This window comes from Haliaeetus leucocephalus, unplaced genomic scaffold (genome assembly GCF_000737465.1).
Source record: "Haliaeetus leucocephalus isolate CR32 unplaced genomic scaffold, Haliaeetus_leucocephalus-4.0 Scaffold840, whole genome shotgun sequence".
NCBI classification, from domain to species: Eukaryota; Metazoa; Chordata; class Aves; order Accipitriformes; family Accipitridae; genus Haliaeetus; species Haliaeetus leucocephalus.
In genome coordinates this window covers 2,850,174-2,968,062 of record NW_010973276.1, presented here as the reverse complement: position 1 = coordinate 2,968,062, position 117,889 = coordinate 2,850,174, and the positions used below count along the sequence as shown (strand labels likewise).

General features: G+C 37.2%; 6 protein-coding genes across 10 annotated transcripts; 2 read left to right on the top strand and 4 right to left on the bottom strand.

Annotated features, from left to right (window-relative positions):
- Positions 1-6,969: 6,969 nt before the first annotated feature.
- ZCCHC8 (zinc finger, CCHC domain containing 8) lies at positions 6,970-21,709 on the bottom strand. 2 transcript variants are annotated; one of them, XM_010582161.1, is made up of 14 exons: positions 21,434-21,709; positions 20,305-20,347; positions 19,605-19,679; positions 18,986-19,091; positions 18,160-18,237; positions 17,739-17,842; positions 15,898-15,963; positions 13,853-13,916; positions 13,246-13,388; positions 12,323-12,465; positions 11,423-11,538; positions 10,210-10,293; positions 9,245-9,359; positions 6,970-8,484 (listed from the first exon to the last, which is right to left on the bottom strand). In XM_010582161.1, the coding sequence occupies exons 1-14, from the start codon at positions 21,618-21,620 to the stop codon at positions 7,676-7,678; spliced, it is 2,133 nt and encodes a 710-aa protein (XP_010580463.1). In that variant the 5' UTR covers positions 21,621-21,709; the 3' UTR covers positions 6,970-7,675. The 2 variants fall into 2 exon arrangements, with proteins under 2 accessions (XP_010580463.1, XP_010580464.1); XM_010582162.1 differs by having other exon boundaries at positions 13,853-13,913.
- An 853-nt stretch (positions 21,710-22,562) lies between these two features.
- RSRC2 (arginine/serine-rich coiled-coil 2) lies at positions 22,563-34,851 on the bottom strand. The gene is given in 9 exon segments (XM_010582154.1): positions 22,563-23,210; positions 23,743-23,832; positions 25,056-25,288; positions 25,916-25,995; positions 26,096-26,218; positions 29,941-30,084; positions 31,209-31,399; positions 34,037-34,080; positions 34,689-34,851. Coding segments are annotated over 9 exon segments (1,248 nt in total). The 3' UTR covers positions 22,563-23,030.
- Positions 34,852-37,901: 3,050 nt separating this feature from the next.
- Positions 37,902-79,656, top strand: KNTC1 (kinetochore associated 1). Its single transcript, XM_010582155.1, has 65 exons — positions 37,902-38,268; positions 38,617-38,754; positions 38,864-38,984; positions 39,397-39,512; positions 39,849-39,921; positions 40,549-40,626; positions 41,156-41,190; positions 41,426-41,536; positions 42,439-42,532; positions 42,887-42,939; positions 43,219-43,331; positions 44,046-44,100; positions 44,735-44,833; positions 45,912-45,955; positions 46,069-46,134; positions 46,234-46,309; positions 46,978-47,103; positions 47,197-47,286; positions 47,839-47,904; positions 48,395-48,456; positions 48,899-49,010; positions 50,339-50,482; positions 50,692-50,748; positions 50,831-50,932; positions 52,069-52,185; positions 52,681-52,824; positions 53,122-53,220; positions 53,673-53,776; positions 53,934-54,039; positions 54,346-54,480; positions 55,584-55,703; positions 56,504-56,573; positions 56,649-56,716; positions 57,311-57,603; positions 58,283-58,455; positions 58,649-58,746; positions 59,681-59,822; positions 60,766-60,822; positions 61,325-61,488; positions 62,037-62,141; positions 63,020-63,148; positions 63,877-63,993; positions 64,404-64,513; positions 64,749-64,959; positions 65,637-65,726; positions 66,087-66,258; positions 66,686-66,744; positions 66,874-67,090; positions 67,611-67,684; positions 68,627-68,837; positions 68,945-69,054; positions 69,723-69,772; positions 70,155-70,233; positions 70,926-71,044; positions 71,895-72,030; positions 73,015-73,110; positions 73,997-74,053; positions 74,529-74,583; positions 74,663-74,726; positions 75,765-75,894; positions 76,913-77,002; positions 77,550-77,695; positions 78,530-78,620; positions 78,894-78,946; positions 79,567-79,656. Exons 1-65 carry the CDS (start codon positions 38,053-38,055, stop codon positions 79,580-79,582), a joined length of 6,924 nt encoding a protein of 2,307 aa, XP_010580457.1. The 5' UTR covers positions 37,902-38,052; the 3' UTR covers positions 79,583-79,656.
- An 859-nt stretch (positions 79,657-80,515) lies between these two features.
- VPS29 (vacuolar protein sorting 29 homolog (S. cerevisiae)) lies at positions 80,516-84,780 on the bottom strand. Of its 4 annotated transcripts, XM_010582156.1 has the most exons (6): positions 84,657-84,780; positions 84,102-84,113; positions 82,507-82,581; positions 81,889-82,080; positions 81,186-81,421; positions 80,516-80,881 (listed from the first exon to the last, which is right to left on the bottom strand). In XM_010582156.1, the coding sequence occupies exons 3-6, from the start codon at positions 82,543-82,545 to the stop codon at positions 80,764-80,766; spliced, it is 585 nt and encodes a 194-aa protein (XP_010580458.1). In that variant the 5' UTR covers positions 82,546-82,581; positions 84,102-84,113; positions 84,657-84,780; the 3' UTR covers positions 80,516-80,763. The 4 variants fall into 4 exon arrangements, with proteins under 4 accessions (XP_010580458.1, XP_010580460.1, XP_010580459.1 ...); XM_010582158.1 differs by lacking the exon at positions 82,507-82,581; XM_010582157.1 differs by lacking the exon at positions 84,102-84,113.
- Positions 84,781-84,930: 150 nt separating this feature from the next.
- Positions 84,931-94,298, top strand: RAD9B (RAD9 homolog B (S. pombe)). Its single transcript, XM_010582160.1, has 11 exons — positions 84,931-84,964; positions 85,880-85,950; positions 86,883-87,032; positions 87,555-87,669; positions 88,666-88,765; positions 89,701-89,807; positions 91,768-91,874; positions 92,346-92,410; positions 92,990-93,112; positions 93,544-93,811; positions 94,134-94,298. The coding sequence occupies exons 1-11, from the start codon at positions 84,931-84,933 to the stop codon at positions 94,260-94,262; spliced, it is 1,269 nt and encodes a 422-aa protein (XP_010580462.1). The 3' UTR covers positions 94,263-94,298.
- Positions 94,299-95,142: 844 nt separating this feature from the next.
- Positions 95,143-117,864, bottom strand: PPTC7 (PTC7 protein phosphatase homolog (S. cerevisiae)). The gene is made up of 6 exons (XM_010582152.1): positions 117,544-117,864; positions 107,648-107,827; positions 104,661-104,859; positions 102,318-102,441; positions 100,179-100,308; positions 95,143-98,778 (listed from the first exon to the last, which is right to left on the bottom strand). The coding sequence occupies exons 1-6, from the start codon at positions 117,743-117,745 to the stop codon at positions 98,720-98,722; spliced, it is 894 nt and encodes a 297-aa protein (XP_010580454.1). The 5' UTR covers positions 117,746-117,864; the 3' UTR covers positions 95,143-98,719.
- Positions 117,865-117,889: the final 25 nt, after the last annotated feature.

Genomic DNA, 117,889 nt, shown 5'->3' with positions numbered 1-117,889 from the left:
GGGGGGAGCCGGTGGAGCGCGGACTTGGCTGGGTGCGGAGGGTCGTCGTCCGCCTCCCCGCAGCGGGGAGGGGGCCCGAGCACCGGTAGCGCTGACCCCTCGGGGAATGCGCTGCGGCAGCCGGCGGGTGTGAATGGGGAGGGAGGAGAGAAGAGACAGGGAGGGGAGAAGAGACAGGGAGGGGTGAAGCACATCGCTGTTAATGGATGAATAACTTTACTGTCTGCTGCTTTTCTGCATTTTCCTTTTGTCCTGATGGCCAGAAATTTATCGTTCCTTCTCTTTCTCTAAAGTACCGAGCATTTTAATTTGCATTGCGTTTGTGAAGCAACACATTGGAACCTGGCGTTATCCCATTGCTAAAGTTTAAACAGCTGTAGCAGTAGCTCTAACACTCTCATCAACCAAGGCTGAATCGAACAGCTCTGCTTCGCTTCTTTACCTCTTGCAAATAAGCAACAGAGCCCAGCCAGAGCTGGCCCATAACTGCTGAATTCATCACAAAGCAAACCTCAGTTTGCAGCCTCATAGATCATTTAGTTTCTGCATGATGCCATTCAAACAAAAGGGTGATGAGAAAGCAGTTCATTGCTGGAGACGGATTGCAATTTGTGTTTCATTTTGGCTTCATTCTTTGGCATTAATCCAGCATGGTAAAGCACAAAATGCTGTGACGCTGTCCCCCAAATAATAGGGTTCAACTAGATCAGCATTCAGCAATGTTTGTTAGAATTTCACTTCTTAAATGTTAAATAGAATCTCTTACCATGGCCATTAGATGTTGAAACAGATACTCGAATCCATGTATAGCCACCCTTCTTTCTCCCTGCAAAATATGATAAAAGTTTCGCTGAATAAGGACTTCAGGATTTAAATATTAGATTGTATTTAAGTGCAGAGCCAGCAAATGATTGCTTAAAACAAAAAATTGACCCTGCAGCCTCTAGCTATGGAAATAATCCCTAACACAAAAATAGCAGTTAGGGTTAAAACTAGAAAGTCAGACTAACTTTACAGAACGCTTGCCCAAAATACCTGCTAGCTTGAGAGCTACAGCTGTGAACCTTTGTGTTGTTTCTGGTATCATAGATTTGAGCTTTCTGAATTGATCTGATGCTAATATAGAATTTGGTTTTGTTTTGTTTTGATAAGTGTATAATTTTGCATCATTTTGCATCATTAATTTGATTTTTTGTCTTACAGTTAATTTGTTACCATGTAGGTAGATTTCAAGAGTATGCAGTTCAGTGCACAACATTAAGTTTTCATAAGCAATATTAGACTAATGTATCTATTACAGAGCACAGCAACTTGAAGACAGAAACGAAGAGTCGCAGCTTTGTGCTGTTCTTGTATAACTTGTAATGAAGTGCTAGCAGTAAATAACAGTGGTGAAATAATAGACGAAAATACGGTTCAAATGTGTAAGTAGCTTGCTTTACTCTCTTGCAAGGCTAAATCTAAAAGTGTCTTGTTACTAAGCAAGACTTGAGAATGATATCGCGTAGATCAAAAGCTTCTACCTATAAAGTGAATGTGCCATTGATTTTTCTTGTAATTTCCTAGTGAACAGAATCATAGCTTCAAGATCAAAGTAATCTTATAGGAAACAGGGGAGTTAGTTACCCATCATTAACCAGTATCAACCTTCACACCATGAAAAAGTAGCTTTAGAGCAACTGTAACTTAAGTTCATCCCAATTAGAAATGATTGACTTAGCTTCTGTGTACCAGTCTACACTTAGATGGATATATGCTGACTGTGATAACAGTAACATCTAGTCTGTTCACAACCAATTTGTAGCAATCATTATAAAAAAAGATGCTGGTACTATAAATCACAGTACTATAAAGGACTAAATATGACTGTGAGCCAGAATATCTTTGATTCCAGTCCTAATGGCTCTCTTTTCTGAACTGCATGACCATAATATACAGACGTTTTCATAACTCCATGAAAACAGGAACTGCTGGATGCTCCAGGGAAATTCAGGATGCTGACATAACTACTGGCATCCTGGCCACAAGTATAAGGCCTACTTTAGAATTAAAATTGTTCTCTTCAATAATGTGGGAACACCAGTTGAAATTGTTTCTGCCCTTTTTCAGATGTGAAGGGTCCAAAATTATTGAAGCTTTCAGAATAGCTAAAACATTGTTCTTTACGAACTGCATTTAAGGATACTCTGACTGAAGAGATCCATTTTTTTATTCCATGGGACATATCCACACAAGTATGAAGATTTTGAGTACAGCATTTTTTTTTTCCCCTGAATGATCTCTTCAATGTGTACATTTGGCAGTTCCTATACAGAACTGACGGTCACACCTGCTTCAGAAAAAGCAACTAATTGTTTTGGGTTTGTTTTTTTTTTTTAATCATGGAAGTGCTGCTTCAAAAAATCCCCACACAGAAACTTGCACTATTATTTTCTGTAGTTTTTTGTGGTTTTGCAAGAACACAACAGGATTCTCCCCATCTCTTTTAACCCAAGTGGTACGTTTTGCTCATCTATTTACAGCTATATTGATCCTAAAGAGATTTAGTGTCCTGAAGCCTCAAGCTTACCCTAATTATTTCTGGCTTTAAATTTATGTCTCTAAAACTGGCAGTCTTTGACTGATAGATTAACGCTATTAATTGTCATGTATGCAACAGTTCCAGAAAAATAGTGGAGGCACGGCAGTTACTTTCACAGTTTAGTGGATTGAAAGGCTGCAAGAAGTCTTTCCATTCTTAATGTACTTACTGTTTTCCTTCCCTAGGGTCAGCTGTACTACCCAGCAGCAGTACAAAAAAGCTCTGCAAGTCCATGTTTGTTGGTGTGCTACACAAGACAAACTTTCATCCAATTTTACATTATTTATTCTACCCAACATGGGTTAAACAACAGAAAACGGTATTTAAACAGACAGTATTTAAAGAATCCTTTCCGCATGCCTGTTTAAACAAGGTGCTTAATTTAACAATAATGTTCATCTTGATTAAGAATGTTTCATTTCACAGAATACTGAGAAACCATAGTCTATTAAAAAAGATGGACTATGCAAATCATTCTACCACTTATGTAAATACCACCAAAAGCTGAATTCTCACCTACAGAGAAGCAAAGCAGGTCTTCTGTTCCTATTGAGAGCGCTGCCTTCTAAAGAAAGGGTAAATAAATTTTTATTCAGTTATTGGATGATAGCTAAATATACATTGTAAAAAATCTTACATCAAATCTTTGTTGGTTGTAGTTAACTAAAGTTTAGGAAGTGTCAAACTGTCACACATTAATTACCATGTTATTAAATCCATCCTGTTTGTAAGCTTCTCCAAGGATCAAGACCAATTCTGACCTCTGACTCACCCCCTGCTACCCCCCAAAATGTAAGTATGACTCTACAATGTATTCTTAGGAACAGCATCAATCTTCAATGGCATTTACTTACCAGAGGCAATACAGCCATGTTACAAAATGAAGGTACTAGAGAGTTCCATGGAAACTACCAATGCATTTGAAATGCTTTAATTATATTTGAGCTTTTTCCTCCTTTTCATTTTTCTTTTTTTTTTTTCCCCAGCTATCCTGCCTTACAGAGTTTGCAGTAAAAATAGTAACTCTTAGCAGCTAACATGTCTTTCAGATATCTTCTAGAATCTCAGCTATTTCTCTTTCCGTGACATTTTTAGCACTGTGAATTAGATTATAAAAATGTAAGTTAGAAATTCAAATCTTTTTAAGAGACAACTAGCCACCTGACCAATAACCTGAATATTTTGCACAGATTAGATATTTTTAGATGTGCATAAGCATTTTAAAATACTTTTGCTGTTCCAAATGCTGTAAACAAACATGAGTACTATGCCAACAGGAATCTGTGGGAAAATTTGAGTGATGCCTGCTCACACTGTACCCACCTCATTACAAATTTTATTACTCATTCATTTTAGTAAACTCTAATCTAGGTTATTATGCCACACCCATCACCATGGGAATGTGACTTAAAAGTACCAGCAATACTTTGCTGTTCAGCTTTTTCTCAGACCTTGTAGTGTGATCTGATTGCAGTTTCAATATACAAAAACTATTTGAGTAGTTACACCTGACAGATTAAAAAAATTCAGTAATTACAAGCATCTTCAGCACAGCAACAATATATAGCACTTGATAGGAACAGTGAAGTATAGATAAATAGCTAAGAGATCGAGATTAATTCATTCTTAACCATGAGAGAAACAGCAGGGGTAACTCCCCATCCCTAATTAACTGTCTTACAGCAGGGGTAAATACAGTAGGAGTTTTACTTACTGCTTCTGCTCAATCTTCTCGGCGCATTATCCATACTGACCGCCACCTCCATAGAAAGAACAATTTAAAAGACAAGATTTAAAAGAACAATTTAAAAGACAAGATTTAAAAGAACAATTTGGATTGGTTTGGGTTTTGGCAGCCTCAGACTTTAAACATCTACAGATGATTAAGATGGATAGAATAAGAAAAAAAGGAAGAAGAGTTTTCAATATATGGTATAGGTGGTCTAAGTCTAACAGTTCACACTCTAATTCGTAACAGGATTCAGGGATAGCCTCTAAATACCATATCCAGACAGCCCAAATGCCAGGCAAGGCCTAGTAACCCAACGCTTTCCAGTGACTAGCTCCAATCAGCTCCTGGCTCAGCAGTTTCCTAGTCCCCTGCTAGCAGTCTACGGAAGTGCCTACTTTTGCCTATCAATAACCAACTCATCATACAGATTTTGACTATATAAGAAAATATTTGTGCCACCTATTTATTAATTATATTGATAGCATCAGAAGAGAATAGCAGTGGTATCAAATGACAATTGATTTATGCCCCAAAACATATTCAAGACAGATGGAGATAATACCAAGACTAAAAGGAGCAAGTCTAAACATCTGCTAACAGTTTTGCAAAAGAAGCACAAAAGCAATATAAAAAAAATTAATTCTGAGCATGCAGACACCTCAGTATTTACAAAAGTCTAGAGCCTTTCATTACGTTAAAAAACCAAGATTGTTAAATGGAAACAATCCCATTTGTGGGAATTTTAATTCAAGCATGTATGCAAGTGTAACAGCATGGGACATGTGCTTCCAATTGTAGTAGACTACAGGTGAAGGACAAAAACATTTCCTGGCTTGAACAACTAGTCAGTCCAGTCACTTTGGACAAAAATTCCAGTGGATATAAAGTGTGGGCCCAAACATAGTCCATTCCTGCCCCAAGCCCCCCCAAATAATATTTGCTTTAGATACCAGAAGACATCATCTTCCAAATATGAAAAAGATCCGTATCTCCAAGTAGTTTGTGTGCAGCAAATACAAGAATGACCAAAGTGATAAAAAATGCTGAACAATTTAAAATTCAAAGCCTTATGAAAATTAAAGATTTAACATATTTAAACTAGAATTTACCATTACATTAAAAGCCGTGTTGCTGAAATGACTTCACTTTACCCTTACTCTAATACCTTCAAAATAAATCTTGGAAACAATAAAGTTAAAAGCTACTTTAATGAGAAGTCTGAGAATTTGTACAAATGATAAAGACTTATCTATTCTGACCAATTAGGTGGAAGGGTGATTTATTATGAACTTATTGTCAACACACAGAGCACTGTATGGGTACTGAGCATATGAAGATGATTTTCATCTTGCGGTTTCTGTAAGCAAGGCAGAACTACACAAGTGCTCCTGTAAAGTTTAGGCTGCATGTCCTACTAAAGCAGCAGCATTTCATAAGAGCTATTAAAAAAAGATCTTCCAAGGTGTGGAGAGAGAACTGCATGTTTAAAATATGAGCACCTCAACACACCCAAGAGGTGTGTACACTTGAAATCATTACCTCATGCCCTGCATCACATTATCATCCACATGTGAATGATGCAGCACACAGCACATAATGGCTTGTGTAAACTGTCATTACTAGCTTTTAACGCCATCGCAGGAGATGGCATGGAGGAAGTACAAGATCTCTATATGCTTCCCAACAGAGATTTCTTTCTAAAGTGTGTGGAAGCTGGAAGCAACGTACAATTTCATTATCCATTCCTCTTACAGAAAGTAATACTATTTCTCCTATAAAACATGGGGTGGGGGGGAAAGCCTTTTATTTTAGCACATACAATGAACATTTACCTTGACCACTGCTTTCCAAATGCAACCAGCTAAGCTGAACTGGCATATGCTGCAAGAAGTTTTTTTAGCCTCTCAGAAGACAAGCAGTTCATATGTAAGACACTTTGATTTTCACTTCCTGTAAAGTTTAGAGGAAAAAAAGGAAATAAATATAAAAGCTTTAACTACAAAAAGCCTGGGGTCCTCTTAAGCATTCAAATGCAGAATGTACTAATATATGGATCTTTGGGAAATACGTACTATCTGTAAAGCCAAGAATTTTAAAAAGTAAGTTCAGTCTCTGAAGTTACCTTATCAAAAACACCTTTGAACATCTCCCCTTCACAAGTCTTTTCTTAGATACTTGAAAATACTTTGTTTTACTATGCAACTCACTTGGCTAGGATGACTTTTTTCCTGCATTTATATAAGGACAAACAAATGCTTTACCAGCTCCAGAGAATACTGTTACGTCAATCTAGTACTCCCTCTGCTGGCAATGCAAATTATGTACAGTCATTTCACCTACAGGTGCCCCTGAAGACAATTTTAACAGAAGGGAAGTGTTAGAACAATTAATCAGCAGAATTATAACACTTTTAAGCTTTCAGAAGTGGTCAATTCTTCAGATTATGAAAAATGAATGATATGGCAAGGTTCTATTTAAGTAGCTAAAATAATTTTAACAGTTTCTTGATTATGAAAACCTGAACCCAACAGTTGTGCCCCTTCCTAAAATATTTAACTTTATTCACCCTCTTTTTAAACAGCTTGTTTTTCTAATTATCTTCAGCAGCTAATTTTCAAAAATCAGCAGTTCGAGTGTTTAGGACTCGAAAAAAAAATCTTTATATAAAAGCTCATTTATTAAACATCTGTACACAACAATGAACATGTATGTACAGCAAGTTTACATGAAGGATGATGTTACAAAAGATACAGTGGTAATTAAAACTGGCCCACATAAATAATTTATAAAAATATTTGAAATGGTGAAGATAATGCTGGTAATCCCTGATTATTTTCATCCAATTGTCAGGATTTTGATGATGTGGGAAATCTTTATGTTAGACCTTTTTAAAAACATTCTGAATATATTAAACTTATCTACAGGATAATTAGCAAAATGTATAAAGTATAGATTATTGTACAAAGGACAGATATTAAAAAAATCACCAATCCACCTGAAACTCAAGGACAATATAAATCTTAGCCAAAGTAATGAACAGCAAAACACAAACTCCTCTTTTTATTGTTTCATGTATTGGCAAGTAAATTGCTCTTAACGAATCAACAGTCCTATTATTCCTCAGTGGAAGGATGCAATCTCGGAAAATTCTGTATTTTCTGGCTGCATTGGTGGTCCTGGTCGATACGGAAGCCCTGCACTGACTTCAGTTCCAAAGAAAAACAGGGCAGAGCTGTTATTTGTCAGGATTTTCTCCTTCCCACAAAAGGATAAAAGAAGGTTATCTGAGTTTGTAAAATTGGAGGAGGAAAGAGAAGGAAGCAGGGATTTGGACATAAGAAACAAAGGAAGACTAGTTAAGACTAAGTCTTTTTCTTTTGCTGGTTTCTTGGGGAATTTTTTAACACGCTTCTTATTCGTAGATAAACACCTGTTGATTCTGCCATATTTTCAAATTCAAATGGTGTTATGCCTGCAGCAAACTTGCTCATATCAGGAACAAGACTGGAGTTTTTTGCAGATGATTCAGTGCTTGTTACCACTTTACTACCGCCTGTATTTTCTCCATCATTAACCTCGCGGTTGGGAGCAGGCATGGTGTTATCCAGCAAGCCTTCAGAATCTGTATTATCAGGATTTTCCTTGAAATTAAGTAAACTGTCTCCTGGATTAGGACTAGTTATAGAACGTTCATTTTCTGTTATCTGTTCACTGATGTCGGAAAACCTAGTTTCCACTGTAATCACCTTATCTGATGATCTTACTTCTGCAACAAGATCTACTTCATTCCTAGATGGTGATGATGTAACAGAATTTCCAGTTAAAGGTGTATCAACAGGAATCTCAGAGTCACTGTTTGTGCTTTCTGCCTGCTCTAATGCTGCCCAGATTAATCGCTGCTGTTCCTCTAGCTCTTCCAAGGTCAGAGTATCCTCATCCATTATCGAGTCCACTATTTTTGGCTGAGGAATATCACTGGAAGGATTCAATGGTGGAGTAGTCCTAGGAAGAGGAGGGCGTGTGGGTGTTGAAGGTTGAGGTGGTGTAAGATTTAGTGGAGGTGTTCCTCGTGGTAAAGGAGGAGGAGTTGACATCGATGGATGTCCAGGTGGCAGTGGAGGTTGGAACTGAAAACTGTTGTGAGTTTGAGATCTTTGTGACACTTCCAGGTCTAGAAACAGATTAAAAGACATCTATTAGAATCTGAAATCTGATGAGGACAAGATTCAAAGTGCCAATGTTCTGATTAACTAGCAGACTTATGTCTTTTCATCCTTGGTTTTCAGCTGAGAGAACAAACTTTTTGAAGGTTTTAATATCCACTGAAACTATGTTTTTGGGGATTTTAACTCTGCTAGCCATTCAAGGAAAAAAAAAAAAGATAAAATACTCTTGAGGGTATTGAGAACAAACTTATTCCACACCAAGACACACTGAAGGATTCCCTCATAGGAAATCCAAAAGGAAAGCCAGAGGTTTCTCTAGCTATTCTAACATTTAAACACCACTGTAAGTCCTCCTGTAAGTTTGACTCATTTTTAAGACGTTGTCAGCTTGTAACTTCCTACATTACTTCATCCAAATATTTAAGGATTTGGAGGTCTTCATAACAGATGTTTCTTTAGGATACACTTGAAGTAAAGAGATCGGAATTTGTAACTTAACATTCCAATTGCTCTGAGCACATTTGAAACCTCCTACTTGGTACTGGAAGATATGACAAGCACAGCAACAGAGAATGCTTATTATAGAGGCCCAAATGAAACTACAGTAGGACACTGCTAGCGTATGTTAGCATTTACATTAATTACCACCATAACGAATATTAACACACTGGTTTCTCTTCAGGAACACTGACATTTCAATTCAGAGCAAGTTATTGTGAAAATAAAAACTGAAATTAGAAAAAAATAATTGCAGAATAACTATACCAGAATCTAGGTCCATGTCAGCTGCTGGTACCTCCAAATTGTCGTCTTTTGGTCGTTTAGAATGATGAGACCTTGACTGAGATGCAGCCCTTTTATTGCTAGATTTTGGACTTGGCTGAAAAGAAATTATCCAGGAAAACAAAAGAAATCAGTATTAAATTCTACAAGGTAACATTTCCAGCTATAAGAATATACTTAAAGCAATTTCTAACTATACAATCATTTGGCAACCCAGTGTGTAAACTAGACACTGAAGTTTGAGAGACTTAATGCAACTGAATAGAACTGTAATCTTGTTCAGGTTTAAGTGGCAAAAGAAAAGACTGTCTGCATTCCAAACACAGGATTATGACCAAGTCCCCACCTGGACAGCTAGATCTTATGAGACCATCACAAGTCAAGTATTGCACATCCCTTTCTGGCAGGCTTAGAATTTATTTTTTTAATTCCATATAGCATTACACTTTGGGACTGAGAGCATAGCATGCATCTTCACCCTTAACTGGAAGTATTCTACAGTAGATAACACTAGGCTAGAGTCACATTAGCGAAGACCTGAGAATGATACAGGACAGGACTACCATATGTTTTCTCAAGTCACTGTAATAAGGTTACTGTAAATCACGACTACACAAGTAAGCTTTTCACTTATTAGGGAAGTCTGGAACTAAGACTGGTTTTAGGCTGTAAAAGTTTACAGCAACCTTTTTTCACAACTGTTTATAAAATATTGCACACTTGGGATCTGCTTATATTAATTGAAATAATGGAATTTGTTCTAAACATGAAGCTCCTTTTTGTTAGAACAGGTAAACCAAGCATCAGCATTTCATGCCTGGTAGTGTCAGTAAGAAAGTCTATCCCCTTGTGCAAAAAAGAAGATATAAACAAGAGGTCATCACTGGCTATGCTAACTACAAGACAACTTTTTTTTTCCCCCCCAAATAACAATGAGATATATTCACCGCATGAAAATTTGAAAGGTAGTTAGCAAAAACATCCTTCTGTTGAGATGGCTGCATGGGGATGGAACCAAATATCTGCCATTCCTACAGAAAAAAAAAAAAAGGAAATAATGTTGCATATGGTTGGCTAGTAACACAACAGTAAAACTTAAGAGAAACACTTGAGAGATTAACAAGCCAAGATGAATTCCAGTTCTCATCAAAAGCCTCATTTATTAGAGTAAATAGATCTTTAGTTGAAACTTCTGGCAAACCAAAGTACTCTCACCTGTGAACACAAACAGCTGATGCAATGCACTATGACTGGGTAGTAGGAATAGTAATTTAAAAAAAAAATCACCTTTACAAAATGTCGTTAACTATTTCATAGCCACTACTCTTCAACATTTGCAACACAACCACAAACTTCCCCTCGAAATAACTGTTCAGACAAAAAAGGCTTACTTTGAAAACTGTTAATTTTCAGTCAAAACTAAAAAAAAACCAAGGACCGAACTTTGGTTAAGAATACTGAATGAAAAAACACATTTGGAAGCCACTAAATGGGCAAACGTAAAGCTGTAAAAGAAAATGTACAAGTGCTTCTTTTCAATGCACAGGCATTAACATCAGTGATGGAGTTCACTACTAACAGCAGGTTAAAATGCTTTTGAAGATAAAAAGTTCAGCAGCAGCTGCCACAGGAGATTCCTTGTGTGCTCTGTGCTTAAGAGGGCACCCACTATGTGGGTCTTCTGATATGACTCGTTTTGTTCTAGCTGTTACAAAGCTTCCCAGAGCTTGTCCACTGGTCTGATGTAGTTTTCTATGGTTGAAATTATCTTTATGATAACACCCACAGTAATTTTCACATTCCAAGAACATTCAGAAAATTTAGATGTATGGAAGGAACAGGCATTCATGTGTGAAGTTTTCTGTTTAAAAAAAAACCAAAACAAAAAACCCCTATCCTTCTAGGCTCCTGTTGGTCTCATAATGGAAATAATCACCACAGAAGCACTGTCAGACCCTACCCACAAGAGTTGTGACAGATATCAGATAGATGGGTGTCATGTCAATTACCTCAATGGCCCCTAGTCCCAAAGCAGGTGCTTAAAAATAAGAGCCTGTTGAAAGAAAACTGTCATATGCAGAATATAAAATGTTAAAACTTGGCCAAAAGTAATTAATGTTACTCAGCATGTTGTTTAGAAGGCAGAGGACAGCCACTTACATCTGGGATCCCACTTGGAGTAGATATATTAAAGCCTGGATAGTTTATCAACTTAGAGACATCGTAAGTGGTGCGTTTTGTTTGGTGAGATCCTTCATCTTCCATTCCACCATCACCTATAATGAAATATAATTATTATTGATGCTAATTAAGAATGTTACTGAAAAAATCCACAGGATTTAAGAACAGGGTTTTGGGGTTTGGAATGTAAGTATTGATAGAAGGCTTTGTAATCCACAAAGGCAATAACAATGACCAAATCTATCAAATACATGCGTGAAGCTTCCCCAGAAACTTAACTGGGTATTCATAATAATACTACTCTTCATGAACCATTACTAGCCTCAGAATTTGGCATCAGGACTGTTCTCCGAGATGCAGCATAAATGCTGGTCTTAGTAAAAAGCTGGTAAATTACTTGGTAAGTTGGGTTTCAAAAAATGTATTCTTTACTTGTTGGTGATCTTACTCTTATTATATATAGAGTAAGTTACTGAACTTTAGAAAGTACTATGCTTCCTTTCATAAAACATAAGAAAAGAGAAGCTTATTAAAAAAAAAAGGAAGAGGAAATCTGACAACAGGCTATTTGCAAGTCTTGCACAGTTTCACAGGAACTCTGTTCTAATAGCAAGGGTTGATGAGAGTGAAATCACACTGACAAAGAGTCATCATCTATGCAATCCAATCATTATAGAAGTTGTTTCACTGTCACATCATAGCTAGATGAAAGGGGAGTATTTTTACATTACTTTAGAAAAGAAAACTTCATTTACAACTTCCTCTCTCTCCCATGAGGAAGATGAAGGTTTACAAACTAGGTACTTTGTCTCCTGAATAGGGTGCAGCCAGTAAATAGCCTGCATTCTGAAAACTGCATTCCTGCAGCACATTCCTTACCTTTTCCATCGTAAAGTGCAAGTCCCGAGTACTCCATTTCAGCCTCCTTGAGCCAGCCTGGAGGATAACCCAGCTGACGCATGCGATATATAAATGGAGGAAGACTTTTATCTGTGACACCAAGTGCATCTTGAAGTTCCCCACTAAGTTAAGGAAACAAACAAAACAAAATGTTCTCCACTAAAATCCATGATTGATTTCTGACAAAAGGAAGTTATGAATATTTTGTTGAATTTTAAACTGTCAAGTTAAAATAACTTAGTGTTAGCTCAAACTATGTTGCCTGTCAATCCCAAATATAACAATTTTAGGTCAAAACCAGCTCTGCTGTTAAAGGTAACTTTTAACACTTTCATTTCTTGTATGCTTAAACATTTTGTGAGAATTAATTTTATGCTGAGAACAACTTACTTGACTTGTTACTTCTGATTCATGGCCTTAACTGTAACTATATTGTCAGGAAGGGTGGAACTTAACACAACACTAAATTTACTGGTGATTTCTTTGGAGACTGCTACAGTCATATTATGATTTTTTAAAACATTTTGAATAGAGAGAAAAAGAGAGGAAGGGATACTCAAAGCTCAAAATTTTCAGAATTTTGCATGCATTTTTAGTTTATTAGGAACCTAATATATTTGCAATTTGAGTAGCCAAAGAGTAACATTTATCTCCCTACATTAGGGAAAATGCCATGGGAAAGAGTAGGACTATTAAACTACCAATGAGTTTTCATTTGAAAACTACCTGTGCAATTTATTAAACAAAATTTTATTTAGCAAACAAATTTGAATATAATACACCCATAGCTAAGAGTAGCAGATGGACTTAATAGAACTCTGGAAAGTAACATCTGGCACTCCGAAGGCAGAAAAGGTATTCCAGAAAAGCAGTGCAACAGCTAATGGAAGGAAAAGAGATACCTAATTACTCCTGGTTTAAATTTTCCAAACCTCTCTTCTACTTCTTCTGCATGATAACGCTGCTGAAAATTCTGATTGCTCGCTTCACCACAAGCTTCCATAAACTCCTTTCTCTTCTCACTTATACGAGCTGCATTTCGTGGCTTAAAGATAACACAATTGGGAAGTTTAGATTTGGACAATTTAAAGTTTATGCACTCGTTCACCCAACATAAAACTGATACTCCTTGCCCTCAGCATGCTTAATCATTTATCGCATGGCCATGGGATAGAACTACAGCTGTAATGAAAACTACATAGCAAAAAAATAAGAGTATTTGCATTGGATCTAGCAGAGCTCTGAAACAGGAAGAAAGACTGTTCAAACTGAAAAATGTCCCTCCATAAATTAGAGGAGACATTGAAACCATTACACTTCAAAATTAATTTATGTTGATTTAATATGTTAGAATTTATAAGTATGAACAGTATAATCTAATCAACAGAGATGAATAACCATTTGTACATCCTGTCCCCAATGCATCTAATTATTTTTTTTAAATGGTGCAGTTACACTGAAACATTTCTTCGAGAGCAGCGGTCTTTTGAATACTTATGTAGACTTTACCTTTGGGCAATCTTTCATTTGATGGTCTTCAGAACCACAATTGAAACAATGCGGTTTTGGCCTGCTTAAAAAATGCACAAGAAGTTAAGCCTGAAAATCATTTTGCAATGTTGAATGCACTTAATTATTTTAAATCTTGTTAGATTTTTAGACTTGGAAAGAAAAAAAGTAAGCATTGCTTGCTGACTTCATATGCTGTCTTCTGCTTCTCTTAAATTGACTGCGTAATGTTAATCTTCAAAAGAGACTAACAGAATATTGTTTATTTCACAGTCCTAAGGGGAACACAAGAAATGAGAAAAACACAGGCACAGCATTTGGTGGTGGTGGGGAAGAATACATGACAGCATGTGGAAAGGAGGGCAGGAGAGAAAGAGAGAGAGAGAGAAAGCGAGAAAGAGAGAAAGAGAGCGAGAGGGCAAGCGAGGAGAACTAAAATTACAGTGGAAAAGTAGTACTTCCAGGCAGAAATGGAGCTTTTCTATCCCATATAATAGAGATCTATTCCTTTAAGAGGGAATAGAATAGTCATACAATAATTCAGGCTGGATCTCAGGAGATCTCTAATCCAGTCCCTTAATCAAAGCTGGGTCAGCTATGAGATCAGACCAGGTTGCTCAGGGCTTTATCCAGTTGGGTCTTGAACATCTCTCAGGATGGAGACTGCATAACCTCTTTGGGCAACCTGATCCAATAGTTTACTGTCCTAAAGGTGGAAAAGCTTTTCCTTATATCATGCTGCAGATAGAAGAGTATTCACTGAAGGATTTCTGCTTCTGATTAAATATGTAAACATTTGCATAGATAGTGTCAATAAATGAAAACAAAACCTACATACTAAAGCTTACGCTATGTCCAGAGGAAGGAAAGTGAAGATGTTAAAACAATACCTTTAACTCTAGAGCACAGATAAGGAACCCCTCAATTTAATATGCCTGTAGTACATTAATACCTCTATTTCTCTTTTTATGCTTGTATCATCAGAGGTCTGATCCTTTTTACAATACTAAGAATCAGTTACCAGTAGAAACAAGTAGGAGAGCATGGCTACTTCTTTGGAAAGTCCTGGTCCACAGTTTGAACAAGTTATTGCATATTGTGAAATTGTGCACTGAAAACCTGGAATAGAACTGCAGCTGGCTTCAAGCTTATTTTTCCTTGTAAATTCATACCATGGCAGCAAACATTTTCAACATTATAGGGAGGGAAAATCCCAATCTCTTACCAGATTTTAGAGAAAGATTTCTTTTCTGAACGTTGTTTTTTTACCGAATTAGGATGGGAACCAGAAGTGGAGGCAAAAGGATGACACAAAAATGAGTGTCCAGGGTAACCCCCGCCACACACACACTCCAACCACTTGAAGCCTCTAGTAAGCTAAAGTGAAGCACATCTTCTGCTTCATCTTTACATAGTATTCAAACAGAAATGTGTGGTGATCCAAGTTTTATCATCACCCCTTTTCACGAGCACAACCCTTCAATCTGCTTTCCATTCAGATGGTAGTATTTCTAATCAACCCGGGGTTTAACTCAGCATGCCCCTTTATCTTTGAAATTCCCGCTAAAAGCTTGCCTAGTCTTCATTGCATCTGAAATCAGCGACTTTAGATGCTACGAAGACCACACAAGCTGTCAGTTGGATACTTGATTTGCTTTACTTCTTACCTCCCATAAAAGCTATACAATCAACTCTAAGATCAGTCTGTCTTAAAAGTCTATAAAATAAGTCAGACAGGAGTTGTTCTACAAAACAGGAAGAATGATGGCAGTACACCAGTGCAAGGATGACAAAGCAATCACTAAAAAGGCAAGCAACAGAAGAACTGAACATAAACTTCAGAAAGTTTTTACACATTGATTTTAGGCCCTTCCTAAAGAAAGTCAATAAACAAGAGAGACCCATTGACTGCAAAGCTCAGCACTGGTTTACTTAATTTAAACTCATTGCTCAAGTATGTTCAAGGGTTTAGTATACTAGGGAATAATCACAGTGTACATCTGAACTTTTCAGCTCAAAACTTTATATTTAAGAATAATACAAACCTTTTTGGTTTTACTTGTATTTCTTGTCCATCTAGGGAGAGAATCTGGCTGAAAACTTGCTGATATCTTTAGATTTCAATAAGGAACTGCTACTGGATGAAGCAAAATTTCAATCTTGTTTAAAATATCAGTGAAAACCTAATAGTGCTTTGAATAGAATACTGACTCTTCTGGATTAAGTTACAGATGGGTCCTTGACATGAAGTCCATAGTATAAACTACAGAACTGTATCTACAATAAACTATTTTCTAAGATGGGCTTGCGTTGTTTCCTCCTACCCAATTTCTATCCAATAACCAATTTTGTTCTTTATCAGCACTTGCTAAAACTACAACACTCTTGTTTATAGGCAGAAGTTTCAAGCTAATAATTCTGATATGCTTCACAGCAGTCTTATTAATAACACATTTTGGTACAGCTTCAAAAATATAACTTGCTTCTCAAGTATGTGGAGACAGGTTGTATCATACTACTTGTGTTTGCTTTTGGACTGCAATGTGTCAGCTGCTCTGCCCATTTGTCTAAAAACGTATGAGAAGACAATAGAGCTGCAAGCAAACCTGCATGGTAAAGACTTAACAAGATTCAGTAGAGTTCAGAAGCACAGCAGTTTCCAGAATCTAACAGTTGCTTTTAAAAAGAAGAGCAGATGCCAGATACTAGTCAAACTGACGTGTTAATTGAGTGCAGTACTTCAGTCATTCAGAAGCACGGTACCTGATATACCACTTCACTCAGAAGTAAGTGCTATTTTAGGCTTAATGTCATCTATGGGAGCTCTAAAGAAAGATGCGGTATGTACATTTAAAGAACAGTATCAAAGCTAAGCTGGCAGACATGAAACTTTAGCCACACTTAACTTGGCATTTTAGGAGAAATTCCCCTGTTAGGCATCTACTTCCTTCATCTAGAGGTTGGGAGACAGTACAAATATCATTCGGAGAAAAAGATTGACTTAATGAACTATAACAGAGACAGCTTTCCAAAGGTAAAAATTACAGCACAGTGCATACACAGTCAAAGGCAGGCACAAGAAAACCCAAGCTAGCCAGCTTATAAATTGGCAATTTTTGTTAAGATAGAAGTAATTTTTTTAACACTAGGAAGTGACCTTTACTACAAGCCTGATAACTAGATATTGCAGAAATGAACTGTGAAACTGGTTCTTGTCCTGACTCTTTCTGGGGCAGAGAAGCAATACTGGAAAACCTGGGAGATGAGATTACTTGTGAAACTTCTTGTCCAATTTCTTTCTGTCATTGAGGACTAAAATATTAAAAAACACTTTTTCCAACATTTCCCTCAATCCCACCTTTCAAATACTGGCTTTAATAAACAGTAAAGAACCAACTTTAAAATGGATGCAAGTTAAAGAGCATTCCATAGTTAAATTTTATTACAAGACTTTCCCTCTGGCTCCCACATTTGGAAAAAAACCCACCTTACAGCATATTTGAGTTTGCTAAGCCCTTTTCTTCTCCCAAAAAGCAGGTTTTACAGTGGGAGAATGCTTATTCGTTATCTGGAATGAGCTGTCATTCCAAACCTGATTACAAACTGGCCCAGGAAATTCCTAAAGTCACAAGATGTATTTATAAGGATAAGGCATTCACTCTTCCCAAGCATAAGCCTTCTAAAAATCAGCAAGCCAATCATATCAAAATACTTACAAGTTTTGAGTAAAAAAGCCATTAATGACTCATTAAAACTTTTCATCTATAACAACTGATAATGGTTTAGATATTACAATCTACTGAACAGAATCTGAGTTCAATTTACCCACTGGCATTCTTTGGATTTGACAAACGGAAAAAAACCCTTGTTTTAGTAAACAGGATACTTAGGTATTTCCCATCCTTCTGTCAGCTGTGGATTCTCATTTAATATAGGCTGTCCCAGTTTATCGAGACAAAAATTGGTAAAATACAGAACACTTCCTACAACCTGTAGAAAAAAAGTCAGAAAATTGTCAGAAATGTGTCAGCATTTAGGTCAGATTGGTAGCATTTCTATAAATTTACACTGCTTGAAATACTTCCAGGTTTTTTTTCCCCCGCTCTGTAAGAATTTACAAATAATACATGCCCACACCTGTACAAATAAGTATTTTTTCCAGTGATGTAGCCAAAACATGCTGAACTTAACTGCTATTACACTGATAAATGAAATTTAACAAGACCTTATTTTAATGGCAGTGTATACTGAATATGTAAAATGAAGAGTCAGACCTACCATTGAAGAGTACATAGTCAAGAACTTACACTAAAAGCTTCTTTAGTTTTTTTAACAGAATTCGAGCTTGCTGTTTTACAGTCCTCTTCCAAAAGAACACTGGAGGGCTGACATGAAAAGTAAAAATGCAATTAATTTAAAATAACAGGAAATAGAAGAGCTCCTAAATTACTGAAGTATGTAAAAGGCACAGAACATGGAATACAGCTGCTACTCTTTCATACAACATTAGTTAAACAGTAGGATGGAAATGTCTACATCAGTCGTGATGCCTTCCACAGTCCAAAGACACAGCCCGTTTTTAATGTTTTCTTTGATAAGCAATATGCTGCATAAGAACATCTTTATTCTTACCTCAAAAGCTAAGAGAAAGATGGGGAGAAATGTGCCATTTCACCCTTTTATTGAAAGGGGATTCTAAAAAGTGAATGTTAAGTAAAACTCAGAATTCTAAACTAAGAGAAGAAAGTAGAAATTTCCAGATTCTGTTGTTCATCTACACTCTTATATATACTCAAAGTTGGGCCAAATACTGTCAGAACAGGGTATGTTAAGTTTGTACCTTATGGTCTTTTCTTGATTATTTAAACCAACTTATTGCTTTGCTTTTACACAAATTTCACTAGGAACAGTTTTAAAGAAGCATTTTCATAGGCAGAAAGGCTATTTTCTTTGTCCTGGTCCTCTATTTTTGGAACAAATAGTTATACAACATTTGTTTGAAAGTTACTTGATTTGGAATTAAACAGGAAAAAATATCTAGAATTCAGCTATTTAGCAGTATTTAGTATTTCAATATTCCCGCTATAAAGATGCGAAAGAAGGAGCACCTACTAACAATGAGTTTTAAAGTACCTGTGGCTTAACATTGAAGTGCGTTTTTTCTTGTTCACCCTTCTTCTGCTCTTCGTATTTCTGAACTAAATTAAAAACAAAATCTTCAATTTCTTGACGATACTGCCTGTAACAGAGTGAAGAAGTATACAGAGATGAAGACTTGAGGAAGACTGAAACATATGCCAGTTGTCTTTTTTTTTTAAGCATTTACTGTTTAGTAAAGAACTCAGAAAAGGGGCAGTTAACTTCTTTCCTGTCCTCCTCCCTCCCAGCCCCCACCAACATGAATGCAATCCATTATTAGAGAGCACCCTTACATTAGGATGGCAAAAAATCAACTCAGAGGCAGGGAAAATTTAATTTACTATATTTACCCACAACGCTCATGAAACTCAAACTGCTGTTCAGACTCACTCCAAGTTCCTGGAAGTCACACTTCATTTCATAATAAAAACAGATATAAAAGCAACAGGCCTGCTGTCATATTGCTCATTATCCCTTCTCCCCTTCAAGCTTAACAAGTTTATGTTATTGAATGAAACATATATCCATCCTTTGGCAAAACACTAACATAGCCAAACAACAAACAAGAACTCCCATTTCCTGTCAGGATTGCTTTTTCTTGGAGAGTACTTACTTAGAAATTACATTGTTCATAAATAAAATCTGTAACAGAGGTCCATCAAGTTTGGAGTTGTCCACTGAAATTCCACTAGAAGAACAGAACAGAGACACAGACAATGGTTGCTGTACTAGCTTTACTGTAAATATTCCCTATCCATTTTATCACAGCAAAGAGTCTGTAGTCCACAGAGAGAGGGAGGTTTGGCTATACAAGTTCTGTCCTTTTAAGAAGTTCCAATTCACTTAAAACAGAAATCATCCTCTTTCAAGCAAAGCAGGTTGCCTGGTGTGAGGTGGAAAGAAAACAAAGCAGAACACCACACTACAGAAATTTTCTTCTAATTGCAGTAAACTGTTATAAAATAAGATCTCTTATTTATTCAACCATTTTAATTTACTTGTTCTCATTGCTGAACTTTACAAAAACCTGTTTTCCTAAAGGTCATGTAAGTTTCATAAACAGATAGATACACACAAATAAATAAAGTTACAGCAGTACAAACTAAGTTCTTGATACTGAAGTCTAAAAGACTTCAAGAATGGCAATGGCATTTTAGAAACCCAATATCTGAGCAGGGACAGGGACATAGAAACAAGGTTTCTAAAATATGTTTCTAAAAGACATTGTTACCTCAGGCAGCTATTATCTCAGACAAACTCTATTTCAAACACATATAGGTCATAAAAAGCATTTTACGTCAACATTAACATACCTAGGACGAGTCAGAATATTCAGCTTCCTTTTAAGTTCTTGATGTTAGTTTATTGTTAAGGAACATTACTTTCTTCAGAAGACACAGACCCACATCTTAATTAAAGGATCAAAACAAACAAGAAAACATCTAACAAGAATTCCACACAATAACTGATGGGGGTTCCTTTTCACTGCACAGAGGATTATTTAGAAATCCACCTGCCGCTGAAGAAACACAATAAAATGAAAAAAAAAAACTCAAACAAAAAAAAACAAAAAACAAACCACAAAACCCCTGAAAAAACCCTAAACAGGTGGAAAAGAGGACTAGCTGTGACAATCCAAATAGTATAATTTATTACATGTACTATGGTTGAATTGTCAGATTTATAGTATTTACTTTAAAAAATGCCTACAATCGTCTCGAAAAAAGTCAACAGTAAGACACACATACTTGTAAATAGAAAACAAACTGTAAAAAACATTTCAGATTCCACTCTGCTGCAGTATCGAACCCAAAAACCGTTCAGGGTACCAGTCACAATTTAACAGTTTAAAATTATTTTTAGCTATGTTAAAGATGGATTTTCAAAGCGAACATACAGCTGTTCCTCTTCTCTAGAAAGACAGAAAGAAGGAATCCAGGGTCAAGTGTTTTAACAGCCATCCCAGCACCAAGAACTCCGCTATCTCCTGGGCCAACTTAAGTGCAGCTGCCACGGACCTGGACGTTCTGAGAATCAAAGTTTTCAGAGAAAACTTCCTCTTAAGTGACGGAAGCAGAAGCCAAGAAAAACCAGCCACCGCACCGAGACGCGGGCTCGCAGCGGCCCAAGGCGGGAGCCGCCGGGGGAGGGGGGAGGCTGCCCCCCTCCCCGCCAAGCTCAACAATCATCGTCCTCAGCACGCGCCAGGGCTCCGGCTGCCAGGCAGAGACCGACAGGGCCCTTCCCCACAGAGGCACAAGGCCCGGCCTCACGGAGGGAGGCGGGAAAAGCCGGAGTCCCTCACGCCGGAGGCGGCCGCCAGCCCCCGGAGGGCAGGCGCCAAGGCTGGCCCGGAAGGGAACGGGCGGCAGGAGCGGCGCCCGCCTCTCCCCGCCCCGCTGCGCCCTCCCCGGAGCAGGCCCTGCCTCTCCGTCAGGATATTCTCCGCCCGGAGCCGCCGCACCGTCTCCTCGCGGTCCCGCAGCCGGGCGTACAACTCCTCCAGGGCTTTCTCGGGTCCCTCCTCCTCCTCCTCCTCGAAGCTGAGGCGAGGCGGTGGCGGCGGCCCGTCCTTTTCCTCGAGCTGCTCGAAGAGCTCGCGGTCCCCGAAATCCACCTCAGCCGCCATCTTAAGCTGCAGCAGGAAGGGAGGGGCTTGGGGGGAGGGAGGGGGGAGCTGCCGAGGCGGGGGCAAAGGGCAGAAGGAGCCGCCGCTCGCAGCGGGAGGCGCCGGGCGGGCGGGCCCTTGCCCCGTTGCGGAGCCGGGGGACCACAACTCCCAGCATGCAATGGCGGCAGCCCGCCATGGCGGCGCCCGGCCTGCGGCACTGGGAGATGTAGTCTGCGCCCTGCGGGCGGGCGCGGTGCGTGCTGGGCTGTCCGCGGCGCACGGCGCGCCGGGAGCTGTAGTTCTGCGGAGGAGAAGCCTCCCCAAAATGGGGGGAGGCCAGCAGCTTTCTCGACAGAGACTCTCTTGTCTCCAGGAACCATCTGCCCCACTGCTCCTTTTTTGTTGTTGTTATTTTTTTTCTTCCTCGGGGTGAGGGATGGAGAAAAAGAGGGCAGCAAGCAGGGCGCAGGACAAGAGTATTTTTAAGTAGGCTGTCTGCAGCAAGGCCCCATCCAAACTGCATCCTGCCATGGAACTCCAGGAGTCACACTCCTGGTAAGGCTCTGCCTCCTGCATTTAACGTGCCCAGATACAGCTGTTCTGACAAGACAAGCTTATATATATCTACTACAAAAATCTGAACACACTTTGAAGTATTGAAGTATTAACAAGAGGCTCCAACATTCCACCTTGCTCACCAAGGGTTTGGTTATCCCTCTCTCTTTCCTAAAATTTGCTAGTATCAAATTGAAAAAAACCCAACAAACACAAAACAAGTTCAGCATTCATCACCATGCATTGTGCTCCATACTGCAAACCTCCTTATTTTAGGAAAAACTTACTTCAAAATAAGCAAAGCAAAACAAACACTCTATTTCTGACTTCTCAAGTTTTCTTGACATACCTTAATTAGCTCCCTTAGAGTTTGGCCCAAAAGACAACTTAATGTAAAATAAGACCTTAGAGAAAAAATGTCTTTATTATTAACCAGATTTTTTTGCACTGGATTATGTGCCTATTGGCCCAGACCGCTAAATAACATCTACACAATGTTTCTTTCATGTTTCAAGAATTGCAAATAACTGTACAAGGTTAAAGTACAAAAGTACACAAGACAGTGGACACGAAATATCCATGTATGAGTTTATCCCATCTGCTGCTTGGTTTGAAAAGTAGAACTTTAACTAAAAAATACTGTCCTCCTATAGTTCTGTCAAGTTTAATGGAAGTGGGTATAACCTGATTACAACACTAACACCAGTATCACTGATCTGATATTTACAAAAAAAATTGTATTTTTCAATAAATTAAAGTCAATGCAACACCCATGCAAGCTAGAATGCTAGCTTTTTGGTGAACAAGGACCCAACATTTGAACAAGAACCTTCCATAGTCCCAAACTTTAAAACTGCCTTTTTTTTTTTTTTTTCAAACTGCATCCATTCCTCGCATTGAAGACGTAAACCCCAATCCCATTCCTCTTTGCGTATGAGTCTGTGATCTTGCCATTTCATACTGTGCATCTAGATTTCTGAAAACCTCTTCCTGTTGTTTCAGCGTTTTATAACTCTCTTCATCAACGGAACTACAGCCAGCTTCATCCTCACTCTAGAAACCAGACAGAGGAAAACAAACATTAGGTGTGTAGGAAGTGGTGTTTTCATATACTACAGGTGTCCTAAATGTAAGAATTTTGCTTTGTAGTTTTCAAAAGCTAGTAAGAATTCAAGCATTTGGTTTTACTGCTGGAACATTCCAGCATAGCTTCCCTCTCACTGTCAAGAAACATGTAGAGACCTTCAACCAGTTCCTTGTTCTAACTCATTCCAATAAATGTCTCCAACTATCTATACAAAGCAATACTGTTTTATAACATTATGAATATTGGTTAGTTACCACTGTTGTTATGGATCATAACAGTTGCCTTGTTAGCCAGAAACATAATGGAATTCTGGAATTTGATTTGAATTCAAATTTAGATGCTGCTTGTGACTTTAATGAGAAATACTTAAAGTTCTTAATTACATCAGGTAGTATCAGGTTCACTAACATCTTTACTGGTTAAGGTACACTTTAAAATAAAAAAAGAAATCACTATCCTACAATTAATAAACTTAATTACACATTCAGAACTCTTTACCTTAATGCCCATGAGTTTTCTGAATTTGACGTTTTGGTCCTTGTTTCCAAAATTTAATTTTTCCCATATTTCTGCAGACTGTGATTTATCCTGTGCAAGTTAAAAAAGATATATCAACTTTTAACGTAAGTTTCCATTAATATCACAATACAGTAGCAAGCAAAAAAGCAGTATTAAGAATAAGCCCATTGTGCAGTGCTAGCACAGCTGGAAGGAAAAGGTTTCCAAGTCACATTTGACATTCCTGCAGCATCCTCACAGAAACTCTTTGCAAGGGACATCTGCTTAACCATAGGTTTCAAAATGGAGGCATATTCTTTACTTGGGTAGATTGCACTCACTTCCATAAAGTTTGGAAACCTTGTCAGAATGCATTGCTTCAAGTGAATTATAGAAAAAACGAATTTGCTTATTCCAATTAATCAATATAAAGCACAATTCAGGAAGAACTGCCTAGCATCCAGGTTTCTTCTTCCCTCCCTTTCATCTCCCATCAATGCCACATGAACCAGTTTCAGTTTTTCACATCTTACGAAATGGTCTGTGAAAACCTAAGTAAGCTTGTTACATAACAGACACATGGTGATAATTAATGTAACAAACACACTTCTATACTAGCATATCGAAAGACAAAAATACAAATATTAGAGCACCATTTTTTCCATAGTATCACCAGTTAAAACCTGTACTCAAAACCAGCAACTTTCTGAAAAAGCAACTGCCACAGGAGCCTTTTTCATTTGGAGGCCTATACTTGACTAACTAACTGCAAGAGCATTTATTTGACACAAAAAGCCTGAAGGCTTTTTGCAACTTTTGTTAGTGTTAGTAATGCATTATCCTACTCCTGAGAAGTTCCTAGCAAGGTTAGCAGACTTGTTTTTGAAGCCTGGAATTGGACACGATACAACCAGCAAAGGAAAAAATCTCTACAGTCACAGAAAGGAGTAGCCAATTACAGCTCTATACCTTAGCCATCACTTTTCAGTAAAAATAGACCACCCGTATCTGATATTTAGTTGTAAGTTGTAGGTAAACTGACAGAAGTAACATTAAGATCTAATTATACCTCGTAAGTTTTATGACATTAGGGGTTTTCCTAAGGCTTGTGTCACAACCATTTGCCACTGAAGGTCTAGTTATCTTAGTCCTTTCACTCCTGAAGTTTTACCTTGGGCTGCTATTAATAGGGAAACTGCCGAACAGGCATGACAGTAATTTTGCTGGAAATAACATTAATAAGGATCCTTAAACTGTGTGAGTACAAAATGTTTCCAAACAAGTTTTATGAAAGTAAGAAAAGACAACATTACCCCTTCCTTTTTGCCTTGCCAAAGCATCTTCCGCTTTTTCTCTTGCTCAGCGAATTTCATTGGATTCACTGCCGCTGGGTTATAATAGCTAGGAACAGCTATTCCAGTCTCTGCTAGTGCTTTTGCTTGCAGTGCTGCCATTTGAGCTGCCATGGCTATTTGAGGAGTCACTTGTGTTCCCGATGCCAGAAGGGCAGCAACATTAATAACGGAACCTCCAGTGGCTGCAGCCGCTGAAGAAGAAAGGTAACTTGCTATAAGACTGTAAGTTCTGACTTCTTTTGAAAAAGAAAACAAACAACATCCCGCCCCCCAAATCAACAAATAAAACTCCCAAACACTCCCTTTTTATCAGAAATAAGTTGAAAATGTCTGAATAACAAATGCATGATAAAAATACAGGATATTTGTAATTAAGAAACAAGTCTCCAAGGGTTTTAATAAACCAGAACTAAAAGTGAAACTAATGTACCTCATGCTTCTAAATAACCCTGAGCTGGCAATAGCTTTCAAGCTCTTGCTTAATGATGCATAAAAGAAGGGTCCAATGACCATCATGAAATCATTTACCAGCCTAACATACAACATTTCTGTTGCATACTCAATAAGTGGCAAGAAATCCTGATCGTTTTTGTTGGGGTTTTATGTGGTTTTTTTGTTTTGTTTGTTTGGTTTGGGTTTTTTTTTCCAAATGCTTCCTAGTTCTAGTTGTGGTTCTTATATACGGACCAAGTTAACAATTATACAAAGAAAGACAACCTGCACATTTGTTCAACAGGACTGTAATACTCAGCACATAAGCCTACAATATCTTCCACTCACACTATTGTTTGGGAATTAATATAATATACATGGACTACCTGCAGCCATTTCCTGTTGCTTCTGTTTTTCAACCATTTCTTTCTCTCTCTGTTCTTGCAGCTTCTTTGCTCTTTCCAGTCTAGAAGTAAGTACATGAGAATAAAAATATTTAGACAAGCAAAGTCAACAGCAGCAGCTTATTTACATCACATATCATCAAAATCATAACAACTTCTGACCTTCTGGCTAATGCTTCCTGTGCATCCATAGCTGTATTTCGTCCCCGAAAAGGTGGTGGACTCGGACTCCGGCTGTGACTCCTGCTGAACCTTCGGGGCTTTTCAATTCTTTTCTTTCGCTCTCTGTAACCAAATTTAACAGAATTGCTAAAACAATGAAAGTACATATATACCTTAACATTTCTTAATGTGTTTGATCACAACTCTGAAAAATTGCCTGATGATTAATTTGGACAGCTCTGAGATTATACTGTAACAGTGTAACAGTCACACTTGCCTTGTAGCAAGACAGAGCTAAAACCCAAGACTTCCAACTGCAAGATGTAACGGCATGTGTAATTCTGGGTATTCATTTACCCTCTTATACTTAGTGTTTAGAACAAATAGATCTGCTCTAGAGATTTTAATTCTAAAACCTGGCAAGAAAAAAACATCGTGTAACTTTCAGTAAAGTCAATTGCAAGAAAACTGTAAAATGGATCAAGTTGCAAGAATGCTTTAAAACCATAAAAGACCTCACAGCACTATAATATTAAAAATGAGCATTTTGAAGAGGCCTGATTTAAGAACTGGAATAGCACTTAGGGAAATTAGTATTTCTCTCCCTTCTGTATACTCTTCCCTAAATGTGCTTTGGACAACTGTTTGAGGGAGGCTATCAAGCTAAATGGGAGAGCTGGTTTAAACACATGTGATTTGTCTCATTTGCTCTTGAGAAGGATGGTACTGTGCAGACAACTATGAAGCATGCATTATCTGGAGCCTGACAATCTGAAAAGAATCCAGTAATATGTATTTTTAAGCAAAATATTAAAATATTCAGTTAATTTCTCCTTTAGTAACCTTCTCCCCACATCCTCACTAGTAGAACTTGTTCTTCTGACATATACATCTAGTCCCATCTAAGCAACAGCTGCGCAAAATACACATGTAAAGTACTATTAGCAGTGTTTCTCTTTGCCAGGACCATTAATATCTACATTACAAGAGATACGCTTTATCCCTGTTTAAGCCTGTGACACTGATGTTTTAAACAAGGAAGTCACAGATACTGGAAGTGTCCAATAAAGCTTAAATTACAGGAGATATCACTCACATTTTTCCCAGATTTGCCATAAACAGTAAGTTGAGATGCACAAAGATGTTTCTGCAATTTTATACTTAAATGTTATTATCAACCTTTTGAGATAATAGTTAACTTGACAACAGCCACTTTAAATGGCATTCAGATATTCTGTTTCTTCTGCTTGCAACTTGGGCAGCATCTACAAACATCATGAAACGTAGATTGAAGTTACAAAAAGTGATCCTTGTTTACATGACAAATCTGGTAGAATACAAAGGAGGCAAAACTTATCTTTTCATAGAAGATGACAAGATGCAGATTCAGGCACTGGGAAGTGACAGATCTGCATTCCTGAGATAAGATGTAATGCATGTTTCAAAGATACCTTCATTTTTCCCGTGCTGACTATTGTAGTTTGGTCTTGTCTTTGGTCTGATGCTTTATTGCACTGGTAAACATCAAGGAAATAAATATTTGAGCTTTTGTATTTAAGTATTTCCATTTGAAACAAGCAGATGGTGTCATGTTTTCCACCTAGCATTTAATCAGAGCCATGCTAAAAAAGAACTGCCAGGAGGGTCTACACGCTCACAGAACAAAAAGATTATAGTTTAAATGCTAGTGAGGACAGATCACTTGAAAACATGAGCTTGAGATTATGCAAAGAACCATCAAGAGAAGCTCAAGCTCTACTATTTACAAATGCTTCTGTCATAGCCTGTTAACTGTAACACAACAAATATTGTATTTCATGAATGAGGGAATTCATTTCACAGTTGAGTTTTAACAGGGTAGGTTTCCACATCATGTTTATCTGGTTTGTGAAGAGTTTTCATTGAGGCTTGCCCCACAATTCTCTTCCCAAAGGCTTCACCTAAGCCCACAACTGGATGAAGTGTTCTAGCTACTGTTAAAAAAGACTTATGCCTCACTTATTTTCCTTCTCTAGGATTTGCGAGGCAAAAACAGTACCAAAAAGAAATTGATTCTTGCAGTATGTCCATCACTATCCAACAAGGCATGTTTCCAGCTGAAGAAATTCCTAAGCTCCCTTACTTTTTCTTCCCACATTTGCTGTTCTGTTTTAGGTAATGTGAATTACACTGCAGAAGCAGAAAACTATTCTGGGATGTGAAGTTTTCATGGAGCCATTAAACGCAGAACGTTCAAAGTGACTTTTAGAAACAGTAAATGCACATCATCTGTAATAACTGAAAATAATGGGGAACCGAAGCCTTACACATCATGCTAAAGGTGGCTTAAATACCATTAAATGCAAGTAAAGTGTATACCCAACTGGAGACCCAGCTCTACTCACCCCAGCTGAAAGTTTGGTATAAAGTGCACACCAAAATAAAATATGACACAAACCATGTAATTCAACTAGTTCTTCAGAAAGAAGTCTTCTTAACAGTTTCACAAGTGATGTTGTAGCATTACATGAGTGTGCTATATTCTAAAGTCTCCAATGATCCACTGTAATGTTGAGTAGTCATAACCAACTTCTACATCCTTTAAATATGCAATTTAAAATACTCTAGTGAAAATACTACTAAATGAACTGGAACACTGGCAACACTTTCTTGGGAGCTCTGAAGGGACACCAATTTGCATTCAAAGTACATGTTTTACTTTAAACAAGTAGGAGGGGAAAAACACAACTGTAGTAGTCATTAAGTCATATTTCAGCTTACTCATTCAGAAAATCCTACAGGGCATTAAGAATGCAAAGCTAACACATACAAATAGACTCAGAACTCTACACCAAAATACTGAATGATTCATCAGTATTGGAAAACATCAACTTCTATACAGTGATGAAAACCTCAACTCTAGCATACTCCAGGTGAAGCATGGATCTCAACTCTGTCAAACAGACCCAGAATAAGCCAGTATCTATCTAGCTAGAGTGTTTCAATCTGTGCTTCTAGAATTTAAGTTTAAGGAAGAAATGGAGACACCCAAGATAGGGAGGAAAAATTAACATGATAAATATTCTCCTGTTGAACTTGACAAAAAGGAGTTAGTAATCACTAACACAGAATAGTACATTCAGATCAGAAAGTCCATCTGACTCAAAATTCACCTTAACACTACACTAACCATGCTAGTTAACAGACAAGACAAATTTTTAAATGAACTTTGTGGAGCTGATCAGGATTAGCTTCTGATCAGTGTATCTGCTATGGCAGCCAGTGACTCCCAGTTAAACTTCCTTTTTATGATATATACACAGAGATAAATACTATAGTATTTTTAAAGTAGTGATTTGCCAACCACACTACTCTCGTATCAAACACATGAAAGGGTTAGTTGTATGTTATTCTTCAGTTTTTCCCACTTAAGTATCATTTAAATATCCTATTTAAAATAGTAAATTTAGTTGTGGTCTAAGAAGCCAAAAAGAGCTTGAACTGTGGTAATCATTCCTAGGCAAAATATTATTTACTTTCCTTCTATTTTATCAGTCAGAAGTTCTAAAATGGTGGTTTTATAAGATACCCACAAAATAACTAGTAAAGCATTTCTAATTACTAGCAAGAATCATGCTATGAAAAGCCAAGAATCTGAGACATTTAAGCTGCCTAGGAGAAATGTTTCTGTAAATGTATGCATAGTCATCCTTAACCCACTATATCAAAACAGCTGAGAAAAAGCCAAACACATTTAGTTACACTGAATAAACATTAACTGGCAAACCCATTATTTTTCTATACATCAGCCTGTCACAGAACATTCAACCAAACACCACTAAGCGTATATGGAAGGTAACACTCACCTGCTTCTACTCCTAGTTCTGCTTTTACTTCTGCTTCTATGTCTGTGTCTAGATCTTGATCTAGAACGAGATCTTATACGTCGTTTTCTCTCTCTGCTGCGAGATCGGGATTTTTTCCTATCACGACTTCTACTACGATGACGTCTGAAACACATGTCCAAAATTCTTACATATATTCTCATGTTTAAATTCAGCTTCTACTTAAGGACTTACATACAGGTTCATCACCACAGGGCAAAATGCATCAGGCAGGGTGGGGAGACTGCAAACTACACACGGAAGAGTTCATGCCTGGAACAGTTTAAGTTGTAAGACCAGGAGATGAAATGGTAAAGGAACCAAACACTACCACCAGCCACAACAGACAAGTGAGTTACACAGAGTTTATGTAAACAGTCATACTCATCAATATAGCTATTTTTAGTTGCTCATAAAAGTGTACATCTCAAAACAAATACATGGCCAAACTAATCTGATGCATGAGTCTTGAATTCAAGGCAACAATACTCTCCTCCTCCCCATGATATTCAGAGAATCACAGAATGGTTTGGGTTAGAAGAGACCTTAAAGACCATCTAGTTCCAACCCCCCTGCCATGGGCAGGGACACCTTCTACTAGACCAGGTTGCTCAAAGCCCCATCCAGCCTGGCCTTGAGTACTCCCATACCTTAGGGAAGAGATGCCCACATTTCAGCTTGTGAGTCACACATGCTCCCTCATTAGCTGAAGCTTGTTCCTTGCTATCATGTTTGCTACAGATCCCTCAGCTATGAGCCGAACTTGCTGAAAAGTTCTGCTGGCAGCAACCTCTTTTGTCCCAAGCAATTCTCCTACCACAAGTGTGCTAGGTGGCCTACTGTGCAAGGCAGCTTAGACAGCATTGTCCCTGGATAAACTCTTGATTTAGGAGGTAAAAAGCCATGACATTGCTAAGGTGTATTTTCTTTACCGTCACTGAAAACAGGGAACATTTAATACACTCTGTTTATAAATTTTCTATACTCTGTAAGCTAACTATAAACATGAGACAGATCACCTATATAAAGCCTTAGAGATATTTTGTACTTTTACTCAGAACCAATCTGAAAAAAAAAAAGTAGCGTCAAATGCGCTACCCAACGAAAACTGAAACGTGCAATATAAACTGATGCTTTAGAGTTAAATTAGATCAGTAATATAATCGAGCTGTACTTCAGAAGTCTACACAAATTCCAAACATTGCTTTTGCAAATGCACTTAAAGAGAATAATCATGTAAAACAACTTACCTTTCACGAGACCTGGATCTTGAATGACTCCTCCCTCTTGATGATTTTCTCTCTTTGCGTTTATGTCTATCCTCACCATTTTCAGATGAATTTAGGCTATCTCTTCCCTTGTCAGAAGAATGTTCTTTGTCATTGTGGTCTTCAGATTTGTGCTTCTTGGAGGACTTCTCTTTGGATTCATGTCTTCTTGCCTGTTTTAAGAAGAAGTTGGTTCTTTCAGGAAAATAGTGCAACAAAGAGAGTTAGTATGGGTATCAGAAGACAAAAAATGATAAGTTGTGATGCAACATTAGTAACCTTAGGAGCGTGACTCAATCATGAGTGATGGCTATTTTACCTAATGTCACCAACTATCCAAAGTTGCAAATGCACACTATCATTTTTCCCCCTTTTCCCTCCTCCCCACTTTCTAAAGGATTTCTAAAGCACCCATCAAGGTATCTTTACAGTGTTTCCACATAAGAGTTCACAGCATTGTAACAAAAACAACTGTCATTCTCAGTTACTGTCTCCATTCCAAACACACAAGAAGTATCTATCTTGAAGTACCTGACAATTTATTAACATGCATATATATACACACACTCAATTTGGAGTGAATATTTAGTATTTGCCTAAGCCTACCAGGTAGAAAGTTACTAAAATCCAAACATAGTTGCAGACATGTACTATCTTGCTTTTAGCACTAAAACTATTTTCTATCCATTATTAGGTAACTAATTTTTAGAGCAAAACTCTCCTCAGTCAGTAACTTCCGACAGTTTTTAAAAAGCAGTAAGTTACATGGTTGTCATCCCATTTTTAGTATTTAAAACTAACATGCATCACTCTGAGACCTCCCACAATAGTTTTAAATTAAAGAAATGCTGCTCCACTATACTGCAATTTCTTCCTGCAGTGCCTCTTAAAAAAAGATTCCTTTTTATAGCCGCAATGCCAAAAATACTTAGCAAGGTCAGGCCTGATTTTTGCCAGTGTTTTCCTTAGAGACTAAGTCATGACATCAACACCTTTTCTTAATATATCCAGTTTATTTTGAAAACTTTCTAGCACAAAAGCATAGCACACTTAAGTCTTAAGGTTAAATAATGTTTTGTTTCAAGTCACCATTTAAGCATGATACATTCATTTTAGACCAAAACCCAATTCTTCAGTGCGTTTTTTTGCTTATCTAAATCTGTTAACTACTCGTAAGACCTTTCCTATAATCATAACTCTCTCTCTCAAAAGAAACAAGTCTGAAGAAGATGCTATAATTAGCTTATACCCATTTACCCAAGCCTTTCTAACTGCTTATTAATATATATGTTTCTAAATATATTTGATTATAGTTCTTCAAGTATACAATAATGCTATATATTTTTGCTCTTACAGTATTTTATTCTTAACTCCTTGAATAATCAGTTGTTACATAAAAAACACATCTGAAGTTTGAGATGTTAACCTGTACATTAATTTTGTTTTTACGTAAGTCGCTGTTCCAATATACATATTAAAAATAATTACTGATATTCAGTATTTAGTCTACAAAGAGCTTAATCTTGCAAATGAATGAACACAGTAAATCTACTGTGGGACATTGTTCCTTATCTGTTCACTCTGTGAAACTTAGAAATTGCTAAATAAATTGTGTAAGATTAGATCCAACAGCATGGCAAAACACTGGACATAATTTTAAGCGAGGACTTTTTTTTTTTTTTTAAACATTAAAAAGAGATTTTTTTTTTTTTTTTTTAAATCACGTCTTCCAGGCACACACTTAGTAATAAACCACCATTATATCCCATAACGGATTTAAGATATTTTTAAGGGAAATATGAGTTTGAATGACTAATAGTTACCTTATCATGAAGTAGGCTTATAATTTTGCTATCTGAGTCTGCAGCGTCTTCAGTTCAGTCTCTTCGCGCATTAGCACGCTGAGTATGATTTATTATAGAAATGTTATCATGTGAGCTAAACAATATATTCAATTTCACAAAAACTCTCCTAGATTATTTTTCTTTTCCTTTTTTTTTTTTTCCTCCTTTTTTAAACAGAGCTTCCATTGGAAAGGGGGAAGGAGAAGTTACTGACCCGGGTTAAAAGTTGAAAAGTCCCTCATCTGACCCAGCCTGCTATTGCCCCACACAGCTTAAACTTCTTTGTGACTATTTCAATGCTCCTGGTTTGCTCATTTCATCTCCTCTCTGGTGTGTAAGCCAGTTATTTTCAAGGTATTACTGATGCTGTCTCTTCTCACTCCCCTATATATACACACAGGTATTTATTTATTTTTTAAAAGAGACAGCCCTCTGGAATTTTTGCTCCTACTGTCATGTTTCCAGCTGACTCAGCTTGTCAAGCTATGACAGTCTTTACAATTAAAGGATGCAATAAACAGAGCTTGGTCAGGTGGGGAATTATTTTTAATATACTTAAGTAGGTGGGCATGTATCACAGAGTCCTGAACATTGGCCAGGAATAAAGCCACCCAAGGCTTTTGGTTAATGGAAGCTCTGTGAAAGTCATCAAGAACACCATTCTACTTCTCCACATGAATTCTTTCTTTTGGCTGTTTCCAAAAAAAAAGAAAAAAAAAAAAAGACAAACATTAAGTTACTAGTTTCTGAAAGCATTTTTCTATAAAACTATTACCTTGTCAACATGATGGCTGCAATCATGCTTCACTATGAAAGGATCTCCATATCCATTTTTAAGCTTAAAGTTTCCAATTTCTTGTACTTACCATAAAGTCATTTATATACGTTTACACATATGTGCATTACTACAAGATACTTTTAAAGATGTACTGTACAATTACCTAAACGCTACAAAGTGTTAATTACCTCTTTGCTTCTGCTCCGGCTTCTGTGTTTTCTTCCTTCAGTATCTGGAGGAGAAAGCATTATTGTTATTTACCAACTTAAAGAGGAGACCAGCTGGCTATAATCTTTCTTGTTCCTTTCAGTTATTCCACCCCCAAAAGTCAAGAACAGATTTAGAAAACAAACAGCACTATTTGAATATCTACTGCAGAAAGCAAACTCTAGCTGTTACTCCCAGTTCTTTGCTTTTATTTATGCTCTGACAACGAAAAACCAGCCCATGTCTTACTCCAGTCACATTCTTCAGCCAGGTAACTTTGTTTTTGTTACAACCATGAAAAAGTATCCCAGCCTAAGCATATGTAATTAAAACGAAGACAAAGTAGTATGGTTTTCTGTTTGGTGTTGTCCCCTGTCCACTCCCATCCATCATCTTGTGAACGAACATTCACAAGACCTTTTTCCTTAGCACTTCTACCATTAAAATGGAAAAGTTTCAATAGAACACACTTAAGATACAAAATCAAAATTAGTAGCTTCATTTTTTCCCAATTCTAACAAGTTACTAGAGTTAAGTCTGTTCATTTTTTCCAAAACGGCTTTAAAGAGATTTCAGTTCTACAAGCACAGATCAGAACATTACTAAGCAACTTTGCTTTTATGAAGACCATACCTGACTTCCGTCTTCTTTCCCTTGACCGTGAGCGTGATCTTGAATAATGATGCTTTGATGTTCTGGGAGAACTAGAGGCATCTGATTGTTCCTTTTTCTTTTCTCTTTCTGGAGAGGACTTTTCTGGGGCTACTCCATCTCGTTCTGTATCACTACCCTACATGTGAGGACAGAAAGTTTAAAACCCAAAAACTTAGGACTGAAAAACAAGATAAACTATTTACTTAGTTCTTCCTCTGAAGACACACTTAGAACTATTTTCTGTAAAGACAATCTCTTGAGTAGCCACCCCATTATTAGTTAAGCAATAGCTTGATAGACTTGCAGTGAACTGTGTAACTGCATACAGATTGATTTTTTCAAGACTTTATTAAAAGACAACTAATACATAGTAACATTTTGCTCTCCCACTACATTAGACCGCACTTTACTTTTTCCACGCGCTTTTGAGAATATCAGTAAGCCTAAACTCTGATCCACAGTTTTCGCTAAATGGTGCTGTTTGTAGGTCAATTACCTTTTAACATTTACATGACTAAGGTTACTTAAGGTCAATGTTGTCCCAACAGATCTAAGTCACCTCACAAGTTAGGACATTACTGAGGCACAGCACAAACCCCCCACAGTATTCTGAAGTACAGAATGAACTTTGAAGAGAAATGAAATGAGGTATATTGTACTAGTGTTAGACAGCTAACTTTGGAATAAGAAAAACTTCAAACAGTATCTCTATGCAAAAATGTGTATTTGCATGAGAGTACATATAGGTCACATTCACCTGTCCCAGCAATTTCTGTATCACATTTTTCTTAGATGACAAAAGCCAAGATGTTCCCTCCATTCCTTTTAAACCTTGATCTAGGAGGACTAAACCCAGAAACTTACCATGTGTAGAGCAGTCAAGACTGCTTTGTGATTCAAAGCTGGGAGAAGTAAATGTGTACAACCAGCATACAATGCAATGAAAGGAACAGAACGGAAAAAGTACACACTGAGAAGGTGAATGTGCTTTCATTAGTGCCTTTATAGATTCATTGGTGTCTCTTGTTCTGATCATATAAATGGCAGTTATAATCAAACCTTCTGACCATTGTGTGGCTGCAGAAGATTTCACTAAGGAGATAATTTGGCCCAGAAAAGCTGTTCATGAAGATATTTTAGTGTAGCAGATGACTAACTTGCATGGTTTTCTACCAGCTGCAGTTTTATTTCCAAACTGAACAAGAAATGTGAAAAGCTCTCAAATGCTGATTTACATTCATTACTTTGAAAACAAAGCTGCTAGTTTTTCTTAAACCACAACAGATATTACAGATTGTCACTAATATATTGTGTATTAATGGTAGACTTTCTTCATAACATGCTACAGGTAAATCTTTGGATTTCTATTTCAGCTACTAGCGTTTAGTCTGCACAATTCTTTATTAATTTGCATCTGTACAAAGATATATCTACAGTAAAATCCCTTTAAGAGAGATAAAGCAGCTGTTCACTTCTCCATTCACATGGTATACCGATATCTAGTTCAAAACACACCGGCATATGGACAACAGCACTGACCGCTTAAGAGCCCATCTGCAGCGTAGCTTTAACTATCGTCTCAGTGACACTGAATACTATTGATACACCACCCACCACCCTGAAAACTTCAGAACATTAGATAAAGAGTAGGAACTGACTCCCCTACTTGTGATCTTCACCACCACAATCCTTAGCATTCCACATCTACCCATCATCTGCTTATCTACACTCCCCCCCCCCTTCTACTCAGTCCCTCACTTCTCCATCTAAGGTTTCCAAAAGACTCAGCTAGCAGAAGTTTCAAAAGAACTTTGAGACTTCTATAAATTTACATTTCCAAGGAACTTGTGAAAGATAAGGAGAACACCAGCTAACAATCTAAGTTAACTGGGTTTTTAAACATAGAACCCAATTGAAATTGAGCCCACTGCCACATTTTCCAAGGCTACCAGCCTCATTATTTATACACAAGGCTGTTCATCAATGCCTTTGTGCACTGCACCTTAGAGAAATCTCTCAGCTCTACAAAAACTACGGCAAAAAAAGGCTAACAGACTCCAATGAGACTGTTCTCAGTTCTTAAAGTACATGTGGGATTGGCCACAGGCTGTTTCATTGAACAAGCCCCTCACCTACTGCTTCAGAGGAACCTCAAAAAGAGTGCCTATAATCTAGGTGCAAAACTACAAGTCCATAAGTCTTTAAGTCCTCTTACAGAAAAAAATACCCTATTCTTAACAAGTTAAATTAGATAAACCGAAAATACATCATTAAAATAAAAAAAAAAAGATTCATTTGCTCCGGAAGTTTACAGCCCTTTTGTTCTGTTTCACCACTGGTCAAACTTTCAAGACAAGAACTTAAAATACTAGATTAAACACCACAAAGTACTTAAGTCAACTTTGAAAAGTTTTATCGCTTTAGAGTCTGGTTCGTTTGGGTTTGTTTTTTTTTTCACTCGAGACTTTAATAACTTTTGAAAAAAAATTAACCGCATTGGGTTTGATAACTACTCTTATTGGTTCTTCAACTCAATTACGGAACAAACACCTTTATATATTACCAAGCCACACAAATTCTAACAAAAAATAAAGCTACACTCTTGGAACATAAAGGACAGTGATAACTACAGCACAGGCGTTTCCTATCCATAGTAACCATAAAAAAAGGAGGATGAGGGCAAATAATTAATCACTGAGTGCAATAAGATGCTGAAAATAGCAGGCCTGTGATCAAACACAAAGAAAAATAATAGGATAGGGAAAGCTACATGAACGAAAACTGAGCATGGCCCAACCGCCAAATCGATCCCCTCTTCTCCCGTCCCAGGGAACCTGCACCCCAGTCCCTCTGAGAAACGCCTGTTCCTGTAACCACAACACTTCTCTCCCCGGCCAGGAAATGATAAGGCCTCGGTCACAAGGCCTCATCGCTCCTCTCCAAGCCCAGAGAAATGAAACAGAAACTTCTGGAAACAGGGAGAGAAGTAATGGGTGAAAAGCGGCCACCCCCTGCCCGAGGCCCATCATGGCGCCGGCAAGCGAAGGAGCGGCGGGCGCCATTTTGTCTCTCCGCGCACACGGCTTCCCGACCCAGCCCTCCCCATCTCACACGCTCTTCCCTCCCGCCCCGCGGCAGCCCCCTTCCCAATTCGGCTCCCTCCAAATATCCCAGCAGCGAACACCGCTTACCGCCATGACCGAACGTCCGGGACGCCGCTCCCCTTCAACGACTCCTCACAAGGAGCTCAACCTCCCTCAGCAGCCGCGGCCGTAGCGCTCGCGAACCGAGGCGAGGCGACACGCCCCGCCCTCCCTCTCCCTTCAGGCGCCCGGATGTAACCATGGGGCGGGGGAAGGCGACAGGGAGCCAGGGAGCCGCGGTGCATCCTGGGGGCGGAGAAGGATTAGGGGGTGTCTTAGCAACGGTGCGGTTCGCGTTCGGAGGAAGTTTGGCCTACGCTGCGACCCGTAGCGTTAGCCAGGGTTCCCGCCAATTTGAAAGCCTGAAGCGGCTGACGAAATGCGGTAATGGTTTGTCACAGGCCCGCGGGGCTGCGGTGAGGAGATGGGAGGACGGCTCGCGGTCCTTGTGGGCAGCGGTGTCCGCTGCGTGGCGGGGAGGGCTCTGTGGCACTGCGTTTCCTTCAGTCTGGGGAGCGAAACCTGTCCTCGCCCAGCTGCGTTCGGTCAGGCCCGCTGGGGACATCAGCTGGAAGGCTCGTTGCTCCTGCGACTTAACTTTGTCTTTCCTAAACACGCGATTTGCCTTCGGAAGGCTTACTGTACTACCCTTCCTCCTAGACGCAGAATCATGATAGAATAATAAAATCAGTAATTTGTGTGTGGTCATGTAACATTTTTAAAGCTCTCTGCCTTACAGCATGTTCCTTAAATGTTTATCATAGGTAAACATGTGGAATGATATTGAACTTCTTGCGAATGATGACACGGGGAGTGAGCAGCTCCCTGTAGGTTTAGGACATGAATGTGGAACTGCATTGTACCAAGTGGATACGTTACTTCAAATCACATCTTCAGAAAAGGTAGAATTCATCAAAGCTGTTGTTCTTTTTCTTAATAATTACCAGAGCTTCTTTATCATATGTTCTAAAGTGTCTCAGTTATTATATATAACAACCTTTTTCTTCCTAGGTCTCCGTTAATCCGCAGTTGTATGCATGCAACTCGAGGGATGGCAGTATTATTGTTGTTGACAGATCGGTGGCACTACTTGACAGTACTGGGCAGTCTCTTCAGATGCACATTCAGTTTGGTAAGTTCGTTCCTTTGGAATCCCACTGGAAGTTAAAACTGACTCTTAAAATATATATGTTAGGTTTGCATAGGAAAATAATAGCAAGTATCTTGCATATCTAACTAGCCTATAAAAGGAAGTATTATAATAAATACCTAAGTAATAAAAAGTAATTGCTGATTCTTTATGCAATTAACTAAGTATTTCTGTACAGTTTAATTAGAATGCTCGCTAACTTTTCACTGGAATGGGAATAATGGATACCAAAATCGCTCCCTGTATGCCCTTTCCTCTACTTTTGAATAATCAAAAGAAATAATTTTGAAGAAATCTGGGACACTGTATTGTCCAATTCCTGTGTTTCAAATATGAATGCCTAGTAATAAAAAGCAAGTCTTAATATTTGACATTTTGCCTTGGAACTTTTCAGATACTAATGTGGATGTAGTTGGTATGTGTCAAGAAAAACAATTTCTTGTGGTCGGTGAGAGAAGTGGCAATTTCCATCTTATTCACATACCAACAAAACAAACCTTGCTAACCAAGGTACAGTAAATTTTCTATTCTAATTTTGCTGAAAACCTTTTGCTCTCAGAATTTCTTGAGTTGTTTTCTTTCTTTCAAACATCAAAGTAGAAACATTCTTGTGTTTTGAACACATCTTCTAGTTTGAACACACAAACAGATTAAAGGGACACTTTTGTTCCCATATGTAACGAAGAAGCAAAATATATTTAGGAATGGCATGTATACACAAGAACTAGCTCTTCATGAAAGAAAAAAGTTTAAAGTTTGAATTGATGATCAGTATTTCTTTTTTTTTTTTTCCCAAATAAAATACAAAATAATAGTCTAATAGTCTTTATGTTGATTCTGTTTTAGATTTTGTTTGAAAAATCTTCAAGTGAAAAGACTTACTTAAATCTCTTTATTGAAAAAGATAATGCAGATGCAGGTAAGAACTTGATGTTATTTTTTCTTCCTTGTCTCAATTTTTGTGATTTTGTTCCCCTTTACTGTCACTCAGGGAAAGAGACTACAAAATAAATAATCAGATACAGCTTTACTTTGCATTGTACACATTAAATGCACTTTTCTTAATGCTTTCCTGTGAAGATATTTAGCTCATTAATTACTTTTACAAATGTCATAGAAAACAACAAACATTCAGAACTCAATACCTCTTTCTTTTGAGACTGTGCTAAACATATGAAAATGCTCAAAAAGGAAGGATTCCTTCTCCTTCTTCTATCAGACTTCAGTTTTTAGTAGTTCTTGTTCTTCCATAAGCTCCCAGTCTTGTTCTGTCACAATGTATTTAAATGCAGTTTTGCCATGAAAACAGAATTTGCAGTCTGATGGATGCATATAAAAATCATAATTTCAAACAAAACTCTAAGATGTACAAACTTATTCTACTCTTTGTTGAAGGTGACAAATTTTAGTTTAAAAATAGTCTAATATATTGGTCAGATTTTTTTTTTTTGTCCGTTATTTCACTGTCCTGTTCATAAGCAAGTAGTCTTTTGATGATTATTGAATACTTAAGTTTTAAATATTTGTATTGGATTTTTTTTTTTAGGTGTTTATCATATGTTCATTCTCACAAGCAATGGATTCTTCTGCATTATGTGTCTCCCACTTGCTAAAACACAGGAAGGTAGGATGATCTACAAACCACTGGGGATTTCCATTTGAACAGGAAAAGCTGTATTAAAAAAGTTTTTCCTTGCATCTTACTAATGGGAATAAGATATTGAGTTGGGATTTTCTGTATAATCTTAGTTTGTTTTTCAAGGGAAACTGATATATAACTAGTTCCGTAATAAAATTATTTTTTATTCTTCCAATAATTCCTCTATCTTATGTTTCTCTGAGTCACTGCTTTAGAGAGAGTACTGAATACTATGGAAGCAGGATTTTAAGCTATAATCAGTCTTAACTGTACTGAAGAATATTGGGAATAATTTAAATTTTTAATGCTGTATAAGTATAGTTATTAGTTTTCTGTAACTGAATACTGTGATCAATAGAAATAGACCCTGTTAAAGATCCTGACTAAAGTGTTTTTTGGCATAGTCACGTTAGGATTAAACTATCCTATATGATGTTTAGTGACTTTTTTCAATTTTGAAAAAGTTTATTTAACACTGATTTTATTTATTTATTTATTTATTTTTTTAATCTAGCAATTGACAAGATGGATATGATTACGGCAAAGAAAGTAAGAAATACCTGCTAACTTGTAACATATGTGTTAAGTGCAAACCTTGTAACAAAACTTTGCTCTGTACATTTCATTGACTACTTACCAGGTTATTATTACAACTCATAATTGTGATTTATTACTTTTTCTGTACATGGAGAAGTGAGCAGTTCAAGGTTTTATCCACTGATTGTATAAACAACTTTTTTTCTTCCCCTTTTGTTTGCTTTCCCTTCATCTTCCACACCACAAGTTACAAGGACAGATAAAGACAGCTTTCATTTCCACAGAAGAGTATCACAGCCTCGGCTGTCAGAATTTTGTGATAAGTAATTCAGTGAACAAAATCCATTTGATAATTGGGGTAAGTACTAGGAATGTGTTCATAACAATTATTATGTGATCAGAGATGGTGTTTTTTGATCTGCAACAAAATTTATCTCTAGCTGGTTAAAAAGGAGGTAATAAACTTTTTGCACTAAGACTTTTTGTCTTTCATTTCCTTCACTGTAAATTTAAAGGTTATCAGTTGTGCAGTCTGTCCATAGCTTTTGTTGTAAGGAAATAACTGTTGTGATTTCAGAACTTGCTCTGTTATGATGCATGGGGGAAAAATATTTTCACCCTGGTTGCATGACCTTAGTAAATCCACTGTGGTTCCTAGCCTGTACAGGCTAGTCTATCAATAGTCCTATCCTTGAGCTCAGAGACAAAGCCGAAGTTGGCAAGAGTCTTCTAATCAGGTTCACATTCAGCAGAAGCTTGCCAAAGTAACAATTAAGGTCCCAATTCAACAAAGCATGAATTAAGTACAGGAACTAATAAAAAAATAAAAATATAGACATATTTTGAAATGTTATTTTGGACTAGAAACAAGTTTTCTGAGTTCATTGACTGAAGCCTGTTGAATGCAATGCAATTTTTCTCAGTAGGTTCAGTGTATGTTTCATTCAGGTTTTATGTTCTATGAGAATGGAAAGTGGATGTTTTGCAATATGGCATGTTTTTAGAAAAGCCAAAAATGTTTAGGGAAGGTGACTGTAACAGTTACTGTAGTAAAGGCCAGTCTTGAAATGAGAAAGAAAAAAGGCTAAATTAAAAAAAAAAAAAAAAGGTCTTTTTCTGAATATCAACATTCACTGGGAATAAAGTTTGTTTTGCAGCTTTGCAAGTGTGTTTATAAGTTAAAGATCAGCTGAAGAAGCACATCTGTCAATGGCCAGATTTCTAATGTATAACCCTATTTTACTTTGCCTTTACTAATAGGGTAAAGGCGATTATGTACTCTCCAAATGGGAGGTAGACACTACCAATAACCTGGTGTCTGTTCGAAGTTTTGCTGATTCAAGTCTTATCAAAGGTAAAGAAGAGGGGTTTTTTTCTTTTTATAGACAAGTGTAGAATTCATATTTAATTGCAGAAAATACTAAGACATTTTCAGTTATTTCATTGTTTTTGGTAAATACACATATACCAAATGGAACACTTCTTGTAAAGGTAAAGCCAAAATGTATGCTTCAAAGTTGTTGAGTTTAACTTAGATACGCAAATCACAATTCTGTTTAAGCTGAACTTTTCACAGTCCTAGGAAGTTCCATGATTTTAAACACCTGTAGGTTTCCAATGCTTGGTTGCACATTTTAATAAGTTTTTGCTTCAAATAAATTTCTGAAGAAAAATAATAGATTATATGTGACTATGGATATTTTTTTAGATGCAGTGAAACTTCAAGTTCTTGACAATCTGCTGTTTGTTTTAGATACAGAGGTATGTGTAATGATTTGGTTTAGTCTTCATTTTACAATGCTCTTGAACCAGCTTATAAAAATATTTTTTACAGCAATAGCTTTAAAAAATGTTTCTGTAAAATAAATATGGTTATATTTACAGAGGATCTTGATCTTGCTGTGGATTTTTTGTTCTACTCCTAGTCATTATTTAGGCTATGGAATGTGTTAAAATTCTGCTCAAAAAAAAAGACAAAAAATGTCTTCTACGAAGACAATATGAAATCCAGATCTGATTTTTTTTTTTTTTTTAATCTAGAATGTTTTAAGCATGTGGGATGTTTATTCTCTTACTCTAATTTGGGATTGGCCTTTAATACATATTGAAGAATTTCTTCTAAGTACAGAGTCAGATTCTTCTCCAGTCATATGGTAAGTAAAGAGTTATAGCACCAATTCTGAAAAGTGAAATGTTCTCTATCATTACAAGAAATATGCTACAAACATTTGATTTTCTGTGGTAGTGAATTTTAGAACCTTTGTTGAAATCTTTCTAGTCAGTAGGACAAAATAATTGGACTGTAGGTATCCTTATCTCTGTATTGTAGAAAAGAAAATCTTGGTGCTTTCTGCTTTCTCTTGGTTTATCTGTTGTTACTGCTAAGGAATCTTGCATGTAACCTGTATCATTTAGGAAATGCTGGTCTAAAATAAGGTGTATAGTATGGCTTACAAGTCTGATGTTATAAAAGATCTAGTCTGGCTTTCGGATAGGTAAATAGTAAGATCTTCATTCTGCAGATGGAGAAGCCAAAATCTGGAGATGCATGTATTGGTTAAAATGCAAAAGAATTAATGGCAATTAAGATTAGAAGGCAAGACTCTTGGCTCTTTCCATTGCTCTGTGCCAGTTTAAAAAAAATAATAATCAGATCCATTTGAAAAGCTTAAAAACATCAGAAGTTAAATGTATGTCCTCTACATGCTAAAACACTTGTTATTTTTGGGTGCACTGTAGGGTTTTAAAATGTACCAGTTTCCATGGAAAACCAGTGTTCTGAAACTCAGAAGCAAGAATATTTTACAGTTCTAACATAGAATTTATACAGTATATTTGCTTTCTTGTTTCTCTTTCTTGTTCTGTAGGCAAGGACTTGCCAATGTTAAACTGATAGTCATGACAATACCAGATAACAAAGAGGTATAATCATTTTATCTGTGTTCTGTTCTTCAATTGTTATGTAGTCACTCACAGAAAAAGGGGGGAAAAAAAGAAAAGAAAAGAGATGGCTAAATTTTTGGAGCAGACAGAATTCTCAGGAGTTCAAAGCCAAAACTAAAATGTGACCATCTATATATTAGAATATAGCGAGTGGGGGACTACTGCAATGTCTTACGGTGGTGACCAGGGCAAGCTGCCCTGCCGTTTGGGTTTTTTATGGATTGTTTGGGGTTTGTTTGTTTGCTTTTTTTTTAATGATTGGCAGATAGTGGAGAGCAGCAAAATTTACGAATGTCTTACATACCTTCACAGATTTCTTTAGACCAGTATCTGCTCCATGTACAGTCAGTGGAGTTAACTGAAATGGAATGCCAGGATGAACATTATACAATTTTTTTAAATGAAACCTGTCTACATATAGAGGCAACATCTAAAGCTTCATTAAACTTTCTCAAATTGTAGAGATCTGCTTTTACATAAAAACTTATGAAAATAGTGTCTTTCATCTAACTCCATAAGAATCCAGAAATGATTCTGCAAACATCATTCTATCACCAGTGTATGAAGCAAAAAAAATTCTGACTTGTTTGTTTGTTTTCCCCTTTTTTTATAGATGAGAAGTCTAATGGTTTTTGCATTGCCCACTATGCAACCGCTCTATTCTTTGGAAGTATCTATTGTTTCTTCACTTGTTCAAAGTGGTATTGGCACAGTATGTTTAGATTTTTGTTGTTGTTGTTTGAAGAAATACAGTTGTCTTAATGGGTATAATTATTAAAGAGGGTACTGTGTTATTCTTGTTAGATTAGAAGTGATTTGTGCTAGAAACTGTGCAGGAACTGTACGAAGAAAGATTAAATTATGTTCCCAAAGGAGGGAGAAAAAGATACGATATATAGCAGACTGAACAGTTTAATTCCAGGCCCAGGTCTATTGCAGTGTTTTATACTACTGCCAGTTGGTTTTGCTGCTGTTACAGCTAAAAGCTGTATGAATTTTTAAGTTCTCTTAGCACAGAAAAAGGCTCTGGATTTATTTGGGATTTATTTAAGTTTAGATGAGAGAATTACTTCTACTGTTTAAACTGCTTCCTTATAAAGACTTTAATAAAAGGTCAAAAAGAGAGTGAGAACTTTATGAATTAGGAGTGTTGTAAAGACTGGTGAAGTGGAGTGTGTGTGTGAGAGGATACCAAGTCAGAAGTCTAAGCGGTAGCTCTTCATTGGAATTGTGAAAGTGAATGTAGTAAGCTCTGGATCTGATATGCAATAAAATGCAAAGCTGATGAAATTGCTTGCCTTGTATGAAGCACTTGGCAGAAAAGATCATATATGCAGCTACACAGTGGAGAAAATGATGGCTAATATATCCCTTTGTCATCTGAGATGATAAAGTCAAGGTGGGAAATGCCAAGGCATATATTGCCTGTGTGGAATGTAGCACAGAGATCAGATTCTAAAAGATGTGAAGATGTGAAGCAGTATGACCTGCTTATGACAAAATGAGAGTGTAGTTTTGAGAAGATGATTCACTCATATGGAGGGTGTACTGATGGTAATTCAACTGGGGTAGCAGAGTGGTTTCAGTCTGTTCAGTTAAGGCTCTCAGAAATTTTAGGCTGTGGAAACTATCCAGGAAATAACATGGTAAGCATTTAAAAAACCCAAACTTATCTGAGAGAAAAGCAGTCGTTTGTTTCTAGATGAAGAAACACTTAATGCATTACTGTTGTCTTTTCTTATGACTGATTTCCCTTACGACCTAATGATTTTTGTTATTGCATGCTACAGGATACAATATACTTCTTGGAAGGAATTCATGAAAAACATCAGATGTAAGATAACATTTTGTTTCTTACTAGATCATTATTATATAAAAATGGCAGATTACTTTTACATATAGTTGCTTCATAGTTGATAAACTCACATAGTTCCCTCTCAACCTCAGACCCTCTGAAGGCCCAGTTTCTATTGTTGTGATGAGAAGTTTAACCGAAGCCTTGCCGGAAAATAGGTACTAGTTTCCATTAAACACTATTTCTTTTTTTTTTTTTTTTATCTGTGGTTTGGCACTTCTATTGAAGTAGTATACTTTACTTTATTTCACCCCTAGACTAAGTCGCTTACTTCACAAACACAAATTCACCGAAGCAGAGAATTTTGCTATTCAGTTTGGACTAGATGTTGAGGTAAGTTGTCCATTCTGGATAAATACATTTGGAGATTAATTAGTATAACTGATCTTACTCATAAGGTTCTTGGCCTATAGTCCAACAGAAAGTATTAAAAATATTACAAATATAGTAGAAAGTTACCTTACAAAGCAACTCGCTATACTTGAAAGCTGATTCAAAATTAGACTACTACATGGTGAGCTATGTTTTTATTTACAATAACTAACAAGCCTTGCAATGAGAAGTGGTGCAGAAGTACAACTTCTGATCAAAATAAGCGCTGCTGGATCAGGAGAAGGCATCTTTGTCCCTTTAATTAGCAGGAAACAGTGCTGCTAAAAAAAAAAAAAGAGAATTCACTTGCATTTATTAACACGTAGTCTGTCTTCATTAACTGATTTATTCAAGTAATGCAATTTGAATATTCCCTCTGCTTTTTTTTTTGTTTTGTTGGGGTTTTTTTTGTAAATAAAAAAAACAGGCTTAGCTGGTGAGATAAAATGATACCACAATTGTTAGGGGCTAATTGGTAATCCATTTCTGTATTTAAATCATTCAGTGTACATGGACACACTTTATCTCAAAAACATTGTGAACAAAAGTGTAGAGTCGTCAGTTCAAGACTGTCTACTTAAAACTTAATTGCATCAAACTGAAAACTGTGTTTGGTTTTTTTTAAATAGCTTGTATACAAAGTGAAAGCAAACACTATTTTAGAGAAGCTAGCTTCAGCTTCTGTTGGGAGTTATGGTCACGAAGTCTGGTTGGATCTTGTGAATGAAGCCAAAGAAAATTTGCAAAAAATTCAGGTAAGTTTTTATTTCTACTCTCTTTCTCTAATAAAGTAATTCAAATTATAAAGGACCTTGGAATTCATTTCAGTTGTTTCCTTATGCAAACAGGATAGCCAATTTGTTGTGGATTACTGCATAAATGCTCCATGGCCACTGTATGAAACCACTCAAGAAATGTTGAACCACGCTAAAGTCAGAGTAAGGTGTTTTATTTGTTTAAATTGCTTATACTCATCCATTCCTATTACATGGTTCTGTACAACTTGAGAGGGGGGATATCTTCAAATGAGTTACAGTCATTCAAAAAGTAAATGCATTATAAATTGTATGTTACCAAACATGAAGAAGAAGCAAGGCTTGTTCCAACCTCGTTCTGTCTATTGCTTAAGGACAAAAAAAGGCTTACAGTTTTATTTTCACACTAGAAATCAGGCTTTAGTTTTGAGTAGTAGTCTTTTTAAGTACCTTTTAAATATCAATTTTTAGAACTAAAAGCTCAAAATGTTGCCTTTTTTTTTCTTAATTATTTTAGTCTTTCCTGCCTTATCAAACAGAATCAGAGATACACATATTATCAATCTGATCCTGCATGCATATAGAAATCCAATCAGAGTCTAACATTTAAAATAAAGACTCTAGTTTATAGACATACTAAGTTTTTGCTCATGTCTTTATTAAATTCATAGTACTGCCTGGCATGTTCTGCATGTACTGAGTTGTCAGCCAAACCATTTCATGCATTTGTTTCAGATCTTGAAGAAAGATGATAGAACCATTGCTCCACCATCTGATGGGGCTCCGGTATCCATAACCGAGGTGAGGACAAACTTCTTGGCCCTGTAGTATCATATGATAAACAATTATGATTTAGAGTTTTAAAAACTGTACTACTGTTGAACTTTTTAAACAAGATTATATTTTATAGTATGAAAGAGGACCACAGTAATGACACGTTTCAGAAATAAGTGATTCCTTCAGTCATAGAAAGATTCATTTTCAGATGCTCCAGAAATTGAAGGAAGAAGCTTTCTTAAGTGCTTTTAAGTATTTAATTTTGTTTCTTATTTAGTCCTGTTGTATACTGGACAGGCCTCATCTGCCTTCAAGGAGACTCAGTGTAAAGTGCTTACACAATTGAAATTTTTCATTAATGCTTTATTAAACAAACTTACACATGTAATTAGCTGAAATTTTTGAAAGGTCTTTGTTTTCCTCCATTCTTCCTCTTTGTGGTGGTTATTCTGACCATGTAATATCACTGTTTGTTAAGCCAGATATTGACCTTAAATTTCTTGTCTGCATTTAGGTATTGAGAGCTCAGGCAAGGCTTACAACTTTTTATGGAGCTTTTGGACTAGAGAAATTCAGGTTTGTTTCTGTTTGTTCATTAAGATTTAAAGTAAATTTAATTGTAATGGTTAAGGATGTGCCATTGAAATTAAGATTTTTTTGTTTGGTTGGTTGGTTGGTTTTTTTTGTTAAATTTGAGTTCATTAAACTTTGAACCCTTCCTTCTCTTCCTGAAGTTTCCCATACTCTACTGTGGAGAAGGGAGAATGCAAAGAGGCTGAGTCATCCTTTATGTTGAAAACATATGTTATCTGTTGCACATGCGCTACTTTGTATAGATTTTTTGTTTGTTTAATGTCTATAGAAGGGGGGTGTGATTTTATGCACACACAATCTACCACTACTGTTGTCTCTTACACCATATAGTACTAGCCATAAAAGATTTCAGGTTCTCCTCCCCAACTTCTTTAATATTGACATATAACAATAATGGAATTTCTTTTCCTCCTCTCACTTCTAGTGGTATTGCTTGGACAGAATTCTTGAATAATGAAGACATTTTCAAGAATATCCTTTTTCAGCTAGAAGAAGGAAATTTATCTTGTGCACAGTACCTCTGGCTTAGGCACCAGGTGAGATGGCATAGACATCTCTTTGGTATTTGTGGAGGATGTTAAGTCTCTTAAATTTTCCAGCCTTATTGAACAGAATTAGACCAATATGGTTACGAAACAGCTTGTCATGGTTTAACCCCAGCCAGCAACTAAGCACCACGCAGCCGCTCGCTCACTTCCCCCCACCCAGTGGGATGGGGGAGAGAATCGGGGAAAAAAAACCCAAAACCTCATGGTTTGAGATAAGAACAGTTTAATAGGACAGAAAGGAAGAAAATAATTAATGATAATAATAACAATAATAAAAATAAAATAAAAGAATTGGAATATACAAAACAAGTGATGCATTTTGCTCACCGCTTGCTGACCAATGCCCAGTTAGTTCTTGAACAGCGATCCACTCCCCCCCAGCCAACTCCCCCCAGTTTATATACTGGGCATGACATCATATGGTATGGAACACCGCTTTGGCCAGCTGTCCTGGCTGTGTCACCTCCCAACTTCTTGTGCCCCTCCAGTCTTCTTGCTGGCTGGGCATGAGAAGCTGAAAAATCCTTGACTTAGTATAAACACTGCTTAGCAACAACTCAAGACATCAGTCTGTTATCAATGTTATTCTCATACTAAATCCAAAACATAATGCTATACCAGCTAACAGAAAGAAAATTAACTCAATCCCAGCCAAAAGCTCCTCAAAGAAGCAAAGGTCTATGCCAGAATCTCATCTATTATCACAATGATTACCTCTTCACCTAGCTCCTTAGGAGGCTGAACTTTTGATTTAGGAATAAACCGGTATTTCTGATGTCAGAATGCATATTTCTAGGTCTGAAGGATGACAATTCTTTGATTTATTCTGTGGTGGTTATCATATTCCATTCACTTTCTTGCAAGCACAGCTCTCAGAATTTTTAATTGGACATTTGCTGGCTAGCTTAAAATCCTTTAAAAATGATCATATAGACTCCTTACTCCGAATGACACATTCATAGTAATGGCTATGGGCTATTATATTCATTAGTGCAGGAATTTCAGGTCCATGTCTGTTGTTTTCTTTCTTAATAAGACAGAACTACAGAGCAAGTCCTAAAGTAATAGGACATGATCCTGCCACCGTAATTTGCAAAGAAATTGCTTCAGTTAGGTCTTGTTTAAGAAGACCAACCTCTGTTTTTTCTGAACAGGGCTATATATTTTTTTTTTTTAAATTCCTGTCCATGATTACTGAGATTTTCTCTTTGTATTTGTGAGATCTGTTGCTTCTTCCTATTAGTGAAACAGCTTTACAAAGTATCAGATAAACATATACTCCATATATCTGTAATTGTTCTGTTTTAATATTTTAGCCAGATTTTGAAAGCAGCTTTGATGAGAAAATGCTGGAGAACTTGCTTAATGCCATCCATTTTGCTGTTCCTTTGAAGGAACTATGTTTGTGGCTTAGAAATGTTGTGATCCCTTTCATAAGAAGAGTTGTGCCAAAGGGACAGGTAAGACTAATGTTCTCAGGTTAAAATAATTTTATAGTCAGACCTACAGGCTTTTATTTTTTAATGTCAGAACCTTGTTCCTCTGTCTTTTAAAGCAGCTCCTTTCCCTGCAGTTTATATTTTAAATAATTTCTTATAAAACAAATTTCTAATGGCAAATTTTGCTTTGATAGATATCATAACTCTACTTATAACTGTATTTTTTTCAGAAAATATTAGCAAAATGGCTGGAACAATGTTCTCGAAACCTTGAATTAACTGATAAGGTAAGTCACACTGCAGAAACGCTGCATGTCTTGTATTTCTATATGTATAATACAGTTTGTTAATATCAATTGTTTTGGACAGGCAAATTGGCCAGAAAATGGACTCCAAATGGCAGAGATTTTTTTTACAAGTAAAAATCAAGGTGAAATGGGACTGACAACTTTTGGCCAGTGGACTCCTTTGGTAAGAAATGTAGCAAATATAAGGATTTGCTACTAAGAGACTTCAGAATATATGCTCTGTGCTAGACTTGGAATGGATAATAACTAGGTCACTTTTGGTTTTGGTGAAGATTGACTTAATTCCATGAAAGGAAGGAACTGAATTCCAATCTTGTGTTTAAAGAGTTAAAAAAAAAAAAAAAAGTCAGTGAAATATTAATAGCCTTTAACAGATGTATTAATAGTCTAAATATGAATAATATTCTTGAATATTCTGTAGTACACAAATCAACCTGAGCACTACAAAACACTTAAATTTCAGTAAAGATACTCCTTATGAACTTAAATTAGAAACATGTCTCATCTCTGTCAAAATTTTTGGAAATTAATTGCAATTTACCATGTGTTAAGGCCTGGAGAAAAGAGGTATTAAAAATCAGCTAGCTGTAAGGTTATGAATACTGGATTTGTGCGAACACAAATAAATTATGTATGTTATATATCCTAGCTATACTGGCATCTATAAAAGTGGTGGTAGTATGAAAGTGGAGAAAGATAAAGCTCAAAGCTAACCAGCTGTGCATTTAAAAAATTGGAAACATTGACATTTTGTGTTAGATCTGCTGTCTTAAACTTCTGAATCCCACATTCAAAGTGCATAATGGAAAGAAGAGAAATTTACTCTGTTAAGTCCCACTTTCAACATGTACTTGATTTTCTTTGTTGTATACCATATAAAGGTAACAGTTCAGCATATATATATTTATAAAAACTTCAAGTTGCAAGGCATCAAAAATTGTTTGTGAAGTTTCTTGGAAAATCACATGAAAAATAGGGTTCTGACTTCAAATAACATGTTGGCTGTAGGTACCTTGTTCCTAGCTGTTTGTCTTACCTGTCCTTAAGACTTTTGGTGAATGAAATGCTCACCCCTCTTCCCTGTGCAGGCTCTACTAGTGCATCGCTGTCTTAATATTTAGAAAGAATCTTTTCCTAATATCTTACCAGAATCTTCTTTGCTGCATTATAAGTCAACTACTCTTGTTTTATACCAGAGGTGTGGAGAATGATTTGTTTTCTTCCTGTTTATGATGGCACTTAATGGTGTTGAAGATTATAGCAAGTCTTCTAATGTTTCACTTCTAAACACTGTTTCAGAGATGTGATGACTGTGAAGAGGTACATAGGTTAAAGAAGCTGGTAAATGATTTACAAGAACTGATAACGCTGTACAGAAAATACAGCTGCAGGCTGGCACTCTGTGATTTTGAAAAGGTAATTCTGCAGACACTTCAAAAAGTGCTTTTGAGTAGTAAATTCTTCTGAGAAGGAGAAAGATCTCGTAGCATGCAATTTAAAGTCAGACAATAGAGGAATCCTGATGGATTGGTTGGTTGAACTTGTGTTCATAAGCTGCTAAGACTATTTGATATGTTGTGTTTGTTATAAATTTTGTTTGAACCGTGGGTATAAATATATAATGTGACAAGAAACTATGAGAAGGTATGGCTTAAACTCCATGATTTCCCATTCATTATAGATCGTATATTGTGGAGCAACCATTAGCAACAGAAAAATTAGAAGTACAACTGAACAATAAGGGGCTTTGTAAAAGAAAGCTTTTATTTGAGCTAAAAAAGGATGCTAGTTCTTGAAATCATTCAATTGATTTCAATGGACACTGGACGTTGAATTATGTATTAGAGACGTAAAGGTTCGGTACTAACATGTGTGATGTTCTAACATGGCATTGTTCTACTTGCTGCCCAGGAAAATGCAACTACTATTGTGTTTCGCATGTTTGATAAAATTTTGGCACCAGAGCTTGTCCCGTCCATTTTGGAGAAGTTTATAAAACCCTACCTGTGTGAACATAATCTACAAAAGGATGAACTTCTTCTACAGTATATAAAGGTATTCATATTTTCTTTCTTTTGAAGAAAGCTATTTAAACATGAGTAAGCAGAATACAAATCTGATGACCATTTTTATTTACACTTGAATTTTAGGACAGGCTTTCAGATTAGCTTACTCCTGTCAATGAACTTATTGATAGGTACTATTTCAGTAATAAGGCATTAACAGATACAAGGGAAGATAGCTAAATCTGTGCCTTAATGTCCAAAAAACTTCTAATTTTTGTTTATATTGTAAAATATTCCTATCTTTTCTGAATTCAAATATCCTTATAATCTTTACCAAAATATACAGGATTTGCTAGAACGTTGTCGTACGCGGCCAGCTTCAGTATTTGAAACTGCATGGGAGGCAAAGGCAATAGCTGTCATTGGCTGTATCTCTGATACAGATGTAAGTATATTTTCTGAAATAGGCATCAAGTGGCTCTAACACATCAGTTCAGAATGAAACACATAAATTTTACATAAGCGTATGAATACATTTTTACAAGTGGTATGAGGAGGAACAAATCGTATGCTGTCCTTTTATTCTGTCTTAGTAATCTTCTCCCGTGTGATGTTCTTTGCTTGAGAATTTAATTGTAGTTTTGATGTTATCACGTGAAAAACTCACCAACTTTAATATGTATGAAACTCAAGCTCTACAGTGTCGTAAATTACTATAAGCATTTTCTAATCTAACATGACACGTTGTATAATGACAATGGATGCCCTTTATGCAAGTGGAGATTGGGCCAGGAAATAAAATGCTTGCCTAAATGAATCAATCACATGTGAACAATACTTCAAGAGATTACCTTGTAACTTATTTTGACACGTAAGCTCTTTATGTTCTTTTTATAGCTGAAATTTGATGCAGTTCTACAGATAATGCATGGTGCTATGGTACCATGGAGTGCAGCAGTGGAGCAGCTGGTAAAACAGCATTTGGAAATGAATCATGTCAAGTAAGGCAAAATCCACAGTCCACCTCAGTTTTGTGTGTACTTTAAATTAGAATTCTGCTTTGGGGGGGAGAAATACTGTGTATCTGATGTAGTATAATGATTAAATCGCATACCTATGGGTAGCAAATAAATTAATAATAGTCTAATTTGTCCATAGAGTAAAGTTACTGCAGGAAAGTTATAGACTGATGGAGATGAAGAAGCTTTTGCGAGCCTATGGGATAAGAGATACTAATCTTTTAAAGGACAAGCAGATGATAATGGTAAGTGATCAACATTACTCTTACTTCTATTAAACAAAAGTCCCTACGCTACCTGCATGTATTTTCATGGGGTATAAGAAGCCAGACTTTTCAAAAAATCCTAGCAACTGGTAGTTCTCACTTGTTATCAATATCTGTTTTTCTTGTCCTGTTGGGACATGTTTTTTGCCTGAAAGCCCACAGCTTCTAGGTAACTTGCTTGGTACAAGCTGTACAATTACAATGAAGAAGTAGCATGTATAAATTACTTGTTTTGTTATCCTATACATCAACAAACTAAAGTCCATATCTGTTTTCTTCTTACAGAGGCTAGTGAAATACATTCTTAAACAAGATACCCCTACTTCTTTGGAGGATGCTTTGAAAATTGTAGCAGCATATATGCTGCCCCCTGTGGAAGTCTACATTCTGAAGATGATAGACCTGATTGACAAAGAAAGGGTACTAAAATACTTCATGTCAGTTGATCTCAGAATTTAAAGACGCTGAGGCTTATTTTCAAAACGGGCAAGTTGTACTACTTGCTGAAATCTTATACATGGTTTACATATAACTTTTTTTTTTAATTATGGTTCTATTAATTGTACACATAACTGCCTATACTTAACATTGAAAATGAGACCCTTGTCAGAGTTTTAAACATCATTTGTGGCAAAAAAGGATGAAATTTATGACCCACAATATACAAGACAAGTTTGGAATTGAAGTCTTCACATATTTTCACATACTGTTTTTGCTAGAGTTGTTTTTGGGCAAGTTGCTTTCTTGCCAATAAAAAAAAAAAAAAGACTCTTTCTTCGGAGAAATGCTTTCTTCTAATGCAATGATATTCCACATGAGTACAGACCTGCCCCTTTAGTATTGAGAGCACCTGAATGTTTGTCTTGCGATACAGGGTGTTGAATGTTTATCTATTAGTATGAATTTTTCTTCCAAGTTAACTTCAAGTCTCAGTTTAGCAAAAAAACCCTGAAGTTATCTTTAAATTACATTGATATCCTAACTAGAAATATTTAACTTTGCTTGCTACATTATAGTTGGTGTGATTACCTTTATACCCTGTGGTTGTCCCCAGTTATGTTATTGGGATCTCTTTGACCTGAAGACAGGGAGGCATTTTGATTAAAGGAATCAAATTAACTCCCCTGCAAGATAGTGTTTCTCATGTTAACATTTGTTCTGCCTTATTAGCACATGGTATTCTTGATAATCATACTCTTATAAAACATTGCATAATTGCCAATGAACAAAACTGCATTTTAATTTGCCTATTAACCCGTAGTGAGTAAGCACATAGATTTTACTGAAAGCCTCATAGATTTAGTGAAAACTATTCAGGGAGTTTAAGGAAGTCATGTCATAATAAATATATTTTATAAAGAGACTTGAAATTCATCAGCAGAAGATTAATCTTACCCAATTGGCCATCATGCAACCATTGTATCAAAGCAAGGACATACACATAACTTAGCTTTTCCAAAAGCAAATGCCCCTTCCTTTTGATTATTTCTGGTTTGCTTTTTATTCATTTTTTTTCTCTCCAGGGAGAGGAATCTCTGACTTTGTTAAAATCTCTGACTCTTGCTGAAGCTGAGAAAGTTGCAGAGAGATTGACTGTGTGGGGAACACTGGTATTACAGAATAAAGCAGATAATTCTGAAGAGGTATCGAGTCATTTCACATCATAAAGTGTGTGCACAAATTATTCTAAATACTATTCTTACCCAGATGCTTAAAAAAATGTAGGGGATGCAAATGTAAAAACTGTGCCTTCCAGCAAAAATGGATGATGAACTGGTCCTGCTTAGAGCAAGAGGTTGGACTAAGTAACCTCTTGAATCCTCTTCCAACTTGAGTTTATTCTGATTCTGTATACCATACAATTACTTTGTGTAATTTAAAGGCATGTCCACACAGTGGCATGGCTATCTGAATTCAATTAATAATTTATAAATCCTACTGCATTATTGTACCTCTACTATTATGTATTTTCCAGTTCTTTCTTTAGTTGCTTGGAAAACATCTATTTAAAAACTGGAGGTGTGGCTTTGCTATGCACCACAGTGGGTTGAAGCTTCACAGTTGACAGTACACATTACTGTCTTGCAACCACAGAAGAGAATTTTTGTTAACGGTTGTTTTAGGGAGTTATTCTGGGCAATGGAAGGAAGAACAAAGGCAGAAGGTTGGGTATTTTCAAAACTTCTGTGAGAGCTAACAGGCCGTATGGAGTACATACATATTACAGCTATAAAATATTTACTATTTCTAGAAGGGATGCATGTTTACAATACCTTTCTGTTCCCTTGCTTTTCTACTGGTTGTATCTTAGACTTGATAACTGTTGCTTAAGAAGTTTGTAGAGCATTGCATAGTATTTTAATGGAGTGGAAGGCTGAGTGTCACTGTTTGTTACTGGCAATATTTTGACCAAACAAAACATTAATCTCTTCCTTTCCTGCAGCAAAAAACACAAATGTTTATGACTAAGACGCTTGTGGAAATCCTTAAATTCCTGTTCAGCTTTCAAAAAGGTAAGCTACAACTTAAAAATCTTAAATTTTGTCTGTAAATGGAGTCAGGAAGTAATTGTTTTTTTCCTCCAACAGACAATCCTCTGAAGAAAGATGAATGTGAAGCAAACCTAAAGATGTTTGAAACACTGGCTACCCTGCAGGTAGGTGTATTTATAGTTTCAAACCGCTTTTGATTTATTGTAGTTATTCCAGTTGTTCTTATAACATGGATGATGTTAAAAATTAATTGTATTTACAACTTATGTGCAAAGGTTGTTTTTATTATTGACTTCAAAGAGATTCTAAGGCTAATCTAGCAATTTAAATAGTGCCTGGGAAAGTTCCCAATTACTAGAACTCAGTTGTCCATTTAAACCAAAAAATTAGATGCTCTCCCAAAAGTCTTAAGTGCTAACACTTCAAAGATTTCATGATAGAGTACTGTAATATTTTATTAAGATCTTATTATGGTTTGTAAACTTAAATTATTTAATACAGCATTTGAGCATGCAGTATCCTTCAGGTTTTTTTATTTTGCTTACCTACTGCCTAGCAAAATTCTCTAATTTATTATGTAAATCAGTAATTGGTAGAAACTAGTAAAGTCAACTTCATACTCAAAGTATTCCTCTAAGAATGAGATAGGAAATAAAAACATTTTAACAACAAAAAAAAAAAAAAAACAAAAACCAACCACAACATTTTTAAAGGAAGTTACATGAATACAAATATATAATCTTCTTTTTTTGTTGCAGGAAGATTTTGATATCTTTCTTTCAGTCGAAGAATTTAGGAATCCTTCACTGATGTCTAGGCTTCTTGAGAATCACATAAAAGCTTATGAAACTGTCAGATCTTTGTCAAAGTCTGGAAAAGTGCAAACAATGAAGTGTAATTCAGAAGATGGTAAAACCAAGAACCATTCTACTGAATCAAGGTTGTATAGACTGGCTTTGCTCCTGCAAAGGTCAGAGCAAGAACTGGGAGAAAAACTGGCCTTGAGAGCACTAGATGCTGGAAAAGTTGAAGATGCTGTAAAAATATGCAGGTAAAACTGCAGAGGTTTTTAAGATTATAATTTTTAAGGGGCTTTTCTGTACTATTTTTGATACTTTGCAGAAGGAAGTAGATGTAGAGCAAAGGAAAGGGGTTTTTTGTTTTGTTTTAGTGTTTTTTTTCTAAAAATGAGTGTTAAGCAATGTACTTATATTGCTTGTATGCAATATTGAGTTGAGAATTAAGTTGTAGTCTCTGAAAATTGCCATTGTTTTTTGCCACAACATGATGACTAAGTAAAAAGACTCCCTACAGTTTTATAGTGAGAGATAGGTAAGGCACAATATTAAATAACCATTATGAGAGCTTTTCAGCTTACACAGGTAGAAGAAAACTATTGTATGCTGACTGTACATACCATGTCAAGGTTTCTAGCTGGTCTCTGCCTCATGCTTAGGTTGTCAGATAATTCAAACTTACTACCACCTCTTGCCAAAAGAGATGAGATGAAAATGTTAAATATATTTCTTACTATTAACGTGTTCTGTGTGCTTCAGTATATATCTCTAAGGTAAGCTCCATTGTATTTTTTCACTTTAGTCACTTCAGTTTTAGTTGCAGTGAGTCATATAGGTGAAATAAGTAAGAGAATTAAATAATTAGAACAGAATATGGCCTTAAGTAAAAGCCCTAAGGACTATTTTTTTTAACATCCTTTTTTTTTTTAATAGGGAGTTCTATGAAAATCACTGTAATGAAGAAACAGGGAAGCTGCTGTTTTCAGCATGTCAGAGGCTTTGTCATATGTTGGGAGCTGATGTTCCAATGATCACTCCTAATAATATGAATCTTCCAGCAGTGATCTATGAAATGGCTTGCCAAGCAGCTACAGTATGTAGTCCAGGTAATTGCTATTATCATGTATTTGTGTTCATGTTGGGAATCCAACTTTCCAGACAATATTTAATGAACATGAAAACAAAGTGAATTTCTATATATGCCTCTGTAAAAATAGGTGCTGTAAAAAGTTGTTTCCTTTTAATAGGACATATGAACCTTCCATTCATAGTATGCTAATGATCTTACTATTTTTACAGATTTACTGTTAGATTCTGTGGAACTATGTAAATATACTTTGGCTGCCAAGGAAATTTACAGACAGTGCCAAATAGAAAACTATGGATTTCCAATAAAGGTATTTTCTGCTAACTTAAATATATTTTTTTAACATATTTAATGTCTTGATTGACTGAATAGTGTTCACTGTACATACTTTTTTCCTCCCATTTCTCCAGCAATATTTAATCAGCTTGTTTAAAAAGCAAACAACCCCCCCAGCTCTACAAATAAAAATTTTCCTGAATATGTGTGTACTTCAGCATCAAGAGTAATGTGATTTGAGTACTAAAAGCAGTGCAGCTGTGGCACAAACACAAGTGGCATTCTCCACTTATGTTTCACTATAATAAATCCTGCTAATGTGACTGAAAATATTAGTGATTTTGTTGAATAGCTGCTAGCAGGACTGCTAGAGAGCTGACTTCAAAAAAGTTAGTTTTGTTTTTTTTTTTAAATAGGTAAAATATGGCAGGGAGGCTTTGATTTTTAAATGCATGTATTATGTGAAGGCATTTCCAACAGTTTTGTAAAACTTTTAAGATGGATCAAGTTCTTGAATAGTGTCTTTGTTTTTTGTTCAGGTCAAGCAGTGCTTTAGGCTACTTGAAATGAATGGGCTCTTACAGTTTGAGTGGAATAGATCAAAGTGGCTAGGCAAGCATATTTATGCACTGAATGTTATTTTTCTAAAAAAATACCTATTTGAAAAATGTTTGCTTATAATATTTGGCTAAGAACGTTTATGAAAGCCTCCATTAAATTAATTAAGAATGCATTTTGGCTGTACAACTAAGTAACTGCAACATTAAAGAGAAATGTGGCCACTCTAGGAAATGTGTTTAATGCTACTGGCATTTAATAAAAATAGTATAGTAGAATCCATTTTCAAATAGAAGATCCCGTTCTATTCCTGTATTTGAAAACTGGAATCTCTTGCAACACTTAGTTTGTTAGTAGACTTGTTAGCTGTTCTTTTTATTGTGTGTACTTTTGACAATGTTCTTATTTAGACAACATCTTTTGGAGGAGATAAAGATCCTTATGAAGAGTGGACTTATGATGACTTCTTTAATGAAGATGGGATAGTTCTTGATCCACAGATAGCTCTTCCAGTTGCATATGAAACTATTTCTTCTCTCCTGCCTGTTTGTGGTAAACTTGCTTTCCTGAACATTGAGTCAATATAAAATCTGTATTTCGTATTAATTTTTGTCTAGGAATATAAATAATTCAGTATGTGTATGGAAATTATTGCCTCAGAAATCTCAATTAGACAAACTCATGGAAGAAATATCCATTGGTGGGGGAGTATAGAATGTAAAGATGACTTTGTTTTTTGTTCTGGTTCAGGAAGAATCTGAATGACAAATACCTGAAAACATGGAGAATGCTCTGGAGAAGTGTTACTATAAACTTGCCCTGTTCTTATGATCTTCTCTAGACATCTTCTGGTAGTCACTAATGGAGACTGGATTTTATCAAGATGAATTTCAGTTTATTCTAAAAATATTGTCCTTGTATTATATACCATTGTAGATACACACAACTTTTTGAAAACTTCAAGTATTATAAACAGAACCTTACAATGTTGTAGGTGCTGAAAAAAGACACTTCCAGCTCTCTAAAAGAAGCACTGAATATTTTAGAATTATTTATTTTTAATACTTCTTGATGTAAATGCTTTCTTTCATAATGTGTCTTTGGTGTATTAAAAAGCATGTAATTGCAAATACTGTTGCACACTGCTAAATCTACCTATAAAGGATATGCTTATTTGATTGATTTGAATATTTATTACAGTCGCAGCTAAAGTGTTTATGCTGACTGTCTTATCAAGACAAAGGGATTTACACACAAAGTAGTTACTGAAAACTGTTGGTTTGTATTCCTTTGTGCATTTGAAAATGTATTTATTCCCTCCTGGAAAATAACTTCTGATTAGGCACAGTTAAAAACAGCAGTCCTGGCTGTTGGAGTTCATGTGTGTTTATTTTATGCACTGTCCCTTAAGTATAGTATTTTTAAGGTACTTCCAGGCTTCATAGTGTTGCTGAGATCTTGGTACACTGCTGATTTGTATTTGTCTGTTTTTCAGAGAACAAGCTGTATCCTTTGGACTCTACAAGCCTGGCAAACTGCGCATTTGTTAAAGGTATCATGATGGCAAATTCACCACGCTAAAATATAAACCAGACCACTAGAAAATGTGAGGTTTAAGTTAAACCTATGCAAGCATGCACAGTTTTTTAAATAGGTGCTTAGGTGTTCCACTTAAAGCCATATTCTAGGGGGATAGCTTGGTTCAGCACAGAAGACACCAGTCTGGATGATAATTACTACCATTCAGCCATGTGATTTTGAGCATGGTGTCAAAGCCTGTACTTCAGTACAGAAGTTCTACCACTGTGAGCTAGGATCCATTAGAGCCTTTCTAAGAAGGTGACCAACTTCTGGTTTCTGAACTAAAATGGGAGTCTCTATTAAATTAAAAGCCCTGAAAATTTAAGGTTTTAAAGGGAACTAAGGCTGATCTTGTGTCACAAATTTAATGAAGAAAAAGAGAAACTGCTCTGATACTAATTCGAAGAACGATATGCTTAATATAAAGATACTAATTATTTTCTGGGGTTGTTTGTTTTTGAAATATATCACAGGACAAAACCTTCTGCTGCCAGCTAGAACTCCCATCTGTGCAGTGCTACAGAACCTCATGGAGTGCAGTCAGTGTGAGTTAGTTTTGCGGCTAATAGTCTGTTCATTTGGATCCTGTCTTCAGCATGGTGTATCAAATAACATGGATTTGTCCCTGAGTGAAAAGGTATGGCAAGGATGATGCTGAATTTTGCCAAGAGTAAATCTTAGAAGTATGCCAACTATTAACAAGATTAGAGTAGTTACATAAGAATTTGATAGCTGTGGGAGAGGCTTTCACCATGACCTTTCAAAAATTAATACCACTTGATCAGATGTTGAGTCATTTTGTGAAAGGAGCTGATAGTTTCTTCCCTGTTCTTCATGGTCCTCTGTTTCTCTTTGCAAAGTATGTTCAGGACTAAACTTCTAGTCTCTGCAGGGAGGCCAGAAATAAAATGAATTTTAATAATGGTTTCTTATGTTCTTTCACATTGTTTTATCATTGGTTAGTATGGGAAATGTTGCAAGTAGAATATTCAAGAAACAGTCCTCAGTGAAAAAGCACTTGGAAACATAAATCCTTTTTCTACCTAGAAGAGATCTTTATAAGACCTTAATTAAAGCTGAAAATACAATTACTATAGTACCTTGTATTATGCTATAAATGACAAAGAGAAATTGAAGGCTTAGAATTTATTTTTAACTGTGTGCTGTCTTTTTTTTTTATGATAGCTACACGATGGCAATATGCTAGCTGAAACCAAAAGCTTTCTCATTGCTATGAAACAGAAGTGTACTTCAGTAATTATGACCACTATCCTGACCTTACTACACAAGGTAAGGATGCTCTGAAAAGGGTAAGAGTGAGCCCCTTCTGCTCTATCAAGAAAGATGCTACCCTCCTTATTGCAGAAGCCCATTCTGAAATTGTCATGTAGCCAAATGCCACAAACCCCACCCATTCTGGAAAAATCACACACCTTGGAAAACCGTAGAGAAGGTGAAGGGAAGTACTGACAATATTGCAGTGGTGGGAACGGATTGGGTTCCACAGCCTCATGTCTCAATACCAGAACGGGGCATTGGCTGGATGGTCTGACAGCATTGGCCTCTGCAATCCCAGCTGCCTTGCTTCTTACCACAGCTGGAGCACATGTTTCTGAATAGCTTTTGAACTGACACCACATCGCTGGCAGCCACACATTGTAGCCCTGACGTATTTGAGCCTCTTGCAGACTATGGCTCTTCGATCATATACTAGTTGCTCTGCCTGAAAGGTTAGGTACAGTGGGAGCTTAATCTTTGTAGGATCCTTTAAGGACTCCTAAATTATAACAATGGCCTTTGTGATCTGTAGGTATTCTCTATCTCATTTTCAGTCCTGGTTTCATTTTAGATTTGTAGACTACTTCTAGTTGAGGAGAGTTTTTAAAAAAATTATCTGTAAAACCTGCAATATACCGTCTTCTAAGGCAGTTTAGACTAAGGGAAGTTACTTTTAGCTTCAGTATATTTAGATTTTAAGTTCTAAAACCTGAAATGCATTTTTAGTCTTTTTTTTTCCCCGTCTAACTTGAAGGTGCAATACACCTCTAAATTACAGAGTACTTTTCATGTGTTATACTTTATGCGCAGAGACCTATTAAAAGAAATTCCTAAAGTTTATACCTTGTTCTTTTTTTTTCTTTTTTTTTTTTTTTATCCCTAAAACACAGGTATTCAACTGTCGGCTCATAGATCAGAACCTGGCATTGGGATATTGCACAATTTTGCCCAAGGAAGATATGTTCAATAAGCTGTGGGATGTCATAAACAATACATGGCAAAATTACAGAAAAGTTTTGGTAAATTCACAAGGCAATGTATTTCTTCAGAAAATATGAATGTTAAAGAGTTTCTTTAAAAAAAACGTCAGCAATATCATACGGAAGTGCAATAGTTTGCCATTATTAAGGGTATAACTGTTTCAACAAGTTCCTCATTTAGGGCACCACTGAGAGAAGCTACCTCTCTTTACCACAGTGTAAGATTGTACACAGGCAGTTGCTGTGAATAGTTAGCATGATCTAAATCTAAGTATTAGGTTATCTCATCATGACTTATTCCAAAGCTCGAAATTGTTTATTTTAGGTCCCACCGTAATTTATACCTACATTATATTTTGGAGAAATTGTTCTCTGACAGCAGTCATCAAGAATGGAATGAATAAATAAATACATCTATTAAAATATAAAGGAAAGTGGGAAGTAAAGCATAACAAAGAAATGGGGAGGAAGAGTAACACAAATTTGGAGAAAAGATGTCTAAAAAATACCTTTTGTATTAGTTTCACGAGTACAATACTAACAAAACATTTTTGAGAAAGAAACTCAATTTTAAAGCAGATTTGAACTGCCAACTGAGGAGGTGGGGTAAGCCTGATACTACCTTCTGCGAGGTTTGTTTTCATTCTACACAGTTATGTGATCATCTATGAATTTTTTTAAGTTCCTCTAAGGATTTAGACCTTAGGATTCCCAATTTTCAAATTATTTGTTATACTTATATTCACTTCCCTTCTCACTCCTTTTAGGCAGTAGCTCTGGTTGGAGCACAGCTTGCTAACCAATGTGGTGAAGCAGAAGAAAATAAAAAATTCCAAGAATTAGTTACTGATGCAGAATGGGGTATCCAACTCAGTAAATTTGGTGTAAGTTTGATTTTTTTTTTTCTTTTTTTAATTATTTATCTTAGGGTTTTAGTAACTGATTAAATGTCAGTATATTTAGAGATGTATTGTGATTTTTAGACAGATTTCCCATTCAAATGTAAGGAAAGCTGGGGGGTGGTTTTGTTTTTAATTTTTCATTCTGCTTGTTGTCTTAAATAAACCTCAGAAACTGAGAAATGCAATAATTGAGGGTGCTATAAAAGAACTTTTAAGTGCCTAAGTAGTATTTGGCACAGGGTATAGTCAGCAAATGCACTGCTTTTTGCTGCTTTAAACATCTCCGGATTGAAACTAAAGAAAATGTAAGAGGTTAACTATATAAGGAAATAGTCTTGATATTGCCTAAATGACTTCTTTGAGAAGAAGATATAATGTTTATTTATCTGTAGATTTCTTTTGAGACTGTATTTAGACAACCACCAATAAGGAAGAAGGAACTCATAAGAATGCTGGTACAAAATCCAAAAGTAGACACAGATCTCATATTGAATTACTGCAGGTAATAATTGAAGCAAATCAATTGTATTTAATTATTGCTGAAATAATAACAATGCCTACTGAAATCTACTTTAATTTAAATAGATCCTAATTAATGTGATATGCAAATTGCTCCCTTTTTTTTTTTAATATTAATCACAACACATACTGGTCTCCTGGTAAATGTATTCACAAGGAGATAAGCACCTTGATGACACCAGAGGTTACAGAGAAAATAATATTCTGTCTTCTTCTAGTACTTTCATGCTGGACAGTGATGCCGCACTGCAGCTTTGCATTGAAACACTTCTTCTCCAGAATGCTAATACAAATCATGTTGAAGATGACTCTGCAGAATACAGTGAGAAGCAACCTCATTCCACATTACTAGCTAGAGCACTAGAAATAATTCCTCTACTGAAAAGCACAAAAGACCTGGTCACTAGCCTGAGTGGAATATTGTACAAGGTAAAAAATAAATTTAAAAAAAAAAAAGACAAAACCGAATAACCCACGCCAAAACAAGCAAAAAGAATCCCTGAAATATGCATCTAGTCTCAGATGTCACTTGAATGACAGATTAAGAATTCCACAGAAATTTGAAAAGGTTATTTTTTTCCAGTTTTGCTAAAGAATGTAAATGTTAAGTTTCAGTTTTCTTCGTCTCTAGAACAAAAAAATAGAACAACATATCTAATTTTCTTTAAAGACAGGTAGAGTCTTTCTTCCCAACTTCCCTTAAAAAACAACCAGAAAATAATCAAACAAAAAAGTCATTTCTAAATATCATAGCACACTGGAAATATTTTGAAGTGTATTAAAAATAGATAGGGGCAAAAAAAATTATATCTTGGGGTTTTTTTGTTTGGTTGGGTTTTGGTTTTGAGGGCTTTTAGGGTTTGTTGGGTTTTTTTCTTGTCATCACTTCGTATTTGGTCTTTCTGCAATATCCTGACAATTTTTTTAGGTTTTAGGACTATGAAGTGGAAGTCGTTTCTTTTAGAGTATGTCATGATGCTTATACTGTTTCTTCAGTGTAATGTCAATATAGTTGGTATTAAAATAGGAAAAAGTTAACTCAGTTATATGTTTTTATAAAGACAAATCATATAAGATCTTATAAATGAGTTTGTTATTTTAAACAGCTTGATCCTTATGACTATGAAACTATTGAAATTGTCCTGAAAGTGATACAAAATGCTGATGAAAAGAGTACCAGTATCCAGCTGAATCAGGTATGTCCAAATATGTTGCTGTTACCTCGCTAATGGCATCTGTATTCTGTTTTGTCTATTTATTAGTGTAGTTAATCCAAGAGTCTGTTGAAATTAATTGAATTATTCTATCTACACAGCTCTCATTCACAGAATAGCATTCAAGAAATAGTCATCTCTTAACTATTTCTCAGCAATGGCTCATAGCAGGGATAAAAACTCTAGATACGTACCAACTCTGCCAAAAAAACCATATGCCTCCAGGACTTAAGCATGTTTACCGGGGGGGCAGAGACAAATATAGTAGTCTTGTAGCTTTTTTGCTTTTTCATTGTTTTTTTCATTTTCTTATTTCTTTTTCTTTCTTTTCCCCCCCCCCAGGCTTTGAGCCTCCTCAAACATCTGGAATCTTATAAAAGAATTTCTCCACCTGTAGACCTAGAACACCAATATGTTTTAGAGCATGTGATTCCCTTATCTCCAGCTGCTCAAACCAGACTGCCCTTTCATCTGATATTCTTTAGAACTGCACAATGTTTCTGGAATATTATATGTACGTTCAGTATTTCTTACGGCTAGATATATGTATAATTCCATTTCTCTGCTATCTGTGAACTTTAAAGTTCTACAGTATATATTTTATATTAATTGTATTTCTTTATTAATGCAGTTTTCATCCCAAGTACTTCTGAAAGCACTTGTGCTCCCAAATTTCTACTGGTGAGGTAACTGGCTTTCAGTGGAGCTAAGGCGATATATACAATGCAGAATTCTGTCCTCAAATTCTTTTGTTAAGACCTGTCAAAGACCAAAGTAATCTACGTATCTCACTTCCCAGGCCAGTATGGATAATTAAGATTATAGTCTTTCTCTCCCAATGGAGGTCTGCATCTAACAATGAACTGAAAGTGTTTAATTTTATAGAGAAAGCTGCAAGTGGACTGTGACACTATCATAGGCAGCAGTCTTTTTCCTTTCAGCTGCAGAGCTCAGTGAGGAATCCTTCCCAACACTTCTGTTGATTTCCAAACTAATGAAGGTAAAGTAGCATCTTGAAAGAATGTATGTCAAAATTATTCTTCCCACCACCTAAAAAGAGCTTTTGTCTTTCTTTTGGCCTCACTATAGAACTTCAGCTAATTCTTAATCTACTTTAATGTTTTTCTAGGTTTCACTGGATACTTTACACATGTCTGCAGCTCGACATGTCTTTGAAAAAAAGTTGAAACCAAAAATATTTGAAATGCGAAACGCTGGATATACATCAGTTGTTAACAAGGAAACAACTAAAACCGTGCAGATGATTCAGTCATATCTGCTGTCTATCATTAATCCAGAGTGGGCTGTAGCTATTGCTCACAAGATTGCACAAGAATTTCCAACAGGTAAGGTGCTATGTGATTCCTTGAGGGGTGAAGTAATGGGAGGAGGAGAATAGGTTTGAGAAAATAATAGCTAGCCTGTGACCAAACATTTTTTCAGTATTCTTGGATAAAACATGGGGAAGTTTGAGAATAAAAATGCATTTGTCTCCTACATCCAATTTTGAACAGTAGGCTAGAACAACAGCCATTTTATAACACAGCATCACTATTAAATCCTTTTTGCTCTCTTTTTAAGCCATGTTGTCTAGCTTAAAGTTTCTACATGTTCATACCATCTACAGACAAGTTTTCCAGCAGAAGCACATATTTCAGCCAAATTAAAGCTAGCTTCTCTATTATCTGAATCCAAACGGGTAATATTTTTTTTGCTCTTCAGGCACAAGACCTTTCCAAATATTTTAAATAGCTTCTAATTTTTTTTAAATTCTTTGAAATAAAATAGATATACTGTATACTGTATAAAGGATTCATGAAAACTTACTTTTTTTACTTCCCTTTTTTTTTTTTTCCTTTAAAAAAGGTCCTGACCAGATTCAGGCATTGAAATTCTGTCTCTATCTGGCTGAGAAATGGCTAAAGAATACTACAGCTAAGGTAATGGTAAACTGCTTGCAAGACTGTTGTTGTATAGTCAGGTACTTAGGTTAGTGTTTTGTCTTTTGGTGTTTTAGATAGTGGTGTGTGAATTGTACCATAACCAACCCTGATACAGAAAGTACTTTCTTTTGGGGAAGTGACTGTGTAAGTGACCCCTCAGAAGAACCCTCTGTCCAGTAACATTCTCCAGTTTACAACCTAGCAAAAATTAGGCTTACAGTTCTTGGAGGTTGGACAAAAAATATACAGTTTTAAGGAAGAGTAATTTGTTCTTTCTCCTGTTGTATGCATTTTTCTTTCTGCGGGAAAATGAGTTGGAATCTGTTCCAGCTGCTAGATCAATAGCGTTATTAACTTTTGCTTTGAGCAAAAAGATTCTTTAGCTATTTGTAGTAGTATATATAAAGAAAGTCTGCTTTGACTTGATTCTCAGGCTTATGTTTACGTGGTTGGTAGGGAAAGGTGAATAAGAATCTCAGCCTTGCTTATAAATATCAAGCTTACTATGGAGTCATTGAGACACAATGAACACTGAATAGTCCTCTGACACTTAGTCACATCTTTGAATAGAATTGTGCCAAAATTAAACTGTAATTCTAGCAGCCAAGGCTTAATATTAAATCTTTTTTCTTCCCCATCTTACCTCAAAATGTCTTAATTTTACATACCGGTGCATGTGGTACATATTTTATTTGGCTTTTTCACAACATATCTTTGCCTACAATTTTTTGCAAAATATGTTTTCTTGCTAGAGCAGCATGGTTAATAGTGTCTTTTTACAGGAAAAAATACCTGTAGATACAGATATGCATACACATCTGAAGAACAGATCTTGCTACCCAGTTCACTGTTTTAGACTATAAAAAGTTAAGATGATTTTTCTATTGCTTTTGAGTAAAAGGATGTTGTTTTATATAAAACTGTGGTGTTTTGCTAAAGGATGAGTCGCATGAAAAAGCCCAAGTCTTACAGAAGAAATTATATATGCAGTATAAGCGATCAGCAACAGAAAATGTTCTAATAACGCATAACTTGAACACTGGAGAGCATTTGAAGTCTATTGGGAAACCAGCAAATCTTATAATTTTACTATATGAACACCATAGTATAGACCAAAGAATCCAAAATCCAACTGGCAGAGACTATCCTGGTGAGTATCCATAATCTAGTTTCAAAGGAGCAAAAAGTTGTTCTTTAAAAGATGCTAAGCAAGATAATACTCGTTTGTAAATATATTGTCTCTACCTATTTATGTAGATATCCATATGGCAGCTAAGGAGATAGCAGAAATTAATGATTTGGATATGAACAAAATTTGGGATAAACTGCTGGATAAATGGCTGTGTCCAAGCACACTGCCCTCAGAAGTAAGTCATCACTGGAGACTTGATTTTTGGAGAAAAGTGGCCAATTACATAAAATATGTATATTTTTATCACTTGTTCAAAAGACTAATGTTATTTTGCATAATTTGCCTTTAGTACTCATGAATCTATTTAAGGTGCATCTGAATTCTGAACACTAACAATTTCAATACCTTTCTAATATTGTTGCGCACTACTGTCTCTAGTGAGAATGATTTGAAATGCTTTCCCTTCTCTGTACAGAGATTAAAATCTTATCTTTGGTGCTACATTAAGCTTGTGTAGCCAGCCTAAAGGAGTAAAGGAGTTGTAAATATACTAGCCTCATCAAATACTGATTTGAGAATCAGAAAGAGAATGAATCTTCTCCTGTTGCAACTTAGCTAACAGAGAGTTAATTGCTGTCTATGCAGCGTACAGCTGGGTGAGAAAGGGCAGGGCGCAGGCATTACCTCTGCTTCAAAATGCCAGTTACCAGGCTGAGGAATGGTGTTGACTGCCAAGCATACAGTTAAATAAAGAAAGGACTGATAAATCCGGAATTCCTTTCCTTGGCTGCATTAGCAGGGGTGCCCAGGTTTTAAGACTGGGTTTAAGTAAGGATATGACCTAGCTACTTATCCAAACAATTTAGAAAACTCTCACAACTAGATTTTCATGTCTTTTTAAAGAAAACTCAAGAAATCTTTCCAGATGTACAGGAAGATGAAGAACTCCGAAGGTATGTGTGTTGTCTTGCATATAATATGGCAAATTATTGTTAACTTGCAAGTTTAACTATACCTGGCTTTTTCAAGAAAGCTAACAGTGTGTGTGATTCAGAACTCACTGTTGTGTTCTTATTTTTACTTTCTGGTGACATCAGTTTTGAATCATCAAATACTTCATTATGCAATGAAATGCCATTTGCAGTAACTTACCGATACAAGTAAGTGCTTAAGAGTAGCTATTTGGAGGTTTTCTCCTCGTTTTCTATATCCTTGGAATCTCTTATCCTTAATCTCTTTTTGACAGTGAACTATATTTACCTTTGAATGAATATTGATACATTGTATTTCAATAGCTACACTATACTTGTCTTAAAAACAAATGCATTTTTGCAGAGTTATATATCTACTTCAGTCACGGCCAATGGATTATAGTTCAAGAATGCTTTTTGCAATTACAACATCTGCCACATCTGTAAGTTTCTAAATTCTTATTTTTAGCTTGCTGTTTATGAAACTTAAAAACTTATGAAACTCTTATTAAAATCAAGTGTTGTCTGCTTAACTGTATGGGTTTCAGCCTAAGGCCTTTGTATCTGTGTTTTGGACAGAGCTCATACAGTATATAAACTCTGTTTTTCTCCCCCACCTTTGGAGTGAAACCATGGTGTTCATTGAATTTTGCTATTGACTGTCAAGAGCAGCCCTTAAACTCTGGGTTTTCTAAATTTAGTGTTGATATTATCCAAAAATAACTTCATTAAATGTTTTCTAGAATGTGCTTTAAGCTGTGTAATACGTTGGCTCACTTTGGGTGGAATTAAAGCAGAGTGGTAAAATTATTTTAGCAGAACTTTAACCTTCAGTCTTTCACACTTACTAAATGTGTTTCTGATACTATATATCACAAATATTTTTCTTGCCTGCATTAATAGTCTTAAATCTAGAAAACCACCTGGTTTAGCAATGTTCTTTGAAGTTGACAAATATTTCAGCTGGCTAGTAGAAAAGCTGAATGTGAACCAGTCTCTTATTTAGCATATATTTCCACTAAATTAATCAAAAAATCTTAGAAGGGATCATACTAGACATATATAACCCTCTTTCTAGTTGTTCAGCCAATTGTTGTGATTTTTCACTGTGTTGGTTTTTTTTCCCCCCTCTCAGCCGATTGGTGTTACTCAGCTGACATTTGCTCACAGGAGCAGAGCACTTAAGTGTCTGCTCTACTTGGCAGATACCAACACTGTGGAATCACTCTTCAAGAAACCCATTGAGAAAGTAAAGTAAGATGAATTTTCCTTAAGGTGTTCCTTAATAATGATATTTTGTTGGTCTTTAACAGCCATTGGAAAAATATATATATTTGGAGAATTATTTTTTACTAATCGTTTTTTGAGCTTTTAAAATCTATTTCTGAAGAGCATAATTAGATCTTTTAACTTCACTGTAATGCGGTCCAGTACATCACAGTCCTAATTTGTAAACCTGAAAGTAATATGACATCATGTGGAAAATATTTTGTTCCATTTTGCATAGGTTGCAGTTATTTCTCTAGCAACTGAAGCATTTTCTCCTACCCATATATATATATATATATAGTGTTTTGTTCATCAGTTTGGAACTGGTCATCTTGCAAAGACATAGTCCTCTGCAAAACTAAGGAACCAAAACCCCAGCAGAATAATGTTTCATTGAAAATATCTGTAGAACTAACTAGCCTAAAAAATATCTAGAATAGTTTATATGCTGGTAATCTGGAATTAGGGTCTTTTTAATTGAAAGTGATGTTTTCAGAGTACATCATACCAAATAGCTACATATGGGTTTCTGTAAATATGCAGTCTCTGTGCACGAATGAAATTTTAGTTGTAAGAGTTATTTTAAGTGGTTTATCTTTAGAGATGATCAAATCCATCCATCATTCTGGTGAATGAGGTTTCCCTAAGCAATTACCAGAAGGTTTTTTACTTCATTAAGATCTCCTTCATAAGTACAGTCTATGTAATTTTTTTTTTTTTAAAGCAACAGAAGAATACTTTTCCAATATTATCCTGAGCTTGATTATGTGAATTATAATGTAGTAATCACTGTAAATATCATTAACTCCTGGTTTTGGGGGGGACTTTTTTGCAGGTATTTTCTAAAATGCTGCATTTATCTGGCAGAGTTTGAAATCTTGAATATTCCATATACTTATGAATCATTTCATAAGAGTCCTAAGGAAGGAATGATTAAAGGGCTATGGAAGAATCACAGCCATGAACCCACGGTATGATTTTTTTTAAATCCATTATAATTTTTTGTTTGTTTGTTACACATTGTGTGAAATGTACACCTTTCTACATACCACATGCATTTCTAAACAGATGTTGCTCCAGTGTACTCAGTCCTGTTCATACACAACTCATGATACACTACTTACAATACACGACTCACGATTGTATTCCAAAATAGTAGTGAATATGCAGTTACCCCAAAGACTCTCCTCTTTCAGAGTGACCGAAAAAACCCCAACCTGTGGATGTGCTGACTACTGCCCATCACATAATTATTCCTAGTACTTGCCCACCTTTGTGTACCCATACCTTGTCTCTTGTCTGGGAAGCAAGATCTTTGGTGCAGAAGCCTTTTTTTTTTTTTTTTTTTTAAAGATGCTTGGACTCGTACCTCATACTTTAATATTAATTAAATATTAACAGAATACACCTTTAGAATAGCTGTTAGTTACCTACCTAATATGCCAGGGATAGATTTTAAGTTTTACTCTGCTTAGGAATTTGACAATTACTTTGTGTTACCAAGTATGTTTTGTAAGCAGCTAACTTAACAGTGAAGACAAGGGCAGGTAAATGAGATTTCCAGGTAGGCAATAGTATGTGACAAAAAAAGTACGCTATTCTCTTAAGGCTTCAATGGTAATACTTCTGATGTATAGCCACAAAATGGAAGTGATCTGTTCTTTAGTTGAAATATACACGTGCTAGTCTAAAGTTTGAAAGTGACAGATTAAAAAAGCTTTAGCCTTCCTATAATTAGAAAATAAAGTGTTATCATGTATAGGTTGGGTTTTTTGTTTTGTTTTAATTCTCCTCACATGTGTAAAATAATTCTGAAAGTGGCTTGGTTGTGGCCTTTCAGGAGTTAAAGTAAGTCCTGGTAATGCTGTAAAAATCTAAAATTACGCTGGCAAGCAGTAAAGGTTTGATGATCATGAATGTATATTAAAATACAGTGTGTCCTTGCCCTCCTTTAGGCTGTTAGACTGGTGACAGAACTTAGCCTAGAATACAAAGTATATGATTCTCAACTGTGGAATGGCCTCCTACAGAAACTCCTTGGTTTCAGTATGGTAAGGAATTTTTAAGTATGAAGTTCTGCAGCGAGGTGAGAAAAAGGCTTTTTTTATCCACTGATTTCTACAGAATGGGATAGATACATAAACTATAAACTTACTGTGAACAATTATTCATCATTTACGTCGTTACTTTGGGCTCTTAGATGCTGAACTCATGAAGCTTTGATGAATTTGTGTTTTAGCAGTACTGCTTGAGAATTTTGATCTTAAATTGTTCTAGTTTTATTTTTTTTAAAGGCACAAAGCCTTTCAGGTGGCAGGAGTAAATCCTATGATAAGAAATTGAAAAATTTCTTCATCTTATAATTTTACAGCATAATATGCATACTTTTGTGTGCAAATACACACACATGCACAAACTGTTCATATATGTGTATACTTATACACACACAGAAAAATATTACTCCTAAATTTTTTTTATTATGACAGTAATCCTGATTTTTGTCATTCAGAATCTTAATTACCTCTGATTGTCAAACTTTATGTAATGTTGCTACAGCCTAAGGAGGTAACAGATGTACGTGGCAATGTGCTTTCATCAGGGGCAGGTACTGAACCTAGTTTTAATCTAAAGAGATTTAGGTACTAATAGCAAAGAAGTTGGGATCATAAACTTTTCAGCACCAGTTGTATTAAGACTACCAGAAATCTTGGGTATTTACTGACACATATATGCTGCTGCTGCTTGTGATAATTCAATTTACTATACTATAAATCGTATTTCCATATGCATCAGTTACTCCTCCCAAAGAAACACGGGTATCTTGAGGAATTGTAAGTCTGCATCCTGTAGGCAAGACAACAAGCATGATGCAGTTCTGTAGATTATCACCAAATCTTCAAAAACACTGTAGCATTTTGTGAAAAAAATTTTTTTCAGATTCAATATCTAAGAAGAGTTTTGTTAGCAATTACTGGGATTCATTCATTATGGGAGGTAAGCAAATATTCTGTGACTCCTCATCTTTTTCTTCACTTAACAGGAATTTAGCATCCTATTTGTTTGTGTGTGTGCGTGTGTGTTTGTGTGTGAATGGCAGCCATCTATGCCATGAAGTGTTACGCATGAAAATACTCTTTTTGAATTATTATTTTGATGGCAATGCAATATGCAGATGAGCATCATTATTAATCACTGAAATAGCATATTTTGCACTTTTGGTTCCTTCAGTAAACACCTGGAGGGTTTTGTAAAGTTGGACAGAATAATTTTGCCATCAGTCAAAATATGGCTAAATCTTAGACTATGAGATGAGGAAAGCAATGTTAGGCAATAACTCATCCAGGATTAAAAGAAAAGAAAATTGACAGGCTTCTTCCACCTACGGTGGGTCAAGGTGTTTGTGTGTGTTTACAAGTATGCCTAGTTACAACTGTGTTTGGCTATTACTTTAAGACTTTGTTGTCAACAGATTCCCAACTTCAGTCGAGCTTGGCGAAGTATAGTTCTGTCACCATTTCTCACAGGTAGGATTGTTACTAGCTATCGTACTTGTATAGTAACTTGGTTATATGTTTACTTTATCACGTTTTCTTTATTTCTTAGCTTCATGTCCACCAAGTCCTAAGCAGTTAGAGGAATGTTGCGAGTGTTTTGTGATTCTGCTCAAGTAAGTAGATAGTACATCCCACATTTGTATTAGTTTGAGTGGGAATGCCTGTTTGTAATTTCTCGTCTAACAACCTGCCCTGGAACATGCAAAGGAGCTCTGAACACTGGGGAATCTGAGGCATGAGGAAGAACCTTTTGCCTCCTGTGGGAAGGACAGGATCAGGGCACGTATCCAAACAGAAATTCTGTGCATGGCTGCAGACTGTTGACGACATGTGCTGTAAGTCCGTACCTTGGCTGTTTAAACTCTACTGGGAACTGCTCTCTGAACTGGGGCTCAGAATCAGCAGCACAGACTGAAAACCAATTTATCTGTCCAGTCACTGTCCCCATGAGGGATATCTGTTCCTGTCCTGACACTTTTAAAGGACTCATGGTGAACCCTAAAGTCCAGTTAATACCTTTCTTAGCCCCAAATATAGCACATTTCCTGAAACATTAACACAGTGTAAGAGACAGCGAATTTGTTTTCCTACAAAGAATAAATCTGACATGCCAAAAACCTAATAGCTGCGCATCTATAAATGTGGTTAACCTATGGTATTAACGTTCCAAAACATTCTGCATTGCCTTTACAATGTAAAAAAGCACAATAAATCATTATCTTATTCACCACAGTGCTCTGACTTGCTCAAGAGAAGAATCTGAGCTCAGAGCGCCTGACTCAACCCAAAAGTTAGGAAATACTGGAAAGGGATCCAGCTGAAGAACATGCCTACACTACTATGCATATACATATGTACCAAAGCATTACTCTGGGCGGTCGGCCAACACTTCCCCTCAAAATAGGACCTTGGGTGTTTAGAAACTGGAGTTAGTTTTTTGGGGTTTTTTCCCCAAGCTAGAAAATTGTCATGCATTTGTATTCTGTGAAACTTCCACTCACATAGCTTGGCCATTTCTGAAAATAAGATGAGGTAAAAAAATGTATTGTTCTATCTGGCTTAAGAATCTCAATACAGTTTTGTTGACAGTATTAAGCCATCCAGTTATACATATCAGAGTTGAGAACTTCACTCCTAATCTTATTCTGAAGGTGTCCAGTTCTGGCTGACTTGGATGTCATTGGAATAGCTAAACAATATGCACAGTTAGACCTTCCAGCTTTTGCTTTGGGGTGCCTGTTGCTAATTCCTCAGTCTGAGAAGCGAGAGCAGCAAATTCAGGTAAATAATAAGTTTTGTGTTCTATCTGTGCAAGGGAAATATCTTTAAGTGTGTTATGTTCACCAGAAACTGTGAAAGATGGTGACTTAATTCCAGCTTATTTAAATATGTTACTGCTGACAGCTGCTTGGCATTTCACACCCACAAAGGCTCTTGCTCTGAATTTGTCCTTCTGAAAGGGGTCATGTGAACACTGCCTCTTGTTTTGTGCTTTTTTTTTAAAAGCAAAACCAGCTAGCTTAAAGTCATCCTCAGCAGCTTTGTCATCTGACTTTGCCGTATGACTTTGCGGCTATTTTAAGGGATCCCACCCATAAAACCCATGAAAAAAAACTATAAAATCCAAGCCATAGGCATATTCCTGCCCGGGCAGCATGAAGTTGATGATAACATATATAATTGCTGAGGAGCTACTAGTGGGCTAGTTTCACAGCAGATTATAAGTACTGAATCCTACTTCAGAAAAGTGTTGCGTGGAAAGCTCCTGACTTCTTAGAAAGGTGCTTGATATGCATTACAGCTTCTGCTGTAAACCATTTGCCTTAAAGCCATATCCTTGCTATGCATGTATCTTGACAGTTTCCTTTCTCATCTCATCTGTTTCCATTAATTTATGCTCTGCACTGTTCTCCCAGATGAAGCATTATAGGCTGTTCCCATATTTGTCATGAGCAAACTGGCACTAGTAAAGGCATCTTAAATTCTTAGACTTCCAGTCATTAAAGTTAAGCTCAGAAAGATTTCCCCAAATTACAGCATTAGTGCAAGACATGTAGTCTGCTGGCAATGAGTCAAACAAATCTGTAACAGCTACAGCAAAACACCCATTGAGAGTTAAAAGCAATGAGTACTACTCTTTCAGTCAAACTGCATAGTTCCTGGTTTGATAATTTCATGTTTATACCTAGAATTTCAAAATATTAATTATTCCTGAATAAATCAAATATTTGCTGTGAAGGGAGAGTTTCTACTTTAATCGCTCACAGAATATTAATGTTTTGTAATTTATTTTTGCAAGGGTTTCTTATCGACATGTAACACAGAAACTGTGCTGCAACAAATAGATGAACACATGAACACTGGAGAAGTAGTGGCATTTGCTTCTCAGGTAAATAAAATTTACTTCACTTGCCTTTGACTTAGAGACTTTTTTGATACATAAGTGTACACAGAACCTTTTTTTCTCTCTCTCCTGATCTTGCCAAGCATTAGTTGACATAATGCACACTTATAAAATATAGCAACATTTGCAGGGATTTTTTCATTTTTATTAATGTTGTGCAACTGGAAAACTTGTTGTACGTACACACACGGTGCTGTGGTATAGGCTGCCCCTATTTGTAGGGCAGCATTGTTTGCAGCAGTACTACTTTAATTTCCTAAATAAACCTTTTAAGCAAAAAGGCTAAAGGGTTTATGAAACTGCACTCTCTCCTGCCTTGCCTTGGCCTGCCTTCCTAAGGGCAAGTTTCTTAATTCATTGCCCTATCTGAATCTGAGACTAGTCTTCATAAAATCTGCCATTTCACAGCACTAAAAAAAAATATTTTCAAAAAATCCTGCTTTATGGGAGTCTGAGCTCTTTTCATTCAAAAGTAAAATTTTTTATCTTTAAAATATTAATACTTTTCCATTACTAAATCTTAAATCTACAGATTAGATCTTTGGTTTTGGACAGTATCATAAATGAGAAGCTATATGAAAAATTCTTGAAAACTAAGTATTTTCCACTGTTGAAGCAACAACTGATGAATACTCACCGAGTGAAAGAACTGGTGAATTATTTTGCCGAAAAGAACTGGTAAGTTAGTAAGACAGGTGATGCATGAATGATAACAATTACAGAAATATAATCTCTCCTTTATTTTATTTTCATTTATTTGAAGTCATGGAGATTTGCTAGTACTTAGTCTCCAAGAATTTTTAAAGGATTGCTAAGTTAATAAATAAAATAAAAATCTTACCTTACCACTTTGCATACTTCGGGTAGAGTTTTAGTGTCATGCAAGCCAAAGTAACAGCTTGTTGAGCCTCGACTGGCAAGCAGATCAAATGCAGTTAAAATAGGAGAAGTAACCTGACTGAAGAAACAAACGTTTTTTGCTTTGAATCACTTTGCCGTACCTTCAGATGAATTCAGCTTAGCAGCATCATGGAGTCACAGCTTCAGCAATAAGAATACTCTGAAAAAATAAATTCACTGCCTGTACTCAAGACTTAGGAATTAGTGGGTTTGCTGCTGTTTTTCAAGAGTTAGAAATACCTCTTATGTTCCACTTAAATAAAACAAAGGCTCTTGCCACTGAACCTACTGCAGGGCAGTTCTCAATCAGCACTTTCACTTCAGATCCCAAATACTCAGTATTTCAAGTCACATTGTTACCAGTTATCCTGCAGTCAAAATGGGACAGGAACCAATAAATAACCGTTTAAATTCTAGTATATATTGGGTTTATAAACAGCCACAGGTTAAATGCTAGGCTTGTTTTCCTCTACCAGGAAATGATAGGACCTGTCTGACTTCAAAAATGTAGGGTCATACCTTATTTTTATACTTCCGTGTATGTATGTAGTCTAAATCCTTGGCTTTTTAGAGAACTTGCTGACAAAGTTGATAAACTTTTGCCTCCTACAGCATTGATGATGCAACAGCCCTAATTCAAGAATATCAAGAGAAATGTGGAAATCCCACTTTGGTAGATACACCATCATCTGATCTTCTGAAGGTAAAACAAACCACTTCTGTACAACGTGCAGTATTTTCTCCTTTTTTTCTAAACTAAGACTTCACTCAACTTCTAGCAAAAATACTTGTTAGCCAATTAATTTTAGTAAAATACATTGTATACAATAAAATATACCTTTATTAATTCAAATAATTCATTTTACTTGCACCAAATCTGTGCCATGCTAAGCCTTACGCTTTCAAGCACTTTCACAGGTCTTAGATTATATCCCATTTTCCTAAGCCCTATTAAAATTGTTCTCTTACCTTCCAGATGTATCTGAATGGACCAGAGGAGACCGGTGTACTAGAATCGTCATCGATAAGGTCTTGATTTACCCTTTTCTTTTCTCCCTCTACTGGCAAGACGAGGGCCATGCATCGCGAAGGCTCATCCCGGTGAAGTGAACATTAAACTAAAACCTCAATGCTCTTTTACCAAAACCTACCCTGAGCCTTCCAAGTTTTTTTAACTGCTTTAGGCTGTTTCTTCTCCATACTCTATCCTTATTGAAGCAGTTTAGATTTACAGCAGAATTTCCTGTTTCTGTTCAACAGTAATGTTCATATTCAGCACTTTGATTTTAGGAAGGATTGAAGTTTATTTGCTTTACTTCTGTATTTCTCCATGTTTAAGTAAGTCTGCTGTCAAGATTGCTCTAAGATTTCTTTCACACAAACATAACCTTCCATAATTGTGATAAACTTTTTTAAAATTGTAAGTGGTATACTTCATGTAAAATACACTTTGTAGACAAATTGTAATTTTAACTATAGTAAGCACAAATAAACAGACTTACGTGTCAGTTTTGGCCTTACAGTGTTCTAGAAACCTTTTTTAATTATGAAGTTGTCAGTAAATTGATCTTCCAGTCAGTCACTAACCTTCCTTGAATAACGTTTGCTAAGGTTTTCTTTTCAACTTTGTTCTTTCTGTATGTCTGCAGCAGGATAAAGCAATAGAGGTATGTTTAACTGCATGAAGTAGCAGTTAGCCAGAGGTTCCCGAAATACCAGGCTGAAATGCTTGGTCTTCTTCTAAGGTAAAGCAGGTTTATTTTTAATAGAAATAAGTTATTTAGTCAACTTATGACACACAAGTAAGGGTTCTAGCTGATCCCTTAAGTTCTATGGAAAACCATTAGTTTAACTCAAACCTTCATGACAAATACTCCACAGCTTTTTGCACAGATACTGCACTGGAAAAAGTCATAATACAAAGGCCAACATCTGCAGAGGAAACAGGCCACCATTCTAAATGTTCTTCTGTAGGAGACAAAAGATAAAACTCTATTTTTAATGGAAAGTTAGCAGTCACAAGATGTGGGAGCTGTTAAAATACATTCAGTCCCCTGCAGTCATGAGAACAGGAGAGCCAAAAGGTCCAGTATTCTTGAACAACTAATGTTTTAGTCTTCAGTAGTAGCACGAATGTCATATAGAATTACATTATTTAAAACCTCTGTACATGGGAGCAAAGTGCCTATACATGTAGTGTCAGATATAAGCCATAAATAAAGGAAAGCCTCTCTTCACTGTTTATAGATTTAATGAGACCATCACTCATTAAAGCATAGTGGTATTTGAAACTGCTTTGATTATAAGACTAAAGCTAAACTTTCTATAGTGAAATTACTACTGTAAATGATGACTTAATTGTAATATTTTCAGAATCTATCAATCTATTTTAATCTTTTAACTTAATTGGGAATGTTGAGAAAATTAAATATCAACTGGATTCTGAAGCAAACGTAACATGGCCCCACAGCCTCAATCTTTTTGTTCAAGCCCTTTATGAGTATCCTTTAGAAGTAATTCACCAAACCAGAGCCTCAGGCATTTTAAAATCAACTACAACTGCTGTATGGTTTCCCAACAACAGTTCATAAAGCTTAGTTTTTCTATGAAGTGGAGTTTATTACAACATTAAGGAACAGTATTTAAACAGTCATTTTAATGGAGTATTTTACAAATCAATTGATACAGAGAAAAGCAAACACAATGTTGTTTTAAAGTTATTATCAATAAGCTACATTGTTAAGCTGTTAGCAAGGAAGTGTAGTACTGTAAACTAGCAATCAAGTATTGTAGTAACTTGCAGTTCAGAATGAGATGGTAAAAATACCAGACAAGCAAAAACATTTTTAAGATTTTTTGTACTCAATTCTTTCTACTTTCACATCATCTCCAATTAGTTGATAGACATATGTAACTACTGTAGAAGCCTGGATATCCATCAGCACAAATGAAGGAATGATGTTACTGGAAAGAGAGGAAAAAATTGATATTAATTGTGCATATATAATCAACTTAGCAGTGTTTTGCCACAACTTAACAGAAATAATCTAAGAAAAATGGATGTGGATTTTGTAAGCACAGTACGTCAGATCTGAAGCTTTAAGTATTTCACTCACGTCTGTTTCAGTCAAGGAGATTTAGCAAGTACTATCAACCCCTCCTCTCCCCAACGTTTAGAATGCAAACATTAACCTTCATAATGAGTTTTGTAGTTCAGTTTTGTTATCAAAAAGAAAATCCCCACAGATACTTCCCATACTTCACTTACTTCTCTAAGGCATGATAGGCTCCTGTAGCTGATCCTGGATTGATATAGAACTTGTTTTCATGTTCAAATGCCTCAAATTTGTGTGTATGTCCTGAAATTAGGATGTCTACATCAAATTGCCTTTGTAACAGTGCCAGGCTGGCCATGTCACCCCAAGGAATAACCTGATGGCCATGAATCAACCCAATTTTGAACTGTCCAACAGTTACAACTTTCTGTTCAGGATAATTCAGGTTCTAAAAACAAAAAAAACACACAGAGATTAGATGTACAGATTTATATTTAAAAACAATTCTGTGCAACACCAAGAAGAGAGGGGGAAAGCTTATAGAAATATTCAACGTCATTTGTCCTACCGCTACAAAATGTGAGCTGTAAAGCTGCTTTTATGAACATTGTGGACAATGTGGTAGGATGCAAGGGACTTAAAAGATCTGACAACAGCAGGTCCTGTTTGCTGAAGTCCTAGGCATAGCCAAGTATGCACATTACTTTTATTCATACTGATGACAGATGAGAACTTACTGTGCAATTCACATTACTGATTGTAACCCCAACTCTTTTTGCCCAGTTTGCTTTTCACACGCTCTTAGTACTACATAACCTCAGTTTGCCCACTTTTACTTAAATTACAAAGAACCCAAATGTTGCCTTTTATGTAAAAGATGCACAAAAAAGTGTCATTATCAAGAGAGGACTCTACCTCATCAAAGTCCCCTCTGACAACGTGAACATCCCCAGCCAGAGTCTTGAGGTAGTCATAAGTGTCCTTGGTGCAGAGGTTTCCTGTGCAGAGGATGTGTTGGATCTTTCCTGGAACCAGCAGTTTTTTGAATTTGGCTGGGAGGCTGTTGCATCGATGTGGAATGTGAAGATCTCCTAATACTAACACCAACTTATCAGGTGTCATGACAGGAAAGAAAGATCGTTACAGATACTTATTAAGACAAGAATCATTAGGAAACAGAAAGCATTGCAATGTTTTCTTCAGTTTCATAACTTTGCATTTTGATGTAAAAGCTACTAAAATAAGAATGAAATGGTGATGGAATATTGCTATATTGAGGGAAAACAAGGGCCCTTCCTAACGTAGAGCATTATCCAGAGGAGGGCCTTAAAAACAGAACAGTCTACAGATTTATTTTTTTTATTTTGTTGCTGAAAGCCATTGCAAGGTCTAACAACAGAAATGCATTACTACTTGATGTATTTTACCCATTTTTGGGAACTACCATAAACTATCCCACTTTTTTTTTTTCTCCTTAAACATCCAAAAAAAACCAACATAGGACATCTCTAGTACATGTTCTCAAGCACAGACCTGGCTAAACTGTGGCCACTTCCCTTTAAAACTCTTCATCCAAGTTTGTTTCTACTTTAATTAACTGTTTTCTTCCTTATAAAAAAAAAAGAAAAAAGAAAAAAGAAAAAGCAGCACATTTGCAACATGTGTTAATAGCTGACCAGAATAGGAAGCTTGTTCAGGGTCCGTATTGTAGGAACCACTGAACAACAGCATAATATTAACAGTTTTAAAAAAAACAACAAAAACAATAAAAAAAGGGGGGGGGGCACTGCAGAGAAGATAAGGCAGACTACTGCACAGTGGTTCTATTACCAGTTCTATTTAATTTCAGTACAATAGATGCAAGGAGAAAATAAATTTAACAAGGGCTTCAAAATTAATGATTCAGATGAAGTAAGACTGTAGTTTAATATCACAGGCTTTAAATCTGCGAATAAAGAAATAATTAATGTGAGCAACACAGCAATAAATTAATTATGCAAAAAGGGCAGGAAAAGCTCTATAAAGCATGGGATGTTATGCCACTACACTGTAAAAACACTGGATCTAGAGACAGTCATCCCTGTTAACTTGATTAATAGCTCCATTTTAAAAAGAGACAGTTTATCTTCCAACCATAATGCTTTGTTAGTAAGACAGTTCCTAAAATGACAGCCATCAAATGCGTTTGTAAAAGACATGGCCCAGACAGATATATATAAAAGCAGTAGTGACTATGCTAAAAAATTACCTTTTTTAATAGTTGCTTTTTAAATTTTTAGGCCGTGCAGCTATCTTCATGCTAACAGTCATCAAAAAAGGCAGAGGAAACTTGGGTGGGGGTTTTGTTTGTTTGTTTGGGGGATATTCTTTGGTTGGTTGGTCTTGGGGTTTTTTTAGATTAAGAACATCTCAGTGCCACCATCAAAGCCATGCATCTTTGGAGAACAGATGCTTGAAAGTATCAGTAAAGCAATACAAGAGTTTTTTAATCAAGGAGCTACCATTTTAAAAGTAACCCAGGAGAGGGAAAAAAAGACACATTTCTGATGGTCTTTCAAGAGTTCCCAGTGAAAAATACCCTTACTAGCATCAGTCTAGAGATGATACACCTGAATGCGAGTAAAAAATGGGTAACAAGCAATTCTGATTATTAAAGTGGCAATAGATAGATTCTCTTAGTGACACTTAAGGGGCTTAGACATGCAACACTAGTTATGTATTGAAGGTTTAATAAAAGTATACTGCCACTTAAAACAGATAACCCCACTGAAGTCAGCAGAGTGTGTGCTTTCAACCAAGATCGCTTCCTTTGCTGGCAAACTGGCAGGCCCCATATTTTCCCCCAAATCATGTCTGAGCTTCCATTAACTAAAAGAAAAGCTTGGCAAGCTACAATAACAACAATTAAAAGCACTGAAGTGTGTTTAATAATCACAGGTATCTGCAACGTAAAATAGTGGCAAAGAACGTTACAACACCTGGCTTTTACTAGGAATTTAGGTGCAATCCTGAGCGTGGCTTGAACAGCAGCCCCTAATTCATTTGTACCGTCTGACGTTCATATCATCCAGTAACATTAACAAGCCCTTACCACCGGTGTTAGCAACAGCCAAGAGGAGTAAACTTACTCTGTGCCCAGCCTTATTGGAATGGAGAAGTTGATTGCAGACAGGGGGGAATGAAAAACAGGGCGAAACATGATCAATGTTAAACAAAAGAAAGCAACAGAAAAGAAAATATAGCCAAATGAATAGGCAAATAATAATTAATGGATTGTTGATGTTATGAGAGAAGCGTTAAAAAAAAATAAAAAAAAAAAATATATATATAAAAAAAACCGGCTCCTTCGCGCGGCCCCGGCAGCTCTCCCGCCGCTGACAGCCCCTCAGCACGGCCTCCTCACCACCGGCGGGCCCTCACCTGCTCTCCGCGCTCCCCTCCCGCCCCTCCCTCTACCTCAGCTCGGCATTAGGCGGATTTTTGGGCGGCGACTGACACTAAACGTCCCCCGAGCGCACGTTCAGCACGGCCGTCGGCCGCGGATCGCCCTCCCGCCGCGCCGCGGGGGCCCAGCGCCCACCAGGCCCGACGGGCCGCGGCCGGAGGAAAACGAGCCTAATGCCCTCCGGCGCGGCGGGGAAGAGGGGCCCGGGGGTGGGGGACGGGGCGGCCCCGCCGCTCACCATCCTGCTCGGCGCCGCGCTCTCTCACAACAGCCGCTGCGGCTCCTCCCGGAAGCCAGGCCGGCGCCAACCACCCGCTACGGCGCCTCCGAAGGGCCAACCTAGCCCGAAACGCGTTTCTCCGCAGCCACACACCCCACCCCCCTCCCCACCCCCCTCCAGTGACATCCGGGTCTCTGAAGAGCGCTTGGCCCGCGGAGGTGGGGAGTTCCCGCCTTTTTTGCAGTCGTGTGAGGGGAAGGGCGCGGTGGAGGCGGGGGCTTGGCAGCCGGTCATGAAGTGTGTCATTGCGGGGGCTCATCTCAGAGGTACCCGTGGCCCCAGGGGAGGCAGAAGGCCTGGGACAGAGGGGGGTGTGTGGAAGAAACAGGCGCTCCAGAGTGGGGTGCCTCAGGGCAGTCCAGCTCAGCAGGGCCAGCGGCCATGGGGATGTGTAACTGGCCTGCTGGCACCCTGGGGTCACTGGCACTGCCCTCAGCAGGCTTCCCCGTGGCGGCTTTCAGGCTGTGCAGAGTGGGACACGAAGCACTGGGACCTGCGGGCAGCCCTTGTTGCGGTCACAGCAGAGCTGAGGAGCTGCCTTTTCCTCATCCCCAGAAGGACAAAAGCATTTTTGTGGGGCAACGTGCAGCCTCTGAAAATTGTTCAGATTAGAGAGCAGAGGCTGGATTTGTGGTACTTACTGGTGGAGAAGCCATTGCTTAGCTAGGTGCCTCCCTGTGCACACCGTTATACTTCCAGAGGCCCAACTAAACCTCCTGTGCGCAGTGTTTCATGCAAAGTGCTGTGTTGCCAGTGCCAGTGTGGGCAGAGGCAAATTTTGAGATCCACTGCTGATTTCTTCTGTGTTTCTTAGGGCTACATCTTTACAGACGCCCAACCGCTTACCACTTGCACAAACTTGTTGCCATCTACAAAATGTAATTTCTAACCTCGGTGGTGTTTTGTCCAATTAGATTGAATTAATTCGTGGTGACATAGGTCATGCCAGTTGCTGCAAAGGGACAGATGACATTTGAGGTGTGCCTCGTTGGAGGCAGCTTTCAGAAACATCAAGGTGTTTATGCTACTAAAAAGGAAAGAGTAATGTTTTCCACCATACCATGGGTTTTCTTTGAAACATGTAGGAAATTTGTAATGTTTCCTCTTAAATTATTCTGGAGAAAATACAGTATAACTTTTTTTTTAACTTTGCATACTGAACTGTTTTCTTTCCCTGCTAGTGTTTGGAAGAGCAATACATGCCATAGCACGTATTAGTGATGAATTTTCGTTTGACCCCATAGAAAAAGGTGTAAGTGAATTTGATTTATTGTAATTTGAAAATCTTTCTCAGAAGCATAGTATTTATGTTGTTGGATATTGTGTTGTTTTCCTAGAGGTACCCTTCAGTCTGAGCTACGTTTTCTCTCAGCTTCCTCCGCTTTCCATATGGACAAATGCCATATTTTCTTTAATTGTAATTATGGAGATTGCATTATGGAAGATTCATTCCTACTCTGCCCCTAGTATTCTTTGATTTTTTGTTACCCAAGCTGAAGCTTGTCCAGGACATCTGGATTAATACCAAGGGGTTTATTTCTGTTGTCATGGGTCAAAAGGTTTATGTTTTGTACCACATCAGAAGCTGCCTCTAAACAACATGTTTTTGTGATGGTATGACTCAACAGGAAGAATGCATCCATTAATACGCCTCTGATTAATCAAACACCATTTCCAGCAGAATTAGGGTTTTCTCTAGAGGTTTCTTAGTTAAAAGCAATCAACTCTCCTTAACTTGCTGGGAGGCTGGAAAATCAGAAGTGGAGATAATTTTTTTTTTATACCTGAAGAATTTTTGAGGTGCTAGTAGTGTCTTTCCTCATTTGTACCTATCATGTGGATGGGTGTACAGGAAGATTGTTTTAGAATAAAGTCCAATCCTCCAAATGCCTCAAATGCAAGCTGAGCTGTTAGTGTTTGGGTAACTCACACTTCAGGGCCACTTAAATGTCCATAGATTGGATTCCTATGCCTGTATCATACCAGTGACTTCTGACCAGTAATAATGAAGGTGCTAAGTTTGAACACGATTGTATCCATAACGCATCTATATTTATTTTGAGAGGTACACATTTAAAGGTTTTGTGGTTTAGGTGTGGTACTAAAGCACAGAGATGGTTTTTTTGTTAAAGGTTTGATATGAAATAGTTTTGAGTTAGTAAATTATTTTATTTATATTTTCAGCTTGCACTAAGATCAGTGAATTCTTCAAGGTCAGCATATGCATATGTCTTCTTCTCATCTATGTTTTTTCAACATTACTGCTGGAGAGCTGTGTCTCAACCATGTCAGAAGGAAAAACAGTTATCCCTCCCATGTAAATTGATAATTAAGGTACATTTTAATGAATTGTTATGCACAGCTTTGTAAGCAGCAAATTAGCCCAATTTCCAAATGAAATTATAGGGGGAGGCTCACAGAGGCATGTGGATGGCTCTAAACTCAAGCACTTCAGAGCAATTCCGCAAAAGAGAGCATTAGTATTTAATTATGTTTAGAAGTTGTACCTCCTGAGCTGTGCCCTGCGGTTCCCAAAGTCTGAACCAGCTAAATCTTGGGGTGAAGGAATACCACATTTATGCCTCTGGAGTGTTTCTCCTGTAGCCTTCAAAACCAGTATGAGCCAGGAGAGCTTTGACCAGTTGTTTAGCAAACAGATCTGTTGGCCACGTATTGGAATAGCGGGTGAGGATGGCAAGGATCAGTATCGGCTGCCTCAGTGTCTGCTTACAAAGCAGTTTGGGGAAGCCATAAAAGCAGGAGCTTGAGATAAACTGTATGAAACTAGGGAAATAATATTGCAAAACTGCTTGGTGAGTAACCTGTGCACTGGTTTTTATTTTACTTTTTTTACAGTCAGTTCTTCCTGTATTTAGATGTGTAAATGTGCTGGAAAGGAATGTAGAGAAATGCAGCATTTATACAAATATTAATGATCATCACGTAACTTTTCAGCTTCTCTGCAAATACGGTAGGTTACACATGAAGTGACTTTACAGAAACTGAAGCAGTTTAAAACAGCAGGGCAACACAATATTTAGTGTAATTAACTGAATGTTACCGATGGAATATTATACCAAACACTATTACGCCAAATACTTTCAGCCTCTTCACATCATAATTTATATTTATCATGTGCATCACCTTGTTAAAATGAAGTTATAACAGGCTTTATCAGATGAACGTTCTTCGCTTCAGTAGTTACTGCATGATATGTATTAATTGTCAGCCTAATGCTTACAACATTTAGAATTAGGCTGGAGTAAATTCTGAAAAAAAACCACATTATGGAAAGGGAGGGAAATCCTGTTTTGGCAGGTGTTTGAAGTAGAGGATTTACTGGGTCTTTCCACTTCTAATACTTGCAGTTCTTCAACACGGTAACAGGTCTGACATCCTTAGTCCAGCAGAACACCAGGTATATTCATCGGCATTAGTCTTTGCCAAACTCATAAAGAACCATCATCTATCAACATAGCTTGCTGAGCTGTGCTGTGTAATAGGCGGTGAATTATCTTATTAAAAATCTAGCTTGTATTACTAATAATGAGATGATATATTGAATTAAGTCTCAAGACAATTAAGCTCTCTTAGCTCATGCTTATCTAGAAGCACATTGAGATCTGTAGGCTTTGCCTTTTGTATTCCACCACCATTTATATTGTTATACCAGTTAAATATTGAAGCCTTTTTTTCCCCTGCATTTGTTGCACTTGTTGCCGTTCACTTATTTCTTGTGGATTCTTAAAAAACTCAGATGCTGGAGGGGCATAACTAATAGGATGAAGGAAGTCTTAGAAGGCAGGTTAATTCAGTTTTCTATTTGTGGGTGAGTTATTTCCACATAGCTAGAGTAAGTTGCTTGGTTACTTTCTCCATTGAGATTTCCTGAAAGAACAATTAATACTGAAAAAACATTTAAAATTACAGACCAGCATTGATTTTTGTTCATATCCTTTATACTTAGGTGTTGTAAAAACGTATAATCTGACGTGTCAAGAATGTGATCCGTTGCAGGCTGTTTTTGCAAGGCACATGTGTCCAAACATACTTAAAGTCCACTCCAGGTAATGAATACAAAAATATTTTTTCTGCGGAGAAAAAAAAACCAACAATCATACAGGCAGCAATACTGCTCTCATAGTCATTAACATAGTGAAAATCTGATTAGGGCACAGTAAAAAATGGCAAATTCCTAAATCCTGTATCCTAGTGCTTGATTTTTCACTTTACAACTTAAGAGATCATTCTGCCATTAATCCTACTCAGTCTAACCTTGAAAAGTGTGAAATGTATAATTTGAATTCACACTTTTGAGCAACTTGTGCCTATGACAAATAAAGTAGTGCTTTAATTTTATAGGTGAAGAGTCCGGTGGTAAAAGTACAATTTTTTTAATGCAATAAGGCAAAGTTCTGCTTTGAAAAGCAGCTCCTGGAGGAATCCAAGATTTGGCTTGTCATTGCAAGCAAAGGCAAAGAACAGTTAGACTTTGCTTTTCCTGACAGCATTTCTATTAAAAGTGTTTCTTGTGCACAGGAGCTCTTGTCACAATAATCAACCATTAAAGCGTTAAAGGTGTTTAAAGGTATCACTGTATAGATACTAAGTCTTGTGTTTAGAAAAAAGATTATGCAATTTCTAAAACTGCAAGCTTTGGAAGAAAGAGTATAGAATGCCGAGGTTTGCTCAGAATTGTGATAAATACATAAAGAAAAGTAGCAGCAATATATATATGTGTAAGACTGATTTGGCAGCATACACAGGCATTAAATATAAACAAATTTGCTTTTGTAATTACTGGTTGTATTCTTAGATTTCTTATGTACCTATTACTATACAAATCAATTAAAAGGATATAGCACACTTTAAGGGGTGCGCTTTTCAAAGGCAGTTTTTCAAACTATTGCCAAGTAACAATTTTAATTTCTAATGTGAGTAACAAATGCTAGCTAGTAATTTGTGGCAGGTAAAATTTTTGATGTTGAATGATATTTTGTAGGCTGCTGGCTGATATAATGATTCACTTTCCAACCAGTCAAGAAGAAGTAACCTTATCAGTTACTCCAATGAAAGTTTGTTTCAAGAGTTACACTGAGGAAGACACGGGTAAGGAAATGCAAAATATGAACGATATTGGGACTTCAAAGCGGGTGAACTAAAGGAACAATAACTATTGCAACATAAACAGAGAATGCATTTTATGGCTGAATGAGATTTTTAAGAGAGGGAACATACATAGAGAGATTTTTAAGTCATACTGCCACCCTCTTGTTTTAATATATTTTAAGAAAGTATGTTTTTAATAACATTTTCCTGCTATCAGTGGCAGATACCAGACTCATCAGCCAATTGAAATAAATTATGCCACTTGCTGTAGGCTTAAACAGAGGTAATTACTGTGCTGCAAGAGCAGCAGCATGGCAACAGACAGGAAAAAGGAGGTAATTTTATGTTTTAAAAAGGAGTTAAATCTGAACACCGTAATTATAGAATTGATATCATTACGGAGTGTATTTTAGTATAAGGGCAATACAGTGTGTTAGCTGGCCTAACACTGTTACGCTACATGCTGCCATTTTCAGATCTCCATCTGAGATGGAGAATAATCTAGATTCTTGGTGTGTGACTCAAACTAATTTTAAAGATATAATTGTGTTTCTGAAGTATAGGTTCTTGTATATCATATAATAAAGGGATGCTTTTCATGCTTGCTTGTGACCAAAGCTGAGGATAATGACCTAGAAAAAGATGACTGCCTAGAGCGTAGGGGTGGGGATTGTGCTGAGAACAGGCTAAAACAGTGGAGAGCAAGAAGGATTAAGTGGTGGAAACTGACTGGAGCAAAATGGGGAAGAAATTACTGAAAATAAAGACACTAAAAAGATTACATTTTGAATGACAAATTTTGTTATTTTAGAAACATACAAGTGTTATTGTAAGAAAGAAAGTGAAGAAAATAGGAGGTAAAAATTTAATGAGATACCAAAAATACAAACGGTCAAGGAGAAAAAGGAGGAATTACAAGCATTGTTCTTGTTGTGTAGCATGTGATGCAGTATACTGCCTGCAGCAAATGTTCTGTGTGCCCTGAAACAAAACGTGTCCTTTGAACATATCGTCTGGTGATGGCTTGGGTTTTTCCACATTCAGGTTTAATTTTCAAAGAAAGAAATTACACCTTCTGCCTAGACTTGTTTTCATTTGCATGCGGTAGGCTCTGCCTTGCAGAAGCTGGCAGATGTGTTACAAGTATGTATTTCTAGAGTTTTAAGGAGGTTTACAAGAGTACATTTGAACAGGCAGTGGGGCCTTGTTGAAGGCTGAGAGGAAAAAAACCTCTTGAGCAGAGAAACAGAAGACTGGAACAGTTTGTAATACTTCGTTAGCAGCCTGGCTTTGGAAGAGAACTGGATAGGTGTGTACTGTTTAAGCTGCTGTAGAATTTTTCTGAATGCCTCTTGAGACCATAACGCATCATGGAAGTACCCTCTTGCTTTCTTCTCACATACCCAATAACAACTACGGACTAATCTAATGATAACAAGCGACAATAGAACACCTGAAACTGAAGAGCCTGTTTCCTGTTGCCACTTACGTATCAGGAAAAGATTATAATTTAAAACAAAGACCCTAAGTCCACCTTCATTGTCCTCTGATGATTGTCAGCAATTATGATTAATCTGTTAAAGTCATGCGGCATTTTGGTCTTCCTATCTATGCAACAATAAGCAGCCGGTAATACTATTTGTGATGAATGCCTGTTGACAAAGCAGCTTTGCAAGAATGACAGCAGGTATCAGGTTAGATTACACAGTGGAACATAAAATAGATTCTGTTAAAAGCCATTTAAATCTACATAATATACTGTAAATAAATAGAGGATTTTATTTTACTTAATTATGAAATAAATTTAGATAAGCTAAACATTTATTACTGTTAGTCACTATAAAATTACAATTATTTGTTCAAACAATGCTGATGTAAAAACCTCATGGTTATAATCATAGTTTTGTTGAGTTCAAACTTCACTCCTTTGAGTCCTTGGCTTGCTTGTTATTTTAAACAGATTTTTCGAAGACGATGCTTACTGAAATACAACTAAATCCAGATGAATTTGACTACTTTCAAGTTGGAGTAGATTCTGAAGTGACGTTTTGCCTTAAAGAATTGAGGGTAAAGTAAGAATTTGTCTTGAAAATAAAACATTTCCCATTAATTTGCCTGACTTGCTCAGGACAACGCAGAATGGCCTTGGGAAGTGTTCCACCAGGCCTCCTGACCAGCCGCAGTGTTTCACCAGCTGGTTGAGGATTAGCTTTGAAAACCAGGATCTTCAGGACACTGTGGACTCCCTCACAGTAGCATTTGAAAGGCAAGCGAAACATTTTTAAAACAACAAAAATGTAGTTTCAGTGCTGGGCAGACACACTATAACCATACTGGTGAAAGCACCATGGCTACAGAAGTTCTCCATGCAGAAGCTCCTTTGGCAAAGCTCCAGGCAGGGAAGGCAAGAAACATATTCTAGAAGCAGTAGACTTTTACCCTCTTTTTGCCACTAAACAACAGCTGGGATAAACTTATATTCTAATATTGATCTTCTGTTTTTAAAACAGCACTTAACCACCTATCCCTTCTTTTCAGGGACTGCTAGCATTTTCAGAAGCTACCAGTGTTCCTGTCTCAATCCATTTTGATGTATCTGGAAAGTATGTTTTGGAACATACCGAACTAGAACTACTGCAGTTACAACTCTACAGTCAGTTTTTGTCTGCAGGTTACTCAATGAATATTTAACTGGAACAGTAAAATAGATTTTCATTTCATACCAAAAGCTGCATTTCTAATCTGCGATGCAGGGTTAAGTAGTTTGTTATTATGCATAAAGCGTTTAACATAGGCACCAGCATTACTAAGCTAGCCATGCCAACTAACGAGCACCTACATTGAAGTTACCTGGATGCTTCAGGTTCTCAGTCTAATGCATGCAATTATTTTATTTAGTAGTCTAAAGAAACAATATATTTTCTGTTTAAAATATAATTTTAACAGTTACATATTTGAAACTATAATTTGACTAAGTATAATATTGTATAGCGTTTACTCGTTGGTGCATTTAAATCTGTAACAGGGAGCCATCTCATATTCTTCAGCAGCAAATATATCGATTTTCAGCTTTTCACAGAGGCACTTTTTAATCTTTATGTATAGAATTGCATGGGCTGTATTTTCTCCTACAATATGTGTCATTATACATGCCGTCTTAGTCTCTGAATATTTGTGTTTAGACCAATTGCTTTCAGCATTGAAGATATGGTGCTGGAAGCCAGCTTCATTTTGGCTACCTTGTCTGATGTTGAAAAGGAGACAGCTTCCCAGCAGCCTCCCGACTTTTCACAGCGGCAGGAGAGGTGACAGTGGGCTTCAGGGGCGGGTGAGGGAGGCAGACTGCCTTAAGAGGATGAAAAACTGAAATTTAACATCTTCCAGCCAAGTCAGATTTAAGATGGAGAGGAAGCGATCTGCTCATTCTTGCAGGGTATTGGTAAGCATTGTACAGATCCTGGAGTCTTTGTTCATAGGAAAACTGTGAACTAGACCAAGTTCAGGAACATCTCGACATCATGTACAGCAACAGAACTTGGTGCAACAGCGAGCACTCCGTGCTAGCTTCTGCTTTCCTTTATCTCTGCGGGGTTCTGTTGCAGTAGGAGGGGAAGGGAAGATACTTGTTAAGAATCTGTTCGAAAGCCATGATGCTTTTCATTAACAGAAAATAAAGACATTCTAACAAAAAGACATACAAGCCAGTTACTAACCTGACCTGCTCTCCCCAATCCAGCTCGAAGACCGGTATGGGTAAATCTGGGACAAATTCCATGGATAAAGACAGCAATGCAGAAGCAGTTGCTTCCAGAAAGCCACCATGGGATGGAATTGCACCAAACACAGAGCCAGCAAAACCTGTGAGTCTTCTGGCAAAACAAGAGATCAAAAGTATTCCCAGAGTCACGACGAGAGAGGTGACAGGCATGGAAGGAACAGCCATGACTGAGACAGAGGGCCATGCAATGCTGGGAGGAGAGGCAAGAGAGTCTCATTATCAGAAGGTAAGGAGACTCCCAATTGTATTTACAGTGGAATACCTCAGCTGGTATTTAGCAGAATGCTATGTGTAGCCTGGGGGTTACTGCATGTTGATATTCAGTTCTGCACGTGGTGTTTCAGCGGAACTGGCTTTCACAGCAGCACAGCTGGCAAAAGAACACCACTACCACATTTAACTGTAATGCTGGAAATATTTGCAGGTGGCAGGTGTATTTTACTAGGAGACACTGTAAAGATTTTAAAGTTGCAAAAGCTTCAGAAATAATTAACCTCCAAATTCTGCATCATGTGGTTTCTTACTTCTATAAACGTTGCATTTTCCAGTTTCATTCCTTATTCTTTGGAGCAGTTTCTTGTAAGGAGGATGCCATCAGCCACACCTTCCATAGTTTAGCAACAGCTAGCGACACCGAAGAGGATTTTGGCAACGTGCAGAGCTCCCAAGTTCTCTAGTGACATGAAGTGTTTGAATCCACGTAAAGACTATTGGGGATTGCCTTGAAAGATGAAAGTGTATTTGACACAGTAATTGTGGAGCTATTTCTAGTTTTAGAAAGAAGTTTAATTGCAGTTCTTCAGGTTAGAACTCGATGGAAGCTATTTGTATTCTAAGCTTGTGTGGTAAACTGTGGTTCACAAATACCTATTCAAGTCTGGAAAGTGGAAATTCTGCTCAAGTGGTGCCTGTTTCTTTTTTCTGCAAGAGCAATACACAAAAAGGACAAAACTCACCTCAATACTGAGTACTTTATCAGTTTCTGCTCTGTCAGTACAGATTAAGTGTTTATTCACTGTTTACGTTCACCACCACCCCGGGTCATTCTAAAACTGGGAGCTGCTGTCATCATGCAGTATAAATTTAGGTCATGATTGACTAGGTTGAGGTTTGTGTACTATGTATTCTGTAGGCAGACTGCTTTGGATGTTCAGCTCTCAGTACATTTGCACTGGAGAATTCAAACTGCATTACCACTTCAGGCAAATTAAGCTGCTGTTGTAAAATTACAAGCTGGGAAAATAAACCCATCCACCCTGCCACAGCCAAACACATCATTGCTGTAGAATAGCCGGTATTTTCACAGAAAGTGTGTAGAAGTAGCATTTAACTGAATAACCAGAGGTGTTATAAGTCACACTAGAATAAAATACCAGAATTTCCAGTCTTTGGTCCATTAAAAGATCGTTATTCTGTCTGCCAAACTGTTACAAATGAGTTTTATGGTGTCGCTCTAATACACCTTCTCTAAATGAGAGCCCAACACCCCAAGTATTGGTGCATCACTGCATTAACAGAGTTTGTGCAATCAACTTTACTTTAAAAAACACATTTTAGTATAAATACTATATTTATTAAATATCTTTACAATTCATTTAAATGTATTTACAGAACTATTCCTGCATAAGTTATACCTCAGACATGAAATTCACATAATCGCCTCTTAGGTAAGCATAGATGATAGTCTCATTTTAACAACAACAAAAAAGCATCCTCATTAGATACAGACTCAGATTTACTTCGTTATTTCAGCTATCTTTGTAAGAAACTACTTCATACAGTCAGTTTCTACACAATCAACCGAGTTTTCTCCCTGGAGAAAGGATGTCCATTACTGAGAGACAGAGATTCCATCACAAAATCCTTCACGTCTCTGCCAGACCTTTGCCTCTCCCTTCTCCTTGACTCAGTCATAACTGGTCCCAAAATCTGTTTTTTTGTGGGTTTTGGGGTTTTTTTCAGCCATACCTTCTTCATAAACACAAAGAAAGTACATTTAGAGTGAAACTGTATGTTGCAGGTCTCCCAACGATAGCCATAGAAGTAGCAAGGAACCACAGAGTTTTTCCAATTCACCACATCTTAGCCCTGTATTACCCAAATACCTAGTATCGCTGCTGCAGAAATCCCAGCTCCTGCCAGTCCTGTGATGTTACACAGTTACTGGTGTGTAAAACTCTTCCTTTTCCTTCAGGTGGCTGCTCCCGATAACACACACACACCCCCCCTCTGCAGCAGGTGAAAGCCAACCTGTGCTCCACTCACACACACTTCCATTTCACAGCACACCTTTCTTGTATGCCTCTCTCATGAATAGTCACAATAATCTAATTCCTAGCAAGTGTTACTGCTTCATGCATCATTTAAAATTATTTTGATAGTATGGGCCCTGTCATTTCCTTTTCCAAAAATTGGTTGTGCGCAGACAGCTTAAGTTCATAGGAAGAAATTAGGTTTGATATGTTGAGTGCACATCTTTTAAAAAAAAACAAAAACAAAAACAATCAAACATGTGATAAAAATATCAATTCTTTATAATACAGTATTGCTTTATAAACAGATGGAAAAGCTATAAGCTTTACTGGTCTTTGGTGTGTCCGGTGAGGGATAAACTCATGATTTGCAAAACAAAATCCAAATTTGTTCTTTATTAAAAAAAAAGAAAAAAAAAAATCACAATGTGATATGAGGCAAATGGCTTTGTTGATACTGCTCAGCTAAGAACAGCTTTAACAGAGCGCCAGGCTCGGCGCCGTGCTGCCAGGCAGCACAGTTCAGTTCCAGAGAAGCCAGCCGAGTCTCTCCGCTCGCTTGGGGATTCCAGACCCCAGCCCAGCAGCGGTGGAGTACAGCGCACACAACACCTCCCGCAGGGGTAAGCACCGTCGCTGTACTCATCTATCTGATCCGCATACATCTCCCAATGTATAGTTCTAGAAAGTGGGGGGGGGGAAATAACGAGGGCTGGGGATGAGCATGCTGAGAACGAGGGGTCAGACTGCAACACAGTCCAGGTCTGCAGGGGCATCATTTTAAGGTAAGTTCAAGGGAAAGAATCATTGATCAAATCTGCTCTAATCAAGAAGCGTGACAGTGAATACTGGAGAATAAAATGTAAAGACACCCAGATTTGAGAGAGAAATGCCCCTCCCAAATGCTAGAAACAAAGCCCTATACTGCAGTGTGAATACATTCCTTCTAATGAGACAGCTAGACACAGCTTGTTCAATTTTAAAAAACAACAAGGACTGACAATTTGTGCAAAGTTATCCACCACTCACTGCTCCATGGATCGCAAAACTAATTAATTTTTCTTCATTAATATAATCCTCCCCATACCCTCACCAAAATAATATTTTGGTCAAGTTCGGGTAGTTAAGGCATTTTGACAAGTAGTTACAAGGTGATTTAAAATAGATAGCTAACATTATGCCAATTTAGGAATAGCAGATAAATTACTGAAGAGCTTCCAAATTAATCACTTATTATAAATGAAATGCCTGTTACAAGCATGATGCATTGAAATATAGTAAAATGACATGTACATGGTACATGTTAAATGACCTTAAATAAAAGCTTAACATAGTTACGCAAATATACAGTACAAGTCCACAAAAATTCTTTAAACAAGTTGAGGTAACCTCAAACTTAAACAGTTTTAATACAATAAACCAGGTAGTAAAAATCTCCTTTTGAGAGCAGGTAAGATTACTTACTGACCAAGTTTAACTGCACTCACCTAAACAGCAACATTACCCGACTTTTTATATATAAAAACATGGCTTTAATTTATTTCTACATACTTTTCTACCAGCAAAAAAGTTAATGAAAAACTGACCAAAAATATATATATCTTTACAGCTATCAGCTTTTTGTATGAACCTCGGGAAAGAAAAAGGAAAGCTTGCTGGAACGGGGGGAACAAATGTAAGCTACTGTAATTCAAAAGGAAATGTAATATTGCAAAGTGGCTGTTAGATAACTGTAAACATCATTAAGGTTCATTCTGAAAACCCTAAACTTTAGTTACTGAAATGTAAGTTTTGCTGATTATTCATTAATGCTTTCCATTTATGCACTTAACTGCTGCTGCCACAGCATAATCAAAGAGGTGCTTGTTTGAGAGTCAGAAAGATAAGGATCAACTGGACTTCAACTGGTGCAGCATATTCTGTTCTACACAAGCAAGAATGGCAATTACTAACACAAATCATGTTTCATTAACAACAGAATTATCTACCAAAAGTGAAGACGTTCAGAGTTGAGGATGATCTGTTCTTTGTGCAACCTCCCACTGTAGCATTTACGCCATATCAGCCCGCACTGGTGAGATGGGCTAAAATGCTGAAAGGACCTCAACTTTGGCCAGCTCGGCTTTTTGAAACAGAGTTAAAATTTTTGTTAAAAAAAAAATTATCCACAGCCAAAACATCCAGATACCAGGCCCATTACGGACAAATGATCTGCAGAACTTTTAAGATCACAGTTAAGCACCTGAAATCACAAAACACATTTGCATCCATATAATTTGAACTAAATATGGTTTTTGAAATTTTGTACTAGAAAAGTCTCCTAGGCTGACACCATGTATGGCAAGAGCAGAATGTTTACAGCAGTTATAAATCTCCTGAAAACTGGAGCTTAGAAACACGAAACCTCAGCTACCACTGTAACAAGACTATGCTTATGAAACTGTGTTCTGTAACATACCCTTTAATGAATAGTGAACGTTTCTAGTAAATAGAGTAATATGCCCTCTTGTAGAGGTTTTATCTACTGAATCTAGTTTGAAAGATGATAAACCAATCCTACTCCTTTGAAAGTAAGTCACATTTCAAATGCAGTAACGACGTGGGATTGATCTCCCCCTTTTAAGGACAATGACTAAGCTCTGAAAAGACATGCTTCAAGCCTTGAGCTTCTTCATTTCTTGCTGGCAGACAGAGACCAGTGTACTACAAGAGTGGTTCTTAACAAGGACTTCAGTTGCGTCTCAAGACAGGCAACGAGCTGGAGAACCGGCTGCTGAGATCAGGTGCGAAGGAAGAAAGCAATCCTGCCAGCAGGAAACCGTACATGTGAAGCTAGGAGCTCGGGGATAACGAAAACGTCAGAAGCTGACACTCTGGGCAGATCAGTCTGTATACTCAGCTACAATAGAAAGAAGGACGGTGATGTCATCTGGTTTTCCCCCTGTAATATAAGAAAAGTAAAATTATTTCTTCAAACCACAGTGGGTCATCTTCTTATAATCTGTGACATTCCCCCACGGAAAGCTCTTTAAAAAAAAAGTTTAAATATTCAAAAACTTGTTTTGTGTAGGCACAAGAACTCTGCTCCCTCTACCTCCTTTCCAAAATGCAAATGAGGGTAGCAATGACATTTAACACAGCAAAAAAACGCTCTCCTTTTAATAGTTTGTGATCTCACTGTAGCTTAAAAGGAGTACAGAACCTTGAACATTGTTGTTAGCGAGTAGAGCAGAAAGCCCGGTTTTTAGCACACTATTTATTTAATAAACATACAAAAACCCTGACATTGTTTTGTTACGAGCAGGTGGCAACAAAGTCAGTATCTTCTCAGGAATTTCTGCTGTAAATCAAACACCTCTTTGGCATCTTCTCCAGCACTATATTACTGCATCTCTTTCTAAAAGCTACTTAACATTTTTAGTAGTTGCTTTTCAAACCTCAACAGCTAGAGCAAGACACTCTAATCCTACAGAAACGGCTCAGAGAAGAGGGATGGTGTTATGTAGGAAGTCAAACCAGTCCTTTGGACTCAGGAGATCTGCAGTTTCATTACTGAATGACTGAGCTCTGTAGCAATGCAGAGCCCGAGCTTTACAGCTATTGTCTCTACCCTTAAGAAAGATGCTTAAGGGTCTTGCAGGAAATCCTGTCCTCCTGATTCAGAGATAGTGAGAACATCTTTACCAGCAGAATTTTATTTATTTATTTAAAAGAAGAAAGGGGGAAAAAAAAAAAAGGTGTTTGATAGGACTCTGAACTCTGCCAGGTGTTAATATCTTTCTAGAGCACAGCAAGTAGAACCAACGGAGAGGTCAGGACAGGGATGCTAACGGTACAAGGATCAGAAATTTCAACCCCCCCAAAAAACCCTACCAAAGAATGGGCAGAATCCCAGCTAAAAACATCAATAATAGAAGACCTTAAAAAAACAAGAACAAAACCACAAAAAACAACACACACCCCCCACACACACACCACCCACACACCCAAATCCAAGGAACAAGTCAAGTACAGTTTCCCCAAGAGCCTGGAGAACTTGTATCATGCAGGATTCCTGGGGCAGGAGTGTACATATTAGATTTAAAAAAAATTTAAAAAATCAGTTCTCTGCATTCCAGCTGCTTCCCCACAGGAGGCTTCTGATCAGCCGGGGCCTGGCATGACCTATGTCAGGAGCTGGGGTCCTTGCCAAACCCAGCACGCTAGCTTGGTGCTCTACTGCCAACCGCATTTCTTAGCACTCTGTTCTATCAGATCTGGGAACAACATAACTTCACTTTGCTTAAGATTTCTCAAAGATAGCAGGAGTGGGAGGAGGAGAAAAAAAGAAGAAAATCTTACCTCTCACATTCAATCCATTGTCACATGCAAACTGTGCAAACGGCGACATGTAAGTGGGATCATATGCCAGCTCATGAGCTTGTTCAGCAATGCTTCTTGCAGTCTGCTGTATACTCTCATAGTTGGAGTTCTAAATTAATGAGGAAAAAAGTTTATTCTTTAAGAAAGTCTACCCGTAGCTGTTTTGCTGATGCATGTCAGTTTTAGAGATCCCTGACTGCTGGACCTCTCTCACAGATTTGGGCACTAGTTACCACCTCCACTTCCAAATGGAACCCTCACCATCTTTCAGGCTTTACAAATTTGGGTTAGAACTGCAAATCTTCACAACTGAAGTCCAGACCTCTATTCCCTACCAGCAGCTGCAAGACTTGGTTCTGGAAGATTTGCAGAATTTAGAAACTTAGAAGGCTAATACTCAGAATAGACTAAACTGTCTCACCTGAGGGAAGCAGGATATTTGATAGCTACACTGGAAGAACCATCCTTCCCTCACAAAGTAGGCTCTGTTGAAGTAATTATGTTTTATCTTGAATGGAAAGTCTGACTTCTCTGACCCTCGTACCCAAATTGACAAAAGCACACTTGGGCAGAAGGGGCAGTTTAAAAGTTAGATGAGAAAAAAATTTATTGAGCGCACACACACTTTCTACAGACTGCATTTTAAGTGCCTTTTTTTTTTCTGTTTCAGTAACTCTGCTGCTTTACTCCAAGCCTTTTCTTACTCAAACCAACATGAGATCACAACCAACCACTCTTTTTGTTTGTAACTATTTTAAAATGCCTTGCCATTTCAAGACCCTTCCCCGCCGTTTGGGGAATTAGCAGGCATTACATGATTAACTTTTGGCTGAACCTCACAGGGAACTTCAGTGCCTATCCCAAACTCGCCAAAAGGTGGAGCTCAACTTTCTTCCACACGGGAATTCCATCTCCAGTGTCCACCCAGGCTAACCCTCCCTCTGCGCAGCGAAAGGGAGGCGGGAGGACAGCAGACAGAGGTATGATCTGGCTATAGCGTAAGTAACCGCCACGCAGGTTAGCGGCCAGCCCACCAGGCCCTTCCAAACCATGACAGCATGCTGATACACCTTCAGTGCTGTCATTACCTTTGCTAACCAGATTAAAGCCTCTGTGACAGCTTGTGCTCTCTTTTTCCATTTCACAGCACAGCTTCTCAATTTCAGACCTGAATATTGCACCAAGAAGAGAGTGATAGTGGGGAGTGCAGAAAGGGGGAAACACAAGGGTCTGCCTGATGCGCAGAGGCCTGCCAGACATTTTGTCTGTAAGGACCCATTCTCTGACACCACCTCTCAGTTATGTAGCTGCAGGTAAGAGCAGGCAAAATTTTTTTTAAAACCACACTGTAATTCTGCATGTTAACCTTATTTGCATTTCATAACAAAATAGTTTCCTCAGGGAGGTTATACATATTGATATCTCCTAAGTACACTTTCCTTTCTGTAAGTAAATAGCCTTAAGCTAAATGTTCTCATCCAAATTAAAATATTTTAATGTATTTTTACTATTTAAAAAGAACATTTGTGGTTGCTAACCTAGAGAAGTTGCCAGGGAACTTTTTTTTACAGAACATTGAAGATTTTTCAAGCACACATAACCCACAATTCAGACAGCCCGCACTACTTTACAATTACTGTTTTATAAACCTTCAGAAAAGCTTCAAATTACTTTTAAGTGTACAGCTCACCCCCTCAAATAACCCAAGAAAGAATGCTGTATTTTCATGTATATCATCTACAACCTGCAAGTACAGATAAAATAAAATTGTGTGAGCAGCTGGCCAAGGGCAGTGCCTGCTATTGAACATCTCCCCCTTCCTCCTCTCCCTCCCATCACTAGTTAGTGACTTGGTACCAGCTGCTACTCGGGAAATTTATGCCCAAACTGCTGCTTCTGGATTCAGCCTGGGTGCAGATCCAAGAGATGGCACTTTGGGGGTCAATGTCCCTTTCTATTGCTTACATGGGGTATTAACTTAAAAGTCTCTAAAAGGTAGCACTTTGTGGTGGGTCTTTTAAATAAAATACAAAAGTTACATGCCTAAAAAGTAATAGTAGAAACTATGACAGATAACCAGTGCAAAAGATGCGAGAGATTCAGAATACACGCACTTACCTTCAGCTTTTTTAACTCCTGCAGAATCATGTAGTCAGGCATGTTGTCAAACAGTCCGTCTGTTGCAGTCAAAATAATGTCTCCAAGTTGGACATCAAAAGAAGTACTATCAGCAGCATCAGGGCTGTGAAGATGACAGATATGTTAAAGAAGAGGACTCCAGCTTTCACTAAGACACCAAGCAATGTCAAACCAGCACACCAACAGCTTTTATAATTCACTACTGTTATGTGTTTTTCTGCAAAAGAAAGAAATAATCACTAACTGGAGCTTTTGCACCAGGATGGCTTGTCAAGAAAGCTACAACAGAAAAACTGTGATTGTAAACAGGTAATGTTCCAGCTATTACACAAAGGATTTGCATTTAAAATTCCCAGATGAACAATCCTGCAAACTAATCTGCTTCACAAGTGTATCTCCATGGAAACCATTAAGTAGAATGGCAGCTCCGGGCTTCCTTCTCACTCATCTTAAATATGTAAGAGAGCTATACTTGAAAGGACAATTCATAACAGGAACAGCTGACACACGGATTCTGAACCACTTTCTAATGCAATGGAAGATGAAAGGTGTCTGAAATGGCTACCAGGAGACCATAGCCAGTTGGTCTACTTACGTCTAATACATTACACAATACCGAGAGGAGAAAATATCTATTTTGGCCATGAATATTGCTGCAAAATCTGATTCTCAGAAGCAGTATAATGACAAACGCATCATTTTTAAACATTCTTCGGGAGTCTTTAAAAGGAAGAAACTGCTGCATCCCATGCCATTTGGCTATGCCAAAAAACAAAAGAGCTGCTTTGCTCAACGGATTTGTAGCTGCAGGAAAGTTAAGAGTTAAGATTGCCTGTGTAGTCCCATATATGGCCAAATTTAACATTTTACTGGGACAACAAATAAAAAAAGTATTGGAGAAGCATTTAGACAACATCCATGAGTACTATATTAATGTCAAGAACAGTGCAGAAACTAGCCAGAAAGCTATAATCATGATTCGGAATTGAAGTGTGGAAGCTCATTTATCTTGCGCTTTCCTTACTGTGTGATGACTCAGATTACTCTGCTTTCCTGACTTCCACTGGACATTATCAATTAGCCCTGTGCTTGTTTTTTGTCTTCTCATGGATGACACAGAATCTCAGAAAAATTAAGATTTTTAGAGCTCTGGAAGCTCAATCATTCATTTAATTTTAGTCTAATAAAGAGGTTAGATTATTGAAGGGTTCTAATTTCAGAGTTCTACCCTAGCTTCCTCTCTGCAGTCTTATGATGAAGTAATAAAACCACATGCAAGAATGGTCAGGAGTTTCAACAATTTAACCAACATTTTAAAAACATCTATTTTGGCATTAAAGTCATAACCCTTACTGCATCAGCCTTGATATTTCATAGAATCATTTAGGTCAGAAAAGATCCCCGAGATCATCAAGTCCAAACCTTGTATCAAAAACTTAAGATGCCTATTGCGTTCCCTGTATGCTATGGTCACTCTCTGAGGATCCTTTATCATCTTCCTGTATTCAGAAGAGGGATATCGCTTTAATGAGCGTATAACCATTATTTGAGAGCTGTATTTTAATATATATTTGAAAGCTGATTTTTTTTTTTTTTTTTTAAATTTCTGGTGAGACTTCACAAAGTCAGAGGATGGATCAGCCTGACATTCTCAGAGAAAGACAAGTACAAGTCTGTCTTTGAAACAACTAATTTCTGTGAACAGATTGTCCTTTCCTAATACTCTCATTTCCCAGCTCGGTGTTCCGCCAAACAGTTTTTTGCGCGTTTTGGTCAAATACAATATGCTGCGGGAAACACAGCTATTTGGAAACACAAGTTAGTCACATGTCCCTCTGCTCTATTCTTCAAGTACTTGCTACCTCACTGCCAAGATATCTAAATTAGCGTGCTCCAAACCAGTCTCAATAGAGTACAGACAGGGACTGGGAACAAATGCTACTGGTAAGACAAGGCACTCATGCAGGATGACCGGCACATATACCAGCTGCAGTTTTATCACAGCAGCTTTATTAAGCAACGTCTTTCCACAGATCAGAACGTGCACACCACAGACTATGGGAATATGCCATCACGAATGAATAACCATTAGCCCAATAAATTCAGACTGTGCAACAGCATACAAAGTTTAATTACAAGGTAAGAAATGTTCACATTACCTAAAGACAGGGAGGCAGGTAAAAGACCCTTTGACTGGATACATGCTTAAATCCTCACACACTACACTGCACTATACAAAGAGCACCATGGTAGCGAAACTGCAACCTTTTGGGAGTTGATCACATACACAGATTAAAAATTTAAGATCCTCTCCCATCTTACCTGTCACTTAAGACAACTCCTTCTGCTTCCGGTGGAGCTATTGACAGTTGGAACGGAGTGTTGAAGTAATGCTGCTGCTCATCAGATCGATGTACTACTTCTCCTCCTCTGACTACCAAAAATCCAGAATCTCCCAAGTTGGCTGTATGTAAACGATGACTTGTTCTGTCCAGAACTACTATACAAGCTGTACTGCTTCCTGGAAAGAGAACGTGGTAACTGGAGTCAGCCTTACAGAAGTTGCCTATGCTTTCACCAATTTGATTCATAGTCCAATTATTCAAATATTTATCAAAGCTTACAAATCAGGAGAAATGGAAATACTCAATAATGCCAAAATTAATATACACTAAGATAGCAAAATGCTAGAAATCTTTGCAACACAAACTATGATTTTTGTATAGAACTAACATTTCCTGCTTTGATCTTGGTAAACACATTATGCTGACAAATACCTGTTTTGTTCCACTTTATTTACAGTTTTCCATCCCAACGTATGTCAGCACATTCTGCTATAGGACTGGATTTACAGAAGTCACATAAAATACTGAAATTCCGAAATCATTCAGATAATAGGATTCTAGTAGCATCCATACAATGCTGGGTGCTCTCCACACAGTTTCACTCATCAGCTGTAAATAAACCATGCCAAGTAAAGAACTGCTTGCAATTAAGTATTAGGTATTATTGCATTACTCTTGTCAGAACATTAAAATGCTTTTCTTCATAGTGTGGCTCTGGAAAGCTATCTTCATGTTTAAAAAAATAATAATCCTGTCAGGTCTTCAGGATACTAACTTCACAAGTTCAAAGAAAACACGTTTCAGAGACAAATACTATTTGATTAAAGTAAGACAGAACAGAAACATATCTACTTGTCAACCGTGCTCAGAACTATCCCAGCCATGCTTGAGGGCACTGAGGAATTCTTGATTCATTCACTGGGAAGTAGCCACCAACTGTGTTTGGTTGCAAGCCACAAAAATAACTGTATTGGAGAGATACCCATCCACAGACTAAGTCCTTCACAGCAAATAGCAATCACAATTTCTGCAAACAGGATAGCACATCCACCAAGAGAACTTTCATTCCTGAAGAGGGTGAAACACAGCTAAAGCATTTCTTCTTGACTTCTGCCTCTAACATAAGTCCCTGTATCACCAGCCAGTGAATAGTCATCTTCTATCCTAATGTTCTTTCAGCAGAAGTTTCCAAGCACAGCTACATGTTGGACAGACCACAAGCTTGCAATGAGCTAAGCTTACAATAAGGCTTGCTAGTGCAGAAGTCCAGCTGGCTCTAGGCATCACCTATTCCAGATGTTTCCCTTCCTAATACAGGGAGTTCTCTGCAATACACTTGCACTTAATTTGTTCTCTAGTGAATATACAGGACCTTCTCCACTCTTACTGAATGGTAAGTCAAAGCAGTATCTTAAGAAAAATTCAGATTTTAGATGTGACAGCATCCAAGATTGTTCTGCAATACAAAAATAATGTTTAAATAAATAGCACAGTTTCCTCTCATTTCAGTTTTATTTTAAAATATTTGCTAGGTTCAATTCTGATGAACTAAGTATCAAGACTTAAAGCACAAAAGCAAGAAAAAGTTATTGCCTAGTGAATCCTCCTTAATGAAGTCCTCTCCCTTAGCTTTATTTTAAATAAACTCTAAATGCTCATTGCCGTGGTAATTCCAGGGGTTTATTTCTCCTTCTAAAAATACTGTTCTCTGTTAAAGGAGAAACACTAAGGATCATTAGTTTCAAATTCTAACTCTATTAGCAGAGTGTAACTAGGAGGCCATGTGTGGAATGCAGATCTTGTGACTCAGCATATGCTGCTTTTCAGAATTTGAAAGGTCAAGCCAAGCAGGGCTGCGTCCGTCTGCAAAGCCGTTGTGAGCACTCTCACCAGTGGCCCACTTTGTAGATCACTTAGAGCTACATCTGCTTTGCACAAATAAGCTCTATCAAACACAAAATCCTAATGTAATTACCGACCACTGCTATTTTAGTGATACTTAAGGTCACTTCTGAGGTTTGAACCTATTCTTTAGGCATATAATGCGAGAACATCTGTTCTGAAGCTCAGCAGACAAGTTAAATATAGCTTACACAGCACTCTTCTGGCACAGAAGTTTAAGGTCAGGTGAGAAGCACGGGTATCGTGCACAGTAACACTTTCGTGGCACATAAAAGGTCACATGCCCTTTAGAAAAGTATTCCATTTTCAAGGTTGTCATTTGAGGTCAAATGTTGCCTCTCTATCTGCTCACCACTCCCAAGGCAGCTGGATGCCCTGTCTAAAATCAAGTTTGACACAGAATATGCTAAGCATCTACTTTAGTTTGCTTTCAAAAAAATCTGTAATGAATCCCCCACAAAGAATTATAAAAAATAATAAACAGTACCAGTGATTGTATGATATAAACTACTTAACCAATTAGGTTTAAAGTTCATTGGACATAAAAGGCAACAGAAGCAGTAAGGCAAGGAATGAACAGAACTGCATCCAGTTATCATCAGAAAATATTTTTGCTTGCATAGCTTAAGTGAAAAGCCACAACCAACCATCAAGAGTTTTCAACGGAGAACAGTTATTTGTACATACATAACAGAGAGAATGAGTGCACATGTCATAACGTATTCTACCGCAGAACTCATTTTGCAAACTCTCTGCAAGCACTGGTGAATTACCACCCTTCACACATAAAGGCTCTTTGTCTTTTTATATATATATATATATATATTAAAAAAATATACACACACACAAACATTCCCTGCATTACTGAATGAACCAAGACAGTCTTTAAACATACAAGAGAAAATAAGGATGCTACCAAGACAACTACATTTCTACCTTTTTTGGTTAATTAAGAGAAGATAACTGCCTGCAAATTTGTTGTAGAAGCTGACAACAGATTTAAGCAACCTTAACCAGATAACATACAACACAGATCCAATTTATATATTTTTGCTCTCTTACCAAGCAAAGGTACTTTGTTCTGCAGCAGCTCACAATAACCTGCGGTGAGAATCCCAACAGGATTGCTTGGTACAAACCGTCCTTCTTTTACTAAACGTTCACATGTTCGCATTAGAGTCCCTGAGAACTGAGAAGGGTCAACCCCATAGTCTCTCCAGCCACCTACACCATCTGCTACCCCTAGAAGAAAACAGAAAATGAGAGTTATATGAACAGAAATGGTTTCCAAAACAAGGTTTTTAATTTTTGCCATCACTTAGGACATTCAGTAACTAAAAAGTAGGACATAGCACCTGCTTAACAACATTTTTGATGACAAAAGATATTTCTAAGCATTTGTAAGAACTTCTGACGTCAGCTCCTAGACAAATCCCTAAATATAATCTGAATTGCTGAAGAGAAGGTAAAAGTCTAATGCTGAGAACTCTATGAGGAGGCTGACTTCACTAGAGAACAAGTAATGGGGAATTTAGGGGGAAGAAGGGGATTCAATCACATTAACCTTTGATTAGTCCATTAAAAAGGAAGAAGAGTTTTTATTAATTTTAAATGTGAAGGTTAAGATCTTAATTAGTACAGAAATTATAAAAAACTCTTCCCTTCAGCGGCCCAAAGTTTTTTCTCAAGCTACTTGCTCATATGAAGAATAATCCTTTCTATTTGGTAATACCAATTTCTGTAGAAACTAGACTTCCATTTTAAAAGTGTATTCAAAAAAAAAACATGTAACCAACACAATGCTGGGACCTGCCCCTTCCAAGGATAATTTGTTGCTTACAGCTTCAGCCAAGCAAGAGAATGAAAACTGACTATGATCCAGCCAATTTTCATTCATTTATTCAAAACAACCCAGGTATCATAGAATTAAACAAATTCTGCCAAAGCTTGGGAAGCTTCTGAGCAACCACAGAAGCACATAGCAAAGACACACACAGAAAAGGGGGGTGGTCAGAGGGAGGTAAGCAGCAGATATGATAGTCTACTGACATTTGGCTAAAGTATTTTGAACTTCCTCAACTGGTCCTAATGACAAAAGTAAAATACTGTCTGAGATAAAAATACTTCTACTTGGAAATTTTTCCAAAAAATCTTTTTGATCCTCAGCATGTAAGGACTAACCATTTCAAGCTCAGGTTTCCATAACGTATAAAGCTAAAATAGTATGTTCATGATAAAAACACGATGAGCCAATTTCGGAGCTCAGATTGTGCTGAAGAACAACAGCCTCCTCAGAAAAAACGCTGCTATTAGCAAAGGCAGGAAAATTTGACTGAGAAGGTAAAACTAAGTTTGCCTCATCTACAAATGCCCTTCACATCGGACGCCATCTGAAACTGAGATGGAAGGTTTAGAGCTGACCTTGGCACGAACTATAATCTGACAGGAGGTTATAGCCAGATTCTGAACAGCCTATCAACATTAATCAGATTTCTCCCAAAAATAGTGCACAACCTTTTAGACACCTGCTTTGTCCGTTTGCTTTCTTAGAAGAACGCTGTAGGAAGGCAGATCCCTGTATTCATCTCTTCAGACCAGACCCTGAGAAGAAGCCCATGCAAAAGCAACCCTGGCATTCTCGGAAATGCCTTTTCTGGTTTCTTCAAGAACAAACTAATCCTCTCTTTACAGGTCCCACAACTTCAGGTTAATACTGGATTAACCCTTTGCTTTCTGTTGCCATGCAGACAAGTCTAGAATAAGAGATTATTGAGAAAAAGTTCTAGATCTAGAACTTGAAATAAAAACCAAGCGAGAGTTTGGATAATGATGCTTGCTTTACATGAAGTTATCAGATGAGCAGCTTTTTTCACTTAAGGATGAACATAATCCATGTGTACTTTTGTTAGCTGAATACAGCATTGCTTCACTGACAAGAGAGTTAATGCAATGAAAAGATGATGTTTGACAAGTACCGTCCAAAGCTTTTGGCTCCTAAGATGGCTACAAAACAAGCTCATCAGAAGTTACTGGAGCGCTCTCAAGTGATCAGTAAACCATTTTTGCACTAGTCTTCTTGGGAAATATTTAAATAGAAACACTACAGCATTAGTATACAGTACAAGAAAGCCATCACAGCAAGCACCTGATAAGGTTAATTATCAAAACCTATTCCGATTTTTAAAGCAAAAAAATAAGAGTATGCCACCTGATTTTCTTTGCTCACTTCTTACTCCAGGCAGGAAATCTCAATCTGTATCATAGCAGCAAACTTCATACTATCTTGAGCCATGAAATAGCTTTGTCTGTCTGCCTTCCCGTCTGCTTTTTGCAAGCTATAAACAGCTTTAAGTACATTCTGCCAGTGCCTTCCAAAACAATCATCCTCTAGACGGTCCAAAAGTCAGTCCTCTGACTTAGCTTTGTGCCATACTTAAGAGAACAGATTGTATGCTTAAGAATCAACAAGACAGTTGTGCATTCCTTCTCCATCGCTGGCACAGAAGCAAACAGGACCAGAGCATTCATGAGCGGGCCCTGGAGCATGCTTCCACTGTAACACCTCCACACCACCTCATCAGCTCACTAGCTCACATACCACCACTGGCACTTATTTCTTAATCTTGCCCAAAATGGACAACGTGAGGTTTTTTTTGCAAAGGTTTGTTGGGTTTTTTTTTTTCTTCTTTTTCTTCTTCTTTTTCTTCTTTTTTTTTTTTTAAACAGTATCTCTAAAAACCAGTAAGTCAGTTCATTTAATTTAAGCTAAATGACCTTGTTGGCTCCCAAAGCATGGCTCATGAACACTGCCAGAGCAGTCAAATGCTTCCTCCTGCATCGGCACAGAGCCAGGAATTACTGCTGCCGTCGAGACCAATGGCAGTACACAGGCAAAGCACATTCAAGAAGCCCTATACCACACAGTGCCACTTAGAAAACATCGCCTTGACTGTTTTTGCCTTAAAAGAAGATTTTTACATTTCCTAAGATCTTCAGCCATCCTGTCCTACCTTCAGCATGGTTTTAAAATAAAAACAGTATCTTTACATTCTACATTCTCAACATACTAAACAGTTTTATGGGAAAGGAATATGTGATTTTAAAACAGACTGAACAAACTGCTACTGAAATAGATGAAATGTCAATGAGAATAAAGTTTAAGAAAACTTTGTGATATTTGATATACAACAAACAAGGAGAAAAACTATTTGTGAGATATTTCAAACTCCAGAAGCAGCAAGAACTGAAAACTCAACTCATAAAAATGAACTAATTTTTATGTAATAGCTTGTTTCCCCACCCCTGTCACCAAAGAAAAATTCAAAGGTACTGCTATTGGCAGTATCACTGCCAAGGAGTAATGCCAAGCTCTATTCATTTATATTATCTTTGTTTTCATCCAAGACAAAAAAAAAAAAAGGTAAATATCCAAAACAACTACTGTTTTAACAAGTGAAAAAGATTACTTGGGTTTTCATTGTCTTACATTTCACCATAAAACATTAAATACTGTTTTCCAGTATCCATCATTTACCTTGAAATACCTGTCTTACAAAATATGAATCACTGGACATTTAAGACAAACCGCATGGCTGAGAATTGCTGAAATTGAACGGTATACAATCCTTGATTTTTTTCTAAGCTATGCAGTAAATCAGAAAATTTTATAGAAAGAATACATCTTTGAATATTCCCTGTTCAAGCCTATGCAGAAATTACAGAAGTGTCCACCTGACATAGTGAAATGCTTGTGGCTAGATGAACAACCACTGTAAATAAAGCAGTTGAAAATTTCACAATAAATTACTTCAAAAGAATAAATGCTTCTCGAGTATTTAACTATATTACGGAGACCTTTCAGAATCTTTGAGAGTTAACACTCCACTACATTGCCTTCTGCTGGAAAATACACAAATACTACTGCCAGATTACATATTTGCTGCATGTGTCAGTCCAAAAACTGGCTCTTTTTAACTTCTTAAAGATTCAGTTTATCAAGATCTCACATAGAGAGACAGTTGCAATGAAGTTTCAAGACAAAGCACAAGTGACTGATGCTGCAGCACAGAAAACAAGCAAGTGAAGATACTGGCACTGAAACTTGTTAAAATTTATTTCAAAATGCTAAAAGCACCTGCGATAAAATACCAGTTGAAATGCAAACATAAAGTTGTTTTGACTGCCAACCCATAAGGTTAACTGCAGGAGCCCAGGCAACAGCCAGCCAGTGCCAAGACTAGTAATATGTGCTTTTCACCACACACTTTTCTAAGTCAGATCCAGATGTTATATCTAGTCCAGAGCAAATATAAACTAAACAGCCTTAAAGTTCAGAACAAAACCACGAATACTAATCAAACCCTGTTTAACATAAATAGCATTATGAGTGGAAGTTCTGGCTAGCTGGCAAACTAACCTGCCCATGGTCAGAGTCTAGAACTATCACCCTGTCCCAAAAATCTCTTGAAAGATGGATACTCTCAAACCTTCCATCAACAAAGAATAATAATCTCACACAGAAGCACCAGGCAGGCACAAGTGTGCCAGCAGGAATTGCTTTTGCATGCAACCACAATTAAGTTTGTAAGACACTCCATGCATCCTATTGAACTTTCAATTTCTTGAGATCCTTACCTGAATTAGCAACGAATTGCTGATAAAAGAACATCAAAAGGATATATTTGTCACTTAATTTATTTTGCATCAAATATAGAAGAAAGGCTAAAACGGTAACAAAGTGCAACGTGATGCACTACACAAGTTTGAAATACAGCACCTAGTATTTGTCAACATACCAAAAGTGAGATAAACTGATAAGACTTCTTGTTTTATCAGCAATGAGATAAATCACACACCTACAAAGGTTCTCCATCCAAAACAAGTCACGTGCTCAAAGCCAGCACTAACTCTCCTAGCAGCTTCACTGGCAGCATGTATGGGATCACAACGTTATAGCCAAATGGTGTCTATCCCCCCCCAGGTTTTGGCAAAGAAATAACCTAGCTAAATACAAATCCCTAAAGGCAGATTGTGTGTGACTGATAACTAGTTACAAAAGGAAAGATTACTTATTCACACTGGCCATTTTAAAAGTTACAGTAGACCTTAAACTACCCTTGCATGAAATAGAAAAGTACTGGAAGAGTAACTGGTTAAGTGATAAGAAGAACAAAAAGCAAGAGGCAAAGTGAGAGATGATGTTGAAGAACAAACTTAAGGAGAAAAAAGGAACTGGAAACATTAAATTGTGCATCTACTTCCAGGAAAAAGCAGCAGTTCCTTTTATGTTTTTCCTCCCCTGCTACAATACACTGTTGTTCCTGAAACAGGTTTTTACCAAGTAGATCTCTTACCTGTTTTATTTAAGCCTGAGAAATTGTTCAGCGGATTTTGGGAGCTACAGGAGAACACTAAACTATTACTTATTTCTCAAAGTTTTGTAAAAACCTCCCTACATAGTCATAACTATTTAATCTCTCAAGGTGTTGAGCAACCATGGAACTTACTTTCATAGCTGAACTGCTACTGGCAGTTGGCACTTAAATGATGAAAAGGGATAGGTACTGTGGACAGACATCAACCAAGCTGTGCTGAAATTACTTACAGCCTGAATAATCTCAGGCTCACAATATTAATAGTGCAGATGAACCAAAGTAAACAGCGGGAGATTTTTGCAACATTTCCTGCGACATAGGTATGATTAATGCTTCACCTACTGTATTGTGTTCACCTTTGCTTATTTCCTTCTGTGATTTCTGACAGAACCTGCTTTTCGTTCAAGCTAAGATCTGCATATGAATGGAAATTAATGCTACCAACAAGTATCAATAGCACTTACAATTAAAGTAAGTGTTCAACTGCAAATTCTGATCAGAATACACTGCGTGCAATGCCCTTCCAGAAACCGTGGTCAAGAATAACAACCAGATTTTAGTTTCATTCTCAGAAAGGGAGATACCACGTTTCTAAACGTTACATTCGATGCTACTTAAAAAAATAGCTCTGCTGACATTTGGATTAGCTGTATTGACAAGAATGTAGGTGAATATGATTGTTAATGGGATGTTTCTCAATCTGTAGTTTCTCTACAAACGGCAATACTTATACTCCCATGTTAAAAAGAGAACTTTATTTGGTCTATTACAGACTAAGACACATGTACAATTTTTTTCAAATCACTGATTACTCCCTCTACCATGTCCTAAGTTCTCCCAAGAGAGTAGATGAAAGGCTACTCTGAAGCAAGCAGACAACTTGCCTTCTTTAGCGTGATAAATTGTGATAAGGCAGCAATCTCTTTACCAGGTATGATATCAAATAAACCACTTAACATAGTCTTATATGACCTTCAGGCATCAAAGCAAGAATCTCTTCCTCCTCCGTAGTTTCCAGAAGAACCTTGACATTTCATCTACAAATCCTTTTACCTTTTGTAGTTTACTTTTCTTGATGACAGTGAGACTAACAATATTCCAGAGGCTTTGTCACTCTAGAGTTTTACATACCTCCTATGCAGGCTGCTGACAAACTTAATTTCCAAATAAAGCACAATTCCAGCTGCCCCACAACAGCAACCCCCCCTCCAAAAAAAAATTAAAAATCAAGATTTGCAGCAGACAGAACAGTTGCCAAATTTTAACTCTGCAGTGGACAAACAGTACCCTGATGCCAGACATTTTCCTACTACTGCTGGGGGACAGAAATAGTTTGGAAGACTAGTCAAGTCACACTGGCTACACCCAAACTTCTACCCAGCACAGACATTGTATAAGTGATGCTGTCACGGGATGTGCATTGGTTGCTGTAATGTTTCAATAATGAGTCACGCAACAGCTTGGAAAAATCTGTAAAAAAAACTAGCAAAGACATCAGGAGCCTGATAAGGCAGGAATAAGCAAGAAAAGGCAGATCCCAACAATAGAAAAAACAATCACCAGCATGAGACATCTCAAAATTTATAAACGAGCTTCAATGTTTAGTTTTGTTAAGCAAGCGAAATGTTTATATAAAGTGTTCAAGTTCATTTAAAAAATCTGGTTTTGCTCCCCAAGCACTAAAAATTCTACTCACATGTTAATTAGGAAAAAACAGAGGTGTCGCTTTCTGAAGAGTTTTGTTCTTCAGCTTTGAAAACCAGTATTTCTGTCCTCAAAAGTTACAAAGGCATGCCTTCAGACATGAAGTAGTACTTAATGTCTACCAAGTCTCAGGAAGATATTTGAACGTTCTGAGGATCTGGACAACCAAGACACTGACAGCGAACATATAGAAAGATACAATACGGTACAACCAGCAGCAAAAAGAAATCATGGACCTGAATCATTAAAGTTCTAGAGATTAGTATTAGTAGTAAAGCCATTTCCTTTTCTCAGAGAGATCCCAAAGGAAACACTCTGGTTCGGAGTTTCTTTTTTCTCCCTGTGCTCAGAACGGGAACAAAACATGCAAACTTAACAGGTATGTCCCAGACAAAAGTAGAAATAAGAGACAAAAGCCCCAAGGATTCAAGTACACTAGTAACAGGCCTTATCAAGCCTTTAACAACTATGGGAGGACTGGAAAGAACATGAACCTTCATAAGCTGCCTGTTGATCTTACTATGAAAGGATAAAGCATGGACTAGAAGACACTGTTAACAATTTTCAGCCCTTAGACGATACAGTATACAGATAACAAAAGAGTTGTTTAGCATTTTTGTATCTGCTATAAACACACTGCCTAGTCAACTTTTGTTTGACCTAAGAAAATGAATCCCCAAGCACTCATGCCAAATGGCTGGGAGTAGCTCTTTCACTGTTACACCACACCCATATCCATCCCACACAGGCATCCTTCCCATATATTGGTTCTAGAAAAGACTGGCACAGAAGAATTTTAGATTAATTATCTGGCATGGCTTTGTCACTGATGACTACTAGGGCAGACTAACTCAAAGTGATACACTTGAAATTTACGGTTCTCTAAAAGCACTCTTACTGTGTCTAGTGTTCACTTTGGCTAAAACCACATGGGCCTCTTCATTAAACTAATAGTGAAAAATGAAGCTTGAAAAGCAACAGTTCAGCTCAGCCAGTTTTGTTGAGGTGCACAGTTAGGCAGTTATGAAATTAGTACAAAATTTATGAAGGTCTTTAGAAAATAGGTAAGGAACCTCAGATTTGTGATGAGCATAAGAGGAATTGAGGGCAGGAAAACACTGATGCTGAAGCTCTTTTTTGCAGCAGTGTAGAAGAGCTGGTTGAGAAAGGGACAGCAGAGATGATCATAGTAGCAGAAACAAGGAAGAAACTACTATGCCTGTAAACTTAACAACTATAGATGAAGAAAAAGCATCAAGTTAGAATGCATCAAAACCCATCCTGAGCGTTAGTGTTTGCAGAACGTACGCTGGTGTTAGGTTTTTGGTAGGTATATTAAAAAAGCAACAGAGAACTAACATAAAAACAGCTTTTCAGGATGGCATGGGGGGAACACAACAGCTTTTCTATTTAAATTATTTTCTTCTTGGTACTCAAGACATCCTGGTCTGAAGCCTTCTTTGCTGTTTGATCCTTAAGTGGAGTTACAATTCTGTTTGTTTTCAAGTTGCCATGAAAATTAATAGACAAGCTGTAGGTCCACATATAGTAATTACCAAATATGGCCAAAAAACCCTAAACATCATCAAATGGGTCTAAATCCACCTGCTTCCCCGTGCAAAGAGTCCACGTAAGTAAAGCAGATTCCGCATTTCTCTTATGGGCAAATACCGATTGCTCAGTTATTTATCAGTGCTGGCCTAGTATGAACTTTAAAGGCAGCCAGCCTGAGTCACATGTTCAAGTAAGGTTGTCCAACAGCTAATTCAAATAGAAAAAAGTTTCTCTGAAAGAGGCACAACAGAAAAGATGCAGAGTATCTAAAATGCATTGACCAGTTTTCCACATCTCCTTGAAAGTTGTAGCATCACTCTTACAGTAACAGCTCCCTTGAGAATAATCTGCAATACTGTTACCTAGTACCAAGTTACAGCTTCCTGAAAAAAATCTCAGCTATATTAAATGGCAACCAAGTTACAATGACAGCACAAAATTGTGAAGAATCACCAAGCATCGTCACATCATGAGATACCGCAGTGCAATCCCACCAGTTTTAAATTAAAACAAACAAACAAACAAACAAAAAAAACAGGCAGGGGAGAGGAAGCTTTTTTTTTTAATGTCAAAGTTTTGGTGAAAATTTACTTCTGTCAGTTGCTCGAAAACTAACTTTTGCAGAGCGTCAGCCAAATTCAACCTTGACTACACAGGAGAAAGGTCAAGCGCTACCAAAAGCAATGCTGCTCATAAACTGAAGATTCCACTGATTAGCTGTAATTATTCACTACTTCTAAAATTTGAACCCTTAAGATTCATTTTGCATATGAATCCAAACCAGAGAGTGTAATCAGGATAGAATAAATACTGAAATTGAAGTTTGACATTTGAAACCAATCTCAATGTCACTTTGCCTTTCACTTGACAAGGACACAGCACCCGCTAAAATCAGGAAATGTCTGTTTCAATAATCCTTTCTGTAGAAATGCAATACATACACACAGGGCTTGGTTCAGCTTTAAAGGCACACAGAACGCGAGATTCACTACAGGCTGTTTCTCTGGCTTTCGGAGCCACTAGGCCTTACAGGCACCTACAGGTGAATCGCCAAGGCTGGGCCCCGACGCCCAGCACCCACCCCACCCCAGAGGCACGCTGAAGCGAGGTGGGTGTCATGCTGCAACAAAGAGCACGAGACCTTTCTTCTGAAACAAAAAAAAAAAAAAAAAGAGAACTCACGCTGACATTTACAGGTGGAACCAGCTCCTTTGTCTGCAACCCAAGACCTAGCCACTTTGCCATGTGTGGCTCGAGGAGGCGAGGTCGCGACACCGACGCCAAAGCCGCCTCGGCACCCCCGAGCGGGGCCGCGCCAGCACTTACCCAGCACATCTGCCGACCGGTGCCGGGCCACGAAGCAGGCGTCATCCCCGTAGCACATGCCTTTCTTGAGGATGCCCTTGCGGAAATCTTTGCCAAAGCCACAGCTGGCTGTCACCAAGCTGTAGTCACGGGAGTCCGTCTGCGAGAGGCCGCCCAGGACTGCCCGGGCCACCAGCCTGCCATAGGAGAGCACCGAGAACATGGCGTGGGGCGCCCAGCAGCCGAGAGCCAGGAACGCGGGGAGCCACCGGCGCAGCCGCCTCCGGACCTGCCAGCGCCCGCCGCGGGGAGCCAGCCTTCTTCCCCTGCCCGCCGGCCGGCTCGCCTCAGCCTCCGCCGGCCCGCG

Bases quoted from the DNA above. Each gene is read 5' to 3' on its own strand.
- ZCCHC8 (XM_010582161.1), bottom strand. From the start codon at position 21,620: ATGGCGGCTGAGGTGGATTTCGGGGACCGCGAGCTCTTCGAGCAGCTC. The intron at 20,348-21,433 runs ATATCCTGACGG...CAATAAACTAAC, and splicing joins GCGGCGGCTCCGGGCGGAGA to ATCAAGAACTTAAAAGGAAG. The intron at 13,917-15,897 runs GTTTGTATTATT...GCATTTTTTAAG, and splicing joins ATACAAGTAAAACCAAAAAG to CAGGCCAAAACCGCATTGTT.
- KNTC1 (XM_010582155.1), top strand. From the start codon at position 38,053: ATGGGGCGGGGGAAGGCGACAGGGAGCCAGGGAGCCGCGGTGCATCCT. The intron at 46,135-46,233 runs GTACTAGTTTCC...TTTCACCCCTAG, and splicing joins GAAGCCTTGCCGGAAAATAG to ACTAAGTCGCTTACTTCACA. The intron at 47,287-47,838 runs GTAAGGTGTTTT...CATTTGTTTCAG, and splicing joins TGAACCACGCTAAAGTCAGA to ATCTTGAAGAAAGATGATAG.
- VPS29 (XM_010582156.1), bottom strand. From the start codon at position 82,545: ATGAAGAGTTTTAAAGGGAAGTGGCCACAGTTTAGCCAG. The intron at 81,422-81,888 runs GTAGAGTCCTCT...TTTTGTTTTTAG, and splicing joins TCAGAGGGGACTTTGATGAG to AACCTGAATTATCCTGAACA. The intron at 80,882-81,185 runs GTAAGTGAAGTA...CTCTCTTTCCAG, and splicing joins GCCTATCATGCCTTAGAGAA to TAACATCATTCCTTCATTTG.
- RAD9B (XM_010582160.1), top strand. From the start codon at position 84,931: ATGAAGTGTGTCATTGCGGGGGCTCATCTCAGAG. The intron at 84,965-85,879 runs GTACCCGTGGCC...TTTCCCTGCTAG, and splicing joins TGCGGGGGCTCATCTCAGAG to TGTTTGGAAGAGCAATACAT. The intron at 91,875-92,345 runs GTAAAGTAAGAA...CCTTCTTTTCAG, and splicing joins TTTGCCTTAAAGAATTGAGG to GGACTGCTAGCATTTTCAGA.
- PPTC7 (XM_010582152.1), bottom strand. From the start codon at position 117,745: ATGTTCTCGGTGCTCTCCTATGGCAGGCTGGTGGCCCGGGCAGTCCTG. The intron at 104,860-107,647 runs GTAAGAGAGCAA...TTCTCTTTCCAG, and splicing joins GAACAAAGTACCTTTGCTTG to GAAGCAGTACAGCTTGTATA. The intron at 102,442-104,660 runs GTAAGATGGGAG...TCATCTTCACAG, and splicing joins GGAGTTGTCTTAAGTGACAG to CCCTGATGCTGCTGATAGTA.